Here is a 122,899-nt window from a genome sequence, read left to right on the forward strand (position 1 = left end):
TATAAATCAGTAATGAATTATATACCTCTTTGTTCGATTAAAATATGAAGGACGAAGGTAATCACTAATTATAATATACATTTTTATTTTAGTAATTTTCAAACCAAAAGATCAAACATAAAAAAAAAGATAAATTTTTATGAGTTTCAAAATACAAAGACAATCATATCTATATATGTGAAAAATAATAATAAAAAAATTAGATCCCATAAAAGAGATTGGAGTAATACTGAAATAAAAAATACAGTAAAGCATTGTTTTTAAGGCTTCTTAATATTTAGTTTTGACTTTTTAATAATTTTTGAAAACCATAATCCCAATTATTATCAAGAGAAAGGAAGCTAAAAAAGGCACCACGGATTGCTCATTTTGAGCTTCTTCTTCTATTGTGTAGCTGTGGTCTTCCATTTATTTCAAACCTTCAATTTTCGGCCGCCATCCGAACTCATATAAATCCAAATCCATAGCAGTGTGCACAGACAAAAACATGAATCGTTGAATGTAATTCAATACTTTACATTGAAACAACATAAATTCTTCCCTACTTTCGTGTCAGTGAAGCCGCCGACTTCGCAGCAAACCCGAACAAAGTTGGGACAAAAAGCATAAGGGGAAAGAAAAATCACACCACTGTTTAAAACATGTCTTGCCATCTTGTTTTATTTTTACACTTTGTCCCTAAATAAAGCAATAGGAGTTCAAGCATTCTTTAATTCTTTAATTGTTAGACTAGTTTTGCAATCAGATCCAGGAAGGGCTGGCGATGGTCGTCTTCGACACACCATGTCATCAAACGGATACCTTTCTTGGGCAATGGCAGCGACCCCATTATTCCAACAGGGATGATGCCCGAGCCAGGAATTGGAACCATGTGGACCGGAGGGCCCCATCCAAAGTCAACCTGGTTAAATCCCAGTCTACCCCATTCTGATATAAACAAAGTGGTGTACCCTAGAGGTGGTGCAAATGGGTCTTTTCCGTTTCTTAAGTACTCACCATCCTTGAATTTGGCAAAATGAACAGGTAGCTTAGTCTTTGCTTCTTGTATCAGTTTAATCACCTCAATGATTGATGTTTGTTTAAGCAACTCACATGGAGCTGCAATTGTTATTGGAAAGAAACAGTTGCCATAGAAGCCTTTAGGCAAAGGAGGGTTCAAAAGCTGACGGCAATTTGCAAAGAAAAGAAGACGTACTTCAGTATTTGGCTTGAAGTTTATTGCTCTTGATCGAAGGCTCCAAAAATTGGCAGCAACTATTTCGAAGGCAGAGCAACCTTGCCCCGTCGATTCATGGAATTCTTGCTTTAGCTGACTGATTTCATCCATGGAAATGTCTATATTCACATGCTCTAGTCGGTAGCCAGGCATTAGGGGTGGCAAGTTTGGCAATACGTTGGTATTTGCCTGTTGCGGCGAGGTTGGGAAAAAGTCCCTATGCCACACTGGCGCAGTGCTTAGATGTTCCAGACCTCTAGCCAACTCTCCTACAGCGTTCAGGAATTGTGCAGATCCTAGGCCATCACATACGGTATGACAAAATATGAGGCCTAAGACAAAACCACCACATGCAAATTGTGTCACCTGAAATAAAAATCATGCATATCCCAACAAAAACATTTCTTAGGCTTCGTCATATTATTAGTATTGTTGCGTTGAAATCAATTTTTTGATATATACAACTAGTAAGTAATACCTGCATTTGTCCAAGAGGTTCCACGCCTTTACGTTTTGGTACTTGATCAGGGAGAAGTTCATCACAAGGAATGGACAAAGCATTATCAAAGTAATTAACGGAATCGAGGGTACAATCAGTTGATGCCTCAACAAACCACACGCCTTCTCCTGAACATTCAACCTGAACCTGATTTTCACCGGACTCTTTCAGCCGCCCTGCAAGGGGGTAGTAGGGTACCAAGGCCTTTGACAAAGCTTCTCTAATGACTTTCGGTGCTTCAGGGCCATGTCTATACACGTGCAATGTGCGAGTATAGCATCTGAGAGCCGGTACTTTATCAATGAATGATAACTCAAGAACGTCAGAAGGTGTTTGCTGAGATGGAGTTACTAGGCTTCGACTTGATCTGATAACAGAGAGAGCCATTGGGAAGAATATGGCTAGGAACTGAAAAGCCTAATGATGATTGTCCTGCTACAACCTTTGTAACAGAACATCTTTTTATACACACAAAGGAAATATTGAATGTCTGTATTTTAAATACTAGACAAACTTCTTGGCTTTGAAGTTCAATTTGGCAAAGAAAGAAGATAAGTTTGCCCAATATATGTTGCGTGTATAATATGTCATACTATACTATACTATATGTTAGGTATTTATAAATTTATAAAAGTATGATGTACATTACTAAAGTTTGTTATAATAGGACAAATTAAACATTTGAACCTCGCTGTCAATACTGTCCATTTGATAAAGTTATTAGCACCACAATTAGTATTAACTTATAATAATCCTTTTTACATTTTACTGCATTAAGGACACATACTTTGTAATTAAGCCTAGAGATAAAAATACTCTAGTTTGTATAATCTTTCTAAACTGAAGTAGGATATTAAAATTTGGGGAACACATCAGTTGCGTCGTGAAGCGTAGAGGTAGAAAGAGTTGTAGATTTTGTAGCAGTAATTTTTTATTTTTCTAAACCAAGTTGCGGCCAATAATGATTAGTCGCAATGAGGCAGCAGACCAGGTGCCTAGTTTCTTCAAGCAAGCTGTCCCTATTGGCAAACTTGGGCCCCAATAACCAAGGTTGGACGGACCTTTAGCGTCTGAGAAGACACAAAACAAACCCCACAGTGGAAGCCGAAACCAACTACCCCTCAACGACCACCACAAACTCAAAGCTCTGTCTCCCTGGCAAAGTAAAAGGCTTTTCTTTTTCTCCGATGGAAGATGAGCCTTTTCTCTCCCCCAAAACAAAATCCCAACTTCTACCCATCCTTGAAGATGACCGTCATGACTACTCTTTCACAGTCCCACAATCAATCTCCACAGCAGCCATCTTCCCATCGGAAATTCAAGACCACCCACAGATTCAACCCCCTTCCCATCTTGAATATGCCAGTACCGGGTCAAAGAAATTCGGTTCTCTCCACCGTTGTAAAACGGCTCCTGCCATGGCTGTGATGCGTGACCTGAAGCCTAAAACACCCCAAGTGCCTAAACCTCAATCTGAGTCCAGCACCATTATCAGGCAAGCTGTGTTCTTGCTATCCATTTATTTATTACTTGGTGTTGCTATTTATTCTTTTAACAGAGATGAATTCTCGGGTATTGAGACTCACCCAGTTGTTGATGCTCTTTACTTCTGTATAGTCACCATGTGTACTATTGGTTATGGTGATATAGCTCCTTTAACCCCAGCTACAAAGATTTTTGCTTGTGTTTTTGTATTGGTAGGTTTTGGTTTTATAGATATATTGTTAAGTGGGGTTGTCAATTATGTTCTTGACTTGCAAGAGAACATGATTTTAACTGGGATTCATATGGAGAAAACACAAGAAGGGTTTTCAGCTAAGAATTACATTGTTGATGTGGAGAAGGGAAGGATGAGGATAAGACTTAAAGTTGGCTTGGCACTTGGGGTTGTGGTGTTGTGTATTGGAATTGGAACTTTGATGTTGTACTTTGTCGAGAATTTGGACTGGATTGATTCTGTTTACTTGTCTGTTATGTCAGTTACTACAGTTGGGTATGGGGATAGGGCGTTTAAGACTCTGCCTGGAAGGTTGTTTGCTGGTATTTGGCTTCTGATTTCGACGCTAGCTGTGGCTAGGGCGTTTTTATATTTGGCAGAAGCAAGGGTTGACAAGAGGCACAGGAGGATTGCCAAGTGGGTGTTGCATAGAGATATCACTATTGAGGATTTGCTAGCTGCTGACATCAATAACAATGGTTTTATCAGGTTGAATTTCAATCTTTCTAGCTTATTTTTGGCAAAACCTTCAAGTGTTGCTTGTTTTGGAGTTCTCGCAGTCTATGAATTTATGATGAGGTCAATTACTCTCTCTATTGCAATCACACAAGCACTTAGGTTTATATTTAATATAGGTGTTAATTGTTGGGTTGGTTGAGTAGGGAATCTAGGCCATTATTGGAGCTAGGAGATACTTCATAATGCATGTGGAGGTTTAACTTTGATTTGGACTTGTTTATATTTTTTAGATTAATATGATCCGAGACTAATGAATTGACTCACGGTTGTACTACTCTTGAGAGGTCATTCATCTTGCAGAATCAAGAAGACAAATATATTATAGAGGCTGTATTGTTGTTTCTATTGCGTGTGAATTCAGGCAACTTTTCTTAATGAAAATTCAATAAGGATTGTTATAGTATAAATTTAGAGAAAGAAAAGGGAAAGTTAAGGGAAAACATAACACAAGTGATAATTTGCCTATTTTATTTTACTTAGAAAACAAAGAACAAGAATAGGCACTTGATACTGTTGCTGCCAAAGGACAGAGATCTAAAGGGTAATATCCAGGGAGGGTGACAAATTCATAATATTCATTTTGGTTACTGTCTAACTTTGTGAAACACACAGATGTTATGAATACGTTTTTCTGCTGAACAATGGTTTTAGAACTTTAGATCATGTATTATATCAGTGAAATTCAATTACAGATTCATGCCCTCAATCTGCAACGTTGTAGTTTATCTTTAAAATTTGATAGTTAAACCCCAATATCTTTCCATCTTTGCTGCATATGAGTGTACCCATTTTTTCTTTAAATTTATGATTTAAGTGTTCTCTGAAGGAGACATATGGGCTTGTTTGTGGTTCATTTCCTGGTAATGATAGCTATTTTTTTCATTGTCCCCGTTGAAAATTCTTGTTGCAGTAAATCAGAGTATGTCATCTACAAGCTCAAAGAGATGGGAAAGATTGGGGAGAAAGATATATTGCAGATCTGCAATCAGTTCAGCAAGCTTGACCCAAATAACTCGGGGAAAATAACCCTACCTGATCTCTTAGAAAATCACTTGTGACATTTTGCAGACAAGGTTACTTATATTCTTTTGAGTAGAGATGCAAGATTTATCTGTCCTTTCTTGGAAATGGGCATTGCATGGGAAATTGTATATTCATTCAGGTTAGGAAATCTCTACTCTATCCATTTACAAGCTGTGGTGAAGTCAGAAGAAAAAGGAATTAGCAAAGATAGAAAGGGCAACAAGATGCTTTTAATCTTATTAAAATTTTTAATTGTAAATTCTTTGTTGCCAATATATTCATCCAGAAATACAATGAAAACTGAAAAGTAAATATATCATGTTATTGGCTCTCTACTTTCTGTCATACCTCTAAATGATGTTTTCCGTTTTCCGCTTCTTCATTTGGCTGCAGCTAAATTATCAATTTTTGTATACGAGATGAAAAGAAATTATGCATTAAGGAATTAATGGTGGCGGAGTTTAAGTTTGGTGTTAGTTGTTTGGCTTAGTTGAGTATGGAATGCAGCACAATGTCAGAACTAGGCTATACTGAAGTACTGGTATAGACTATGGAGGACTAACTTTGACTTAGGTTTGTTTATGTTTTTCAGCTTAAAACAAATCTGTGAATGAACTTACAGTTGTTCTACTCTTCAGATGTCATTCATCTCATAGTGAACATCTAAAGGTCAAGAATATTGACGGCGCTGGAGGGCCCTATTTGTTATTGTTGCTTTTATAGTGTGAGTTCATAAGACTTTTCTGATGGAAAATTCAATAAATATCTTGATAATTCCAAATCTAGAGAATAAATAAAGAGTGAGAAAGAAAAGAAGTTAATTAGGTTTATGTTATTGTAACCACAACATAAAGAACGCGCAGAGGCTCTTGCTTGTATTGCTGCTGAGGGCCAGAGATCTTGCAGGTAATATCTGGGAGAAATTGAGGGATCCATAATATGCATTTTCTTTATTGTCTAGCTTTGTTAAAAATATAAATTAAATGATTGGTTTAGCTCGGATATGATGGACCTATTCAATTATGGATTTATATCCACAGTACTTAGTAGTTACCTTTGTGGCATATCTTTAGGATAAAGCTTGTAGTCCCTCAATACCTTTCTTGCTTCGTATGAAACCTATTGTTGAAGTTGTTAGTTTACTTCAGGGGGCACAAAAACTGATCAGGTATTTTGGCACTGGCATGCAATGCAGGTTGCAGCTCATTTCCAAGTAATAAATCTCAGTGTCCTTTTCCCCCTCCACTTAAACCTATTGTTTCAGTAAAATGAGAACAGTTGTTTACAAGCTTAAAGAGATGGAAGAGACTGGAGGGAAAGATATGCGGCATATTGGCATTAGGTTCAGCAAGCATGACCTGAACAGCTATGCCTTATCTCTTAGAAAGCCTTTTTATGGTAATGACTAGGACAAGGTTGTTCACGTTCTTTCAACTAGAGATGAGATGTTCATCTTTTCGTTCTCGGAGAGGGGCATACATCACAGAGATTAAAATTAAAAACGTCGGTATCTTCCTGCATTAACTTTGCAGGAGCACTTGCCTGTCATATTATTGCAGCAAGCTTTCGCAAGAGGAAAGCCATATTCATTTAGTTTAGAAAAGTTATTGGCAGTAATATTCGATCTTACACACTGCAAGGACTAGCACGAAACATCCTGTTTTGAGAATTGACATACCTCAAAAGTCAAAACCATAAGCACAAATAAATAAGCCATCAAACAGAGAAAACAGCCAAAAGTAATCCAGTTTCAGATGTCTCACTTCCTGCAATGCCGCTAAATATTTTTGATCAATTTCCAGAAACCGCAAACTCACAGCAATATTGACCAGAAAAACCCATTGGAAGAAAACCACAACAGAGCTCGTTGCCAAGTCTACCGTGCAGTTGTTTAGTAAAAGTAATTAATTTTGTAATCTTACTCCCTACTTCCTATTTTCGCCTTCCTCCACCAAAGGGGAAAGCCCATCCTCGTTTATTTTTGACGTCTCCTAGCATATTCTTGTAAATGGCCATAGCCTGAGCCACCATGTTGGCAGGATCAGCTGCATTGCTAGGAAGCAACACTGTCGTGCCCTCCTTGGAAAGTTTGCTGAAAGCATCAATGTACTAATCAGCAACCCTCAAACTCACTATCTCGATGCCCCCACTTTCTTGAATAGCTTGTGACGCTATCTGGAATCCATTCGTCGTTGCATTAGCCTTGCCAAGGATGGCCTCTGCTTCTCCGTGTGCCCTGTTAACCTGGTCCATCCGTGCGGCCTCAAAAGCCAAAATCACCGAGCTTTTCGTCCCATCCGCCATGTTGATATTTGCTTGCCTCTCTCCTTCTAATTCAAGAATTTGAGCACTCTGCTTGCGCTCGGCTTCTGCTTGCATCTCCATAGCTCTCTCCACTCCACTAGGTGGCGATATGTCCCTAATCTCGTATTTAAGACACTTACGCCCCCACTTTTCAGCCGCTTGATCAATAGCCCTCACAATTTTCTCATTCATTTCATCTCTTATCAGCAAAAGTATAAAGCTAACCATGTGAGTTTTTAAAAGAAAAGACACAACCTAACCAATAGCTAAGCTAAACTATAGAAATAGAGTAATTGAATAATATTTTGATCAAGTGATGGCAATCTATTATTTCCTAATATTTCTTTACAATTAATGGGGAATTGAGGCTCATTCATTTCAAAATCAGATTACAATATATATACAAATAGCCATTATCATTATGTGGAGGGATTTTTTAATACAACTTAGTTTACCTAGAATTGTCCGAAGATATGAGAGCCTCGTGGCTCTTGCACAAAAAGAAAAGCTATATCTTTTCATTAAGTCTGCTATAGCCATATATAATTGTATTTTTATCTTTTGTTATGCATATCACTTTTAAGTATATATTTTACCTGAAAAATACCTTCAATATAATCTCAAAGTTTTGACAAAAGTTCACTTGAAGATATTTCTCATCATCTTGCTTCATTTTGCTTTTTCTTTGTTGGAAAAAACAATAGCATTTTAAGATAGACAAGAAGAGGTACAAAAGGGGTTTTATATCATAGTTAAACCTCTCTGTGAGAAACTTGATTGCGAAGTTTTCTTTAAGATATCGAGACTCCTACTGCAGACAGGTTAAGTAAGATTTCAAAAGTCTATACATATGATCGAATAGGTTTATCTCAAAGCTGATATATTTTGTAAGAAATTAGGCTGTTAACAGTGACCCAGTCAATTAATGGGTTGGGTTTTGAATTGATTAGCATCCCTATACCAAGCCCTCATGGTAAATAGAATACTATTTATTATGAACAAATTTGCTACATAATAATATTCTTGAGTCTGAATGTCAAGTAAAACAGATGAGATTTGTTCTTCTTATATAAAGGAAGAATAGAATTACAGAACAATTATATGTCCTTGTAATTGTAACTTATTAGAAAAATAATACCTCTAGTTATGATTTGCTAACAAAGAAATTCCTTTTAACTAGAATATCTGTATCCTCCATCAAGCTAAAGATAAAAGAGTTTGCCGATAATTTTTTCCTCCAACCAACAACAAATTTCATTTCAGAACCATGTGAACACATTCGAACTGTTTCTGTACAGGTAAGTTTGAAAGCCGTGTTCATGACCACCATCACAACGATATCAATCATTTGGAAGGAACTCAGAAAAGAATGAAGCAGTTTGTGAGTCATTGCAAGCTTATATTTTTGCTAGGGTACAAAAGCAACAACTCCCCCAACCGACAGCTTTCACTTCAACTTTACTGCCTCAAAAACTAAATAGATATATAGTTATTAGATAAAATAAATATTTATTAATAATGTTATAATGGTTATACCAATTATTTAATTAGAATTGCAATACAATATTGTTATCTAGCTAGATCACAAAATGAGTTAACTATGAATAAGATTAGGAGAGATATATATATATATATATATATATATAAAAGTTATATTTCTCAATACATATGTTAAAAAAAATTCTTACATTATATAAGTTACATAAAAATCTAAATTGTCCTAATTTCCGTATGCAATATAAAGTTAATCTTAATTTTATTCATAGTCTAATTTTAATTAAAATATCCATGATTTAACTCTAATTAAGATATTATAATCTAACTTTAATTAAATAATTTATATAATTATCTTAACTCATAGATTTCATACAAAAAAGTTTCCTTTCCTGGCTAGTTCCTATCCTCGGCATCAGTAAGGAACTTGCTCAATTTATCAAATGGTTCAAAGTTGAGGGACAAATAAAGGAAAAGGAGACCATTAACAATTTAAAACAAGAAAGCTGCATGTGGAGGAATGGTCATTCATTTCTGGTGTCACGACCATAATTTTCTTGTATGTCCAGACAGGGACAGTCCTGCAGAAAGAAAAAAGATGACAGTGGTCACACTATATGACTATAATAATAATAATTCATTATCTTAGAATTAATTTTCTCGCCAGATGTAGTGATGCCTTATTTATGTTGCTTGCCTCTGTATCGTCGGACTTAGCTATGTCAGTCGTGGGGAACATATAGCTAGCCAAATGTCCATCAACTCTGCATTAGCTGTTTGCACTTTGTATTCATTATTTCTTTTACTTAATAATAATAAAAAATGTTACCTGATCCTTTTATGGAAAGGATAATTGGGTTTGGTACCGAACACCTATCATTTAATGGAAAGGGTAAAATGATAAGATGTGTGTGCAATTTTAAGACTAGGATAAGACAATCTTTTTACTCTTATCATGTTTAGTCTGTACAAGATTACGAGTAAGATGGGATTACTCTTCATCACTAGTCAAACCTACATTACGATAACTCTCACCATTAACCTAAGTGATTAATATTGGCAAGAGGGTTGAGCAGACTGCCTATTTAAGATAGTATTCAAGATATTTATAGAAAGTTTAATTGGGTAAAAATCTTCAAATTCATCGATATAAAAAAAAAAGGCATTTTCTTTTGCTTTCTTGTTCTTCATTTGGCTGTTGGGCTTTTTGACTGAGCCCCACTTGTAACTAATTGTGCTGCGACCAGATGACCTAGAGTTTACTTGAAAGGGAACTGCTTTTGAAAGTTAATATCAGAAGGGTAACTGTGATCTATCTGCTTCGGCTTTAGAGCAACAGGAAGTCATGGTAGCAAGGAACCGAAGATATTAGGCCGTTAAAGACGTGGCTAAGGATAACATCAAAGTTATAACTAATGTATAAGTATACTAGTGATATAAATCTTCAAAAATATAAAATAAAATAAAATCTAGTGATCCTTTAATTTGTTACGTGGCAAAAGCTCGACATTACCTGATAAATGATGCAACCTCAGACCCCACCCTCTTCAAATCTCTATATATACCTGTTCTCATACGGGAGAATAACGAACCATAAAAGATCGCAACTACTCAGCTGGGAGCGATTTTTTTTTTTTTCCCTTTGATTTCTTTTTGAAAAGGCAGAGTACCATGGGAAAGGCTATGGAGAAGTCGTTGCTATTGCATGTGATGTTTCTGTGGGTAAATTTGCTCTTGTGGACAGTTAGTGGCAGACTTGGAAAGTCGGTAGAAAATGCCGAAGCAGAAATCTCAGCAGTCGGTGATCCAGGAATGAAAAGAGATGGGTTGAGAGTGGCCTTTGAAGCTTGGAACTTCTGCAATGAAGTCGGCTATGAAGCTCCTGGCATGGGGAGTCCCAGAGCTGCGGATTGTTTTGATGTTGTTAGTAAGTGCCGGCATAACTTAAAAACATACAGTAAAGCGAACTGCGATTTTCTTCTAAGTTTCTCATGTTTATTAAATCTTTTACGATACCTCAAGTCTGTAATGAAATAGAACTATCTTTTTTGGAGTTTTAGTATGATTTTATCAAAATGGGTGTAGTAAAACACAAACTACAATTCTGATTAGTACGAACTAACTAACAAAAGAATATGATTTCTATTGCATGTGACAATTGTTTAGTATTTGATCTAATAATTATTCTTGTAAATGGGGCAGATTCAACTCTGATACACAAGGTGTCAGAGGCTGATAACAGACTTTCGGTAGGCCAACCATTCAAAGGATTGAGTCCTGAAGCACTGAACAGCCCAGATCTTTATGCAGTTGAGAAGGAGCTGTATTTGGGTTCTTTATGTGAAGTTTCAGAAAACGGTTCAGAGCCATGGCAATATTGGATGGTTATGCTAAAAAATGGCAACATGGACACAAGGACCGGTTTGTGTCCTGAAGATGGGAAAGTGGTACCTCCTTTTACTACAGATAGGTTTCCTTGCTTTGGAGAAGGGTGCATGAATCAGCCCACTTTTAATCATCAACCGACAGAACTCTTAGCTGATGGTACAATGAGAGGATGGTTCAATGGAACTTATGATTTGGATGCTAATACTGTGAGCGGACTTGGTGAAAATATCTCCTATTATGAGGTGATTTGGGAGAAGAAACTTGGTTCTGGAAGTTGGGTCTTTAAGCATAAGGTCAGGACTACAAAGAAGTATCCATGGTTGATGCTCTACCTCAGAGCTGATGCAACTAAAGGATACTCTGGAGGGTACCATTATGAGACAAGAGGAATGCTCAAAACTGTAAGTTGAAACTCTTTGGAACAAGTATTGCTTTGCTTGGTTAATTAGTTTATGATCCCATTCACAAATTTTTTTTATCTTGATTTTGTTTGCCTAACAAAAATGAAGATTATTCTAGTCTCCCATCTTTTTCTGACACTAAATTTTGCCCAATTAACCCCTTCCCTTCTTTGGAGGAAGAAAAGAAAACGAAAAGGTCTAACCATAGTGCTCTAAAATTTTCGAGGACAAAAGTGTAGTTGATTGCTGATAATGTTATTCTCTGGCTTCTTGAAAGAACCAGTCATGGGGTAGGTGATTGAAAGATATCATTATTTGGGAGGCAAATTTTGTTACTGCAATATTAATCACGGATGATTTAATTTCTGGCCTAACTATGTTGTTGGTCAAGACATGAATAATTAGTTTTTACCGACTTTATTAGAAATTAAAATCAGACATCTTAATTACTTTTACAACTAATTCATACCAAATCATTGTCCTTACTTTGTGCGTTAACTGGACATTGGTTGAACTGGGACTGAGTTGACAGGCCTTGAAACAGATTCAATGAAGATCAACAAGGTCATACGATTAGTTTTCTTAATAAGACGACGGTGGGGGCTATAACTATGATTTGGACTGCGCTTATTTGAATATCTTTTGATACCTCTGCATATTCTCACTTTGAAAGAGTAAACAAATTTGATTTGCTTTCAGCTCCCACAATCCGCTGATTTTAAAGTCAGAATAACTTTGGATGTGAAACAAGGAGGAGGAAGCAAGAGTCAGTTCTACCTCATAGATATTGGCAGCTGCTGGAAGAACAATGGTAAGCCTTGTGATGGAGATGTGACCACAGACGTTACAAGATACAGTGAGATGATCATCAACCCTGATACTGCAGCTTGGTGCAGCGCGGATCATTTGATTAACTGTCCACCATGGCATATTACTCCAGACAACAAAAAGATTTACAGGAATGACACTAAGAATTTCCCATATGGGGCTTATCACTATTACTGTGGTCCTGGCAATGGTAAATACTTGGAGAAACCTGTTAGCATATGTGATCCTTATAGCAATCCGCAGGCACAAGAACTAGTTCAGTTGCTGCCTCACCCCATATGGGGTGAATATGGCTACCCAACCAAACCGGGTGATGGATGGATTGGGGATCCAAGAACTTGGACGCTTGACACCGGCGGTCTAGCCAGTAGACTCTACTTCTATCAGGTGATTGTTTGATTAATCTGTGTAACTCTTGTTAGAATGTGTTACTACTAAATAATCTTATTCCTTTTAATGGTTTATGGCTCTTGTTCAATTTCAGGATCCAGATACCCCTCCTGCTAAAAGAATATGGACGTCTATCGACATGGGTACAGAAATTTTTGTCAGTGACAACGACGAAGTGGCAGAATGGGACATCAGTGACTTCGACGTTCTTCTCACATGATTCTTGATTCAAGTCTTTCACCTTTCGGTTCCATTTATTTTCATTATTTTTAGCTGATTAGAAATAGCACAAGAAAGAAACAGGGTAAAGTAGGAGCATTTCTGATACCGATTCTTTTAAGAGTGCAAGGATATAGGACGCAACCAAGTTCCAAGGGCATGCTTTCCTAATCCTTGAAATATAGTCATTTCGTTACCTTGTCGAATCACCATGTCATCAGATTCCAGGTTTCATAGTCAATAATTTATTAACTGCATATTTTTTGACTGATTTGAAATGATTTTGAGGTTGAGTTTTGCTTAAGAAATGGCCTGTTTGCAGCAATCTTGGATGCCTTTTGTTTAGATATTGACTTACCAGCCTGAACTGTTTCCAGACATAAAAACAAAGGTTCCCCCCAACCCCCACTAATACTACATGACAATCTGATAGAAGCTTGATGGTTTCCAAATTCCAATAATGGGCACTTTTTTGACAAAAGTTCACATAAAGCTATGGGACCATAACAAAGGTTTGGACATAATCATGCTAGTGGTCCTACCATGTGGATTTGGTTGAAACGTCAAAATTGTACCATTTTATTCCCCTCAAAACACACACATAACAGTTGTACAAGCTATCACGGGATATAGCCAAAATTGATGCTGAGATGATGCATTACAGCTAGAACAAGTGCAAGCCCTCACGCTTTAAAGTAATTCCTTTGCACCTTTCCGTCTAAATGTGAAATACTACAAATTAAATTATACCAAAAACTTTTATTTAATAAAAGAGAAAAACAAAAAAAAAGGTTGTGCCAAGGACTACAAATGCCCAATCCAGGCTTGAGTCGAGGTCCAGCTTGGTTAACTTTTTACAACAGACTCAAAGCCCAGACCCACTCCTCTTTATTCTTCAAAGCAGGTCTGGAAAAGGCCCATGATGAGCCCCGCACACTTCCTACCGACGATGTCGCATTGTACGAACAACCTAATCGCGCATGCTACTGCTGCTCGGCGATCATATTCCCTCCGAAATTGCCCTCCAAAAGAAACAATAAGAAAAATCAAACCAAAATTTGGCCCAAAACTTTTTCGAAGGTCCCCATTGCAAATGCGCTTCTAAGCCGATCTTGGAATTAGGGTTTTCAATCTCTAAGAAGGTAACGGCGTTCTCGTAACTCTGAAAATAGGTTTTTTTTTTTTTTGTAATCTATTATATTTAGTTTACAAGCTGAGACTAATATTTGTGCTTATTGTTTCGATTTCAATTAAAAACTCTTCTTTTCTTTTCTTTCTTTTTGTTTTTTATTTTTGGCGAAGGAAGGTTTTTGTTTTCCTTTTTTTTTTTTTGACAGTGAAAACTCTTACTATGTTTGCAAGTTGGCATTTTACAGTAGATTTTAGTGGGTTGTACATGAAAATCGAAAAAGGTTTTTTTTTTAACTTAATTCTACATGATTTGAGCTTGTTTTAAGCTGAATATGTGCAATTTTATTTTTGTTTTGGATTTATTTACATTTTCTAATCTACCATCTTCTTCTTCTTCTTCATTTTTGCGCTGGCGGAGGGGTTCCTTTAGGTTCTGTTTTTCTTATATTGCTGGCAAAAGCATGGCTAAGGGAAAGCTTATTGCTGTCTGCCGGTCGGGAGGAAAGTTTACACCAAGTAGTGATGGCTCGTTGTCATATACTGGCGGAGATGCTCACGCTATCAGTATAAACACTGAAAGCAAATTCGATGAGCTGAAAGCAGAAGTGGCAGAGATGTGGAAGTATGATCCTGATTCCTTCACCATTAAATATTTCCTTCCACACAACAATAAGACGCTCATCACAATTTCCAACGACCAAGACCTGCAACACTTGCTGGATTTTCATGGAAACTCTGCCACCGTGGATGTATATGTCTTAACAAATGAGAATCAAATGAGTGACCAGTTGACAATGTCCCACAGTAGGGAGTATGCACTTCGCAATTTTTGGATGATGAAGAATTATGTTGTTTCCTATGTGGAATAAATAATATGTTTTGTGGTTATAGCTAACTTCGTCATCATGCTAATATCATTGAGGCAACTAGGTCTAATACTAGGGTTCATCCTTGTTGTTATTTTGCATTACCCTTGTAAACTATATGGTTTAAATGGATTCATATCATTGCAGGTCCAGAATGGGGGATGAGCCTGTGACTTCTCCTGATAGTTTTACTCATGCTGCTTCTGTTTCTGGAGACACTGAGCAACTTGATTGGTTGGCTTCTATTGCTTCAGTTTCCAGAGATATGAACCATCCCAATAACTTGACCGCTGAAGCTCCTAACAATAAGGATAATGGGCTGCAGAAACTTGTTAAATCTTGGGAAAATTGCTTAACCGGTCTGGATCAGCAGTTCAATAATGTTCATGATTTCCGTGTTGCTCTGAATAGATTCTCCATTGCTCATGGCTTTAAGTACACCTTTAAGACCAATAATGCTAGGTATGTGATTGCAACTTGCAAAGCTGATGGCTGTCCTTGGAGCATTCAAGCTGCGAGGTTGTCCACCACGAAGTTGTTTCTAATTAAAAAGATGAGTGAAACTCATAGCTGCGGAGCAGGAAAAAGTTCTGCTAGATGTCCCCAGGTCTCTAGTAAATTGGTCAAAATTCTTGTAAAGGAAAAGTTGCGAGATGCCCCACATGCTAAACCGAGAGAAATTGCCGATGAAATTCTTCAGGATTATGGATTTAAAGCAAGATATTCACAGGTATGGCGTGGAGTAGAGACTGTCAAGGAGAAGCATCAAGTTCCATATGAAGAGGGTTACAATCAATTACCTAGTCTAGTTAAGCAGATGGTAGAGAACAATCCAGGCAGCATAGCAACTCTATTCACCAGGGAGGACCTAAGCTTCCATCGTCTATTTATTTCCTTTCAAGCTTTATTACATGGTTTCAAGAATGGTTGCCGCCCCCTTCTTTTTCTTGACACTATGACCATAAAATCAAACTATCAGTCTGAGTTGCTGACTGCTACAGCTTTGGATGGAAATGACGGCATGTTCCCTGTTGCATTTGCTGTAGTTGATGTTGTGAATGATGATAATTGGCATTGGTTTTTGGTGCAACTAAAATCTGCAATTTCAACATTCCAACCACTAACATTTGTGGCAGATAGACAGATTGGGTTTAAAAAGCCTATTTCCATGATATTTAAGAATTCGCACCATGGTTATTGTCTCCGTCGTCTGACTGATAAATTAAAAAAGGATCTTGCTGGCGTACATACTGAAGAAGTACTTCAAGTAATTGTCGCACATTTCTATGATGCTGCCTGTGCAACCACACTTGATGGATTCAGGAAATGTATTGACAGCATCAGAAATATTTCACCTGAGGCTTGTGAATGGATCTTGCAAAGTGAACCTGAGCACTGGACAAATGCTCTTTTTCACGGTTCACGATATGGACACTTTTCAGCAGATGTTGCTGAGACATTTTATACTTGGGTAACTGACCTTCCTGTCTTACCAATTGTTAAATTGATTGAGACTATCTGCCATAAGATGATGGAGTTGATGAAAACTCAGCTTTCAGATTCAGGGCAGTGGTTGACAAAATTAACTCCCCTCGTGGAGTATATATTACAGCAAGATATTCTGAAAGCTAACATGCTTCAAGTGTCAGTATCACACGCAAGCACTTTTGAGGTCTGTGACAGTTTGGGTGCAATGAATGTAGTGAACACTGATCTCTGGGACTGTAGCTGCAGGGAATGGCAATTGAAAGGTTTTCCGTGTTGCCATGCTGTTGCTGTCCTTCAGTGGTCAGAAAGGAGTTTATATGATTATTGCTCCGAGTACTATACAGTTGATGCTTTCCGGTTGACATATTCAAACTCCATAAATCCAGTTGCAACAGCAGGTAGGCCAGTGCAAAAGAAATCCTCAAAAATCGAAGTACGCCCTCCTCCTCTCTATCCTGCCTCTGGCCCTCCCAAGAAGAGAAGGATACGAAATAGACATAAAGGACCCTTGAAACGGCCCCTGCATTGCAGCAAGTGCCAAGGAGCTGGACATAATAGAGCAACATGCCGTATATTTTCATAGTCGCACTAGTGTTACTGAAGGGATGTAATATAACTGTAGATACTCTCTTGGGAGTAGGGATGGAATAAGTTAGAAAATCCTAACTCCATTGAAATGTAATACAAGTATTGGCGGGTCTCACAATTTTGGGTGGGACACCCATGTTCATCTAACTTTAGCATTGCCAATAGTTATCAATCAGAAGTATGTTTTTTGGTGATGAAGCCATTTTCTTCTTTATAATTTTCAAGAATGGTGTACTCTTTTTACTGGTCTCAATATGTTGATATAGATTGCTGAGTTGGATTCTTTGAAGGTTTTCCATGCAGCCTCTTGTTTTTTTTTTTTTTTTTTTGGGTCCCTTAATTGGTAAGTTCTTCGACCATCCAACATTTAATAAGCTCGAAAGGCTCATATCTGTAGGCTTCGACTATACCCTCCCCCCAGATTGCCTCCCCATGAGGCTTTCAGCGGGGAAAAGAGGGAGGGAAAAATTACAATAAACTTGTACGAGTTCCCAATTTCCTTTTATTTAACCCAATCACGGAATGTACATCTGATTTTCATAGAAGGATTGCTGACTTTTCTTATTGGGGTTGGTTTGGTGGTTTAAGGTTGCTCAACCTCACTCTAGTTGTCGATTTCCTAGATCGAGAGGAGACATTTCATCTGATTTCCACCACCACCTACCCCTTTCCAAGTTAAACCAAGACCTCAATCTCTTTTGCTGAGATAATCCAATTTCTCCTCCTTTCAATCGATTTTCTGTTGCTTTGCTGCATCTGCCTGAAAAAGGATGGTACTGGAAACACAATTTCTCCTACCAGATCCACCCATACTTACTCGGCTTTCAGGATTAAATGGAACATACGATTTGAAATCCACAACATGATAACCTGAATCTATTTATTCAAAGATTCCGTGGACGTGCTCATTCAATTCTTTAAATACTGGCATATTTTATTCATTTTTCTGGTAAGGGTAAAGCATCAGTATCATTGGAGAATATGAGAGTAGTACCAGCAGAAGGGTAGTACACATTCGTCCTATAGGAAATACTCAAGAACTTGTATTTTCAGTTAGCACTCAAAGTTGTTAGTACAGAGTCAATTTGTCCAGCGAGAATTTTATAGTACATTTTGTACTATAATCCTTTTGGGTTTGTAGCATAAATAGCTCATATGACAGCATAGACTCAAAACCAAGTTTCTTGGTGGCTGAAAAGTGTATCATGACTTGATGAGTTTGTCATAAAAGAAGGATGGGGACCTAAGCCCTGAGGTCATTGTGCAATTGCCAGGTTTTTAAGGCTTTGACAGATACACTGAAACAAGGTGATTGCAAGAAAGTGAGGTAAAAGTCAATAGGGAGAGAGCGAGAAAGATGTGAGAGACCGACCAAGACAGGGAACAGGCTGAGCATGGATGAATCTACCAACAGGCTTCTGTTGTCGATCCGCCCATGCACTGCCTCTTCCCTGGCTCTGCCTCTTCCGTTTTCTCCTCCCTCTTTTTTCATCTTCATTATTTTTGGGATTATTCTTTCTCTGTTTTGTTATAATAAGCAATAACCAAGTGATTGAATTCAGATCCAGGTTCATGATAGCTACGTTTAACAAGAAGCCAAGATAAGCGTGGTTAGCTATACCTCCACCACCCCCGACCCCAGCTCTTTTTTGCCCTTTTTGTTCATTTTCTTTTGTTTTGTTGAAGATAAAACTATTCTCTGAATCCAAGTGGAGCTACCTTCTAAATCTGTTGACCTGGCATTAGTGCAATCAGATGTGAACATGATCGCCTTGTCCAGCGGCAGCGGATTGTTTTTTCTTTTATTTATTTATTTTATTTTTTGCATGACTGTGGAGTATATTCATTTCATTATACTTTGAATGAAGTTTCTCTCGATATTTAGAATTTCAAGATAATTAATAAGTAGCGATTCTTAAGTCCATTTATACAACATCTGTACCATAAATGGGAATGTAATAAAAACAAGCATTAGCAACCTGTAGCCATAGTTGTCATTAACGGAATCAGGCGAGCGGAATTGGTTGGAAACGTTTCATAGCTTGGAGATTAATTGTTTCACTAATTACGGAAAATGCATTGCGATTTTGCAATCATTTCTGAGAACTTGGTTGCCTTTGTTCTTATTCTTCCACTATCACCATTGGTACGGGGAAAACGACGCAATTAACACTTACATGCCGCATTGCTTTAAGAGACTGAAGACCGAGGGCACAGAGGATTTCCGGTTTTGCCAAAGCTGCCATTCCTGTTTCGAATTGGTCCCATAACTCCATAAGCATTTTGTGCTACACGGAAAACGAAGAGACGAATTCTTCATTGAGATTGGTATTCCCTTTACAGGGGTGTAGTAGCAGGGCTCTTTTTTTTTTTTTTTTAAACAAAATAATTTTCCTTTCCCAATTAGGTAATTGTAAAATACAATCTCATGTGCTAGGAAGGGAAGATTTCTGTAGTTTGATCATTCTATACAGAAAAACAAAGATAAATTGGGATCTCGGATTGATCTTGCTTGTCATTGCTTCTTTCCAGGCAGTAATGCCCGAATCTTTGCAAGCAGAAACCGCACAGAGCTTAAAATTCACTGGATAAGGCTGCAATAATGATATTAGTTTCTCAAATGTTATGCTACGCTTGTGGTCAGAATCATTTATATTGATAAAACACATTAATACGAAACTAATCTCTCAAGCTCCTCTTCTATCTCATGATATAGAGAACAAACCCCCGGAAAAAAGTATCATCCTTGTGGATACCGAAATTTCTCTGACTAATGAAATCAAGTTCATTTACAGCTAGAGTGGCATAATTATGCCCGTAAAAGTGACCAACTTTAATGGATTTTGAAAAAGCAGAGAATCATGTTCATATTAAGCAATGTAAATGAGTGGTAGCTAAGAGTTCTCCTAGCAAGTCAGATCTTGGACGTTGCCGGCATTGTGCCCCGATAGAGACTTCAGATCATCGGGGAGATGGTTCTAAGTTTCTGAGTGTGATTAAGATTAGTACTCATAATCATTAAAAGGCAAGTAAAAATAAGCCTAACACATCATGCTACTCAACTTCCAATTAAACAAGGCTCCAGACCCATTTTCTACTATCAACAAATTGAAATGTTAAAAATCCTTCCAACAGTTTCTGTTTCATAATGAAGAGATTGATTACATCTAGGAACAGCGGATATAGCAGTAGGATTGATACATTAATAATAACAACCAACCTTGTTAAATATGCCCTGCATTCTTACCGGGACATGGGTTTTGGCAGCCACCAGTAACCAATCTGCTTTCATAAACCAGAACTAGCTCAGAAGATCAATTTATGTCCAATCGAACCAGCAAGCTGTGTTAGCAAAAAGACTATAAAAATCAGAAAAGATTACACTATTTCAACCTAATAAGTTTCAGAACAATGTTTACTAGGCAGACATATACAGAATCTGACGCCTAGGGTAATGGCTTGCTAGAAATGAAGATATTAATAACCTTCATTTTAGATGTAGAATCGCATAAATAGCAGAATCATTCATCCAATTATAGAACCTGATCTAAAGCTTACTCGAATACAGTGCAAAAGAAAATGAAAGCAAAAAAACAAAGTGGAAAAGGGAAAGCACCCTTTGGAAGTTGACTTTGTTTCAGGCTTTCAGCTAAGGAATAGATTGGTGCCGAGGGTTACTCGAGCTGAAATTGCTTACTCTACATCTATTAGCAGAATAAAACCAGAAACAAACTTCGAAAAAGAATTTGTCGATATTTCTTTGGATATCTTTCTTAGCACCACAGATGATGCTCAATTCAAAGTCAATGTCTTGGTGGCCTGCACTGCTAGCTAAAGAGAAATATATCCTGAATTAGAATAGAGAAATAATTTGCTATGAAATTGGCTATTATGATGAAGGAAAGGCCAAAAAGGAAAAAAAAAAAACCAGAACATAAAAGGCAAGTATAAACAATGAAAAGTCCTAGATTGGGAGGCATAGCAAAATAGGATTCTTCTACTTGTTCCTAATGAATGGCCAAGTCAAAGTTGAGCTGGGAATTAGCCCAGATGTCTATGCATGCGTGAATCAAGTTCCTTGATCAGTTGAATCCCAAAAACACTCAGAGCAAACTGTACAGTTTCCAGAGTCAACAAATTCAGATGAACTAGAATCCTAATTTACTTCCAATCTAGCTGTAAATTCCAATGATCCTAATCAATTACGACTTATGACTCATTAATCATCAATATAGACCAGAAAGGTTTCATGAAACATGATGGGCTAGAGGGGGAAAGGATATAAAGAATTGGTAGAAGAGAGGCAAAAAAGAAAAGTTACGTACCTGTTATCTTCATCAGTCCAGCAGACAGATTGATTGCAGTCGACTTGAATACAAGACTGAGCTTCGACAAGTTTATGGTCCAGTTTACCAGACTCTATAAACTGCAAATCTTCCAAAAGTATCACATAATGTTTCTGAACTTCTTCGGCACTTTTTTTCCCTCCAACCATGGCTGCAACAACTTCCCAGCGATCTGGGTGTTGCTCATCAACCAATGCTAGAGCCAGCTCAAACAACTTGTTCTCCTCCCAGCTCCACCCACACAAAACTTTTGGAAAGTTATCCATATGTCACCTCTGAAAAAACCTTTTCCTTTGATTGATTGATGTGGCTCTTTTGAGGGAAATAAGGAAGACTTAATAATTGCTTCCCATTCTAGGATTCATCGAAGTAGAAGAAGAAGAAGAAGAAGAGCTGAAGAGGAATCTTTTTAGGCGACTTGTTTGATTCTCTAGACCAGATTCTAACACCCCTGTCTTTAGGGGGGTGTCAGATATCTGTTGTGAGTAGCAAATCTATCCTTTTTGTTTGTTTTTTCCAGGTCTTTTTGTCAGAGACAACAGGGCTTTCCCTAGATGTAGATCTAACCATGGGCAATCAAATGGTAAAAAATGTAATTATAAACCCAACATAAAAGAATATACAAATTTAATCCGTCTGGCCTAAAACAGGAAAACGGCAGGTCAAAAACAGACAAAACTTACAGACTTTACTAACCATTTCTTGCAATACCTAGAATACCACTTTCCTCCAAGTCTAGCATCGGATCCTTAATGTTGTTAAATCCGGAAAGGCAGCATTACATGCAATTTTAAAGTAATTTAAACCAACAGTTGGAAAAGAATCAAACATGATTTTATCCTAACCCAATCAACCTTTTTCACATTTTTCCAAACTTCTACCCTGAAACGAAAGAAAGAGACTTTTGTGGGTAGGATCACACCTTGCCTGATTTTTCCAGGTTTCCAAGCAATTTACAGTTCAGACCTGGGTCATTTTGAAGGACTTTTTAATGGGTGGAAAAGACTTGGTTGTGGGAGGAAAACATTTCTTTATCTTACTAGTTTTTGCCTGATTGGACACCGTCCTGGGCAGTGAAAACTGATCCAAACCAACTTTTCCTTTTTTTTTCTCATTTCGCATTTATGCAGTTTCCTAGGGTCAGGTTGCTTTTTAATAGATGTGTTAACCTGTCTCCTTCAGTCCGGACAATTTTGGACCCCGAAGGGATTTGAACCATGTCTCTGGGCTTCCCCTATAGCCCTAAATTAGATCGTCATATATTCAATTGTGAGTGGTTACGTAAAGGCATTTTCAACAACTATTATGAGAATATCACCACTACCTATTTTCTAGGTCAGAAAATAGTGAACAATGCAAGAAAAAAGTGGCAACATTTTCCACGCCAGCTTGATCTCAGCCAAAAGAGCGGAAAGGTTACACCCGCCGGCCGTACCCCACGGTCCACGCATCGGCCAATCTCATCCAGTCACATTCGTCTTAGGCTTTAATTTGTCTTTGAAGGTAAACTATAGACTTATTCTAGGCAATTGATCAAATGATTTTATCCTTTGTTTTTTCTTAAAGGAGCTGGAGGATCGCAATCGTAGCTTTATGTCTGTTCAGAAGCATGAGCCATCAATTTTCTTCGGCGGAAGCAACACGATTAGGGTTCTCTCACCAGCACAGAAAGGGTCGGTGTCTAGGTGGGGTCACGCTGCTCGAAAGGCTAAGATGGCAACAAAGGCCACTAATTGACAGATATTCCCAGAACTCTCTTTCCCCTGTAATAAGCTTAGAGATATTTGGGACACGTCAAAACAGTAAGATCCATATATGCATTTTTTATTCGAACAAAAATCATCTTCTGGGACTCCCAACACCCTTTGAGTTGAAACACAACCATTGGGCCACGGATCAAAAATAGGGGAAAAATACAGACTATTGACCCAAAACTTACAAGTCAATTTCATAACCTGGATTTTACCAGATAAATTTCACATTAATACTGTTGGCATTAGTAGTTGTAGCTCCTATGAGTCCAGGGCCCGAGGGCTGCAAAGCTAACTCTGAAAGTAATCTCACAGCTTATGTATGAAAAATGATATTAGAAGCAATATCAGGTCGTGGGACATTGTGACAGAGTTATCAGCTACAAAACAAATCTAAACTCTAACTAAGTGCATAAAAAATTGTGTATGCAACATCATAAATTAGTAGTCGCTTCCAGGATACCGAGTAAGAGACACAACAGGCGATGACACATGTCATGGAAGTATAACGGCCTCTCTGTGTTAACACATGCATTCCCAATAAGGAGTAGAATATTCTACAGGTCCAAATTGCAAGAGAAGAAAAAATAATAAGCCAAGAAGTATAACGTGAAATCCAACCACTTTCATGCCAGAAAATGATGTTTAATGGAAAAAAAAAATCTGCAACTTGCCATACACCACGACCACCAAAACAAGGTCATTGAGCAGACCTGAACGATGCAATTGCATCCATTTCCTGTTGCAAAAGAAGAGCATCAACAAAGATATCCAGATTCTCTCCCTGCATCACATCATCTATCTCATGATACGTGATGCCAACACGATGATCAGTGACACGCCCTTGAGGAAAGTTATAGGTTCGAATGCGCTCAGATCTGTCCCCACTACCAATCTGTTCATACTTCAAAGTGATCAGTATCCAATCATCTGGAACAGAGTAGATAAACAGTAACAAAATAACTAAATCTTCATCTCATAGTAAGCCCATACCTGTTCAGATCTAAGTTTTGATCGACTCATCTGAATCCTAGACCTCTCCATTTCATACAGCTTTGCACAAAGCACCTTAAGTGCTTTGGCTTTGTTCTATTATCAAGCAAAAGGGGAGAACAAGGGAAAGTTAAGGGAAGCACCAGGAGAGTATAAGCATGGATGATAAGGGGCATAATACTGCTAGAAAACCATCCAAATTCATATTTCAACGCTTTCAGGTTAAAAACCCATAGCTCACATACTTTACTTAAGCGACTGAAAATATGGCGTATATATCAGAGTATTCAGCTAGTTACAAAGACTAGACATGGATGCAATCATGTCCGCAGAGAAGATACCTAGCCATTCACACAAAGCTTATTTTCTATGTTGATACATACAGACGCCTATTGAGCTTTGAAGTACACAAATGGATATAATTATCTTGCATCCCAAGATTCAAACCTAAGACCTCCAGGTGCAGGTTCTAACTGTTAAAAGTGTTATGCTAAGGACTAATAAGCATGTTAGTTTCTAAAGATAGTGGAGCAGTAAAATTGACAAAAAGCTGATACTAGCATGTAGGGCTTAGCAATATAAATTTAAAAGCAAGCATGCATCATTAACTTTTCAAATGAAAAACTTCTTGTCCATGATTGGATCGTTTTGAAACATATAGGATCACTCCAAGGTAAAAAAAAAAGGAAAGGCTGCAAAATTAACAAGTCAGCCTTGGCAATAACTATCAGAAAATATGGGTTAAAATATGAAGTTTTGTTCAAAAGATCTTAGGACAAAAGAATGCAAAACCACAACATTCGAGTGCTCTTTACCATATGCTGCGTTCGTTCATCCTGTATAGATACTGTTATACCAGTGAGCAAATGAGTGACTCTAACAGCACTGTTGGTGGTGTTTGCATGTTGTCCACCAGAACCACCAGACCTGTAGGTATCAATTCTCAAATCTTCATTCCTTAACTGGACATCTACCTGCAGATACCCAACATGAACATCAATCAAAGCAGGCAAAAAGGATATAGTAAATTAAAACTTGTATCCGAGAAAATAACTGTAAGAGTGTCAAACATTAAGGAGAAAGGAAACTACTATAAGCAGTCTGAGCACTCGACAAAACTCTCAACTAAATAAATCTCAAAATCTTTCAAACAGAAAAAAGAACCACAGATGAAACACAAATTTGTATCCTTAAGCACCTCATCAGCCTGAGGGAGAATAGCAACTGATACAGCACTAGTGTGGATACGTCCAGACTTCTCTGTCACAGGAACACGCTGCCAAAAGAAAACTCCATGTAACTTATGCTTTAAGCAATATATTACATGTTAAAAAGTCAGAAATGAAACCTGAACTCTGTGAATTCCACTCTCAAATTTAAGTTTCCCATAAACACCAGCTCCTGAGATTGCTGCACTAGCTTCCTGGTTAGGAGAAGAAGAAGTCAAAGTTCTGTGATGCAGACACAAGATAAACTCCACATGTTAATCCCAAAAACTTTAAAAATGACCAAGACACTATCTATAGACTGCAAATGTACAAGTTGAACAAGCAACCAGAAACCATCTAAAATCAGATATAAGATACATAAAACACTCAATAAAAGATGGAAGACATACCTTATATCCTTTCAGATCAGACTCTGTTATATCTACCACTTCAAACTTCCAACCCTTCTTATGTGAGTACCTCTCATACCTGTTGTACCCCAAGCGAAAAAACAATTCTCAGATAATCAGCTTCTAAACGAAATTTGCGATTCACAGACAGACCTTGCTGTACTGACTTACATTTTAAGCACATCCATTGCAAACAAGGAAGCCTCCTCCCCACCAGTTCCTGATCAAACGTTTTTGTCAAATACAATACTAAAAAGTGGGAGAAAGGGAGAGGGGAGGGGTGGGGGAGGAAGTAATCAACAAAAACAATGACAACAAGCCACATTCAAGTGCCAATCACATACAGTATGTTACCTGCTCTCACCTCCAAAATGCAGTCCCTCTCATCAGCATCATCCCTAGGAAGTAACAACCTGAGCAGCAAGTTTGCAGCCTTTTCTCTTCTTCCAAAGCCTGACCCAAATCCTCAGTTGCCATATCAAGCATGTCTTTATCATCGGGCATTCAGTCATCAATGACCTCAAACCATCTATCTCCTATGTAAAAGCAAAAAAGAAGGGCATTCAGCCATCACTGGCCACGAACTTCAATCTCCTAGTAAAAAGAAAAAGGAAAGCCTAAAACAGCGTCTTCATTGGACAAAATAGCATAATAACAGCAACTAGAGAAAGCATTAGGATAACGCACAAAGAACCCCCGAGTATATAATTATATTATCAACACACCAACTTAACTGAAAGGCTTAGATTAGCAAAGCTACAGAAGTAAACAAGATAAATGATACCATCACAAGGTAGACAAAAAGTTCATTCATCGATTTAGACAAATTGGAAGACATAACAATAGTCAAAGACAGAAAATGAAGACAAAAGCATACCTTCTGTTTGGTTCTCAGCTCATTGATAAGTTCCATTGAGTCCTTAAGTTTTCGAAGCTCTTTGTTAGCCTTCGAATATTCTACCGGTGAGGCTTCTGGCTGTCTTCAATCAACACCAACAAGCTTAATTATGAAAACAAATTCAAAATAGAAGTAATTAAAAACCATTAAAAAAAGAATAAAAAAATATACTACCTGGGTCATGAGATTCTCGAGATAAGCACTCCTATGCTCAATAGCAGATAATCTTTGCTCCATGATTTTAAGAAGGTCAGTTGAAAGCTGAGGTTGCACCTCTGCCCAAACCCAAAATATTGTTTCAATCACTCGAAAACAACTCTTTTTTTATTTTCTGAAACAGAAACTAAGAAATAAAAAGGCTTACCGGTGGAATAATAGCGAGAAAAAGAGAGAGAACTGTTGACAATTTCGGGTAGAAGAAACGATCTTTGATTATAAGGATTGGCATTTGATTTTGCTACTTGAAGTTGTCTTGACGAATTGATCCACCAAATAAGCGTTCGATTCAGTCTTCTCATTTTTTTTCTTCTTTATCAATTGCTGAGCTCTTTCTTTCTCCACTTCTCGGTGGAAGAACTGCTACGGCTCATTCGACCTCGTTTCCGGAGCTGCAACTTGGAATTGCTACGCACGGAGCAAAGAGGCGCGTTTAGGAAACCCCCAAAATATAAAGGCCCATTTGAGTTTTGGAAAAATGAAGGCGAGGAGGAGGCGGCCCAGTCCTGCTATAGTACTGGGTAAGAGTTAGAGACCCAAGCTAACGAAAGCTAAAGCCATGTCGGAATCAGAAATTCAGAGCCCAATGACACTGTAATTATTTACACAAGCCTACCTAATTTTTTTATAAAAAAAAATTGAATAATAGCATAAAGTATTTTCCTTCAATTGGAAGTAATTAGACTATCATGAAGAAAATTTCCTAGCTATGTTTTCAAAACTTGGAATAACAAGCAAAGATACAACTTGACCATCAATGGTGGAAGTAAAACGACAGCAAAAACCCTTTTTTTTCAGACTTTTCACTTGCCAATTTTGGACGTTAAAATTTCAGCTAAAACCTTGAAGGGAAGCTTGTGGTTCGGAGATTACCGATAGCACTGCATATATAGTAATTCTTATTGTCCATATCTAGGATGTAGATAATATGATTAGAAGAAAAGATAGAGAGTATTAATTTACATGTTTATAACATGGAAATATATTATTTGAATTATGAGCTTCTTGTGTGTTTTATTTATTTTTTTTATTTTTGGATCAATAAAAGAATTACAATACCACAACAAAGACAAAGACGGACGTAAGAGCCCTGAAAGAGATCCCTAAACATAAACTTACAAAAGGAAAATCAAAACAAGATGAGATGCGCCCTCATTTGCTAGCGACCAGTATAAAGTTCTCTATGTAGGTTTTGGTGCAGTTGATCTCTTTTCTTTTATTTTCTCTTCTTTTTTTTATGTTTTTTGGACTCTCATTCCACATTTTCTTCATTAACATGTGTTCAATATCTCAAGCCAGCTGTGAAAGGAATGCCAGTGGCGGGCAACCAATTCTCACGGCCCAAAAGGAAGGATTGAACAGTGAATCTCATGGCGGTCCTCCTGTCAATCCTGTGGTAACCCTTCCAGTTAACCCTCTTAGCGGTGTTAGCACCAGGGCCACGGTTGTTGTACTCAGCATAGTAGAGAGTGTTGAGAAAATTGCTTCCAGCCCAGGGCAACCATCCAGCAGGCTGAATGAAGTCTCCCAAGGTGGACTCCATGATAACAGTTGTAGAGTATTGCTTCCATGGCCTGCCCAAGTATGTTGGGATCTTGAACCTGTCAGCGAAGAGCTTCTGCTCGGGGACAATCCTGCAGTTCTGGATCACGGTACCAGTGTTCTCATTCGCATTGGTCTTGCCCTGTGCAGTCACTGTGGTCTGTTGATTATCCATTGGCCTCCTGACGATGATCAGTGAGTTCTGGATAATGGTAGGGGAGTCACCGAAGATGAAGTCAATGGTGCCAGAGATGACACAGTTGCGGAAGAACTGACGGTTGGCTTGATTGTACAAGGTGTCTTGGTAGCCATCCATTCTGCAGTTGAAGAAGGCTGACTTATCGGATTGGATGCGAAGAGCCACGGCCTGGTGCTTTTGAGGACCAGCAGTGTTTTGGAATCCCATGGATTTGGCAATGAAACCATCTCCGATAGCGGCTGTACCATTACAAATATGGAATTATATAAATAAGAAAATTAATTGGGAAGAATTATGAGGAATTAATGGTCCTAAGTCTTAGAAACTTACAGAAAGTGGCAGTCTGCCAGGTGGATGTGCCATCAACGAAGTTCTTGTGGCCAGTGACAATGGTCCTTCTTGGGCCGTCACCGTACATGAGGATGTTGGTGGTTTTTTTGTCCACGGTGATGTACTCGTCGTAGATTCCAGCCTTGACATAAATCACATGTCGGACCTTGGAATTCTTAGGAGCAGCAGCAAGGGCAGCAGCAATGGTCCTGAACTGGCCACTGCCATCCTTAGCCACAACAGCATTTGGTCTCAAGTTGCGGTTATCAATCCTAGCCAAAAGCTTGCGGTCTGCAGCCGAGAACCATGAGGGATAGCCATCCTTCTCAACAGAAAGAAGCCTACGTGCGGTAGGAATGGCCAACTGGAGACCGAATTTGGAAAGAATGTCGGACAACTTTGTCACAATTGCCAAGGCATTGGCTGTGAGTTCACTAGCATCAGCAATACCGGTTGTCATGGTTTGATGCATGGTGGTCTCCGGTTCGAAACCATCCAAGCATGACTGCTGGTATGAGATAACAGCGCTCAACCAGGTCCTGAGATCGGCTATGCGGTCATTGATGCTGCGCAATTCACCATCACCCACCTCGGAGAACGATGCCTGAAGGGACTGAATGGCGTAGTCCATCATCTCCTTACAATCATCCAAGGCCATCTTTGTTCGGCTATCGTTCTTGGCCTGAACGATCAGGGAGTCAGAATAGTTGAGGAATTTCTTCACTGCTTCCTGAGAGGCTAAGATAGCCTGGGCAACGTACTCTTTGGGATCAGTGCTGTTCACAGAGCTGAGGGTCTTCTTGCAAGCTTCTTGATAATCAGTAGATGAACAGAAGTTAGACACGGCCTTCATCTGAGGAGACAAGTCGGCCTTATCGTCGCTATTGCGATGGACCACAGCAACAACGCCAATGACGACTCCCACCACAAGAATGATAGAAATCCCCGAAACAACTACTTTACCCACCATCTTTGCTAATTTTTTCCTTTTTCAGTCACTATTTTTAGATTTTTTTTTTTTGAAGGATCTCCCTCCGACTGGCTTTGGCCAATATAGTACACGATCCGATTCCCAGCCAACTTGAGGGACTCGGACGGGAGAAAGACTTTATTGGAAAGCGCACTTCCCTTCGGCCTTTGCCTTGTTGCTTGATGGCAATGATTATGCATGGCGGGTTTTATAGCAAAATGGAACGTCTAAAATTAGGGTTCTTGCATGGTAATGGACGTTAAAATTGAATGGCTTGTCGGATTTTGCAGTGGATATAAGGTAGAATTCGTGGTTTGAGACAAGCGTTTGACGAGGGTGCTCTGTTAAATTTAGACAAAACATATATATATAGTCTCTGTTTTTTCAAATATTTTGTCTTTACTAGATCTCCACGTCAGCACTATCGCCGCCTCATGTACAAACGTTGTTAAACAAGTACCTTATCCAATATATTGCATATTGAATCAGTTAATTTAGAAACACACTTGATAACCTATTTTGCTTTATATAAATATATATATATAACTAACATTTAAATTTTTTATGAATTATTTAAGAAAATTCAAATAAATCTTTATTACTCTATTACATTCAATTAAGCTCCAAACCCTTATAATTAATTATTATTAATCAAATTAGCACTTGTCATTTTGTATTACGAGATGTTAACGTGGCATATTAATATGTCATAATAGATGATAATGCGGTATGATGACATAATTATGTAATATTTTCATCATTCATATTAGTGTCACATTAGCGCTATATGACATAAAAATGATAGGTGAAATTTTAATTAATAACATTTTTTTTATTTGGAGAAGGTGGTTTCAAACCCTACTTTTTTAAGTAGAGGACCATGCGCTAACCAATTAGTCAAATGTTCGAGTGTGATATTTTAATTAATGACAGTTAATTAACAATTAGTCATAAAATCTTATTTGATTAAAAAAAATAAAATAACTTAATTGAACATAATAGAAGAATAAGAACTTATTTAAATTTTTTTAAATAGTTGAAGAGTTTTTAAAGATTTATATATACATATACCTTAATTCTAAAATTGTTTTTTTTTTGTTTTTGTTAATTATTCGAAATGAGTAAGTTTTGCTCCCATGCATATGTACTTTTCAAAATAATAAAAGTTTAAAATGATTCTAGTGTTTTATTTATTTTTTAAATTAAAATTAATCAAAAAATAATTATCTTTATTATTATATGTATCGAACATAACATTAATATTCATATTAATAACATAAAATTCCATATATATATATATATTTATGAGCATATATGCCAGATAATTATTAGAACCATATTTCCGTATAGATGTTCAACCTTTTCAATCGAACTTTTAATATGAATATTTTTATTCAAATAATCTTAGATTGAGAAAGTGAAATTCACAATATATAAGATGGAATATAACTACTTCCTTATTGAGTAATCTAATTGAGTCTTAAAAAGTAATACTTTTCTGTATATTGAATTTTTGTGGAGAGAATTACGGAGCAAAGATAAAAACGGGTAGCAAGTGCCTTCAATTGCTTTATAGTTTGATTACATGACCTCACGTCAGGACCGTAGCTAGTGGCACACATGCACCTTATGTATTTGTCGAGTGATGATTTGGCTGATCAGTGTCTTCTGTATTCGTATCAATTGCTGTCCCGACTTTCCATTTCCCAATAGCTCTTACTACTTCAATGCCTTTGTCCACTAGTCTCTGTCTGTTAATAAGGTAACATTTTTCTTGTCAAGAGAATAATTTATTGATGATCGATCTTTGACTAAAAAAACTACAGTGAAAATTTATGTACACGCCAATTGCAGTTGGAAATTTTAATCTATTGTAAATTTTAGGATTTATGGTCAATTTGCCGTTATGCTATATATAGATTTAATATTGAAATTTATCATTATTTTTCAATTTCTTTAAATTTTATAAAAATAAAAACGTCTGAATTTTCAGTTTTGCAACTTTTTTTTTAAAAAAAGGCAACAAAATTAAATTTATAACAGAAAATATTTAATAAAATTAAATTTTAATAATAAATTTTAGTACTGCAACAAATGTTTGTGATTTGATCTAATCGTTGCGCGTATACTTTAGTTATATGTCGCTTCTAAATCACTTATTTCACTTTAATAATTAAATACCATGTTCATGCATATTTCCATATTATTTAATTTAGTCAACTTAAGTAATATATATGATCACAAGCATGTATTGTTATCCATGAATAGAGCATATAAATATTGAAGAAGAGAATAAAATATATTTTTTTATGAGAAAAAAATACTAACAATTCGTGAAATCAGTCAAAAGGCTTTATAAAATAGGGAAAAAGATTGTAGCTGTTCAGAAAAGGTAAAACGAAAACCTTTCAGGAAATAGGGTACAAGTGGAGCATATCACATGCCAATTTCTCCATCTCTTTCATCAATCAATAGTAAAAAGTAGATTCCAATGTTCTGCTGCATACTATACAATCAGTGTGGATTGGAATTTTGATCTCATCAATGATCAGGATGTTGATGATAGTCCATTAGGCATTCAACACCTGTAAATTACCCGGGGGTGCCACACCCAAAAACTTTCCTAATCTTACCAGAAAATTTAAAAAAAAAATAAAAAATACTTAAAAACCACCGGAAGCTAAAAACATGAGGCGACTCAACCCCACCAATTTACAGAAATGCAGGGCGATGAAGCCAGACTCTTGCTAGGCTTCCCCCCTAATTCTCGCCCTACTCCTTCTCAGGTCATTTGCTGTTAATTTTTTTATTTTTTATTGTAATTCCTTGTTTACCTTTTTATTTCGCTCTTAAATCTTGATCTTTTAGGGTTTTTTTTTAACCTCTTTTTTATTGACTGGGAATTGAAATTTATAAATTCGGTTTGTTTCGCTTTTAGAGACTGTAGAGCTTTGATTGCTTGCTTCTGATCGACTAACAAGCTTCCTCGATTTTTCTTTTTCTTTTTTAATTATGACTTTTTTTTTATGAATTTTGATTCGTTAGGTAAAAGCAGCTTATAGAAAGAAAGTATGGGAGTCGCATCCTGACTTGTTTCCTGTTCACGAAAAAACTAAGGCGGAGTCTAAATTCAAGTTGGTAAGTGCTGATATGCCTTTAAACATTTCGTCAGTCTTTCATTTGCTTTGATTGGAATGCGCAAATTCGTTGATACTGGCTTTGAACATCGAATTAGGTTTGTAAAATCTGCTTGTTGTTATATTGTTTTTACCTCATTAGCCCCACGCTTTGTTGGGAAATTAAAAAGGAACAATTGGAGCATGTTGAGATGAGTTTTAAGCCTTTTAGAGATTTTTGAACAAATAAAGCATATTTTCATCTAAGGTTGGAGTGATTTGAGGGCTTAGAGTAGTTTAGTAATGTTAGTAATTCTACTCTATCTAGAATCTACCAACTGGGGAGTCTTTCTGGGTACTTTTTGCCATGAAAAATTCATGGAGGGAGCTTGGCTACTTAGAGACTTGTATATTATTTTGGTTAAATATATGGTGCAAGGGATAATTTGTAATAGTATGTTCTGGTGAGTTATTAAATCTGTAGCGTGTTGTATTCTTTTAGAAGTTCTTTGGATTTATAGTGATTTAACCTATCAAATTCTGACCATGGATTTGGGAGATAAACTAAAATTTACCTGATAGAGGCTAGGATTAGTCTTCTCAAATAGGAATTTTTATAATTGGAATTAGTTTTCTCGCTGCCAAAGAAACTTATCACTTTAGACTGGCATCAGTACTTCAATGCCTTTTCATATAAAAGCTAAGTGGGAAACTTTGTTCCTTGAATGGACTATTTTCAGCCATTTTCTGTCTAAACTGTGATATGTCATATGGAGGTTGCCATTTTCAATAAGAGCCAACTTACCTGGGAACAAAACTAACCAATGCAGTATGAAGATCCCGTGTTTTCCACTTAATTTAGTTCGCATATTGTACATGAACATAAGATTTTTCCTTTTTTCAGGAACATTCAATTGAGATAATAGTCATGTATTCTGCAATTCAAAAATAATTTAGTTGGATTAATGGTTGCGAGATAATCTAACCTGTAGGTATGCATTTTCTGCAGATTTTTGAAGCTTATACTTGCCTACAGTCTGGTAATTCTCCTATCTTCATATACTTTTGAGAAATTATAACAGTATTCCAAGAAATCATGGTTTGCAAACTCTCGAATAGGCTATACAGTCTCACATGGAAAAATTCTCTCGTTTAACATTCTCCAAAGGCAGCATATTTGGTGAAGACATAATAACTTGTTGTCTAAACTTAGGAAGCAGTAGATTATGCCTTCTTCCCACTTTATGGTGTCTCCTCTGGCTGTCAAAATGACTTTGATTGGTGTATTTATCACTTTGGGTGTTTCTCAATGAATTTTTTTTTTCTTTTTTTCTTATTGCATTGCCTTCCTTAAGGGTTCCCAACTCACCTGTTACTTAAGTTTTGATCATTAGCTCAGGCTTGCTTTTAGGGACTCGTGCAATGGTTTTGAGGAATAAACGTAAGCAAGCTCAATCTTTGAGGGATATGTAACAGGAGATTTGCAGTTGGAAAGGGATTTCCAGCGTGTCAAACTGGAAAATTCACTGTATGGCTTAAATTTATGTCTAGTGTACTGATTCTAAAAATTTCCATTCACTTTTATTTATTTTCACTTTTAATTCAATCATAAACAGCTTCGTGAAATAAAGTTTCTGCTCTTGTGCTACTTATCAAATGGTTGAAGAGATGGCCCCACTTCGGTCCACAGGATATGTTGACCCTGGATGGGAGCATGGGATTGCTCAAGATGAAAGGAAAAAGAAGGTTAAATGCAACTACTGTGGGAAAATAGTCAGTGGTGGAATATTCAGATTGAAGCAACATTTAGCCAGATTGTCTGGAGAAGTTACTCACTGTGAAAAGGTTCCTGAAGAAGTATGCTTGAGTATGAGAAAAAACCTGGAAGGATGCCGTTCTGGTCGAAAACGAAGGCAATCAGAATATGAACAGGCTGCTCTAAATTTCCAATCTAATGAATACAATGATGCAGAAGAAGCATCGGCAGGTTATAAACACAAAGGCAAGAAAGTGATGGGTGACAAGAACTTGCTTATCAAGTTTACCCCTCTTCGATCATTAGGATATGTGGACCCGGGATGGGAACATTGTGTTGCTCAAGATGAGAAGAAGAAAAGAGTAAAATGCAACTATTGCGAAAAAATAATAAGTGGGGGCATAAATCGGTTTAAGCAACATCTTGCTAGGATCCCTGGAGAAGTTGCATATTGTGAAAAGGCGCCTGAGGAGGTATATCTCAAAATCAAAGAAAATATGAAATGGCACCGTACTGGCAGAAGGCATCGAAAACCTGATACCAAGGAGATATCTTCTTTCTACTTGCACTCGGATAATGAGGATGAAGGTGGAGAGGAGGATGGGTATTTGCAATGTATAAGTAAGGACATACTGGCTATTGACGATAAAGTTTCCGATAGTGACATTAGAAATAATAATGTCAGAGGTAGATCTCCAGGTAGTAGTGGTAATGGTGCTGAACCGCTACTTAAAAGATCAAGACTGGATTCGGTATTTTTAAAGTCGCTGAAAAGCCAGACATCAGCACACTACAAACAAACAAGAGCAAAAATAGGTTTTGAGAAGAAAACTCGCAGGGAAGTAATATCTGCTATATGCAAATTCTTTTATCATGCTGGAATCCCTTCTAATGCAGCAAACTCTCCATACTTCCATAAAATGCTGGAAGTGGTTGGTCAGTATGGGCAGGGTTTGCAAGGTCCTTCAGGCCGAATCATATCTGGTCGTCTCCTACAGGAAGAGATTGCTAATATTAAAGAGTATCTGGCGGAGTTTAAGGCATCATGGGCTATTACTGGTTGTTCTGTCATGGCTGACAGTTGGAATGATGCACAGGGAAGGACCCTGATTAACTTTTTGGTCTCTTGTCCTCGCGGTGTTTGTTTTCTCTCTTCTGTTGATGCAACTGATGTGATAGAAGATGCAGCTAATCTCTTCAAGTTGTTAGACAAAGCAGTGGATGAGGTTGGCGAGGAATATGTAGTCCAGGTTAATTTATCTTTACATTTGTTTCTCTGTGAGTTCTACTTTGATATCTGCGTGAGTGTGCATCCTGCTGAGCTGTTTTCCTTATAATTTCCATTCCAGGTAATCACTAGGAACACTTTGAGTTTCAGGAATGCTGGAAAGATGCTTGAAGAGAAAAGGAGAAATTTATTTTGGGCACCATGTGCTGTCTATTGCATTGATAGAATGCTTGAGGATTTTTTGAATATAAAATGGGTGGGAGAATGCATAGATAAAGCAAAAAAGGTGACAAGGTTTGTTTATAACAATACCTGGTTGTTGAATTTTATGAAGAAAGAATTTACAAAGGGACAGGAACTTCTTAAGCCAGCTATCACCAAGTTTGGCACTAATTTTTTCACTTTACAGAGTATGTTGGACCAGAGGGTTGGTCTTAAGAAAATGTTCCAATCAAATCGATGGCTTTCCTCCCGCTTTTCCAAATTAGATGAAGGTAGAGAGGTTGAAAAAATTGTCTTAAATGTCACCTTTTGGAAGAAGATGCAGTATGTGAAGAAATCCTTAGAGCCAGTTGCTGAAGTTCTTCAAAAGATAGGTAGTGATGAAATCCGTTCAATGCCATCTATCTATAATGACATATGTAGAACAAAGTTTGCGATTAAAGCCATTCATGGTGACGATGTGCGTAAATTTGGACCTTTCTGGAGTGTGATTGAAAACAATTGGAGTTCATTGTTCCATCATCCTCTTTATGTTGCTGCATACTTTCTCAATCCATCCTTCCGTTACTGCCCAGATTTTCTGATGGTACAAAACTATGAATACAGTGACTTCACCCTTATCTTTTCGTGGTTGTCTGTTTTTTCCATGCTTAATTTCTACTCTTTTTCTGTTTTTGTTACTGAAGAATCCTGAAGTAATTCGTGGTCTAAATGAGTGTATTGTTCGATTGGAGTCAGACAATGGGAAAAGGATTTCTGCATCCATGCAGGTATCAGTTTCTTATCTCTGCTAGACTGCTAGATTTAATTTATGCTATGTTGTTATTATTTCTTTTTCAGCTGATGCTCTGATGTGATTTTATCAGATACCTGATTTTGTGTCGGCAAAAGCTGATTTTGGAACTGATTTGGCCATAAGTACTAGAAGTGAGCTTGATCCAGGTGATTCAACTAAGATTTTATGCAGCCTGTTTGCTCAAGAACTTGTGTTTGATAAATTCAATTTTGTTGCCATGCAAAATTCATGTTAAGTGAAATTTTGTTAATCATTGTTTCATCATTAGCTTCATGGTGGCAACAACATGGGATAAGTTGCTTAGAGCTGCAACGAATTGCCATACGCATACTAAGCCAGAGATGTTCATCGATTGGATGTGAGCATACCTGGAGCGTGTTTGATCAAGTTCACAGCAAAAGACGCAACTGTTTGTCTCGGAAGAGATTGAATGACCATGCCTATGTTCATTACAACTTGCGACTGAGAGAACGGCAACTAGGAAGGGAGCCTGATGATTTGGTTTCCTTTGACAGTGCCATGTTAGAAAGTGTATTAGATGACTGGCTTGTGGAGTCAGAGAAGCAAGCCATGCAAGAAGATGAGGTAAGTTTCATTCCTATTTAAGCTGTTCTCATTAACTAAAGTATTGAGAAATAACTATATTTTTATTTTAATTCCTGATTTAGGAGATCATTTATAATGAGGTGGAACAATTTTATGGAGATGATATGGATGAACGTGAGAGTGAAGAAAAGAGACCTACAGAAATGGTCACGTTGGCTGGTTTGGTTGAACCATTGGATGTTAATCCTGCTGCTGGAGGTGTTACCACTGATGATGATGGTCTCGATTTTCTTGATGATGATTTGACGGATTAGTTTAGCTTCAATGTCGCTCATCAAACATGGAGTAAGCCATGAGATACCTATTTCCACTAACTGGGTATTGATTAAAAAAAAAGTAATTGATGTTGTCAAAGACCAATTCTTATATTGTAATTTGTTGTGCCATATCACATTATAAGGTATAAGGTATAAATATGTCATCGATATTGTTTCAGTTTTACTTCTTTTTTTATGCTAATTCTTTAGTAGGGAGTACATCTGTCTGCATCAATCACCACAATTGGTACTATCTAGCTTATACCCTCTTCTTTTCTTTTTTTTAATCTTTTAGAATTTGACTGGTCAGTATTTTTGGATTTACTTCATTAAAATTTGTGTTATTTTGATGGTGGTAATTGCTCTGCTTGATATATTGCAGCATTCTCTTTAAGCAGCCCTTTTTTTTTTCCATTTACTTTTTATAGATTAGTTATCTGTTATCCTAAATCCTAAATCCTAAATTCTCACTAGTTGGGATTGAATCTAGTAGGTGAGCTCATCTGTGTCTGCATCAATCACCATAATTGGTACTATCTTAGCCTATACCCTCTTCTTTGCATCCTCATGACACCTATTTTTTCTTCTCGTAGTACTTGGTGAGTTGTTATTTTTTTGGATTTAATTTATTAAAATTGGTGTTACTTAACAAAGCTCTACTTGATTAATTGCAGCATTCCCTTTCATGTTTACAGCCTTCTTTTTTTCATTTACTTTTATAGGATCTTCATCTTTGATCTTAAATTCTAAATTCCCACTAGATGGGATTGGATCTCATGCGTGTAGAACTACTGGCCAGAAACTGGTTAAAAGTTAATCTAGCAGATGTGAATGTCATTATTCTGGAACATAACCTGTAGAATTGAGTTTGCAAACCATGATTGTAATCCTACTATCATCTTTCAATAATTACATTAGATGAGTGAAAACATAGCAATAGCAATTATTTTTACATGCTATTGAAATTCGACATAATATGATTATCACAGGTGCAGAAGGAGAAGGTTCAGTTTCAGGTAATTTCTTGTTTGAAAGTATTAAGTGACTATATTCTTTCTTTATGTTGCTATTAAGACATTGTCTTTCTTCTTTAGCTACATATTCACACGTTGTCAGAACGGGAGTACCAAAGGCTCATGGGGGAAGAAGAAATCGTGCATTTATTCAGCTACCTTTCCTCATTATTGTTCTGGGAACGATTGGACTTGGGGGATTGAATGCTAAAAGGTAGACAGCAGCATGATGAAGATCCTCACTTTTGGCTTTTGGCATGAATATTACATTTTAGGGTCTAAATAGTCTGTGTCTTCATCTTCTCAGGGCTTATAGAAAGCAAAAAGAGGAATGTCCTTCCCACAATCCATTCCTTCCTTGACCAAGATTCCAAGCTGGAATTATGCTGCTTTTGATGTGGAAGCTTCAGTTTCTTTGAGCCTTAAAAGTCTTGTGTATTGGATGTGATATAAGCATGACAGATATAAACCATACTCTTGACCTTAAGCTGTTTATATATGTTGAAATGCAAATAATTTTTCAGGCGAGCGGGATCTCAATGTACATGCATCCAAGCACTTGATGCTGAACCTTGCAACGTGTAATTGTAGGTTATGTCTTGTTAAAAGCAAGTATTACTAGTATTGAAGTTGGGATGTAGCATCAACAGACAATGGCATCCTTCGCTCCATTGCAAATGGCTTGAGACTTTGACTGAAACGGCAACGATGTATTGTAATAGATCCCAATACCAAGGGAAACGCTGACGGTTGTATTATACGATACCAAATCGCCGATTTTTCACTCCACCACAAAGAGAAGTGATTGAGATAATATCGCCAACTTGTCATTCTATTCTATGGACAGAGAAGTTGTTTATTCGACAACGAAAAGTCCCCTCGAATCAGCTGGGCTGTAGCATTTTAATGGAGAAATTTTTAATTATTATTACTTAATTCTCGAGGTCATTTAGTATTCAACGACGCCAGCACGTGCATGGCGCAATGGATGGGGACGGGCAACAGCGTAACAATAAAAGGTGACGGACGAGTTCAAAGGATCCGACCTTATTAACGGTGAAGAAAAATTAGTATCTAATATGAAGAATTAAAATAAAGATTTTAATATGCAAAATGAAAAAAAAAGAAGTAAATTAATTTGAAAAGAAATGAAATAGTTTTTTTTTCTCAAATTAGAAAAAAAAAAAAAGAAAAAAGATATTCAAATCAATGTATTTCTTTTCCTTAAATCAAACGGAAAAAAGAAAACATTTTTCTTCAAACCCTATTCCTTCTTTTCTCTTGTCGTGCTATCAAACATATTTGATGAGTATAAATCCGATTAAATAACAAGAGTTAACCTAACGCAGAAATTACATGATTAACTAAAGCGAATGGCTACAAGACAAGCAAAGTGTTGACTTCAACACAAAACATTTACAAGTGTGTTCAAGATAAAAATCAAGGATACAACCATCAGCCACGGTAACAACACAAGGTTCAAGCTAAAACATTCACTTTAGTTGATAAGTATGGCCATCTATTCCATGGCCCATAAATGCATAGTGTACTTAAACTGTAATACTAGGAATAAAGCTCCCTAATCATACTTCCATGCGATGCGTACCGATTGCCAAGAGCTTAGCAACCTCCAAATAAAATCCAACATCAAAATACTTTGGAAGCTTCTATAATGTCAATAATTGTGTCAATCTTGACCACGTCTGTGACATCCATCACTACTAAGCCCCATTATGCAGCAGTTGAACAAGAACCTGTCCAACAGGTTCTGGAAGCCTCAGTACATCTTCGAAAAGATTCCATAAGAGTCTGATGATATGGGTGGAGATACTGCATATGGTATATACATGTTGAAACTAGTCCAAGCTCATACAGCAACATGGAATTATCTGCTGAAACAAAAAGATTACCACTATCCTGAGCAGTTAAATTCCGAACGTATTGTGCTGGAGTGAAGAAAGCCTTTTGCATGTAACTAATTAAGCAATACCAGCGACAACCAAACATATTAGGGATAGCTTGTAATATACCAAATCCACATAGCACAGGCTCAAAAACTCTTTGCAAAGCAGCCTTATGACGCAGAGAATGAACTTATTACTTAACTCTGCTCCTGATCCTGAAAATTTCCAATCTAACTCCATCATCTTAAGATTTTCTATCCCCTCCTGCAGATCCCCATTATAGTCTTGCAGCAAACAATAATAGAAAAAAGAAAAGAAAAAAACATAAAAGAGAAACACCTATCCTACTTACTTGACTAATGATCCAAAAATCAGAGTCTGCCACTAACTTTCTTGATAATTGATGATTGTATTTTCTTTCTAAGTGACCCTTTTTTCTTACCCCCCAATACACTTCTTACCATCTTTCATCACCCTAGGGCCACTTTGACTACCAGAACCACTCTTGATCAGGTCAAGCAGCAGTACCAGTACCCATTTCCATCTTAGTCTCTGGAAGGGTAACGGTAATCGGTTGCCATCCTGACTGATGATGTATAATCCATTTCTTCATGGCAATTACCATATTCAAGATCTGAAGAACATCACCTAGAGCAAACTCCTCCAAGCATGCATCTTTTAAAGCCAAAGCTGCTTCATATCTGCAGAGTTGATAACAAACTTAAGCTAAGGGAACCGCCCAGTAAAAGTTAGCACCACTAAAAAAGGAAAAATAAGAGAGAGGCAGAGAGAGAGAAGATGATCAAGCACCATTACCTGCATTGAGAAGCCATCATTGCTAATCGTCCAGCAGGGGTTGATAAAAACTTTTGTATTCCATCCCACGTTGTCTTCGAGTACTGATTAGGATTCCCACCAATAGGATTCACACACTTCCATAGTTTCTCATTTCTACCAACATACAACTGCAATGCACCTAAACTTTGCTTCAATACCATATGTTGCTCAATTGCACTATCCAAAGCCTTCCTTACATCAGTATTGCGGTGTTTTGGATCTCCATATCGAATGCAATCAGTAATATTTGCTTCAGTAGGCATAATTTTTTCAATTTTGAGTGTGTTTAATGCAAGTAAGATAACACCAATGAGACCTTGCACATATTCAGAAGGTGGTGAGCGTCCTTGAGTTCCCCAAGTACCATTGCTTGGAGAATTAGAAATTGCTGAGGACGATGGAGGTGGAAATTCAGGACTCCGTTGATACCTATTATTAAAAGTATCATGCTGACTCGCTTGACCACTGTGCAACACAAGACTCTTTTGTGGCGCATTTAGGCTAGCTTGATTAGGCAATGACTCGATAGAGCTTGTTTTAAACTCTTCTCCAATTCGATGATGAAAATTAGAAGGATTTTGAGCATAGGTGGAGTGTTCAGAGATATTTAACTTACCAATATCAGGCATATTTGAGAGTGGAGCCGAAAATCTAGGCCCCTCCACTCTAGGAGGCATTGGGCGGAAACCATGATTTTGTGAATTAGGAGGTAGCAAATTTTCCTGTGCAAAAGCAGGTTGCACAGGAAGGTTATTCGGCCTCAAGGAATGAGGATAATTCTGATGAATGCCCATGAAATTACCATTGTTACTCCCCGGAGGGTTAGGATTACTAGGAAAGAAGTTTGGAGTAGATTTGCTTGCAGAGACAGCTGCTTCACTGCCACCAAAAAACTCATGTGGTGCTTTCTTAAAGGACTTTGCCTGTGCATACTCTGGCTGGTAAGAGTAACCATTGTTCATAGTTTCTTGAATGCTAGTTGTTGGCACACTAGAGGCTCTTGATATGCTTGGCTGATTCGGGGTTTTCCTGATATATTTCCCTTTATATTTGCTATCACCATTCCTTCCAGCATTAGAAACATTTTGATTCCCCAATGCAACATTTTCAGAACTAAAAACCATTGGTTGACTATACTGAACCATTTCGGGCAGCGGGTTGTACAACATTTCGGAGTTAAAACTAATGTGACCATTAGCAAGTTTAGACGATTCACCACTCGAAAGAGGAGGACCACCAGCCGAGAGACTTGTCCAAAGCCATACACTCTTGGCTGCAGCAACAAGGGGTGCAGATGCCTTCTGGGGCTGTGCCAAAAGAATATTATATCTCCTCATACGTAACTGATGTAGCGCATTAGAAAAATCCCTATCGCCAGAAATCAACAGATAATTCGCAGGAGCAGGATTGTCCACTGCCCAAAACAGCATATCTACAAGAATCTTTTTATCACTTGCATCTTTCACACCTGCTCGTACATAAACATCAACTAATCAACATCCTTTTTCTATAACATCTTAATTTTAATTTCCAAATAGAAAGCTAAAACCCTAGATCACAGCACAGTAAGTCAGTTTTTAAGATCAGTAAAGAATAACAATGATAAATTTCTTACAAATTCCGTAACACCTCGTAATCATTGCACAATTAACAAAATTAAAAAAAAATAATTCAAGATTAATTTACAGTTATTCAAGAAATAAAGGAAGTTAGGGATTTAGATTAAGTTACCGGCGGGGACATGATTGAGTGCGATGCCGGTGCTTGAAAGCGCCTGCTGTACAGAAGAAGGAATCCGATTGGTATCGCCGTAGGCGGAGATGGAAACGGGCCCACAGTAGTTCATCTTAACCAACGCCGAACTAATGTTCTGCGCGATCGCGTGCGGGTCGCAGCTTTTGGGGACCTGGCAGTTTTCAATGTCCCACCAAACCGACGTCTTCGCCGCAACGTACTGAGCTTCAGCCGTGCCTCCACCGTAAGGTGGGCCCGCCGTGGTGGCGACGGCGGCTGCGGCTGTGGTGGTGGTGGTGATCGCTCCGGTTACATCTCCTCCCATGTGTGGCGCACGATAGAATGATAAAAGTGGTTAGGCGCAGGATAGCATCTAGCAAAATTTTGCTTTGATTCTTTGCTTGGCTCTGCAATTTTTCTTCTTTCGTTCTCCTTTGGAGTGAGTTAGACGAGTTAGAAGAGAAAAAATAAAAATTAGAATTAGTACACTGCCAGTCGAAATGGCTCCGGAGGATCTAATATCGAAGGGGTATTCTTGCATTTACTTTTCTAACCCTTCGTTTACGACATGGTGACTTGGTGAGGTAGAAATTAGGGGTATGTACAGTCAACGCTGCATTAAGTTAACTTCACGATTCAATTGAAGGTGAAACGTGGGGCTAGGGATATCCTCGTCGCTTGTCTTTTTTTTTTATTATTATTATTATTATTTTTACTTATAACGTTTTTTTATTACAGAACTAATATTTTATTTTCTTTATTCACTGTTTGGGTCTTGCGAGGACTGCATATGCGCAAGTCAAGCAAAAAGAGAAAATTAATGACTATACATGTGTGTTTTCATCACTGTACGCGTCAATTGCTACCAACCTCTCAAAAGTCCAAATTGGCGTGTTACTGTTTTAGCATCTTAATTGTGGGATGTTAATCAGTGCCCAATATCTCCCAACTCCGAATAATTTGCCTATACTTTCATGATTTATAGTATTAATATCAAAAAGGCTCAATTGGTTCACCTGCTCAGTTATCAGCTAGTGGTTTTACGTTTAAATTATAGCAGGCCCAATGAAAGTTAATTACGTCATTAGTGATTAACAAGCCAGGGCCGGTCAGGGGATTTCCATTAACTTCACTTTAATAATTGACTGTTCTTTAAAGTTGTGTTGCCCATGAGATATAAAGATGGGACAAGTAGACCTAAAGCCAACAAATGCCATTATTCTTTTCTCAAGTGTTCAACGCATTTGGATCTGTCCATATCTAGCCTTTCCATCTGTAAAGTGATCTTTGCAAATCATTACTCGCTAAACAACGGTTTTTTTTTTTTAACTATTTTTCATTCTTTTCTTCAGATACAGACCAATGCATAAGATGTTCAACGTGAAGGACAAAGATGATTCTATATACCATATGGCATTTCAGGAAAACCATGAAGCCGCCATTTCCTGTCTTTCTTGGTGATTTCTTGTTATCCAGGCAATCAAAGGTGCATAACCATTTGTTCACAAAAGGAATGATATCCATTCCATCAAAGGTAAGAAACTTCAAGATGAACAGGAAGGCGACCATCAACATATATGCAAGAAAGAAACAACCTCACACAATATGAACAAATCGAATACAAAGTGTATAATGGATGCATATGGAACTTTGAATAAACAAATTTATCATCACCTTCTAAAATTGTCCCCTCATTATATATATTTGGACACTTGAATGTGTGAACACTTCCCGCACACACAGGCACAGAGAGATAGAAAGAGGGACGAGTGAAAGAGAAATAGATATCATTATGTGCTTGGTGTTTCACCAGCAGGTCCAGGTCGTGCATTTAACAGGGGTTGAAGAGCTTTGACAACGATGCTCATATTTGGCCGAAAATCAGCTTCATATTGCACACACAACGCAGCAACAGCAGCCATCTGTAATCAAAACAACAAAATACTTTAGGCACGGCTGACATTGTCATTCAGTGAGGACACCAGTCTGGGAGAGTCAGGCCAAGATAAGTTTAAGCTTTAAAACAAAGTTGTATTTCAGACGAGCTAGAGAGGCCATCCAGAAGATTTTATTTTATTTTTTCCAACTCTCTATTATTCTGATTCACCTTACTGGCAAAGCAGTCATTACTACTCTATACCACTCCTATCCTACTGGGAGATGTTAATTTTCAAAATGGAAAACTGTATCTTTCTATGCTCAAACAACTCTCTGGAGCTGTCAAATAACATCTTTTTTTCCATCTAGACTTGCACCGTATCACTTACGTGGTATACTTTCACTTAAAGCTTAAAAATTATCTTAAAAAAAGAAAAGGGGGCATCTAGAATCTAATTACCAATGTACACAATGTGTGCCACCTCTTTTTTCTTTTCTAGCAAATAAGAATACAATTAAAAATAAATTTGGATCATTGCAGCCTCTTATAATTAGCATTACTTGAAAACTTGAGGGAAGGAGAAACGTTAACAAAAAAATGTGCTAACAAAAACAGACATCACCATGTGCAACCAAGCATATTAATACCTTTGCGACAGCCTTGGGAGGATACTCTCCTCCTAGTCTTTGATCAACACACTGCCTAACCTTGTCTTCACTAAGTTTTGGTGTAGCCTAAAACAATTCAATACTCTCATTAATCAGCCAGGTCTGAAAATTTTAATAGTGAAACACAGGCTGTATAAAAAAAAACTATGGTAGCAGAAAAGTACCCATGTCACAAGACTTTGCTGTCCACGGGGTAAAGTATGATCAACAGGTTTCCTCCCAGTTAGAAGCTCAAGCAGCACAACACCAAAGCTGTAAACATCACTCTTGGCATTTAATTGCCCAGTCATTGCATATCTGCCAACAACAAGAACAGACAGCCAATGTTCAAGGCATGCATTCTGAAATCAAGCTTTGTAGAAGAAGAAATATAATATATTAAACTTATGCTCAAAATTTCCAACTGTTCCCTGAAACGTCTCAATAATCAAAAGAAAATCTACTCTATTTTAGGTTCCATAGTGCAATCCATGATTGCTTCATAAAATATTACGTCATTAGTTGTTCAGCAACTAAGTGTGTCCAAAGCCACATGTTATCAACAAAAAAAGGATCTTTGTCAAAATAAATGTAAAAGATGGTAGTATGAAGTGAATGCACTAATGACTTACTCAGGAGCATGATAACCAAAGGTTCCAAGCACACGAGTGGAATGAAGACGGGCTGCCATATCAGGAGCCTGATTAGATAAATCAAAGTCTGCGATCTTGGCCACATCATCATCAAATATTAGCACATTGCTGGACTTAATGTCACGATGAATGATGTGAGGATCAGCCTTCTCATGCAAATACTCAAGCCCTTTTGCGGCTCCTACAGCAATTTTTACTCTTTGTGCCCATGTCAGAACAGGGCCTGGCTGAGCTCCCTTAACACCTTTTCTCCCTGCATTAAAGGAATAATAATTTTGCAATATTAACAGCACAACCTGTAAATATTACAAGCCACAGCTCGTTTTTCTTTTTTTTTTGGTCAATGGAGGAAGAAACTTTATCATTAACTTTTATAATAGGATAAGAAGAGATCCTTGCTTCAAGCATGACTATGCTCCTCAATGGTAACAGCTTTGTATAACTGGAGCAATACGTGAAGCATAATCAAACATACCATGTAGAATATCATGCAGCGATCCATTAGACGCAAACTCATAGGCAAGTATACGGGAGCTCCCATCAACACAGTAACCAAGCAATTGAACAAAGTTTTCATGCTTCAACCTTGATACCATGGAAACCTGAATATCAATGCATCAGTAGATAAAAATCTGAATAAATATCACAGATCCAGTAAATGAGGTTATTATAGCTGTCAACCAAACCTGGGCTAAAAACTCATCATCAGGTTGCTTGCTGGCATCTAACTTTTTGATTGCTGCAGCCTGCCCACTTTTAAGAACTCCATAATAAACTCTACCATATGAACCTTCACCAATCAGAGAATTTGTCCCAAAGTTATCTGTGATTTCCTTTAATTCATCTGCTGGAATAGCAGGGACTTCAATAGGCTGAACCTTCACAGTTTGACCAACCTTTGATGCAGTTTCAGATGCATGGTAACCTCCATCATTTCCTGAGTGGGCAAATTCAACCCAGATTACTCCAATAGATAAACAAACTATAAGTAAAGTCCATTTGAATATGGTCTATGGACACAAAGATCAAAGGAGTTTATGCCATCCTACTAATCATGATTCATTCAACTAGTTCACTATATAGATGATGCAGAACTATTTAAGCAAGATTCACAAAGATTGTATATGCAAATTTATCAGCCTCGATGTGAATATCAACCACAGGATTACCTGCTGAATTTTTAACCATGTATTGGCCTCCATTATCAGCGGCTTTGTGGAAATCATCCTCTTCGCAACAGCCAAAGCAACTCATGGTTCAATCCTTTGAGAATTGTCTCTAATTTGTAAACTCCAAATCTAGAAATTCAAGGAAGCATAATAAATACAATTGTCTAAAGACAATTCGATCAAAAAACAGCTTAACAAAAGCTTTACAAGCATTGTAGGTATTGAGGCTGCAAATTAATACAACAAAAATGCAAACAGGCAGAGCACAATTATTTGGTTAGATAGATGAAAGTAATTGCCAGAACAAAAAACAGAAGCAAAATGCATTTCACTTTTCCACTATAAGTTGGTTTGAGGTCCAAATATTATGAACCACAAATCTTTTGATTGTGTCTTACCAGGCATTTGTCAAGTCTTCTAAACCAGTAACATATATTGTCATCTAATTTTTTTGTCTTTAAATCTAAAATGCTGGCTCCAAAGCAGACTCTCATTTCTATTGCATATGAGTATTTCCCTTCAAGATTGAATATGGCATGTGAAGGAAGAAAAAAAAGCTCTAGGAATGCACTGATGACCATCATCATCATCATCATCATTGCCATGATATCAATTTCTTAAATTCATGAAATTGCAGCATTTAAGTAAGAGGTAAGTTAATTTAAAATTTTCATTGGATCATCCAAATGCAGCCTGGAATGCACAAAAACCTTGCAAAGAAATCAGAGGGAATTCATGCTCATAACCAACTTGAAATGGCACATGCATCAAAACACATTGGAAATAAGGTTTGGTAAGGTTTTTTAACCACAGCAACTATTAGTAAAACAAAACGGCATAAATCTACAATTTCACCAACTTTACACACCAAAAAATTTCCCAGCAGACAAATTCAGTTCCAAGTAGCTTACAATCCTGATATGATCACAAATTCTGTCAATAAACATTTTCAAGTACACCGATGCACAGTTCTCCAAGTTAAATCTTGTTAGATGTAAAAGTTCAACCACTCCATCGAGCAGATCAACCACTCACCAAAGGGATAAAACTTATAAGGTCAAATTTTGAGGAGGAACAATTTCACGCATAAAAGCACAGTCAAACTCAACAACCATTTTCTTGATCAGAATTTTCCAAAATCCAACTGATTCACGAATCCCTAAAATTAAACAGGTTACATCCGCATGCATATTAATCAAAAGCTACTATTAGAATCAAAGGAGAAGAGAAACGAAAAATAATATATATATATATATATATATATATATACATAAGTACAAAATATCACCAGAAATTTAGCGCCGATGATGTGGAGCAAGCACTTACACTTGGATCAGTCCAACAAGAGACTGTGCGTATTAGTTGAGCTGGAGATCTAAAACGGTGAAGCCGGCCAAATGTGCGCAGGTTAAGAGAACCGAGAGGTGCGTAGGATAAAAGGGAAAATCGGAGACTTGACTTTCTTGGCACTTGGCAGTTCCCTTAGATTGCATTATTACAGGATTTTTTCCAATTTTACGTTATTTATATTAATTGTGTTTTGCTGTTTTGCTCCTTTTTTCTTTTCAAGTTTTTTTGATGTTCCAGACTGAGCTAGCTAGCCAGACTTGACTCCACCACCGTCAGGTTGAATTTTGAACCGAGTTGTGATTGGAGGGATTCAAGCCCACCGAGTTTGGTTACGTGGCTGGTCTTAATTGGACTGAATTATAAAAAAAGAAAAAGGCCAAACGAGTTGTTTTTTTTTTTATTTAGAAAAGAAAAAGTTGTTAGAAAAAGAAGAAAAAACAAAGAAAATTCTTGCTTTTGAAGCGATCTTTCAATGCCATGCCAGGTCAGCTTACGTGAGATTGAATATGTCTCCTTATTACTCTACTATTCTCTTACAGTTTTTTTTTTCTTTAACGCCGTGAAAGATCTTTCAAATACCAGAATTAAAAAAGAAAAAGAAAAAATAGTTTATTTGTGCGCAGGTTAAGATCATATTTCATACCTTATTGTAAAATTCACCGATAGCACTCTTTTTTTACTTTAATCTTATTAAGTGATTTCTTTCTTGATTTATTTGTAAACGTATCTATATCTGTTTACAAGTTTTGTCTTTACTAGGTTTTGTATTTCATCCCAATATTCTCATGTGAATTTTGTTAGCATCTTGACCTTTTTCTCAATTATTTGTCCACACCGATTATCCCTTTAGCTTTACTTTCACGTGAATCAACCCATCCACCAAAGTTATACTCCATATTCAATGCCAAATTCAATGTTGTGATACCCACCTTTTTCTTTACCCAAAAAAGGCACTTCAAATTCTATTCTACCTTTTTCTTCTATTAGTTATATATATATATATGTATATATATTCATTTCATTCCATTTAGTATAGTTAATTTGACACGATGAACATGCATATATGGTAACGGACTTGCCCCTGCTTAAAAGCATTGATGTATATAAAGCGTTACGATTAGCTATCCTTGGAGCTGAACAACTCAAAGCTGCTGTAAAGTAATTATATTACTGAAATTCGAATGAGCAAATCATTGTTTGCTAGCGACAATATTCAGAATAATTAACTCGTAACAAAATGATTGCAGTTATACATGATCTAAAGACAACATGTTCACATGAATAATGTTGTCTTAGCTAGAAAAAAAAAATTCTAATTTCTGTGTCTCGTCATACGATTGTCCTGATTGGTTTTCGGAAGCAGTTTGTCAAGTTGTAGGGGATCACTAGACGAATCATGACACTTTCCTGTTTCTTGTAAAGACTTAAAGCGGTGCTGACGGAACAAAAAGATGTGTGTTGATTATTTCTTGGTTAAGATACAAAACAAAAGACTAAATTGTTTCTTAGTTTGTTATTCAGTATTAATAATATTCCTCTGGTCTGTAGATTTCTCCAGAGAGGCACAAGAGTGTTAAGCCGAGAATATATGCAGGGCTATGGTTAGATTTGGGGGCGCTGCCGATCCATGCGGGGGGTTATGGACATAACAACGTGGACAGGTTGGAGAGGAATTGGCCGAAGACTTGCACCTTTTGGTTGATTTGTGGGCTCATGTGCCCGCCAACAACCCATAACCCAACCATATTTAGACCCAAACTTTATATCTATCTCCCCTCTCCTTAGGACTGAACAAATGTAAATAGAATTCAATTGAATTGAGTTTGATTTTTTATTAGTTTGATTCTTTAGATAGTTTAATTAGGATAATTCAGTTATTAAAATTAATTTAGTTTGATTTCGATTAGAAAAATTTATAATCAAACTGATCGAACTGACTGAACTTAAGTAAAAATATTATGGAGATTTTGCATGAAAAATGAATCATAAATCTAATATCTTCTCCTCTTAGTTTTTCTTTAATTATATGAGTATTTATCTTATTTATTATAATTTTGTAATATTAATTTATTAAAAAAATATAAAATAAATATATATATAAAAAATAAAAATGTTGTCAAGTTCAGTTTTTTGAAACTGAATCAAACTTACTGAATTAGTTCTATTTTGGTTAGTTTGGTTATTTGTATAATTCGATTTAGTTTCGGTTATTTTTAAATATGAGTTCGGTTATTATATATCCAAAATCAAATTAACTGAAATAACCGTTTACACATCCTTATCTCTCCTTTCTTTATTTTTTATATTGTCATAAAATAATTGTGTTTAATTAAATTTCATAGTAGAAATTAAACTATCAAATTTTGCATATGAAGGTAATTTTAATATAATTAATTTCATATTTTTGTTAATACAATTAGGATATTCTTAATTTTTTTTTGGATTTAGTGTTTTTTAAAAATATATTTTAAAAACACACTTTTTCACGTCAATCAAATTCATTCAAAATTTTATGTTCGAAATGCTAGCCACATGAAAATTAATTCTATATATAATATAATTGTTTTATTTAATTAATATCAATTAATTAAATTAATTTTATTTTAAATTTTTATTAAAAAGTTCCATGAATTTCATTTAAAAACTCTACTTAATATTTGTCATATATTCTGTAAAGATTGTAAGACTTGCATATTATTGTTTAAATTCCTCAACAAAATTTATAGTAAATGTTAAAACCATTAGTTCAATAAACAGAATTAAGGTTGACGAAGATGGTAACGTTTAAAAAATTACAAAAAAGATATTTAATTAAAAAATAAAATTTTAAAAAAATTGTTTGAAATTAATTTAAATACTATTTATAGTAATATTTTAATATTAAATAGAGTAATTAACAATTAATATGATGAGTCTAATGCATTAAAAGAAAAATAATATATTTAAGAAGTATACTAGAAACATTCATTAAACGAATCTTTACTAAAAACTAGTGCTGAAAAAAAAATTCAAGAGCCCCAAACTTTACCAATACCAACAAAAATATATGCTGGTTGTAGTCAACATGCTCATGTCACAGTTTTTTGTCTGCTTCTCTCTTTTTTGCCAGCCGATATCCAAGTTGCTGATCTATAGGCCCACTTGCGTGGCAGATGGCGGATCCGGACAAGACTTCGCCTTCAGGCCCGAAGACTCACCCGCGCTTTTTATTGCGTGACCACCTGAGTTTGACCTTGTGGCTATTAAGCAAATCTCTTTCTCGATTTCGGTGAAGGTCAAAGTCAATGAAACTTGGCTTCTTGATTGGTCCGACAGTGTTTTATCCTTAACTAAAATTTTGTTCGCTCCCGGAGATTGTTGAATCCAGATGCACTGAATCACCCCCTCTTTATATAACCGACTTCTTTCTTTGTGGGGCGAAGGTGCCAAACTGCCAATTCAATAAATAATGTCTTTTCCAAGGACAAAATAGTACTTTCCCCTATATAATAGTATTAAATAAGTCATGCGTTATTTAAATAATGGGAATGTCTATTCCTCTAATCGTCTTAACATCTTTAAACACTTACATAGAGTAATACAATGAATAAGTCACAACGTATTCTATAAATTAATAATGAAAAACACATCCTATATATTATAAAAAAATACCTTACATCTTTAATTAGCATAATAGAAGCTGAAGAGCAAATTTAGAGTATTTATTTATAAAATGAAAGAGTTAATAAGAGTAAAAACGACATTACATTCTGCATTATATTTTGGTATCAAGGTTTAGGTTGTTTTCGTCCATTTATGACACACGATTTGTATTTATGATTCAAGTGACATTGTCTTGTTTTTTCACATCAATGTTTCCAAAAAAAAAAATGCTTGTTATGTAACTTTGTATATTAATGAATTCAATAATGCGAATGAATATAATATTAATATATATATATAATTATCTTATTTAATTAATTATTGTTTGGTAAATGTACGCTTGATTTCACATTTTAATAGATTTAATAACTAAGTTTAATTTCTTGTCAAGTTTTATATTTGGGTATGTCAATCTAGATAAAAATCGACTAAGTTAGCTTAATGGGTTTTGCCTTTGTTAACAATGCAACAACTTGGTTCATTGACTATTACGAACAATGAAAAAATACTAAAATTGTCAATGTGATTGGGCCCGATGGCCAATTGAGGCAATGTAGCGATGATTATAAATGCAGCACGATGATCATTGCGGGTCAAACTTTCATAACCACCAAATGGCAACATCCTTACACACAATTACACATCTCTTGTTTCTTTTTACTCAAATCTGAAAGACTAGATTACTCGAGAGAATCTAGTGATCTTACGTCGTAGTTAACCGTTAGAAACGGAGGGAGTCGGATGTTACAATGTGAGGAAGGAAAGGTTGGAAATTACAGACAAGTCAACAGAACGACGGGTTGTGATTCAGTGCTTTTCCCATCAGGTGATCTCAAATCAAAATTCTATTCTAGACTCACTGGCAGTGGAACGAGACTCTACTTTTTCGTACAGGGCCACCGCATCGATTGCCAAATTGCGCCAAGCACCAGAAAGAAGCTTGACTGAGATGGGGGACTAGGGAGAAGTTAGAAAAGAAAAGGCAAGGGTGGTGGTGGGGGTTGGGGGCATCTTTTTAATATGATTATCGGGAGCCTATGGAGCGAGACACGCGGTGTGCACATGGGCCCGCCATTTTAGTTTAATGGGTCTACTGTGTCCTTTCCTTCCTCTCTTTCTTTTTCCTTTCCTTGCCCTTTCTCCCTCACGCAGTTCATCAAACAAGTAGAAATTACAAGGGAATTTTTCCATCAATAATTTTTCATTTTTTGTGTGCCATACCACACCAAACCACTACCCAAACAACTTTCCCATAAAAACCAACAAAAAATTAAACAAACACGTTCCCATCTTCATCACCATCATCATCCATCATTCAGCATCCATCATCATCCACCATCCATCATCAGGGAAACCTTTCGCAACCCGTCTCAACTGCCGTTCACTTTCCGGCAAACACTTTCCCTACTCTTCTCGCTGCCTTTTATCTGAGCTAGTAACCGTTAAGTCTGTTAATCTTTAACTTTGACTCTTTCAGCTTGTTTAAGTTTTAATTAATTTTTAGCTTTTATGTGGATTTGTTGTTTTAAGATGTGAAAAAAAAGCTCAGTGCTTTGAATTTGAAACTCACGGAAAAATAGGCGCTTATTTTTTTGTTAAGTTGATTTGGTTTAAGGGCTATTGGGTATGTGGGTTGCTGTTAATTGGAATTATGGATGTGTTGGTGTACTGTTTTTGGACTTTTGGGGAAGAACTGAAGCTGATTAGTTGTAATAATTAGGATAGTTTTTCTTTTGGGGGTTTTGGAGCTCTGATCTGTAGCTGGGATAGGGTTAAAGTTCTAGTTTGTTGTTGTTAAATTGTCTTTTTTGAGGTTAAATTACTGGGTTTGGATCTCTTGGTTAACTATGGAGGCTAGATTTGGAAGTGAAGCTCATCATTTTTACGGTATGAATCCGGCCAATTTGCGGGCAGTAGGGAAGAGGACATTGGAGTGGGATTTGAATGACTGGAAATGGGATGGTGACCTTTTCATTGCTAGCTCGATAAATCCAGTGTCGGCTGATAGCACGGGAAGACAGTTTTTCCCACTGGGGTCTGGGAATCCTGGGAATTCGTCCAATAGTTCATCATCATGCTCTGATGAAGTGAATCTGGAAACTGAGAAAGGGAAAAGGGAATTGGAGAAGAAAAGGAGGGTTATTGTGGTTGAAGATGACAGTCCGAATGAAGAAGCAGGTAGCCTTACTTTGAAGCTTGGGGGCCAGGGTGGTCATGGTTATCCAATTAGCCAAAGGGAGGGAACTAGTGGGAAGAAGACTAAGTTGAGTGGAGGTTCTGGAAATCGTGCAGTTTGTCAGGTTGAGGACTGTGGGGCTGATCTGAGCAGTTCCAAGGATTATCATAGACGACATAAGGTTTGTGAGATGCATTCCAAGGCTAGTAAGGCACTGGTCGGAAATGTCATGCAGCGATTTTGTCAGCAGTGTAGTAGGTAAGCGTTTCAGATTTGCAGTGCTTTGCCAAATTCTGGCTTTTTAGAATTTTTCCTCATTCCTGTGTTGCTTTAATCCTTCTGTCTTGCTGACTTTTTAATGCGATGAAAGAGAGGCTAATAAAACTTTTAGAAACTTTGATAGAAGGAAATTCTTGGTAATTTTGTGTAGTTCAAGCTGAAAATTATATTGTTGGATGATATGTTGTTTGGTTTTTGTTAGGTTTCATGTCCTTCAAGAGTTTGATGAAGGTAAGAGAAGCTGTCGCAGACGGTTAGCTGGCCACAATAAAAGGAGGAGGAAAACAAATCCTGACACTGTTGTCAATGGCAATTCACTGAATGATGAGCAGACGAGTGGTTATCTTCTGTTAAGTCTTTTGAAGATACTTTCTAACATGCATTGTAAGTAACTTGATGGCTTTCATAGTACAACCAATTCTAGTGGGTATATATATGTTGGTTATAACCTTTCCTTTTTTCTCTGAACAATGGGGCTCGTTTTGCTGTTGATATTTCATATTACGCAATTATTTTCCCTAATGTTTTGGGGACATAAGGCGATATGATGGCTATGTTTATCATGTACCTTCTCTGAAATCTATATTTTAGGTGAACTTAGAAGTTAGATATATAATAGCTGGCATGATTTAGGTATAATATTTTTGCCTGGAATATTTTGTTTTTCTTTATGCATTACACAGGGTGAATGATTCTACTTTTCTTAAATTACAGCTAACAGATCTGACCAGACTAAAGATCAAGATGTGCTATCTCATCTTCTAAGGAGCCTTGCAAACCATACTGGTGAACAAGGGGGAAGAAACATGTCTGGGCTGTTGCCACAACCTCAAGATTCAGAAGCTGTTTCGGCTTTGTTTTCGAATGGCCAAGGCCCTCCTCGGCCTTTCAAGCAACACCTCACTGGAGCTGCATCAGAGATGGCAGAGAAAGGAGTAAGTTCTCGCGGTACTAGGGGCGTCGAAGTCCAAGGCAGTACAGCTGTAGCTGTCAAGATGAATAATTTTGATTTGAATGACGTATACATTGACTCAGATGATGGCACAGATGACATAGAGAGGTCACCTGTAGCTGTGAATACAGGGACTAGCTCTCTTGATTGTCCTTCGTGGATCCAACAGGACTCTCATCAGTCAAGTCCACCTCAGACCAGTGGGAATTCAGATTCAGCCTCTGCACAATCACCTTCTAGTTCCAGCGGTGATGCTCAGGTATCTCAATGTTGCATAATATGCATGATTGTATGGCATTTATCAATTAAAACTCCATGAATTACTCTTTATAGGACATTTGCTAGATTGCTTGATTTGTGGAGGAGGTTCAAATTACGCCTCAAGTTTATGCTCTAGGAGTGCTAATAGTTAGCTAGTCAAGCCTCAATCACTGAACAACTCCTCAAAGTGGTCAGAATGGACCAGGTTATGGCCTCATTGAGAATCATGTGTGGCAAAGTTTAGCATGATTATGCTATCCTCAGCTAGTGACTTCAAAGATTTCCTGACGGTGTCTAAAAAATATAACATAGGCAGAGAGTTTATCTCTTGTGTCATGACAAGCGATTACAACTGAATATTTTGATGATCCATCTTCTCTGTTGAATAATATATCTAGTGTCATAAAATTATATGTTATTCAATTTTTAACCACTGATGATGTGTTTTTGACTTTGATCGTTGCAGAGCCGTACAGATAGGATTGTGTTTAAATTATTTGGGAAAGAACCAAATGATTTTCCTAAGGTCTTGCGAGCACAGGTACTCAAAAGTTTTTGAATATGAGTATTTTGTGTTTGCTTCCTCAGAAAGTATGCTTATGTAAATGTTTGAACTTTCAGATTCTTGACTGGCTATCTCATAGTCCCACTGACATTGAGAGCTATATTAGGCCTGGTTGCATTGTTCTGACAATTTACCTTCATCAAGAAGAGGCTGCTTGGGATGAAGTAAGCTTGGTTTGCGTGAAACTATGGATTTTTATCTTCTTTGCTTTTAAATTCTATTTTCATAATTTTAATCCCCTGTCATCTTTTTTGTCAGCTTCGCTGTGATCTGAGTTTCACTTTGAGTCGGCTTCTGGATTGTTCAGATGACACTTTCTGGAGGAGTGGATGGATTTATATAAGAGTGCAAGATCAGATAGCATTCATTTATAATGGTCTGTTTGGTCTTTTATCTTTATCTTTAATGGTACTTATTTAATTGCTATGACCAAATAATTGGCAAGCAAGAGCACTTTTATACGCAGGATTGAATATTCTGACCAGTTTATTTTTATGCTGCAGGTCAGGTTGTTGTGGATACATCTTTACCTCTCAGAAGCAACCATTATAGCCAAATTACAAGTGTCAAACCAATTGCAATATCTGCAACTGAGAGAGTTCAATTTTCAGTTAAAGGTATCAATCTGTCTCGGCCAGCCACAAGGTATTTTTCACTCTTTTCTTGCAGTCAATCTTTCTTGTGTCATTTTAACCCTCAAGGGCTTGAATTGGTCCTTAAGAGTGCATATGAAATTAGATTTAATTTAGTGTATTTTATGTTTTGAATTGGATTTCTATGGTTACTCTAGAGCCTTTTTATATTCTTGGATTTCCTATCCCAGGTTGCTTTGTGCTGTAGAAGGGAAGTATCTGTTACAGGAAACTACTAATGAGTTGATGGATGGAAATGACGATTACAAGGAGCAAGATGAGCTTCAGTGTGTTAACTTTTCTTGCTCTATCCCTACTGTGACTGGAAGAGGATTCATTGAGGTGGTCATTTCTTCTACTACTTATTACAGAGCTCCTCCTCCTCCCTTGCTGTTATGTTTGACACAGATTATATGTGAATAGTAAAGTTCCTTTGACGTATTGTAGTGAGAGGTTACAATGTAGATTGTTGCTAATTGGTGTAGTGTAAATACATCCCGGTTGGTATCAACTTTATCACTTCATTGAGGTTATCTGTTGTAATTTTCCCTCACATGAAATTCCATCTTACTTTGGGGGACTGCCATGGGTGGGGGTGGGGGGAGGAGCGACCTAGGATAATGAGTGTGAGACAAATGGCGTGAATTTTGATGCTTAGCTGCTTCCACAACTTTTATAAATTTATGGCTGCTCTAGTATAATTGTATTTATGGTGAAACTGTAGAGAAAGATGTAGAAGCTTGACTCTTTCTGGTTTTCCTCTTGCACTGTAATCTCCAGTCACCATACTCTTTTCATGGAGTGGGAAAAAATATAGAATCTACTGTAATTTCTGTCTTTGCTTCCGTTTCTTTTTCTAAATGCATGTGATAAAAGATGCATATTATATAATTTATTCTGAGTATGCCTTTCATTTCGCTGAAGTTAGCATTTCCTTGATATTCTCCAGATTGAAGATCATGGTTTCAGTAGCAGTTTCTTCCCTTTCATAGTGGCTGAGGAAGATGTTTGTTCAGAGATCCGTATGCTTGAGAGTGTGCTGGAGATTTCTGACACTGATGCAGATGTTGGCGAAACTGGAAAATTGGAAGCCAAACATCAAGCCATGGACTTCATTCATGAAGTTGGTTGGCTTCTTCATAGATGCCAATCGAAGTCTAGATTGGGGCACGTGGATCCCAACCCAGAACCCTTTCCTTTAAGGCGGTTCAAGTGGCTGATGGAATTCTCAATGGACCGTGAATGGTGTGCTGTAGTGAAGAAACTCTTAAATATTCTTCTTAATGGAGTAGTGGGTTCAGGGGAGCACCCTTCCCTTAACCTTGCATTAACAGAGATGGGTCTTCTTCACAGAGCTGTTCGGAAAAATTGTAGACCTCTAGTGGAGCTCCTTTTAAGATTTGTCCCTGAGAAAGCTTCAGATAAATTAGGATTTGAAAACGAGACATTAACTGGTGTCGTTCATAAAAGCTTCATGTTTAGACCTGATGTTCTAGGCCCTGCAGGTTTGACTCCTCTTCACATTGCGGCTGGTAAAGATGGTTCTGAGGACGTGCTGGATGCATTGACTGATGATCCTGGAAAGGTAATCCCTTGTCTTAATAATTTATTTCTGAGCATGACAGGAAGGGATCTATAGGAATTTTATTCCCATTATCTAGCATGAATTTTGATGATCTTCCCTGTATCTCATTCAATCTGGAATCTGTCTGCCATGGTCTATTCTAAGGTTGGATTGTAAAGTGCAAAATGCCCACCATGAAAACAATTGCTTGATTCAAAATTGCTAGGGGTACAATTTTGTGATAAACCAAACACACTTCCACAAGAATTTGAACATGGGCTCTTTGCTCTGAAATGTCCTCTGAAGCTAAGACTGAAAGTGGTTAACCGATAAGTCTGAGCACAGTTCTATTTTTTTCTTTTTTGGGTTAAATTTCTTTTGAAAAACAATCGTGTATTCTCAATTCAGGTTGGCATTGATGCTTGGAAGAGTGCTCGAGACAGCACTGGCTCTACACCAGAAGATTATGCTCGCTTACGTGGCCACTACTCATACATCCACCTGGTACAGAAGAAAATTAATAAGAGAACAGCTTCTGGGCATGTGGTGGTTGACATTCCTCGTGCCCTCTCAGAGTGCAGCATGAACCAGAAGCAGAATAATGAGTCAACCTCCAGCTTTGAGATTGGCCAGCTTGAATTGAGATCCATGCAACGGCATTGCAAGCTTTGTGATCAGAAGCTGGCTTATGGCTGTGGAACAACCAGCAGGTCATTGGTTTACAGGCCTGCAATGCTCTCCATGGTAGCCATTGCTGCAGTCTGCGTCTGTGTTGCTCTACTATTTAAGAGCTGCCCTGAAGTTCTTTACGTATTCCGACCCTTCAGGTGGGAATTGTTGGACTACGGAACAAGCTGAAGTCCAGTAACTCCCAAAATCCGTCACATATAATAGGTGGTTTGTATTTGTATCCGTTTATAATAGACTGTAAAGTTGGGATCGGTGTACAACACCAGAGTTTGGACTCAGTTTTCTTATGCAGTAATATTATTGACATATATATATATATATATTTATTTGTTGTTCAGTTATAGATGTAATGTTATCTGGGTATTAACATAATAAGATATGCATAGGTCTCTCTCTGGGGTCTGAGGTTCCTGACTTTGACATTTGACAGCGGGAGAGTTAGCATTGTAACCATTATTTTATGTCGTTACAATAATGAAAGTCTGTGTTGCTGCAGCACAAGGAACTCCTGCTGGAGGATGATTAATATACCCCCACCCCAACGCCGGCGGCCCCCCTCTTTTTCTTATTATTTCTCCTTATTATGACTGATTTTTTGATCTTTTCAAGGATATCAAGTTCCCATGATAATTGTTTGTCCTAAAGTGTTCCTTAACCAACCAACAATGTCGTTTTATTGTGTTTTCCTCAGGTAAAAACCAAGAAGGATTTCAACACTTACTGGTTACTTACAGTAAATGCAATGGATCCTTTTTCGTTTTTAGACAGGTTGGGGTGCTTAGTTTTACCAACGGTCGGCATTTTTCTCTTGTGAGTGGCTTGGTAATTGTGTACAAAATAACCAAAGTACATTAAGAAGAAACCGACGGCTAGAGTCCCCCCGAATGTCCGCTCGAAGTTCTAACATGTCTGGAGAAAACTCTCATCTTCCTCGACAAATGCAGCAGAGCTACTTTGTGAAGTATGACCCACTGATTGCCCAAGCAATAATTCACGTGAAGACAAAGGCTCTTCTCCTGTGAGCACTTTTCCACTCCTTTTCTTTATACTTTTTCCCTTACATTACAAAAAAATAATTCGGGCCTTTTAACAGTTCGCTTGATGCCAAATTGGCAATGCCCCGACGATTGATTAAACATGTTTCAGTGGCATAATGTTCGGTTTTCTAGGTGGCTTTCTGGTTCTTAGGACAAATTTTAAGTGAAAACCAGTGGATAAACTCTACCTAAAGCAGAATAGGATGACTCTGACACTGACTGACAAGTGCTCAATGGCAGAAACTGTCTTTGTTAGACTAACAGTTGGTATCTATATATAGACGATAGAATTGTTTGATATGGTTACAGGACCTGATTGTAGGGATATATACACAATCAATTGGCAAAATAAATTTACATTTTACAGAAACTTGCCTGAGAGGTTAGAAATTCAAACAGAAGCAGGTTTTTATCTGCTTTGAAAGTTTAGTTTCGCTATACCATATGTAAAAACAGATGCAAATACAAGTGGAAAAGCAAGTAATGCTATTGCTATGATGGGTAAATCTTGGTGTTTATACCCATACTTTTTTTTTTTTGAAAGTTAAATATAGATTGACTTCATATCAAAAGGATTGATCCCAATTACACAAAAAGAGAAGGAACCTGACCAAGAATCTGCCTAGGATCCAACTCGATGGCTGGCTTACAAAAATTGGCCAGCAGTGACTTAATCTGTACAAAGTTATTGACAAGCAGCTGTACATAAAACACAGCAAGAGGCCGCAATCAGCTCTGAACAAAAGAAACATGGGAAAAGAAGAAGAGGAAACATAACCGTTGAAAATGTTTCTTCCTCTTGCAAATCAGTCAAAGTCATTCCCTTTGACTGATACTGGCTGTCCAAGAAGGCGTTGAGTGCTTTTTCCTCTCCGAATGCTATGATTTCATCCTTTATATCTCCATATTGTGAAGTCAGGAGACCTTTCAGGGACCACGAAGTTGGGCAAATCCAGTAGCCCCAAACCCACCATTTAGGAAATTTCTGCAAGTTAAAAGGTAGCATATATGAGTTTCTTTAGATATATCTGTAAAAACGAATGAACTATTGATGGTTTCTGAAATGCAAATGAAGCACCAATTTAGTTTATGAAGTGTTTAAGCTGAATCATGTGCTCCTTATCATTATTCTAATCATCCTGCAATTTATAGGTCTCTAGTTGATGAATTTTATTGGAAATTGTAATTGAGTTTGGCTCAGCAAGTCATGAGAGCATTGGCTTACCGGTCCTGGTATGAGGTACCCTGAGAACAAGCTCAGCAACGTGTAACAGAGGCTTGCAAATATTGTAGCCCCTTGATACGTTGGCGTCAATGAAACTAGCATCATGCCTAAATATTTGTAGTAAAGCAGTGTACAAAACATGGTGTTGAAGTACCAAAATACTTTGTAAGCTGATCCATAGAAGTTTACAGCTGGATAGGTGATTGTCAGGAATAATACTGCTTCAAGAAAGATATATGGAATCTCGATAATCACCTGCAAATATGAAGGAGCAAATTTTTACTAAGATATATGACCTTCAAGATCTCATATTAACCCTTGTAAATGCTTCAAAGGCTTTATAAATTGTTGGACCTGTGCCAATGAATATGCCCATGAGGAGTACATCCTGGCGAATCTTTCACGGTAGAAGATTGTCCGTTGAGTAGCTATGAATGGAAGAACAGATGAACAATTGCTTATTCCAGTGAATATCATGAAAACGTACATTGATCCCATTATGTTGAAAAAATCCTGTTCATCTTGTCTATAGAAAGGGGAATAGAATGTCAGCACGTCATTTGGTAAGTTTATAATCTAATATACTTCAAGCAATTTAGTTTTGTAGTTTTAAATGTAGTTTCTCAATACATGTGATTTTAGTTTGGAGTAAAATTCATATAAAATCAGATTCTTTCTCTTTCCACCAAGCAGCTTTCTTTTAATCGAGTTAGGAGATTTAACTATGTGATATGGTATTCAATGCATTCTTTTGGGACATGAGTTGTTAGGGTATGCTAAATGACACTTACTAATTATCTTGATATGATGAGTCATGACTTAATCCCATTGCTTAATTTTATTGCTAATCTGTTATATTCTAGTTTGTACGTCCTTACTGCCTTCTCTTACTCTTGCCTCCTCAATCTTCTTTAAATTGAAGCATGAGGAGACATTAGCACTACTTTTTCCTTTCCTCTTTCAGCATTGTATTCTATCCTTGTAAAATAAAGCCACCGATTTTAATAGGAAAGTTGATGTCCACTGCAAAATGGTTCAAGAAGAAGATATGTTCTAGTGAATGTTTTTGAAATAATAAGTATAATGCTTTCCTTATCAAAGGAGAATACATTCTTGGGCATGTATATATAGATGTAGTTAGATTGGTAGAATGCTTGGGAGTAGTTAGACTGACAAAATGATACAATAAAATTTCTTTTTGGGTTCAAAAATTTTATTTAGTTAGACAAGGCAAAGATGTGCAAATTTATGTAGTCCTATGAGAATATCCTACAACCATATTTCTTAGGAGCTTCTCAATGATCAACTTATTTTGTAAAGATACATTTTATGTTAATTCTATAACATAACTCTTGGTGAAGATTCATAAATGAGTGTTTCCTAGCTTAGCTATGTGATCATGGTGTTTATATGATTGGCAATAATAGTAAACAGAAAAAAAAGAGGGGTCGAAAGCAGCTTACCAGTTCTGTCGCAGCTTACCAGTTGTCCTTTCTGCCAAAGTAATGCTCCATATAACCAAGAAGATAAAATAGTAAATGCCAAGCGTACTAAATTGTATTTGGGACTTCTCCAATAGGACAAGTGTTCTTTCCAAAGATATGCTTTGACTTGCTCCCATCCATTTTGTGGAAAGGGTGTAGAAAAATGTAGTTGCTCTGAACCCTGTGCTGGAAGGCTTAGGCCTTTGACTATTTCTTTGTTTCTCCTACAGATAAAGGAACGTGTATCATTTGTAATGATAAACAAAAGTTAGGCACCAGAAACCTTATTTGATAAGGCTTTGTTATCTAAAAATAACCCTGGTTAGTGGTGAAACCTAGACATCTAAATAGTTTTTTGAACTCATTTGGAATAATGAACTTCCTGGTAGAGATGAGATTCTTTGTAGAAATGGGCAAAGTCTATTCCAAGTTGCGCCTCTACAGGAGTAGTGGCTTCTAACATCCACGTTGCTGGGTTATGGTTTTCTTTAATTTTTGGTACTCTAGGTATACCCTGCCAGAAGGGTGTCAAATGTTGTCATGAGCAATGGATGAGTTAAAGAAAGTTGCTACAGAAAGGCCATTATATTTACTCAGGTGCTATTCCTTCATTGTAATATCATTTTCATGACTAGCATGGCAACAATCGTATAGCAAGAAAGCATGTAGACATGTAATGCAAAATAAACTTTACATAGTGATATTCTTTGTCAGGATTACCTCAAAGTATTGAATAAGCCTACTCGAATGCTGACCCAGTTCCCCAGAATATATCATTTGTCCTCCTCTTTTCATTAAAATGAGCTGTAAGGATATACACATGTTATGTAAAGTTAAATATAGCACCCAATAACATTTGCTTAGGTCTGAATGCTTCCATCCTAATAAGTTAGCATATTTTCTCCACTTCTAGTAATTTCATAAAGTAGAAGCAAGATGAAAATTAACTTGCATCTAATTAACAAACTTTTGGTGAGAGTTTTTCTAGTAATGTAATAATTGGCCCAACCGTTGGATTTTTCATGTTCTTTAGCTTATGAGGATCCAAACGTAATAGGAGTAAGCTTTGACAGCCTTTCTTTTGTGTTTATGGTCTTTCTGCCTGATTAAATCATGTCCAATAACATATAATAGTACATATAAAATATTTAAAATGTGGAAAAAATCAGAATAATTCTTTTGAAAGACTAAGTTTTAATTTTTATTAGAAGAAATAGTTATTATGTATGTGAATCTGCCGGTTAATTACCTTGTCAAATGCTTCAAATATGTCAATACTTGGCTGATGAATGGTGCATACAATTGTCCTGTTTGTGTTAACAATATTCTTCATAACCCGCATGACAATTGCAGCTGCTCTGGCATCTAAACCAGAGGTGGGCTCATCCATAAATATTATGGATGGATTAGAAACAAGTTCTACTGCTATAGTTAGCCGTTTACGCTGCTGTGGTGATATTCCACTTACAAGAGGGATGCCAACTAAAGCATCCTTGATATCATCCAGTTCAATCATTTGAAGAACCTCTGCTACAAATTCCTGTTAGATAGGTAAGTTGAGTTAAACATTTTGAAGCAGTTTATTTTCATAATCATGACATAATTCTAGCATGTATGCAAGTCCTAGGGACATTTTAAGCCAGTATGACACCTTTCTGGGTGATGACTCGCTATTATGGATTAATTTTTTACACATTCTTTTTGCTTCATCAAATGAGAATACTGTCTTATCAGTCAAAAAAGTCACGTGTATGACTATATCTCAGTTTATATATACATTTTCCAGTTCAATGCTATAGTCTAAGAGCACTGCTTCAATGGTCAACAGATCCTTTCTATATATAAAGGTGATGCAGTGGGTAGGGACAGGTCTTGAGTTTTGGATCTTTGCTTAGCAATTGTATGCTATTTAATGATTAACCTATGCAAAACTGAATAAAGTTTGAACATGTCTTACCGATCTTTTATGCTCATCAATCTCAGCTGGTAGACGTAACCAAGCTGAGTACCTCACTGATTCCTCTACTGTAATCAGTGGAGAATGGATGTCAGTTTGCTCACAATAAGCTTATATTATAGCATATGTCTCCTGGGCTTTGGGGTACCCTCCAATTCTCATCTCCCCTTCAATATGACCTCCAGTTTTTCTCCCTGAAAGTACATCCATTAGTGTTGTTTTCCCAGCTCCACTAACACCCATCAAAGCTGTAAGAATTCCAGACCTAAATGCACCATTTATATCTTGAAGAAGCTGCAGTCTTTTTTGTGGAAACCCTTTTTCTCTCAGTTTCTGGAAATGCATAGAAGATGTTTGAAAATATTGTAGTTATATTTAGAAATTGTGGGAAATGTCTTGAGGAATAACATAGTTACCTTAGGAGTATCAACAAAGTATTGCACGTTCTCAAATGATATCGTTATGGGCTCAAAAGGTAAAACCATCCCTGTAATAAAGGAATGTGATTGTTGTATTACAGTACAGAAAAATTACATACTAACCTATATTGTTTGTTTATAGTATATGACATCTGGCAAATGCTCTGATGATATTATGTGCTACACAGAAGAGCTTCTCACCCATAGTTTTTGTTTCTGGCACAGCTTTTAGAGAGTCAACACTAGGCAATTCTTTTTCCTGAACTCTGTCAGTCAAATCCTCTTTTCCCTTTAGATAGGAAAATCTTTCATGAGAAATAATAGCCCGAGAACTCCCTGGAGCTGCATCAGCATAGACAGGTTAGTACTTATAAATTTGATTTCCTTTATGCCTGTTTTTGTATCATTCTTTTCTTGTATGTGCATGTTAGTGTAAAGCTTACACTTTAAAAGGCTCAATGCGAAGGTGAATCCAATGTTAAAAATCATCCAGAATCCCATTAATGCTCCTATTGATATCCAATAATAGTAGTCTCTGAAGTTTAATCCGCGTTTACTTAGAACTTGCTGTCCTAAGGTGGCATTTGAAGTTGAAACCTGTGGTGAACAATGACCAGAAAACATGGAGTGTAAGTAGAGATATGCTGATCTGCATTTGACCAACAGATATAAGTAGTTTTTCTTTCACCTTTTGCCACCTTGGAGCCAGAAATTCATTTACTGCAATACCTATTTCAGAATATGCAAGTGGTGAAAGCCAAAATCCCCATTCTACCCAAGCTGGTAGTAAAGCTGCAGTGAGGAAAGGTTTGAAATATTAATACGAGTACTTTTGTATCTTTAGAATTTCTTCATATAAGTAATGAATGGCCTTATGTCTTGGAATTATGAAGCCACCGAATAAAAATGTCACCAATAATGTAAAAAGACCAAAATTTGCTGCAAAAGATGGATCCCTAACAACTGAAGCAATTAAATGGAATAGTGATACTGCCACTTGATGCACAAGGAAAAGGAGGAGGAGTTGACGGAAGAACCTGATAATAGTACTTGGCTTAGAAGATGACATTCATTACATATTTATCTACTTTAACATATTTTTCAAAGAAAATTCTGTTTAACAGAACAAACCTTTCTGGTTCAGGACTGTAACCAATCACATTGTACATAACAGCTGTCCACAGAAAAGCATCTAGCAATGAAAATGGAATCTTTAGAATAGCAGCTGGAATGGAATAAGCCCATGCTGGGTAGAAGTAGAAATCTCTTTGCTTATAGAAAACGGAAAGTCTGGAAACAGTTATTGCCAACTCTGCAATTTCATTGCACATAAGTCTTATGACAGCATAAAACAGGGAACCCAGGTAATAGCTTGCATGGACTATGTCAAGTTTCATTCGAGTGCAAATAAAAATTGTCATGATAGCTATTATGACTATAATCCTTCAATAGAAATTGCCTGTTAAAGCAGATTATAGTCAGAAATGGCTCCAAAGGAACAGTATCAGGCCCTGCAAAGTGGTAACCGGATAACTATTTCTTGTGAATTGATTACCTTCATGTATGTGTCTATATCTGGTTCTGGGACAATGCCAGATTGCTTTCTCCCTTCGACTGACTTCTTTTAACATATCTTCGTTGGTAGAAAACTTTGAAGATCAGTTTATTATTGCAAAGGTATGATTGTTGGTACAAGATGCAAAGTGATATCTACCTGCTCTGCTTCCAATGCCCTGGCAACGAGCTGTGAAGTCAAGTATTTCTCTTACAGTCATTTCAGCAATGTGTAGGTCATATTGACTTATGTAAGCAGATGTTTTCTGAGGGACAAACTCTGTGAACTTGTAACCATTGTAAGATATTTCTCCTGTGACCTGAAATAAAAATTATTCTCCAAGATTGATTGTTGTTCAATCCACAAATTTATGTTATTATTTTAAAACTTATGAGATATCATTTGGTTGTAGTTTTCTAATCTATCATTAAAATTTTTCCTTTTATTGCTGATGTTAACTGATGCTGATTATTCACATTGCTACTCCCATGAGGGTTTTGATGGACAGGTACAAAACCTTGAGAGATGGGTTAAGCTTCCCTGCAAGTGCCTGCAACAAAGTGGTCTTTCCACAGCCTGGAGGGCCAAACAATAGAGTCATCCTGCATAAAAGTGAGTTTATGACAGCATATCGATTACTGTGTTGGTACTATTGTTCTCCAAAAAAGGTGCCGTAAACTCATTGGCCTAATCATGCACAGATGACATGAATGTGTATAAGTCAATATCCCGGGTGAAACCTAGAGGGCTTGATGATGCCGCTGACATCTTTGAGAATTTTTATCTTGTATGATTGGGACTTGCATCTGCTAACATTTGTCAAAGCCTGTTCATCATAAATCTCCTTCGTTACTGGATGACATTAAGCTGTCATGTGTTTGAAACATATTTACGGCCAGCTTGTTGTGAACAAGTAAGAGGCCATTCATGAAGGTCAAACCAATATATTGCTATTTTCAATGTAATGAAAGTGAAGTGCTTTTAGTCAAAAAGAAAAGATTATTCCAGTTGTTAACTTTCTAAGGCAAAGACTTTCCCTGTGTTTTAGCATAGGTAAACAATCCCATCATGATTTGGGTAAGGAAGCAATATTTTCTTTTAGTAGGTAAGCGATTAAGATATAGAAAATTCAGTGTTTTGGAAACATAATCTATCAATTTGGATTAATGAAAATTACTTCTTCTTCAAAATTATTTTCAGTGCCAAACACAGAAGTTGTGGGACAAGTTGCAAAGAAGTGATTAAAACTTATAGAGAGTGCACTGCAGATGGTGTTCCAAAGAGTAGGGAGGGGGCCTTCCATGAACGACTTCACATTCTGCTTCCACTGACGAATTCTGGAATCTCACTTCCATAGTTGGCAATTCCAACCCCACTCTAATCACAAAATGTCACTTTCAGTTGGTAGTCATGTTTCCCATAGAATAATTTCTTTGGATGATTTGTGCATAAATCAATTGCGCATTGATATATAGATAGTTAGAGACATCATGCATGCATGAGCATCGATCATGCTTATATAGTTTTGCTTCAGTCAGCATTAATTAAATACGAGTCCGACGTTTTAACTTTTATCACTTGTTGAACGAAGGATCAAAGCTTAAAAGATCTCCTTTTTTGTTTGAATGCAAGTCTTATTGCAAACGTTGGTAAAATTTTGTTAACTATTGAACTTTACTACTTTGTGTAGCTATTTCGGGTTTAAATACATATTTTCAAAAGTAAAATATATTGATGTTTAATTTTTGATCATAATATTTAAATATAAAATATCTAATATACTTTTACACCAATCGATCATCCACGATTGTATTTGGCCTCTCTCCAAGAGATGCGAGATCTAAGAGAGATGCATATAGTAGAGCATCCTAGATCTTGCGCTTCGTCAAATTCGATCATTGTGGCTGGCCAAAAAATGATTTTTTTAATAAAAGATAAAAAATTCTAAAAATAAAAAATTATAATTTATATAATAGTAATTTATATGTTTAAGAAAAATATTTTTAGAAATGAATTGTTTATTTTAAATAGTAATAAATTAATTATAACCAAAAGTTAAAGGGTGAGTGTTATTTACTTAATTTTCAATGCTTATGCATGCGTGAGTAATGAAGACATACAAGATGCGTCAAGGTTCTTGCTTGTCTATTCTTTCTTTCAGTTTCTTCAAAAGGCGGAGGTTATCGTCCTCGATTTTGGTAATCAGTTTCTCGACGAAAACGTGGTGTTCTAAAGCTCCAAGCTCCATAACATTGATCACCTTCCTGCCATCCTTATCTTCTTTGCCGTTATTTAAAAGCTTGTGATCGAACAGTTTACAGATGTCTGTGGTCACCTTGTTGGCTGTCATTGACGCGATCACCCTTAAAGCAGCAAATTCAACCTTACTACTTAGGGCATCTACTGCACGATTCGATTTCCCAACTTTATGCTCGAGGGAAAAATCAAACTCGACTAGAAATTCTTGCCATTTTGCTTGCTTAGCGGTAAGTTTTGGTTGTGTGAATAAGTGACTCACAACTGTATTGTCAGTCTTAACCACAAATTGTGATCCTAGCAAATAATGTGGCCAACCCCCGTGGACAATGGATCACTGCAAGTAACTCTTTCTCTTGTGCCGTGTATCTCCTTTCAACTAAGGAGTGGAAGAAAAACATTGAGATTGCTAGAACTTATTTAGGGAAAGCCTCCAGCTGGATGAAGGAGAGGGCATATAAAGGTCAAAGGGAGCAACATTTCAAGATGGGAGACCTAGTGTTGGTGAAGGTGGTACTTGAACAACTTCGATTCCTAAGGAAGAGAGATCGAAGATTAGTGAGGAAGTATGAAGGTCCAATCCCGGTGATAGCCAAGGTAAGAGGACTTTCTATAGGATTGATCCATCCAAGTGGATGAAGGAACACCCCGTGTTTCATGTTAGCAATCTAAAGCCATTCTATGCAGATCCAATAGATACAAGTAGACGTCAAGCTACTAGAGCCACCATCAGCACCAAGCCACCATCACAGCGCCAAGTGGAGGAGATTTTGGCAAAAAGGACGACTACCATCAACCGACGACCGACACAGGAGTATCTGGTGAAATGGGCAGATCTGGGGCTAGATGAGATCACTTGGGAGAAAGAAACCAACCTCTACGCCTTCCAACAAAAGATTGAAGAGTTTCAAGCTAACCAATCAACAAAGATATTGACAGATTGAGTGGGGGAAGATGTCATGAGCCAACCTTGTATGAGATGATGATAGCTTAGGATTGTTTAGGAGATTAAGTCTTTTTATACCTGTAAGGGAAGTGTCTCACTTTCGAACAATGTAATGTCTCGTGGTGATACCTCCACAAAAACTTATTTTAAGGATTGTAATGTATATTGTTAGGATTCTTGTAAAATTTTGTAAACTCTTTATAGGGGGTGAGCAGTTAGCGGATTGTTGGATTGTCTCACTAGTAAAAGTATGTTTGTAGCGATTCATCTAGAGCTGACTCTATGGCATGACGATGACATATCTTGGACTTTTTGTAATCAATTTCATATTAATAAAATATTTTTCCTTTTGATGACTAAGTGGTTGCATATATGACATTCGATATGCCTTTTTATTCTGATACGGGTTCTTTTAGTCTAATTTGTTGTTATTATTAATGTTGAAACAGATACAATTGAGTATTGACTGACTTGTGTGGAAGCGTCCACTCAAATGCTACACGGACTATCGCATACTTAGACGAAGGAGCATAGTTTGTGCCAGTTTTATTTTTTTATAGATATCTTTAATTTTAATATTTGAAATCATATATAAACTCGAAACAGATTTGTTGTGCTTTGGTTTATTAAATGATTAAAGATGACATGAATATCTTTTATCTTAATTTTAATCAAAATTAAAATTTATATAATACTAAACAACTTATCAATCAATTTTAATATAATTTTAAAAATTATTATTTTTCATAATAGCTTCATATTAGCTTTTAAATTAAAAAAAAGTTAGGCAAAAACAGGTTCAAAGTAATAATATAAAATTTATTGGCAAATTAAAAGAAAGTAGGTGCTCAACCTAACTAGCTATTTCATTAACTAATTAACCAATACTTAATTAGGGGCGTGATAGCATTAGCATCTCATTAGTTGTTACATCAGCAGCACCCATTAAACAGAGATTAAAAATGGGGTTTATCATCTAGGTAAGCCCCTATCCCTTGCATGGAAAAAAAAATAACATTGGCAGTTGGGTTTGGTTGAGTTTTTCTTGGAGTACATAGAAACAACACGCCGGCAAAATATGGATGCATGAGGAAGGAGAATGGAATTCATTTTTTGTTATAGAAATAGCCGGCTGGTGATAATCCATTGAACATCCATAGAATTGATCAGCAGGTTCTTGCTGTCACCAAAATTAAAGAATACCCCAAGAATTAATAATTAAGTTCATGACTTATGTTTTTCGTGGGAGATATGACTTCTTCCAGTTCATGTGACCAGAGTTGTTATAAAACTAAGTAATTAAGGCAGAAAATCTTTTCCATATCTTGTCATTTTGTCGATACCAAGAACACTTCTAGACTGCAACTTTTTCTTTTTTCTTGTTAAATAACCAGTACTTTGTTCAACTTTTTATATTAATTAATGAATGAAATTCATGCATGCCCTGCCTGCAATACAAATCTTCTCTGATTCGCATGCACATATTTCATTTTTCCAGGGCTGACGATTTTTTCTCCTGAGGAAGCCGTCTCGAAGTCAAAAAAAATTGAACCTTCATTGAACTTTCAGTTCAGTTTGGCCTCAGTAAAGTACAAAATAAGCACAACAAAATTTAAGCATATCAGAATTAATTTGCTTTCAGTGACAAGGTTCTGGGTCCTGAACGAGCAAGCCAACTCGACTTTGTTCGGTTTGCAAAGATAATAATAGTAATAATTAAATCTCAAGAGATGCGCAGCATCAATTGCTTTTATTGCTATATCGTGAATTCATGCTTTTGACTTCTTTTGCTTGAGCAGAGGGGTTTGGCTTTTGATAGTACAAAACCCAAAGTTTCTGCGATTCGTGCGTTGATTTCAAGCAAACCCTTTGGTTGATTCCGTCTGCAATAATAAGGAAGCCGACCATATATTTCCTATGTTAATGCGGGAATCGATCGTTATATTTGTTTTGAACCTTTACTCTAAATTGCCCCCTTTAGTCATTTCGAAGAAAGTTCCCCCATTGAAAGTTGAGATATCAGCACTTGAGATATAGAGATAAATTAAATTATTGTAAAGAGATGCTTTTATTATTTCAATACAGGATCTGATCTTACCGGACGAGTTGAGCTGATCACAAAAAAATTTAAAAGGAGAAATGAAAAAAAAAATCGAAACATTGGACCTAGTAAAACTAAAAACCAACAATATAATATAATTTACATTGATTACAGCAATTACAACCACTGAACCACGCCGGCCAAACTCTCTCGTCATCAGCATTTCGACACAACTCGAAATGTCAGTCACTCAACGACGGGCTTTAGTTAATTTGCCAGTACATTGTAATGGTACCTAGACAAAAAAAATTATTAAAAAAAATTAAGCAGGTAGAGTTAATTGCACATAGTTGCTGGACTCCAATTTTCAAGTTAAAAGATGATAAATTTGTTGGTGTCAAGAGATTTTTTTTCTTAAATTATTTTTAAAAAATTTATTTATTTTATTATATTTAATCATAATTTTATATTTTTATTTTAAATCAAATAAACTCTTATAATTAATGATGAATTAATTGTTGTTAGTTAAAATGTTATATATTATTTTTATATCATATGATGTTAACATGACATATCATAATATAACATGATGACATTATCACTTGTTATTTTCATCCTTTACACTAATATTAAGTGCACATAAAAAGAGAAAACAATATTTTGACTAAATTATAAAAATATAAGAATTTAATTAACTCAATTAAAAAAGGAATATTTATTATCCTAAAGTCATAATAGAAAGTATATTCCACAATTTAGGGTTTCAGGACACATTCAAATTAGAGCAGGAAGATCAGCTATGGTAAGTATACTTCAAGTCAAATTACACATTGAGAAAAAGAAAACATTGAAAGGCAGATGCCAGGTTGATAGGCCATTATTCTACATCAAGAATTTAAGATGTTCAGTTGGGGGCTTTGACAAGTAAACAATGTTTTATTGGTAAGAAACATTGATATAAATATAAATATATATATATGATGAATTTTCTTTCAGGGTAATATATATAATACAGGATAGTAGAATCAGTCTGGAAATGGTGAATCAAAATTTAGAAACTGAAACAGAAGCGCATGCATTTACCTCCTTTGAAAATTTAGCTTGGCTATACAATAAGCAAAAATAGATGCAAAGAAAATTGGATAAGCAATAAGTACAATGGCTATGATGGGTAAATCTTGATGTTTGTATCCATAGTGACTCTCTAAGAAGGCGCTCACTGATTTGCGCTCTCCAAATGCAATCATTTCCTGCTTTATATCTCCATATTGTGAAGTAAGGAAACCTTTCAGGGACCATGACATTGGAGAAATCCAGTAACACCATCCCCACCATTTGGGCAATTTCTGCAAGGGTGAAAACCAATGTGTAAATTACTATGCTGAATCAACTTTATTTCACTGTGACAAAAGAAAAAATGGGAATCTACTTTGGGCTTTGCAGCAAAAAGCAAATTGTTCTATATCATAATTCCAGGTTTGCTACTTTAGGCATCAATGATAACAAGTTATTCAAATCTAGGGCTTTCTTCTCTTTTTAAAGATTAAAGTCATTTAAATGCTTACAAATATATATTCAGATAAAAAGTGGAAAAGTTTTCATGAGTTGCATGCCAATCAATTTAAGATATAGGGAGCTTGATATAATTGTCCAAAAGCAAATGAAAAGACTGAGGAATTATATACCAAATGCAATTTGATCATTATTCTGCTTCACAGACCTAGGTGATGAACTTAGTGGCAAATATACAGTAATTAACTGGAATTTTTTGTTCTGGTAAGAAAGAAAAGAGAGAGTTGGCTTACGGGCCCTGGAATGAGGAATCCACAGAACAAACCCATCAACGGGTGAGAGAAACTGGCGCATATCGCGGCCATTTGATGAGTTGGAGTCAAAGAGACAAGCATCATGCCGAAATATTTGTAGAAGAGCAGCGTACAAAACATGACGTAGAAGTACCAAAACACTTTGTAAACTGATCCATAGAAGTTGACAAGCGGATACGTAATAGTCCAGAACAAAGCTGCTTCAAGGAAGACATAGGGAAGTTCGACAATCACCTGTGTTAAAAATAAAAGTGCTAGTTTATATATTTGTAATGTGAGTTTCAGGATCTCTTACAGAGTATAGACTTCTTGGAAACGCTAAAAAATGCTATAGAAAATGTTTTTAGACCTGTGCTATTGAATTTGCCCAGGAGGAGTACATTCCGGCGAACCTCTCTCGGTACACAATAGTACGCTGAGTAGTTATGATGGGAAGAACAGATGCACAGTTGCTTATTCCAATGATTACCACGATACCAAACAGCGATCCTATTATGCTGAAAAAGTCCTGTTCATTATCCCTAGAAACAGGATCAAAGTTTCAGTATATTATTTTTTTTTTCATATATATATATATTATAATTCCAAAACAATCTAAAGAAAAACAAAGTTTCAGTATATTAGATGGTAAATCTTTCTAAAGCTTGAGGTACAGTTTTCTGCTGGAACTGAACTTTAGTGAGGTAAATTCTTTAATAAATGTACTCCACACAGTTTGCTCCTCACTCCAAACGTTTAGAGTACTGATCCACGGACACAATTCATGATGGAATATGTGCCGCAATCGTTTGTAAGGAATACCTGTGACCTTCATTCATGAGTTTGAGTACTTAAGTACGTGAACTCTGTCAACTCTGTTACATGAATTTTGCTGATGCTTAATGAAGCAAGTCTTATCTGATATAGTGAAGTAAGCAGCTTACATTTTCTGCCCTTTCCGCCGAAGAAGCACTCCATATAACAAAGAAGATGATGTAAGCAATATCAACCGTGATAAGTTATATCCAGGACTTCTCCAGTAGGACAAATGTTGCTTCCATAGGCATGCTTTGAATTGCTGCCATCCATTTTGTGGAAAGCGCGTAGCAAAATGTAGTTCCTCTGAGCCCTCTACAGGAAGACTCAGCTCTTTGACTAGTTCCTCGTTTCTCCTACACAAAAAGGAACATATATATTACTTGGTATGACAGACAACTATGCAGCAGAAACGTTTTCTGCTAGGCCTTATTTTGTGGTGTGCTCACAGGTCTCCAGTATATCAATTAAAACGTGCTTTGGAGTCATTTATCATGGCAAACATACCGGTATAGATGAGATTCTTTGTAGAGATGGGCAAAATCCACCCCGAGTTGAGCTTCAGCAGAGGGACTAGTGACGTCTAACATCCATGTTGCTGGATTGTGGTTTTCTTTTATTCTTGGTACCCCTGGTATACCCTGACAAAAGGATGTCAAATTTATTATAGTTTCTTATGAGTTGAAAGCATGTAGGATGTATTAAGTGAGCCTTTGCTTCTAAAATTTGTCTAACTACGTAGGGAAAAAAAATACTAATAACATGTAAAATAATGTCATAAAACAGAACTTGTGTATTGATGTTTTCACCTCAAAATATTCTATAAGCCTACTTGAATGCTGACCCAGCTCTCCAGAATATATCATCTGTCCTCCTCTTTTCATCAAAATGAGCTGTAGGATGCATTGGTATTATGTAAAACAGAATAAACAGGATTATCACTTTGTTGGTTAGCTTTGGTGCATTTGTTACTGCAGGAAATGACTATCATGCATCATAAGTATGTGTCATATTAATTACCTCATCAAATGACTCGAATATGTCAATACTTGGTTGATGAATGGTGCATACAATTGTCCTATTTGTATTAACAATATTCTTCACAACCCGCATGACAATTGCAGCTGCTCTGGCATCTAATCCAGAGGTGGGTTCATCCATAAATATTATGGATGGATTAGAAACGAGCTCTACTGCTATAGTTAGCCGTTTACGCTGTTCAGGTGATATTCCACTAACACCAGGGATGCCAACTAAAGCATCTTTGATTTCATCTAGCTCAATCGTTTGAAGAACCTCTGCCACAAATTCCTGTTAGAAAAGTAAGGCAAGTGAAATATTCTGATAAAGCAGTTCCCTTTCCAATATTACAGGCACTGATACAAGCATGTCTTCAAGTCATAGAGGTACTTTAGGCTAAGTGTACAAAAGTATACCTTCCTCTATGCTTCTTTAGTTTTTATGTTTTTCTGTTTAAAGATATAAATTAGATCCTCTTATCAGTAAATAAAGAAACATTTGTAACTAAATGTTTGATGCACTTAATAAGGAGAAATCATTTTGTTCTAATCATCTTAGAGTTACCATATTGTTATCCAGTTTGATCTTAAAAGTCTAATACTCGTCCTCAAGTTCTTCATTGATATAAAGTTGGAGAACTTCTTACCAATCTTTTATGCTTATCAACCTGTTCTGGCAAGCGTAACCAAGCTGAGTACTTTACAGATTCCTCAATTGTAATTTGGGGAGAATGTATATCAGTTTGCTCACAATAAGCAGATATTCTGGCATATGTCTCTTGAATCTTTGGATATCCTCCAATTTTTATCTCGCCCTCTATATGACCACCAGTTTTTCTTCCAGAAAGAACATCCATCAAGGTTGTTTTCCCAGCTCCACTGGCACCCATCAAAGCTGTAAGAATTCCAGGCCTAAATGCTCCTGTAATATCTTGAAGGAGCTGTAATTTTTTGTGTGGGAACCCTTGCTTCCTTACTTTCTGCAAACACAGGGCAAGACATTGGAAAAAGAATTTGACATTCAAAATTATGAGGAGTGCATCGATGATTAATGAATAACATGGCTACCTTTGGAATATCAACAAAGTATTGCACATTCTCAAATGATATAGTTATGGGCTCAAAAGGTAAAACCATCCCTATAGTTTTTGTATCTGTAACAGCTTTTAGAGCGTCAACAGGGAACAATTCTTTTTCCTGATGAACTACATTGCTTGAATCTTCTTTCTCCTTCAAATGATGAAACCTTTCATGAGAAATAATAGCCCGAGATCTTCCTGGAGCTGCACAGATTTCATTTTTTGAAATATTCAGTTTAGAATGATTGATTCATAACTTCAAATATGTTTTCCTATGTTTCTTTCTTGTGTCTGCATGCATGCTACAACTTACGCTTGAAGTAACTGAGTGCAAAGGTGAATCCGACGTTAAAAATCATCCAAAATCCTATTAGAGCTCCCACTGATAGCCAATAAAAGTCGTCACTGTAGTCTAAGCCACGTTTCCTTAGGATTTGATGCCCTAAAGTAACATTTGAACGTGAAACCTGCACTTTTCAATTTCCAGCACCAGCAAGCATGAGCTTTCGGAAACTACAGATACATTGATCATCATTCATTTGAAGGATAGAGATTAATGGTTTGTTTTCACCTGTTGCCACCTTGGGGCCAGAAATTCATTTACTGAGACTCCTATTTCTGCATACGTGATAGGGGAAATCCAAAAACCCCATTTTATCCAATCAGGTAAAGATGCTGCAGTGAGCAAAGCTTTATTACTATTGTGGCATGAATACTCGGCATTTTCAGAATTTCTTAACATAAGTGAAGGATTGCCTTACGTCCTGGAATTAAAAAGCCACCAAAAAAAAATAGCGCCAATATAGTAAATTGACCACAGTCAGCTGCAACGGATTGGTTTCGAATTACTGAAGCAATGAAGCGGAATAGTGATGTTGACACTTGATGAAGAAGGAAAAGGAGTAGGAGTTGACGGAAAAACCTGACAGCAAAACTAGGACTTAGAAAGGATTGAATTTAGTATTTGCATTTAACATATCTTTGGAAAACAAACCTTCCTGGTTCAGGACTGTAACCAATCACGTAATATGTGAGACATGTCCAAAGAACAGCATCCAGCAATGAAAGAGGAATCTTTAGAATTGTTGAAGGAATTGAATAAGCCCATGCTGGATAGAAGTAGAAATCTCTTTGCTTGTAGAATATGGGAAGTCTAGAACCAGATAATGGCAACTCTGCAATTCCATTGCACATCAGTCTTATAAGAGCATAAAACAAAGACCCCATGAAGTAGCTTGCGTGGACCTCATCAATTTTCATTCTACTACGTATAAATACTGTCATTGTTATCAGTGCAATAAGAACAAGCTGCATCCAGAAAATATTCAAGGTTGTGTAAGTCTATGTTGATTTAAGTTCTGTGTGCTAACTAATAAATTGCAGATAGTGATTATTTGTCACCTGTGTTGATTTAAAGACATAAACAAATGAGTTCCGCTTCATGAGAAGCCATTCTCTAGCTGTGCATGCCTTGAGTAATTCCAATTTTTCTAATGAATAAATACTAAGTGACAGAGCATTTTTGTGGCTCTCAGATTTGTTGAAAGCTGTGCATAGTTCTTCGTTTAGCTTCTGTCCTGCATGAAACTCCTTGAATGCGGCGTTGAACATGTCAATAGAAACATAACTATGAGGTCTGTCTTTATGATACCAGTACTGTGCTTGATCCTTTTCAGAGAGCACCTGTTGAAGAAATCGACATTAAAACCTGAATTCAAAGGCAAATTTCACTTACGTGCTAGATAGATTAAACATGGACACATACTTCTTGGAGGAAGTCAGCAACTCCTTTTCGTGGTGGACACCTAAAACCACAATGTTCAAAGAAATCTTGAACATGAATGCGTGGTCCATGGTATACAGTCTTTCCTTCTGCCATTAAAATTATGTCATCGAAGAGATCAAAGGTCTCAGGAGCTGGTTGAAGAAGTGATATCATAATTGTAGCGCCTGTTATGTGTGTCAATTGCTGTAGACAGGTAACAATTTGAAAGGTAGTGGAGCTGTCTAAGCCAGTGGATATTTCATCCATAAACAGAACTTTGGTGGGACCAATTATCATTTCCCCTGCGAGAGGTGAACATCAAGCATTTTATAACAACTACATTTTGCTGCAAATGTGTTATCTGTAAATGATTTAGTTTTTCAATGTTATAATTATCATATAAATTTGTAAATTGTTATTTGAGGAATTCTCAATTAGTTAACATTTAAAATATAAGAATATAAATGTATGTAAACAAAAAAAAATGATTTTTCAAGAAAAATACTAAAAGTAAATAAATTTTACATCTAAAATAAAATTTTTTAATAAAAAACAATATACTTTAATCAATTAGAATTTAATAAATAAAATTTTCTAATCCATGGAAAATTTTCCTAATCATGTTAGTCAAATTGTTTTCACTAGTTACATGTTTCTCATCATCTGCTGAGATTCTTATACGTATTTAACTCATTATGTTACTAGAAAGGTAGCAGAGTGCGAGTACAAAACCTGTTGTCAGCCTTTTCTTTTCTCCGCCTGAGATTCCTCTGTTCATTGCATCTCCCACAACTGTATCAGCACAAATGTCCAGTCCAAGGATCTGAAAACAGCCATAAATTGTACCAGAATTATTAGAAAAGAATATGTGCTACAAGATTTGAATCCTCTGATGGAAGTCCGAATGGTAAAGGACCCAAATCGGTAAAGTGCTTATTATACATTTGTTTTCCTTTCAAGAGAATCACCTTCAATATATAATCTGTCTGGAGAGTTCTTTTCAATCCTTCAACTGAAATTGCCTGTTAACACAGATTATTGTCAGGGATGTCAGTCATTGGCCCTCTTTCAACATGATTGACATAAAAGTGAACTATTTCTTGCAAATTGATTACCTTCATGTAAGTGTCTATATCTGGTTCAGGGATGATGCCATATAGTTTCTCCCTTTTGCTAACTTCTTTCAAGATATCTTCATTAGAAGACAAGTTTTAAGATCAAACGGGTGTTGTGAATTGTACACTTATCAGTATAAATGCAGTAAGAAAATCTACCTGCTCTGCTTCCAATGCCCTGACAGCGTGCTGAGAAGTCAAGTGTCTCTCTTACAGTCATTTCAGAAATATGCAGGTCATATTGACTTATGTAAGCTGATGTCTTCTGAGGAACAAACTCTGTGAACTTGTAACCATTATAATATGTTTCTCCTGTGACCTGAATATCGTTGAAATTTTCCAATTGTTTAATTTAGATCATATTTAAGGGTAAAATATCTTCAAACTCTTAACTTTTAATTATAATTACATACAAATTTATTAGTTTTCAAAATAAATAATTCGCTTCAAAAATTTATTTTTATTAGACACATAAGTCCGGTTGTTAATTAATCGTTAATATTTCTATTAATTTGATGATATAATAATATTTTTAAAATAATTTTACTCTCTATTAATTTTAAAAATTATGACATATAAATTATATTTTTCGTTTTAAAATTTATTTTTTCTTTTTTTCAAAAAAAAAAAACCTCTCAATTTGGCCACCCAATAGTTGGTGGCATTTCCCTAAGGAACGCACCAAGGGAGCACCAGATCTGATGCTACTAGAGGAGCTTGAGATTTGGAGTGGGTGATTAGATCTCGCACTCTCATAAGGAGATCTGGTCGAATTTAGCATTTCACAATCAGATCAAGTCATAAGGTGATCGTTTGATATAAGAAAATGTAATAGACTGACTTGAGAGAAAAGAAAAGAATGAAAAAAAAAAATATTTTAAGCATTTCATGTTTAAGAATTAACACTGTCTGTTAATTTTAAAAATTAATAAACCCACATACAATTATGATAAAAAAATTAAAAGTGTGAGGATATGTTACCTGCATTTAAACTCCTAATAAATATAATCTATTTGTTGTTCTTAAAACTATTAATATTAAAATTGTAACTTCAATTGTCGATGACAGGTTATATACCTTGAGAGATGGGCTAAGCTTCCCTGCAAGTGCCTGTAACAAAGTGGTTTTCCCACAGCCTGGAGGACCAAGCAACAGAGTCATCCTGCATGAAAAGGGAGTTCATGAAAGATTATCAATTAATTGATTTGGTCATTAGTATAAGCAGCTATCCCTTTTTTCAATGGAAAGTTAAATAAACTCAGATTTCACAATAAACTGATGACAAGCTTGTGTGGTGGACCTTGAAGGCTTGATGATGCCACTGACATCTTTGAGAATTTTTATCTTGGTTGCTTGAGACTTGCATTTGCTAACTTTTGCCACAGCCTGTTCAACATCAAATATTTTTTCAGTTTCTGAGCTTTGCATAAACATTTTAATATTTAGGAAATAAACATATTAATCTGGGTTTTTTTTTTAAAAAAAAAAATTCTAAATAGGAAATTGCAACTCCTAGGAATTATTAGAAAAGGAAAAACAATGTCATATAATTGCTGAACTGACAATTGCAGTGTTACTTCTAAATAATTACTGCTATGGATAGAAGATTTCTCATTCGCCTAAAGGAAAATTTTCTCATCATTGATTTAGAGAATTATCCCTTATCTCAAAGTTTCATTCTGGGCCACATAGAAATATCTGCATTCAGAATCATGTTACAAACTTACAGAAAATATGCTTTTAATGGTGTTCCAAAGTGTAGGGAGGGGCTTTCCCTGAACCACTTCGCATTCTGCTTCCACACACAGATTCTCGTATCTCACTTCAATGGTTGGCAATTTCAACCCCACTCTGATAGCAAGCATAACGTTCCATCAGTTACAGTTACCAAATCTTCCTCAATACATTTTTACGTGCACTCTTGAAAATGTGCTTTAGAGTAAAAACAAAAAAAAAAAGAAGGGAAAAAACGAGATTAAGTTTCTTGCCTGTCTATTCTTTCTTTTAGTTTCTTCAGAAGCTGGAGATTATCCTCCTCGATCTTTGTTATCAGTTTCTCAATAAAAACGCGGCGTTCCAGTGCTCCAAGCTCCGTAACGTCTATCATCTCCATCTTCCTTCTGCCCTGATCTTCTTTCCCATCATTTAACAACTTGTGATCAAACAATGACGTTCTTAGCCGCTCGAAAGTTGGCAGTCTCTCAATCGCAGCCCACTGCAACTCCACTTCATCGTCGTCTTTCTCTTTAAACGACACCGCATCTGAAGTAGTACTCCTGAAGCTTGAAGCAAGGTGACGGAAAGAGTATCTTAAGCTTCTGCCTGTCTCATCAGCTTCATCTTCCCCTACCGCACGAGCCATCTGTATACTTTGGCCGTCAAGATGGCTCCAAATTAAATTTGTGGTGCGTGTATTCTTTTAAATGCTTAAAGGGAAACTTATAGATCTTGACTCGATTCACTCCGTTGCGTTGAGTCTTTTCTAATGCCCTTGTTCTGGGTCAACGAATGCAAAACTAATGTCTTTAGGTGAATATGAAAAGCAATATTATTGATTATTACTCGATTTAGTTTACAAGAGTCAAATAAATGATCTGCTTTGATTTCTACTAGATGAACCGCAGACATATGCATGTTCACAGATTTCATGCCAGGCTTGGAGTAATCTGTTTATGATCACACCCTTTGATTGGAGAAAACTGTCCACTTATTTATTTGTTTATTGATTTTGTTAAACATGTGACTGAATCACGAATAATAAAATGCAAACTTAAGAAAAGAAACCATTGCAGAATCTGCAGGCGGTCCATTGACGAAGCAAAAGTTTAATTTTTAGACTACTACCGAACCCTGAAAAGATGGGGAAAAGCAATGGAGATCTCAATAATTAGTAATTTTTCTATGTATCTTGTTGTATTTATAATGGAGGTGCCAGCCTATCCATGGATGTTTTCTGGTCTTTCTTTATTAGAGGCCACCAAATTAATTTTCTTGAAGAATGGTAATACTAAAACCCAAGAATATAGAGTATTTCTCTGAACAGAACGAACACAGAGTTTTCTATCTTCCAGGGCATAACCATATCTCGCCAGGAATCGGTCTAGAATTGATAAACAAACAGGATGGGCTACGCAATCAGATTTCAGTTTGACATCAGTAAATTATAAAGGGTGAAGTTCATCTATATTTCCTGCAGCATTGACACTTGATAGATTAATGACTTGCTAATGCAGCGTGATTAACTTGTTTAGGGTTGGGGATTGAAGCTGTGAGACAACCCAGGTACACTTTTTTTAGAGATGCGAAAATCAAGTGCATACATTATTGTTAAAATTTCTATTGTTATTAATGCTTCGACTTCTTAAGCAAGTCTTTTGGCCTTCAATAATTTAAATCAATAGTATCTTCATTGTCCACAAGATTGGGATTCGTATGTTGATTCCGAGCAAGGCATTGGAATTTGGATGATTTTATCTGCTAACGTGGTGCCGATTACCATGTGTATGCATCATAAAATTCGTTTATTGGGAAGTTCTACGATGGAGAAACTTTAAATATAAATAAGAAAGATCTCTTCCTAGTCAGACAAGATCGGATTGTCGGAAAAAAACATCTCTTGAGGTCTGTCTATTTCTCTAAGCCAGATCTCCTTTCTGTATCTACAGGATTTTCCTGCTTGAATGAATACAGATAACTTTAAAAAAAAAAAAAACCTAACAGATTCTCAAAGACTTATAAAAGGTAATGTAAACTGTATTAATGGCACAATTGGTTCATAGAATGGAATAAAACGAAATAAGATAATTATTTCGTGAGAATAAAATAAAATAATTATTAAGTGATTTAGTTGATGAAATGGAATAATGTAAGAATTATTATTATGATTTATTTTAATGTTTGGTTGATAAGAATAGTTTTAAAATAATGAAGGATTAAATGATAAAATTACAAAATTATCTTTTATTATAATATTTAATTTATTTTTGTCAAAATACAAAAATATAATAAAATATTTATACCAAAAAGTTAAATTATCCTTCACTATAATTTAATCACATATTTATACTTAAAAAAATTATTCTTGATTATATTTTAATAATATTTTGATAAGAATACAAAACCATAAAAAATTGTTGCTAAAAGACTCAAAACGACATGCTTTAAATATATTTCCTTCAAAAAATAAAAATCGCAAAACAATATCTTATTAGTTCCTTCAAAATATTAAGGTACTGTGAGTAAAAGCTTCAAGTACCTACCTGAACCAAGAAACTCAGTTACAAAAACATAAAATTTTGCTACCAAAACCCTAAAAAAACAAAGCACGAAAATAATTTATAAAATACCAACAAATAATCTCAGTAAAAAGAAATCAAAGTGACGATTAAAAATGTATTTCACACTAAGGGTAGTGAAGAACGAAGCAAGAAAGGTGGTGGCAACAGCAAAAAAGTGGGGGAGAGAGATAGATGAGGAAGAGAGGGGAGAAAAAGGGAAAAAAATAATATAAGGGTAGGGTTGTAATTATATATATTAAATAAAGACATTTTTGTCCAATGATATTTTTACTCTATTCCATCAATCATGAAATAACTAATAAAAGAGTAAAAAAGAATAAAAAGAAAATGACTTAACTATTCCCCTTACCAAATGTATCATATATAATAAAGTAATTCCCCTGTTTTCTCGTTGGGCATGGTTGTGCCTGCATGATAAGAATGAGAAAAGAAATTAAGGGGTTTCTTTTTTTTTTCTTTTTTATTAAAAGGCGAGTAGCAATTAATTTTGGAAAATGTTAAAAAATGTTCAGAGAGATAGCTTAAAATACTATTTTAAAATCTACTTTGTATTTCCTTGTTGAAAACTTTCAATTTTGTTTAATAGTAGTTGAAATATGTGTATTATATATATATATATATATATATATCAAGATTTAGCTTAGCTTAATTTTGTGTGACTTTTAATTTTAAAATAGGCCTTTCATTGAGCTCAAATCAACCTCAAAACTAATAAAATCAATTAAAAAAGTAAAAATTCTTGAAGCAACACAAAAGCAACGAAAATAAGAGAGACAAAAAATATTTTCTAATACCTCCCTTTTTTGAGTTATCTTATTATAATTGTGATTGTAATTACACCTCAAAAGGACTTTTATTCAAATATGATTGTTATATGTTTTTTTAGGTCTGGTTTTATATCAATAGACATAAAAATAAAACAATTAGAAAAAATTAACCCTAAAGAAGAAAAAAAAAGGTAAACAAGGAGTAAATTTGTTTAAGAAAGTATTGATTAAGGTAAGATTAACTTTCAACTCATAAAAATTTTGTATTTGGTATAGTTTGGCACAAAAATTCTAGTTTTATTTTATGTTTCTTTAATTTCTGTCAAAATCGATATCCTTTCAACAAAAATCCATTTTTAACAATTTAAAACTCTAAATTTAAAGAACTTCACATTCTAGTAATAACGTTTTAAGTTGATCGTTGGAGGGTTTTTGTGGTATGAACTGTGTTCTTCATTTTTATTTTAATGGTTCACGGCTTTTTGTATTAAGACAATTAAAGGTTCAAAATAATTTAGTTGAAACCGAAATCTAAACATTTTGAATATTTCAATGATGATATTGAAAATTTTAACCTTTTGAAAGTTGTGTTTCCAACTTTCTTTGTTAGTGACATGAATTTGGTTATTAAAGTAGGCTAAGTAAGGTTGAATTTGGTACTGATTACACCTCCAATTTCAACTTAAATGTCAAATGGCCATAAAAATTTGAAATTTTGTAAAATTTTTAAAAATTATTTTTGACAGGTTGGGCCTCCAATCTTCTGGGCCAATTGGCTAGCCTGTTGGGCCGTTGGTTTGCTGACATGCCTGGGCTACTAACGTGCTTAGGTTGCTGGTATGTTTGATCCGTACACTCAGATCATGACGTATGTATTTATCACTAATGCAGAAATGCCACATGAGAGTCTTCATTAATGCTTTAATCATTTATTGGATTAACAGAAATTAATTAGTCTCATCGATGCCAAGGTATTCTCTTTAGCAAGTTTAGCAAAATTTAGTAATTACTATGTAATTTTTGTAACCTCTTCTTAAAATTTTGGGTATGATTTAAATTAAATTAAATTAAACCCAAAACAAACCACTATAAGTATACTCCAACAACAATTAGTCACTCATTAACAGCAAACTGACTTAGGGAAGAAGAAGCCTAGTTCAGCAGAGTGTCACTAGCTTTAAAAGGGTAAAAGAAAGTAGAAAAGACTAATAATATAGAACAGGGATTGCTACGGAAATCTCGATGAGACAACTTTTAGGGACATAGAGTAGATAATAAATTTCAAGGTAAGTTTACAGAAGATGCATGAGAATTCAGAGGCTAGCATGTGTTTACCTCTTCTGAAAGTTTAGCTTAGCCATAAAATATGTAAAAACAAAGGCAAAGAAAAGTGGGTAAGCAATTAGTAAAAAAGCTGTGATGGATAAATCGTGATGTTTGAAGCCATAGCGGCCCTCTAAGAAGGCCCTGATAGTTTTGCGCTCCCCAAATGCTATGATTTCCTGCTTTATATCTCCGTATTGTGAAGTGAGGAGACCTCTCAATGTCCAAGAACTTGGGTCAATCCAATAGCTCCACACCCACCATTTAGGCAATTGCTGCAAGAGTCAAATGTAGCATATTTGAGTAATGCTGAATTGTGGTTCATTTGGTATGAAAAGAGAGAAAATCTAATATAAACTTCTAGATTAATTTAGATGTCAAAGAGAATGAATGAAATGAAAACTTGCTTTATTTTAATTGGAATGTTCTGTTTTTATGTTTCGAGCATTTCAAGACCATTCTAGTGTTAAAAATTGAAACCCAGTAAACAAAAATTCCAAAGTTTCAGTAGAAAAGGAAAAGAATGGAAGATTTCTACTAAATTGCATATCACAATGCAGCACTAAAAAGATTGGTTTAGTAAATTCAAGATGAACCACTTGTATTTTCCTTTATTATGCAGGCCTAGCCAACTGATGAGCTTTTATCAGAAATAAATGATTAGACTTGTAGTTTAATTTTGGTTAACAAGAAATGATATAGAGTAGGCTTACAGGTCCCGGTATGAGAAAACCGGAGAACAAATTCAGCAGCGTGACAGAGTAACTTGCACAGATTGAGGCCGCCTCGTAAGTTGGAGTCAAAGAAACAATCACCATGCCTAAATATTTGTAGTTGAGCATTGTACAAAAATTGGCATAGAAGTACCAAAATACTTTGTAAGCTGATCCGTAGAAGTTGACTGCCGGATATGTAATTATCAAGAACAATGCTGCTTCAAGGAAGATATACGGAATTTCAATTATCACCTGAAATTATACAAGTGCAAGTTTATCTTAAGATCTCCTGTTGGCCTCTGCAAATGTTTAGAAATATGCTGTGGGAATTTTTTTGGACCTGTGCTAATGAATATGCCTTGGACGAGTACATTCCAGCAAACCTTTCTCGGTACACAATAATCCGCTCAGAAGTTATGATTGGAAGAATCGATACACAGTTGCTTACTCCCGTGCTTATCATGAAGACATACATTGATCCCATTATGTTGAACAAATCCTGTTCATTATCTCTTCAGAAAAAGGATCATGATTTCAGGAAGTTAGATGATAAATTTATGTTTAAAGTTATAACTGCAGCTTTTTTGGGTGGACTAAACTTTGTGTCTGCTTATTTTGAATGAGTTCAAAGGCTAAAAGATTTGAAAAGAAATTCAGCCAGGGTAACAGTGCCTTTGGCTGTTGGGAAATTTTACTAAAGGGAAAAAAAATTCGAAAAAGCAGCTTACATTTTCTGCCCTTTCTGCCAAAGAACCGATCCATATAAGAAGGAAGATACGGTGGTGAACATCAAGCGCCCCAAGATATATGCGGGGTTTCTCCAATAGGACAGATGTTGCTTCCAGAGGCATGCCTTGAGTTGCTCCCATCCATTTTGCGGGAAGCGCGTAGAAAAACGTAGTTCCTTTGAGCCCTCCGCTGGAACACTCAGCTCTTTGACTAGTTCCTTGTTTCTCCTACACAGAAAACATCATAATTATGTAGCAGAAGTATGTTAAATCTATTCTTCCTAAACCTTTATTTTTCTTCATTTTATCTTGAGGTGTGACTGTATGAGCAAAGGTCCTCAATGCGTCAATTGAAAGTCAAACTTCAGGATCTTAACAGTGATTTCTGACTTATCATGATGAACGTACTGGTACAGATGAGATTCTTTGTAGAGATAGGCAAAATCCACTCCAAGTTGAGCTTCAGCAGAAGGATTTGTGACCGCCAACATCCACGTTGCTGGATTGTAATTTTCTTTTATTTTCGGCACCCCTGGTATTCCCTGCTTGAAGTGTTTTAAATTATTATACTTTCTAATTCACTAGGCTGGTGGCTGAGTCCATATCATGTTACTTTGCCTCACCTCAAAGTATTCAATTAGCTTACTAGAGTGCACACCAAGCTCTCCAGAATATATTATATGCCCTCCCCTTTTCATCAAAATAACCTGCAGGTTGCATTTATGATATGTGAGACAGAATAAACATGGCAGGATCAATAATATTTAATGAATCAGCCGGTGCTATGAAAGATGGCACCTAATAATAAGTACATTGTTGAATAGCAAGCATGGTGAGTGCACTTTTTTACAAGAAATTAACAAATTTTTAACGTTTATGAATGCGTCACTGAGTTACCTCATCGAATGCCTCAAATATGTCGATGCTTGGCTGATGAATGGTGCAGACGATTGTCCTCCTAGTACTAACTATATTCTTCACCACTCGCATGACAATAGCAGCTGCTCTGGCATCTAAACCAGAGGTGGGTTCGTCCATAAATATTATTGATGGATTAGAAACAAGCTCTACTGCTATAGTCAGCCGTTTGCGCTGCTCTGACGATATACCACTGACACCAGGGACACCAACTAAAGCATCTTTGATTTCATCAAGCTCAATCATTTGAAGAACCTCTGCCACAAATTCCTGTTAAATATGTGAACCAAGTAAGACTTTCCATACTTAAACTTCCATGCTAACAAGACAATTTTATCATGTAATATGGCCAAATGTTTGATGTCAAAAAGCAGATTGGTATATGGGCGTTGCATAAGGTTTGAACACATGTTACCAATCTTTTATGCTTATCAACCTCTGCTGGTAAGCGTAACCAAGCCGAGTACATCACTGATTCCCCTACTGTAATCTGCGGAGAGTGTATATCAGTTTGTTCGCAGTACCCAGAAATTCTGGCATATGCCTCTTGGACTTTGGGGTATCCTCCAATTCTTATATCCCCTTCAGTATGGCCTCCAGTTTTTCTTCCAGATAGAACATCCATCAGTGTTGTCTTGCCAGCTCCACTGGCACCCATCAAAGCTGTTAGAACTCCTGGCCTAAATGCGCCAGTAATATCTTGAAGAAGATGTAGTTTCTTCTGTGGGAACCCTTGCTCTCTCAGTTTCTGGGAAAACAGAGAGAAGATACTAGAAAAATTATCTAATCATCTTTAAAATACTATGGGGTTTGTTGATAAATATAGTATGGTTACCTTGGGGGTATCAACAATGTATTGCACGTTTTCAAATGATAGTGTTACGGGCTCAAAAGGTAGAACCGTCCTTGTAACTCGTGTTATTGCAGTACCTTTCAAAGAAGCAGCACCAGGCAGTTGTGTTTCCTGTATGGAATTGCTCAAATCTTCTTTTCCCTTTAGATAAGAGAACCTTTGATGTGAAACAATAGCCCGAGATCTCCCTGGAGCTGTACAAAATTTCATCTTGTCAACAAACACAGCTTAGTACCAAAATGATTAATTTTTAAATTAAGTTTTCGATTCTTTTATCATATTCTTCTTCTATCTGCGTAGAGTAAAACTTACGCTTTAAATAACTAAGGGCTAAGGTGAATCCAATGTTAATAAGAATCCACATTCCTATTAAAGCTCCAACTGATATCCAGTAGAAGTATTCACCGAAGTTCAGTCCACGACTTCTTAGAAACTGATGCCCTAAAGTCTCATTTGAAGGTGAATCCTGAAAGCGGCAATGACCGGCAAACATGGACTGTAATAAGTACGGATATCTTGATCGTCAGTTCATTTTATCAACAACCGTTGGTCATTTTCCCTTTTACCTTTTGCCACCTTGGAGCCAGAAATTCATTGATGGAGATTCCTATTTCTGTATATGTGAGTGGGGAAATCCAAAAGCCCCATTTTATCCAAGCCGGCATTGATGCTGCATTAATTGAGGAAAGGTCCGTTATATTGACATGAATACTTTGCATTCTCTGAATTTTAAAATTTCTTCTTATTACTAAGATTGACCTTACGTTCGGGTATTATGAAGCCACTGAACAATGCTACCACCAATATGGTAAATTGACCAAAAATAGCCGCAACAGGTGGGTTTTTAGCTACCGCAGCAATCAAACGGAAAAGTGAGATCGCCGCTTGATGAAGAAGGAAAAAGAGGAAAAGTTGACGGAAAAACCTGACAGAAACATTGGGACTTAGGTAAGATGAAATTTGTTTTTAACATAATAAAAAATGTCTTTACAAAACTAACCTTTCTGGTTCCGGACTGTAGCCAATGATGAAATATACAAGAGATGTCCAGAGAAAAGCATCCACGAATGAAAATGGAATCTTTAGAACAGCTGAAGGAATTGAATAAGCCCATGCAGGATAGAAATACAAATCTCTTTGTTTGTAGAATATGACAAGTCTTGAACCAGTAAATGCCAACTCTGCAATTCCATTGCTCATAAGTCTCAAAAGACCATAAAATAAAGAACCCATGTATTCGCTTGCATGGAGCTCATCAATTTTCATCCGAGTGCGTATAAACGCTGTCGTGGTTACCAGTGCCAAAAAAACAAGCTACAAGAAGGAAACACCCAAGGTATGTAAGAGTATATATGTTGATTAGCCTTCTCGATATTGATTCATAATATTCCTAGCCTTGATTCAATTTTTTTTTTTGAGAGTTAACCTTGATTAATTAATTGTTACCTGTGCTGATTTAAACGCATAAAAAAATGAGTTTCGCTTCATGAGAAGCCATTCTCTAGCCAAGCATGCTTTGAATAATTCCCATTTTCCCAGTGAATAGATACTAAATGACAAAGCATTTTTGTGATTCTCAACTTTGTTGAAAGGTGTGCAAAGTTCTTCGTTTAGCTTCTGTCCTGCATGAAACTCCTTGAATGCAGCTATGAATTGATCAGTAGAAACATAACTTTGAGGTCGGTCCATATGATACCAGTACTGTGCTTGATCCTTTTCGGAGAGCACCTATTTAGACAAATCAACTTCAATGCAATGTTTCAAGAATTCAAGGCAAGTACTACAAGCAAGCTCAACAGATTGAGTGCGGATACATACTTCTTGGAGGAAGTCAGCGAGGCCTTTCCGCTGTGGGCACCTAAAGCCGCAATGTTCAAAAAACTCTTGAACATTACTCCTAAGTCCATGGTATACAATCTTTCCTTCCGCCATTAAGATGATGTCATCAAAGAGATCAAAGGTCTCCGGGGCTGGTTGAAGAAGTGAAATTAAAATTGTGGCCCCTGTTATGTGGGTCAATTGCTGTAGACAGGTAACAGTTTGAAAGGTGGTGGAGCTGTCCAAGCCTGTTGATATTTCATCCATAAAAAGAGCTTTGGTTGGACCAATCATCATTTCCCCTGTTAGCGGTTAGCATTAAGAACTTAGTGCAATGAATTAATTCTCTAACTCACAGGAAATTGGGCTGATCACATTTTATTCCATTGGTTTTCATCACTAGCAATCTAGCAAGATGGTAAAATTACAAAACCTGTTGTCAGCCTTCTCTTTTCACCGCCAGAGATTCCTCTTTTCATTGCATCTCCCACAATTGTATCAGCACAATTGTCCAGTCCTAGGATCTGAATAATCACAAACGGTAACAAAAACCTTAGATAAGGCTATGAGCTACAGGATTTGGATCCTCAGATGGAAGTCAAAATGAAGTGGATCCAAATATATGAGTACACCTTTTTCTTTTTCTTTAATCGAGCGAATCACCTTTAATATATAGTCTGTTTGGAGCGTTCTCTTTAACCCTTCTACTGAAATTGCCTGCACCAAAGATTATTCTCAAAGAAATGCTGCAGGAAAATGAATTGATGGAAGCTACTAGTCCTCTTTTAACATGATAGATAACCAACATTTCTGGCAAAACTGATTACCTTCATGTAAGTGTCTATATCCGGTTCAGGGATGATGCCACGTAGTTTTTCCCGTCTACTGACTTCTTTCAAAATATCTTCATTGACAGACAACTTCAATGATCAATATAATGCTAGGAAGGTATGATTTTTAGCATAAGATGGAGAACAATATCTACCCGCTCTGCCTCCAATGCCCTGACAACGTGCTGAGAAGTCTAGTGTCTCTCTTACAGTCATTTCAGAAATATGCAAGTCATATTGACTTATATAAGCTGACGTTTTCTGAGGAACAAACTCTGTGAGCTTGAAACCGTTATAAGAGATTTCCCCTGTGACCTGAAGTTAAAATTTTACAAATAGATAGATCAGCGGTGTATTGTTTGATTAATTAACATATAGTATTTTTTTTAGGATAAATATTTTTACTTTTTTAAGTTTTGATTGAAATTATATAAAAATTCATTAGTTTTCTATATGAACACTCCATCTCATAAAAATATTTTTAATTGAATATGTAAGTATAATTATTAGTCAACCGTTAACATTTCCGTCAACTTACTGATAATTTTACTTTTAATTAATTTTTATAATTACTATTATATAATTTTATTATTAATTAAAAAAAAAACTCCAATATGGGAAGCAACGGTGCTCCCCTTCCTTGGGAGCACCGGCCAATGCTCCTTGTTTAAGGAGCTAGGGAGCATTGATCTTTTATGTATTATGTGTTTATGTAGAATGAAGTGTCCTTGTTTTGCGTCTTCACTCTAGTACTGTCTTTGCTTCATTCTATCTTCTCTTCTGTTGCCTCACAAAAAACTCCAACAAACTCTATGGTATGAACTCATATGTTTCTTCTATTCAAATCTATAGTTTAAAATTAAGAGTAGGGCTGAATATTTAATGCAGATCATACACAGTTTAAAAGTGTTAATAGTATGAAGATAACCTCGAGAGATGGGTCAAGCTTCGCTGCAAGCGCCTTTAACAAAGTAGTTTTTCCACAGCCTGGAGGGCCAAGCAACAGGGTCATCCTGCATTTTAATTGAGCGAATGAATTATGTTCAGCAAATTGATTTGGTATAAGCTATTGCTATTTAATTCAAAAGAAAAAATAGCTTAAACTTGATAGGTTCTATTAGATGATGTTAAGCTGCAGCTTGTACCTGGAAGGCTTGATGATTCCACTGACATCTTTGAGAATTTTTATTTTGTTTGGTTGGGACATGCATCTACTAACGTTTGTCATAGCCTGCTCAACATGAGACATCTCCTTCACTTATTATCGACTTTAAGACGTTCATGGCATTGATTGATTAGCTTAGTTTTCTTTTTACCTTTTTTGAAACTCAATTATCCAAAAAAAAGGAGTGGAATGTAGTATCAGGAGAAGGCTTTGCAGTGTAGTAAGTTACTTATTGATATTCGAAAGCAGTATTTATACGTTAAAATTTATATAAAATTTATATATATATGTATATATATATATTCTTACAATGAACTGTTGTCAACCTTGATTCGTATAATTATTGATTCATGCAAATTTTCCCGTGTGCCAAACTGAAATACTTGCATGAGGACATGAAAATTGATTGAATGTTACACTTACAGAGAATGTGCTTTTAATGGTGTTCCAAAGACTAGGGAGGGACTCTCCGTGAACTACTTCACATTCTGCTTCAACAGACAAATTCTTGAATCTCACTTCGACAGTTGGCCATTCCAACCCCACCCTGATTCCAAATAACAATTTCAGTCAGACCTCAAATGCCAAATGTAAATGTTTGCCATAGGCCCATGTTACTACGCAAGTTCATAATGAAAGAAAAGACAAGGTTGTTGCTTTTGCCTGGCTATTCTTTCTTTTTGTTTCTTTAACAGCCTGAGATTGTCCTCTTCGATTATGGTTATCAGTTTGTCGATAAAGACACGGCGTTCCGATGATCCAAGCTTAGTAACGTCTGTTACCCTGTTGCCCTCCTCTTCTTTGCCATCATTTATCAACTTGTTATCGAACAACGATGTTCTAATCCGCTTGAAAGTGGGTAATCTTTCAATTGCAGCCCACTGCAGCTCCACTTCATCATCGTTCTCTGCATGTGAAGCAGTGCTGAAGCTTGAAGAAAGGTGATCCTGCAAAGACGACGTCGCGCTTCTTCCCAGCTCTGCTAGTTCCACGCTGTCTTTCCGAATGGCATTCGCCATGTTTTGTCTGACCCTGTTAAGAAGGCTGCCAAGTTAGTGAAGAATCGTTAAAGAAATATATAGCAACAACTAAATTTGATTCTGTCAGTTTGAGGGATTTGGCGTCTGGTTTTGGTCAAACGAAGATCATGCTTTGTTATGTTTTCCGTTGAAAGGGAATCTAACCATTAAGCTTCTTGCACGTAATTTAATTTTGTAGGAAGCAAGAGCACGTTTGCCTTTTAAACTCTATTTTTGTAGGTTTTTTTGAGTGTTTCAACTTTTATAAATGCAATTAATGGCCAAAATTAAGTTTAGAAATGCACTTATTAATATACAATAACAATTAATTATGTACCAAACAAAAAGTAACGTACTAGCTAATTTTGGAGAAAACACAAAAATATATTTGAAACACTTTAAAAGGACACTTTGATCATCTTATTTCAAAATATATTTTTGTTCTCTTGATTGTTAATACCATTACTCAATAGTTCCAAAAATTAGACTTAATACTACGTAAATATTTTACGATATAAATATCTTTTATATTAAGTTTTAATTTAAACAAATTCTCTTCTTGAAAAATTCTATTCATTATTTCCTCCAAAACTTTAATTAGAAAAAAAAACCCTAAAAATTTTTATTTGAAGGTTTGAAAATTTGAAGTTGTATCTACTTTGAAAACCATAAACTTCTTTTTTAAGGTAAAGCTTATTTTCATCAAACTCTTTATTTCTCCAATAGTTTGAGAATTTTTTTTATTGAAAAGAATGTATTATAAAAGTAAATCTTTTGTTCAATAATAGATATTTCAAATTTGATGGTATTGGGTCAAGAGATTAATTTCTTGCTTGTGATTACTAATTTTGTTGAAAAATTTCACCCAAAATTTGTTCTTTGAGACTAAGGTTTAGGGTTATGTACAAAGATTTTAGCTTCATCACTATATATATTAAAAGTTTTAAGTTTTTTTCTTTTATGTCAAATATTGAATTTTATTAAGTATCAAAACGAAACAAACTACCACATTCACAAATCCCGTTCTAAAATTTTATTAAGTTTTAAGTTTTTTTTTCTCAATCAAATATTGAGTTTTATTAAATATCAAAGTGAATTTATTAAAATTTGGAGGGGAACATGAGTAGATTTTTTTAAAAAGGGCATTTGTATCCTAAAATATTTATGTAGTATTAAATATAATTTTTGTAACTGTTGACTAATGGTGTTAATAGTCAAAGGACCAAAAACATCATTTCGAAATAAAAAGGACTAAAATGTTTGAAGGATTTTTTTTATTTTACCCAATTAATTTTAGTATTTACAAAAGTAGTATTATAAAAAAAATTAAGCTTAATGAGTTTTTAATGACATTACTCCCAAATTACAATCTTGACATAATATTCAAAAAAATCTCCAATTTATTCATAAAAATTCAAATAAATTCTTATATTTTATTGCATTAATTAAGTTTTTGTACTTTTATTTTGAGCCAAATAAATTATTATTTTTTTATTTTGAACCAAATAAACTTTTATAACTAATTATTAACTTAATTAAAATGTCATTTATCATTTGACGTCACGTAACGCTGACGTAATATATTAATATATTATAATTGATGATGTGTAGTATAATGACATATTACAATTGATGATGACGTGATATGTTAATGCGACATAATAATTTGACTATATGGTATTTTTTATCTTTCACATCAATGCCATGTTAATATTATTTAAATATAAAATGACAAATGATATTTTAACAAATAACAATGAATCAATAATTAGTTATAAGAGTTTATTTGAGTTAAAATAAAAATATAAAATTTTGATTAAACATAATAAAAAAACAACAACATATTTAAGCATGATGCTTACAATCTTTTGCTTTACCTAAAGTCTGCACTTTTGCAAAGCATGTTTAATTTTAGAATAAATTTTTTATAAGTTTATATTTGATGTATTATTAGTTTATAAATTTTTATGCTATCAATGAATCAAATGTTACATCTAGTTAATAAATAAATTTAAAAGTTAAAAATTCTCAAAAATAAATATTCATAATTTTAAAAATACTTATTTTGAATGATTTTTAAATTTTTACTTTTACAAATTTATATGATAATACTCTACCATTAAGTAATAATATATAAATACTATACATAACACTACATGAAATATAAACTCATTTATTATATCAAAGATTTACTAAGCTTAATGAGTTTTTTTAACAATGTTAAGTTTGGATAAGAGGTGATACTAATGTACTAAATATTTATTATTTATTAACTTCTCCTTAGTCTGAATTTAGAGTTAGGGTTTTATCTAATTAAGTCATTGAAAAATTATTGAGATAAAAAATCTATTATCTCCTTCAAGTAAAACAAAAAAAGGATTATTTGTAAGTAAATGGGGGTATGAGTGGCTTAAATATATACACCAAACGGTATTAATCCTTGCCCCGTGCGCTCCACTCAACTTTGCTCTTGGGTCCATTAATGGCGGATGGTAGCCTAGGAGATCTTAGTACGCTTGCTTTTGCAATTTGCACGACACTAAATGACAACTTAAAACCTAGAAGCCAAGGGAGTAGACACTAGACAGTTTGGTTTGCAAGCAGTAGGATTCCCTACCCGTCTTATAAGCCACCCAACCTATTTATGCAGGCGTCCCATCCACCAAAGTCCAAGTACCAACCCTACTCAGTGCCATCCTCTCCGCATTGCTATTTCACTATATTTATTCAATCGGTTTACGAAATAGAAAAAAATAGGATAAAATAAGTATTTTATAAGCATACAATAAGATAATAATGATATAAAAATATTATTATTTAATTTTATTGATAAAATGAAATAAAATAAATAAAAATAATTTTAGAATAATAAAAGAATAAGTAATAAAAAACAATAATACCCTTTATTAGAATATATGATCATTTATTTTTAAATATTAATAATCTCTTTTATTTAAAATATTAATAATTTAAATTTTAATATTTTATATATAATTTAAATATTATTATGATTAAATATTAATAATTTTAATTAATTTTTAAATTTAAACAATTTATAATATATAACTAAAAACTTAAACTCTTTATTATAATAATATTAATTTTCATCAAAAACAAAAATACTCTTTATATAATTTAGTAAAATTTATACCAAAAAGAAAAAATTAAATAAAATTTTCTTTTTTAATCATTTAATTTTTATTTGTATTAAAACTTTAAAATTTTAATAATTTAATAATTTTTATTATTTAAGTATTAGTATAATTTTTTGTTTTGTATTTTTTCTCTATTTGCATTTTTCATTTTTTTAATTTATATTTTCATTTAATAATTTAAACATTAATATTTTAAATATTGGTATTCCTTTTATAATTTAAACATTATTATGATTAAAATATTTATAATTTTATTTTTCAATTTAAAATATTAATTTTGTAGCTCTAGATTTGTAAGTTTTGGAAGTAAGTAATGACATTTTAATCCAAAATATTTTAAATTTTATTCCCATGGGTGTAAAATAACTAATATCATTATAGCATGTTTAGTTGGGGAATGGCTTTATTCTCAAGAATTTTGGTTCCTTTATTTGGTTGAGAAATAGTCCAAGGAATCTCTGAAATTTTTCAAAACTAAGGAGTGGTTAATACCACCGTCCTCTATGGTATTAGCTATTCCATAGTTGAGGAATAAATTTCAAAAATAATAAAAACCAAAATACCCCTTACAAACTTGAAAAATTACAACTCTATTTGTATAAAATATTGTTTTTCTCTCTCTCCTCTTTCTCTCCCTTGATTCCAACTTTAAATAAAATGTTAATATTTTTAAAATATTAATATTAAGTTATAAATAAAATATTAATAGTTTAAAATATTAAAAATTAAATTATAAATAAAATATTAATATTCAAATTATCAATTACTAATAAAATAAATTATAAATTATTACTATTTAAGAATAAAATAAATTAAAAATAATTAAGCATAATATCATTTAAATTATATATATAATATTAACAATTAAATCATCAATTATTAATATTTTAAATAAATTATCAATTATTAATATTTAAAAAATAAAATAATAAAAAATTAATCATAATAATATTTAAATTAAATAAAATATTAATATTTAGATTATCTATTATTAATATTTTAAATAAATAATCAATTACTTTTTAAGGAAATCTTTTTAAGTTTAAAACCTTTTTGAAGAAATAAGATGGAAGGTTTGAAAATTTGTTAGGGTTAGTGATCACCAAGTAAAAAAAGGTTAAGAAAAGTGGATGAAACTAATATTTATAGTGATTCGGTCCATTTGACCTACATCCACTATCTTAATCTTCACAATTAAAGATTTTTAATTTAACTTCATTAAAACTAGTAGAATTAACAGCTTACATCAAATTTTTATAAGATAAGCTTCTAGCCCAAACTCTAAATCCTTACAACAATTCCTTTAGAGCATCTCGCATACTCTAATCAAACAAGAACAAGAAGAAGATGAAGTACAATGATCACTTAGCTTATCTAATGCATACAAGCTCAAGCTCAAGCAAGTTTACAAAGAATAAGAGTGAAATACACTTGCAAAGCGAAGCTTTTTGGAAATTCTAAGCTCCAAATCACTTTGGATGGCTTTTCTTTATTTATGATCATTGGAGAGGTTTTAAATATTTGAAAGATCACTTCTTAAATTAAGTGTCTAACAAATAGCATTTTCTCTCACTTCCTATATCTCTATTAATTCTCAACTATTTATCTCATTTTTCATTAAAAATAAGTAAAAGTCAAGGTAATTAATAAAATGACATATTCTCTCACTTCTTTAATTATGTGCCTAATAAATTTTAAGTTTTTATCACTTCTCAATTCTCACAATACTATTAATTCTTAACTATTTCTCTTATTCCAATTAACTAACGATAATATATATTTAATAATCTCCAATAACTATTTTTTTCTTATATATAAAATTAATTATCTTTTTTTTCAATTTGTAATATATATTTTTAAATTCTTCTTTTTTTGTTTGCTCTTTCTTCTTTTAACTTTAATAAAAAAAATTTTTAACTTAAATAAAAAAGACATCATTTGAATATTTAACTTTAAGTCGATTATTGAATCGTCCTTGACAAACAGCCTTCTGGATTACCATTGGTTCATCGTTTATTATTTTGTCTTATCAGATATTGTAAGGCTTAGCCTGTAATTGTGGATTTGTTTTGCATCACCGAGTTGTTCTGTTTATATGTTAAATCGTGCTTCAAATCTGATTGTAACTGTTGGAACAGCAATTGGTTGATTCGTCACTGCTTATGCAGATTATTAATGAAATCAAAATTATTGGCTGAGAAAAAAAAAAGCAATTTACAGAAGGCATAAAACAGAATAAGCTAGCATGTCTTACCTCTTTTAGAAAGTTAAGCTTAGCTAAAGCAATGGCAAAGAAAAGTAGGTAATTAAGGAAGCTGTACAATTGCTGTATTGGGTAAATTGTCCTGTTTAAACCCAAAATGGACCACTTTGAGCTCTCCAAATGCTAGCTTTGCTGCTTTATAACTCCATGTTGTAAAGTCAGGAGAGCTTTCAATGTCCACGAGGTTGGGGTAATCGAATAGAAGAAAACCAACCCTTTAGGTAATTGCTGCAAAAGTAAAAGGTAGCAAATTTGAGTCTGCTGAATTGAGACTTGTTCTGCTTCCGCTTTACGAGGTGGGCACTTGAAAACGCAATCTTCCCTTCAGCCATTGAAACAATGTCATCAAATTCGAATCGATACAAAAATTGTGGCTCCTACTATGTGTGTGGACTGCTGAAGACAGGTGGCAATTTGACAGGTAGTGGAGCTGTCTAGGCCTGTTGATATTTCCATCAATAAGGAGAGCTTTTACTGGACCCATCACCGTTTCACCTGTTAGACATGAAGATCAAAACATTTTGCACAACAAATTAATTTATAAATTCACTGGGAATTGTCCTGATATCAAATAAAGGTTTCTAAGTATTTGTATTGAGATTCTGATTGTTAACTTTTCTTTTCTCTTTTGAAAGTTCCCAACATGGAAATGGTTACTAATCTGGCCCAGAAGTTGATGCTCCAGCGAAGAGCATTGGTCTGGCTTCTTGGGTTTTAATGCTGAAATACCAAACTCGCTTGAATAAGCAGGTAACTTTGACTTCTTTTCTCGGTGGTTTTGTAGACCTTTGAATAAGTGGCAAGAGTTCAAGTCCTCATCAAATAATTTGAGTCGGCTTCTTAACAGGGTTGGTCGGCAGTCCATGCTCGTGGTCGTGACTGGTGCGTTTTAGAAGCTGCGGACTGCGGTCTAACGTGAAGGCTAACCGGGTCATACGCTTGGGTCAAAAGCCCATGGTCTAATAATTAATAACTGTCTTTTTCCTTCATCAAAAAGAAAATATGTGTCTTTTTCCATTGCTAAAATCCAATCATCTATGTTGTACGCAACACCTTTGTTATGAATGAAACAACTGGCATACGATATGATTATTTCATCCAATAATCAACATACAATCTGGTAAAGAACATTGTCTATCCTATCAATGTTGACTAAAAATCTTCTTGCTTTTTTCATCACATTAGTTGATGATTAGCACATTTTTTAATCACATGGTGATTAGCACTTAAAAACTATTCAAAAAGCCAGCTACTGTGCTATGATTTTCTACCACATTTGTACCAAGCCTCCATTGCATTTTTATTTCTCACATTAGAGGTGTGACCGGATTTTCATGCCAGTTGAGCAAAGAATTAGTAGGTAAAAAGGATGGACCCAACAGAATTCACATGAATAATCCGTTGGTTAGAGTACAGGTATGACATGTAGAAGATGATGCCATAGCCCATAGCTCAAAAAAAAAAAAAGGAAAAAAAGGGTTCAAAGCTGGCTTAGGTTAATCTGAGACTAGGAATAAGAGATCAGTTAATTCATTTACAAAAAGGCAAAAACACAAATCAGTGACCAAACCATAGGAGAAGTTACAAATAAATTACGGTTAGAATTCTAATGTAAATTTGGAACTCGAATTTCGATCATCTCATGATACAACTTACTTTGCATTGTTTTTTTCTTCATTTTAATTTTAAAGAAGGAAAAATTTCATCGGAAACCTGAGATGCAGAACTCATGATCTGCATGAATGACAATTGTAGCAAAAGCAGACCAGTCCCTGTCTTAATTTTCCAAACAGCCCATTAATTTTAAGCCATTGGTTCTGCATGCGAATCATCAACAGACAAATTCCATGTTTGATTCTGCATTTTTCATTTTCCAATGAGCTAGTAAGCGGTAGTAAAATTCATCAACAGACAAACAGTGCATGTTACTATTACAACTCTGCCTTTGATTCTCCTGAAATCCTAACATATGAATGTAAATACCGCCCTAAGTTAGGGAGCATTTTGACAATTTACACATTTTACCTATCTGTAATCCATTCTCATTTCACTCTATATATAGAAAAATCTTCATTCATTAACTGTCCAAGTCTAAGCTCTTTCAATAACACAACAGTCAAGGCTTTACACTTTCACTGACCAAAAACGAAAAATGAAGAGTGCAAAAGACCCTTTGCCATTGGCATTTCTTCCTCTAGCCTTCGCTTTGCTTCTTTGTTTTGCTGCTTGTGTAGGTGCGTTTGTTTCCATTATCACTTGTATCACTTACTGTTAAGCATTTTATTCGTCCTTAATGTTTTGATGTATGATAAAGATTGTATCACTTGGAGTCTAAATCTGCCGGTATTCTAGGTGCATTTTAGTAGTTTCTTCTCCATTAATCTCTTTTTGCTGTTTTAAACTCTCTTTTTTTTTTTGGTTTAATTTGATTTTCAAGTATTTTGTACCCCTAAATTGGGTTGTGCCCCGCATGCAGATTCAAGAAAACATGGTAATGGGAGAAACCGGGACGAGAAGGTATGTCCCAAGGAGCAAACAAAGCAGTTCTGATAAAGTTTGACTGGTAGTAGATTTTTAATGGGTTGGGAACCAAGTGGGTGTTAGCAAGAGATACGGATTTCTAAGAATTAAAACCGAAATTTAACAGTATTATAATTGCTCTTATTTATGCCACCCTGATTTCTTTGTTAACATACTGAAAGTAACAAGGGTCAAGTGTTTAGGCAATTGATGGTGGAAATACATGGTGCATTGCCAAGCCATCCACGGAAAATTTTAGGCTGAGCAGCAATATTGATTACAGCTGCGCACAAAATGGAGTGAATTGCAAGCCAATCCAACCTGGTGGTACCTGCTTCCGCCCAGATACTATCATCTCGCATGCTTCTTACGCCATGAATCTCTTCTACAGAGCTGCAGGGAAGAATACTTGGAACTGTCATTTCAATGGCACTGGCATCATCGTTTCAGAAAACCCATGTAAGTTCTTTTTCCAGATCCTCTATGTTTCAGTTCTACTTGGACTTGTGTTTTGCTAGAAATTGTTGATGTTTGGCAGCCATTGGTAGCTGTAACTATCCGCTCTGATAAAAAGACGCCCGGGACTACCGAGAAGGACATGCTCTAAAAGTTCGTTTTGTTATGAGATTCTAGCTGCGGTTCATTGTGTTGTCTGTTTTAATTGATTTGGGAGAAAAGTTAAATTTCAAATTGTTGAAAACATTTTATCTAGCGGCTTTCATTTCGATACAAAATGCATACTCCTACGAGAACTGGTTTCTACAAATAATACTTAATTAATTAGAATAACGTGAAGATGCAAAGTGGGCCAGGGGCTGGCTGAAACAGATGTGATCACTTGACCTAAATGGAGCCTGGAGTATGACAACAATGTGAAAAGAATGGGACCTCTAGCAAGACAACGTGAAACTTAAAAAAGAGAGAGGGCGAAAGAAATAGAGCAATAATTTGATTATCCCAACGTGCCACGTTACTACATTTGATTATCCCACAAGCAATCATAAGAGGGGGCAGCTTGTTACTTCCAGTGCCATCAATATTAAGCAAAATTCTCATACATTTTTGCGACACCGACGCTGATAAAGGACACAAAATCAAAACAACCCAGACAAAAGAGCAAATAAAAAAGGGAAAAGAAAAAGAAAATGAATAAGGCCATCATATGTATGAGATTAGAACATTAGGGGGATTGAGTAGAGTTATAGGACGGCAGCACGGAAAAATCCTGATTATTCAGCACTGTGAATAAGCAAGCACTGAGCAGCAGGGACAGGCAAAGCTCCATTTTAAGATTGAGGCTTCTCCCACTTGAGGGGCTTTACAACTTCCCAGGTGAAATCTGGGTCGTCCCTTCCAAAGTGTCCATAGGCAGCTGTCTTCAAGAACCGGCCATTGCCACCCCTCTTGAGGTCCAGGTTGATGGTGATCATACCAGGCCTGAAGTCGAAGTTCTCCTTCACAATTTGGAGGATTTCCTTGTCGGGAATCTTTCCAGTTCCATAGCTATCCACAAAGACGGACAAGGGCTCAGGCACACCAATGGCGTAGGAGACCTGCACGAGGCACCTGCGGGCAAGCCCATTTGCTACAATGCTCTTGGCAGCCTGCCTAACAATGTAAGCACCACTCCTGTCCACCTTGGTTGGGTCCTTTCCAGAGAAAGCACCACCACCGTGGGCTCCCCAGCCACCATAAGTGTCAATAATGATCTTACGTCCAGTAAGACCTGCATCACCGTGAGGACCACCAATGACAAAGCGGCCAGATGGGTTGAGGTGGAAGATGGTCTTCTCATCAAGGTACTTCTCAGGGATGACAGCCTTGATAACATGCTCTTTGAGGTCAGCGGCAATTTCATCATTTGTGACAGTCTCGTCATGCTGGGTGGAGATGAGGACAGTGTGAACACGAACTGGAACCATGGCACCATTATCGTTGTAGTACTCAACAGTAACCTGGGTTTTACCATCTGGCCTTAGCCAGGGGCAGGTGCCATTCTTCCTAACCTCAGTAAGACGTGCCCCAAGCTTAGTTGCAAGGACATGGCTAAGAGGCATGAATTCAGGGGTTTCGTCAGTGGCATAACCAAACATATGGCCTTGGTCACCAGCTCCAATCTCTTCTGGGCGCTTGGTAAAGTGGCCATGGACACCCTGGGCAATATCAGGGCTCTGCTGCTCAATATTGACCAGGACCTTGCAGTTGTCAGCATCAAGACCCACATCATCAGAAACAAATCCAATGGTGCGGCAAGTGTCACGGACAATCTTCTCATAGTCTATATTGGCTTTGGTAGTAATCTCTCCAAAGACCATGACCATGTTAGTCTTGGTGCATGTTTCACAGGCAACCTTGCTGTCAGGGTCCTGGGCAAGGCAGGCATCGAGCACAGCATCAGAGATCTGGTCACAGAGCTTGTCGGGGTGTCCCTCGTTTACGGATTCAGATGTGAATAGAAAGGTCTCCATTCTAACAAGCTGCACATTGCAAGAACACCAAAGCAATCTTAGTACAATTAGTGAACGGCGACTTCATAAAAGGAATCTTAATTAGAAAGTTATGCCAATAGAATATGCTGATGAGAAAAGACTGTAGAATAAAAGAACAAAATAAAAAAGAACTTCAAAAACGATTGAAAATTTTCACGCTTGGAGAATCAGCATAAACCATAACAGTTTCATTCTTTCTAGGAAGATCATATTCTAAGGAGAGTGAGAACAATAAGTAAAGAAAGAAATAGATTCCTTTAGCATCACAACAACATAAGATCAGAATCTAAATTTTAAAAATCGAACAATTTCCAAATCATGGAGCCTGTTGCAATTCTACATTTATATTTATCACAGTAATTTCTCATTATTTGAAAGCTCAACTGTTAAGTTAACTTCTAATTCTCTGAAACAAGCCACCAGGTTTTCCTTTCTTCAAGATCCAAAAGGGGACCTTATAGACTCAGCCTTCACAATTATTCACTAGCAGAAGGGCGTGTTTGTGGGATTGTTGGACCAGTTATCAGATTTGACATAAGAAAAAGACACCTACTTTAAAATACCACGAGCAGATACAAAGTTGCAGGAGTTTAAGCCTTCACAAAAATGACTGACACACACATCAACATCAAAGTGGCTGAAAATCACACCAAAATCCATAAGTTTTATACTCAATTGATAGATCAATAAGAACCATTACAGATCCCGTAGATCCTACTCAAAACTGAACTACTTTTTAAGTAAAATAAAAATTCAATCAAAGCGTAAGACACCATCAATTACCGCCAACCGACAATATTTATTTCATGTCAACTCCAAACAAAATGAACCTTTTGTGCATCGATAATTCAGAGTCAAACCTCAGAATCTCAGATCTTTAAATATTTTCCAAACCACTATACTAAAAGCTCCAAAACAAACCGATAACGCACAGATCTGCAAGCATTTCAGTCAAACTTCATTCAAAAACGAGAGACAAGCAGATAATGCAAAGACAGAACACTCATTTTCCGCTGCTACAGCAAACAACAAAGCAAATCTCCGCATAGAAACGACAGAGCAAAGCAATAAACATAACAAAAAATATATAGAGAGAGAAGGAAAAAGCAACCTGGGACAAAGATTAACGTGCGGATCTGAGTCCTTGGTTTTGAGAGAGAGGGAGAAGAGTGTTGAGCAGACCAGACCTCAGAAGAAGCGGAACTCAACGGCACAATGAATCCAGTCCCAAACGTGGATATTTATAGAGGAAATGGATGTGTTACGGGTTACTGGTTTAGTCGGTCTGGATTCTTTTATTTTTCTTGAGTCTCGTGGGAATCTGGTAAAATCAGCATCTAACGGCTGATATACAAGTTTCGGAACACACAAATTTAGCCGTTGGATGTCAGGAGATTGTCGGGTTGTCAGTGATTGGTTGGGGTTGGTGGCGGAGAAAGACATTTGCTTGTTTTTTGGATATAAAGAAAAATAGTTATTAGGATTTATTATTATTATTCCTTTTTTTAATGCTACTATTGGATTTTACCGGGAAACTTCGGTCACTCACCAACCTACGCCGGTGATTTGGCTTGATGGCTTTGCTTGAGCCGTTTGCCTCATTGGCTTGTATCCCCACATTTTCTTATTTTAATTTTACATTTATTAATCCATCTTTGATTATTACTTTAAAAAAAAAATCCTTCAATCTGCCAATATTAAATTGGTTAAACCCAAGATATATTAAAGCAACAGACAAACAATTTGGCAGGGAGAAATAGACGTAGCTTTGGCATTGGTATGTCACGTGTTTTAGCGTGTTAGTCAATTTATATTTCTGATATTTTGTTCTTGTATTAAATGAGATGTTTTCCTTTTTCAATATCATACTTTATGAGGTCAAATACTTGTTCGAGCATGCATATAATATGAAATTGTATGCATATATGTTAAAGAAATTAATCAATCCATCAGGCCTCCTCCAAGTTAAAGTATTATTCTTCCAACGCTTTTTCCCATGCCTTTTTACTCATCATGAGTCAAAAAGAATATAGCGGCACAACATGATTGAAGGAAGAAGTGCCAAACTACCCTTGTGGAATGAGTCCATCAAGTAATGTTTCCATGGGCGTTTGGGTCAAAAAAATAGGCCATAAGCCGCCGACATTATAGTAGCGTATCAAGCGGGACACCTTAAAGAAGAAATGTTGGAAGAATAACTTCATGCTCATATCATTGTCCTTAGAAGCAAAATTATGAAGGGAATGGTCTTTTCTACAAGTTGTCCGCTTCCACACACAAGTTTTTTCACCCTTTGATATCCTTTTAGTAAAGCAAAAAGGAAAAATCCCTCTTTCACAAGGTTGTATAATGAATGCCATGACAAATTGTAATCCATCTTCCTCAAGATGCCAAATTGCCACTCCTTTTTTTTTTTTTATAATATACGAATTTGTTGTCTTGCTTGAAAAGGCCAAACAAGCATTAATTGATTTGTATTGTTATGTATATAGTTGGATAGGAGAAAGTAATAATTTCTTGCACCCTTAAGATTAATACTGTTTTTTGTTATTCTGAAATTAAGGTACAAACTTTTACCACTTCCATGTTTTTGGGTTCTGAATCAAAGCAAATTGAAGCCAATTTGTTGTCTAAGATGTCAAGGAATTCAGGTTGCTTGGTACTTATTCAACATACGTAGAACTCACTGTTTGTAATGAGTTTCAACTAACACTCAAAAGAGCTATCATCATAGATCAAAAGCTTAAAGCTCAATTTTTTTTTTTATTTGGGTGATAGCGAAAGTTTCCAACCACCTTACCTTATTCTTCCATTCATTGATCCAATTCATTTCAAGATAAAACCAAACAAAACAAAGAAAGCAAGCAAGAAAGAAATAAGGTTTCAATCTTTTACAATCTTATAAGAAAGTAAACTAAAATATTTCTCAGCTTTTATAAAGATTTAAGTGAAGTATTTTATGAATTAAGGAATGTTTTCAAGCAGTATAGATAGTGACACGTTTTTTCAATATATATATATATACACATATATAGTGATATGAATTCGAGGTTAAATGGGAAAAGACGACAAGATGAAAGTCAAATTTAAGTCATTATTGTAAATTAGAACTCATAACACATTGTTTGTTTTATAGCAACATTATCACATTCAAAACATGATCTCTTTCCATGTCTAATGTCAAAGAAAACTCGTATCCGGAGTGGGGTTGGTCAGTTTTCAACAACTTGAGTATCTCAAGGTCGTAAATTCAAGTCAAAACTAGGATTTTTTTTAGCATTAAATACTAATTAGCTTCTTCAACGAGGTTAGGGAAATTGGTTCAACTTTCACCAACCATGCTGAGCGAAGAAAGGTGTGAAATTGAGAAAGCGGAGCGAGAAGCCGGGAAGCCGTGTGAGCCGAGGAGGGTCGACGCGAATGGAGCCCTGTAGCCCGCAAAATGGTGTGGCAATAACTGGACAAACTAGTGGGTGCAGTTGAGACTGGTTAGGGGCCAAGCTAGGTGCGATTCCTATCAAGAAAGGCAACCGGTGGTCGTACGGGTTATACCAGGCCTATACGGGATTTTCCCAAAAGCTTGGGGAGAAAACTGCCACGTGACGGTTGTTGATGCTTGGTGAGATGACTTGTCAGTAAAATTGACCTTCGAATCCTCTTTTCTGTTCCTTTCCTTTTTCTGGAAGAGAATAATAACTCTGGCGGGGTGGGGGTGGGTACAAGATTTTTGAAAAGTAGATACTAACTGTTTAATCTATGTTCTAGTATTTGATGTAATAATGAAACGTAAAATTACTTCATGACACTGTTAAAACTTGGTTTGGATTTGATGGATCCAATTATTTTAAATTTATACTGGAAACCAAAAAGAAAAGAATGCATGACGTGAGAATAATGACGAAGTATGCAAAGGCATGGGTTTTGCCTCATAGCTTGCTTTAATTAAATTAATTAAATAAAATTGGTTATTTGGCTCTCTTTGCCGTATGGATTTTTGGCCTCCACTAGTATAGTTATGTTTAATATAAGTGAGTTATGTGTGGGTATAAGAATTTTTCTATCACATAAAATCTGACTGCTACCAGCGAGTATTTAATTAGTAAGACTTAAGGCCTTAGGAGCTATTTGATCCCAGCCCTACGAGTTGCCTTATCCCTGAAATCCGACGGTTGGGAATCATTGCAATTCTCGGTTCTTTTTTGTGGACTTTCCCAAGTAAAATTTAGGGGAAACCTTTGGGTAACCGGCAGTCACCCCAAACAGGAGTCACGGACCAACCGGTGGTACCTTTTATTTTTCTTTGGACAGTAACGGTGCGTTAAAATTTTAGATGTACGACATATATATTATATTTATAAAGGAAATTTTTTAAATTCTACAAAGGCATTAATTTTTTGCAACACATCTTTTTCGGTTTATCTTTTTGTTCTTTATTGCTCCGCTCAATTAATTATTATATTTTATTAATTCTTTTTTATTCATTTATAAATCACACGAAAATTCATTTGTTTTTATTATTGTTATGTTATTAGAATTTTCAATTGTAATATTTGAGTATTTAGCTTATTAGTTGTTCCTTAATCTTTTTACTTAAAAAACTAAATTCGAATTCTCTATCTCTAAGTTTAAAAAGAATTTTCTATTATAATTTCTAAACTAAATGGATTCAAATTTCTCTTTCCCTAAATCTAAAAAAAATTATTATAATTTCTAAATTAATAATTCATAAATTAAGTGAAATTCATCTTCACTGTTGCTTGCTTCATTGATATGTCATGTAGATAGTTTTATGAGCATTAATTAATCAGTCTTTTCCTTTTTCTAGGAAATTAGTAGGTGAGAGTATTGATATTATTGGGCTAATTAAGAAATTAGCTCAACCAAATTATTAGATTAGACCTTATGAGAAAGTATAAAAAGTAAAAAAGCTTTTCCGTCACAATATACCCAGTTGAGCCCTCTCTGGGTCCAAGTCCCCCGTTCCCAGTCCCACCAACCGACAAGATCACTAGCCCTCCCACTCGCTAATCTATAAATGTTTATGTATCCAAACCTCAGTCTGTCACCATTATTATCAAGGTAAAATGTTTCGTCTCTATCACAATTCGACAGTACTGGAATGGGAAATGCCGAACCTTATGCAGCGGCAGTGACATGGCATGCATGTGAGGACTGAGAAGTCCCATAACGGAAAAGGGCACATGATTTTCATGGGTGGCCAGTATTTAATTTGCACTGAATTTGACTATTTAAAAAGGAGGCACGGAAACTAATGGAAATTGAACCATGTCTTTCACCAGGACATGGGTGCCACTTACAGAATTGCAAACTATGACATTAACAGTAGTACGTCTTTATGTTTTTTCGGTTATTATGTCGCAATTAATAATTAAGCTGAATTATTGATGAACCAAACCCTTCAAATATCTTCAGTCTTATCCAAAGAGAACAAGGAAATAGATTATTGATGATTGAAAGACAGCCAGCTGTTTCCAAGTTAGCCTTACTGATTCTAATTTTATGCCAGGAAAATGTTTTAACTCTGACTTTTTAGAGTAAAGAGTTATTAAAACTGTGTTTAACCACAATCTGACTATTATATTTAACCAGACTATTATTTCAATTTAAGAAAGTTGGTCTAAATAGGATAGAAATGCTCTATGTTATTAATGATAAATCAGTAACGCACAACGTGAAAGAGCGAGAAATGTGTAATACGCGGAATACTCTTCATGGGCAAGATTCAATGTATTTATCCAACTACAATGAGGGGGCAGGCAACCCCTGGCATGGCCAGTCAACCCAGCCAACTACACAACTAAATAATATCCGTCACGCAATCCCATGACAGTGTGCCAGACTTGGACTTTGAATCTTCTTGATCTTTTATCATTTTACTAGTATTAATTTTTTGTTTCGGTGGCTTGGTTTGCCGTCGGTCAGATAATTGACCGATGACCGCTACGACGTAGGCTGTACAGAAAGGCTGACGTTGCATTAACTGGCTAGGCTTCAGGCTGACGAACCCCAATTAATAGCCCAATATGCATAATTCCTCGGTTACTCAGACTGCTGGAAAGTGCGGACCATGTGAAGAAACTGAGAAGGTAAATCAGATTTTTGAATGCATGCTTCTACCTAGTAAGCCAATCAGATCAGAGAGAGGATGCAGATTCACAGGGAGAGGATTGTGGACCTCACCAGACCCTACATAAGAGAAACCGTCGTATCGCTCCATTTCATCAAGTCACACAATCAGGAATTGCTATACCTACTCGCTCTCACCCCCAAGGCATTTTACATGGCAATGATGGCTCTCTCATCACCATTCACTGGACAAAGGCGTGTCTCTCAACGCACAGACACAGCTTTTCAACCAGTGTTCGCAGCGGCAATGGTAGTCTCAATGAGGAAAACGGCAGGTAAGCTAGGTGCTCCCCCTGGGAGCCGCTGGTACGGTCCTGGTTGTGGGGAATTTCCTGGGGACTACGGATGGGAGACTGCAGGGCTCTCAGACCGAGTCATTCTAGGTGGGCAATGCTTGGACTTTGGGTTGTCTTCCCATAACTACTCTTTAAGAAATGGTGTCAAGTTCGTAGAGAGTGTGCTTCAAGGCTGGTGATGAAATCTTCAGCGAGGGTGGTCTAGACTATCTAGGGAATCCAGCCTAATTCATGCTCAGAGCATTTCTGCCATACGGGGTTGCCAGGTTATCCTCATGGGTGAAGTTGAAGGTTACCTCACTGCCGCGGGACCTCTTGGTGAGGTCGCAGATCCTCTTTACCCAGGTGGGGGGTTTGACCACTTGGAACTTGCTGTGCTTATGGTGAAGGAGATTAAGGACGGGTGGCTTACCAAGTTCTCAATGTTCAGGTTCTTTGTACAGGCTATTGTAACAAGACAGGGACCACTGGAGAACCTTGGTGATCGCCTCGCTGACCCTGTTCACAACAATGCTTGACATATGCTACCAACTTTGTACCTTGAAAGCGAATTTTAAACTGTTGTGTATCATGTAAACTATGATCGTGTTGGAACTTTATCATCAAAGTAGTAACAACGTTCTGTTGTTTTGCCATGGGGCTTTGCCCGTTAATGGAAACAAAAACAAGTGGTCGGTCAGACCACACTGCTCAGATTCGCAAGTCAACCAGCACTTAAAAAAATGGTTGACCAATTTGTGATTATCTCTCTGCATCTTGTTGTGACAGCTAAATCAGCTGTCGAGTGTGGAAATGATACAAAAATAGTTGCACAACAAGGTGGTACCAATATGGTGCTGCCGTAAAGTCATTTACTGTAAAGCAGCGAAGAACTCAACCATTTGCATCCCTCTTCCAGCCACAGCAATCTGATAGTGGTTCCTGACAAACACCCATTACAAGAATCTCGATAAAATTTCCATAACCGTAATAAAGGATTGCCAGCTATGTAAAGTTGCACATAAATGCTCCACTGACCTGCCGCATGCTCTTGCATCCAACGCTTCTGGTTCTGGCACGCTAATGATTAGATGAGCACCCTCAGTTAGTTTACCATGCTCTCCAACAAGCCAACACCTGACGCGCTGATCAAGACCGGTAGAAAACACCCAGGTCCCATCTGTCCAAATGCCTTCATTAAAAAAAACCTTCTTTTAGTACAAGTAACAACAATGGCTAGGATAAACCAGAGGCCTCTGGGACTCAGAGGTCTTTACATTTGTTGGGTAAAATATATTCTTTGTGATGGTAAATTGAGATAAAAGCAAATAGGAACTTCTCATTTCTGCAGAAGACTGCTGGCCAACTGAAAGTGTTCAAGTTAAGACCTAGTTGGCCTCTTAAGAACAGCACTTGCTAAAGATGGAAGTCAACCAGTACCAAATATTTGTCAGCAACAGAGAAGTAAGAGATTGCAAGTTCAAACACGACAAGTGAATTAATGCACATTTTAGATTCCTTTCAAATAAGGACTACAAACCAACATTTAAGAGTTTGAAAGAATTTAATCAGAGTTATCACGATCTGACCTTTTATAGCAGAACTATGAGCTGAGGTGATTCTATGATGATCAAAGAATCTGATGTGATAATTCTTGGTCTGGTTCTGGCTGTTATAATATACTGTCTTCTCAATACTTTCAGATTGAAGGGTTGATTTTATTGTTTCTGGGGCCAAAATTTCAGTATCTAGGTCCATTGATGACTGTGTCAGCTTAAATCGAAGATAATGCAGTGCTTGATCATCACCCCCACTGACAATGTTGAACAGAAAACAATTCTCAGAACCTTGGTAGTCCATGCTTGAAAGATGGAGACAATTCACACCGGATTGGTGTACATTATTCATAACATGTATAGGCTGTATTTCACATATCTCAAGCAAGGAATCAATTCTGCTTGTTTCCAACTGAAGAACTTTATGCATAGCTTGAGAACAATTCTTTGAGCTGCCTTCAAGGTCATTTAATTTTGAGGATGTGCCACATGTTGCATACAGCAAATCACTATTAGCTGCATCTCCAGCTGTCCTAGTTACTGAGTTACCACCAAATCTTTTCTTAGACATGCTACTGTTCAATGATCTCCACTGCCGTCCACCTTGGCTTCCCCTTCCTGTGCGTGGCCGTTTCTGACAATCAATGAACTGGTCTATATTAAGACTTGATACTCGCTGCACAAATGTTTCAACACTCTCAGTTATATCCCAAAAGCCAATACTGCCATTAGTAGCTCCACTTATCACAATGTACAGGTTGCCAATCTGGATGTTTCCTGTTAATGAAGATTGTCAAGAAGAGTTAACAAGTAGTTGATGCCATTAAGATTAAGTAAAATGTTTCATTTATCCAAAATGTTGAGTAAGATCGATGTTCCTAATTGCAGTAAATAAATTTATGTTGTAATTATATTCAACGCAAATGACGTATCTTTTGTTTATTAATTCTTTTTTGCTGTAATATACCCAAACCTCTTAACTGAAATGCAACATTACAGCTTCTTTCCCCCCCTTTTTCCCGGCTAGGAAATACTCATTACAACTAATCCAAACTTCAGAAAAAGGATTCCTCCCACCCCTATTCTGTCACAATACAAAAAGGAAAAAATAAATCCAAAAAAGAGAACAGCTAGACCTCTTTAACTGATAAACAATTTAAATATGAAGCGAGAAATGGCATCCATATACCTTGTGACTTGTGAGGAATAGATTTCATAAGCCTTAGATACCTATTCCAAGGCAACAATTACAGAATCCCGATTCAACAATTATGCAAATTCCAAAAACAAAAAGGAAAGAAGAGAACTGGCAAGCAAGCTGAAAATAAAGCAGATGGTATAACATACAGAAATAAATCTAAAATTTAGCCCTAATAATACGTAGTCAGGGTTGGATACAATAATTCAAGAAAAAGAAGGGATTCTTTAATTCCAGAGAAAATATGCTGTATTCTTAATCTGACTCATGAATTCAAGGAAATGAGTACCTTTAGAAGGCGTATGCACAGGAACAACTACATGCTGCAATGCTAAAACTGGCAATGGCACGGAAGCCAATAAAGCAACATCGAACCTGAATTTATTAGGGGCAAAATAAATGTCATGATGGATGCAGAAGTGTTAAAAATGGAATTAATAATGACCATTAACTGAAACAGAAATGAGCCTGTGACTACCATAATCTATGTGGTAAGACCAGAGCCCGTAATGCAAGTGTGGCGTCCGAACAAGCAACAACAACAAAAGAAACAGTTAACCTGCAATAGAGACAACATGAAATAGTTTATTTTCTTTAAAAAAAAAAACGAAACAAAAGGAAGATACCAGCAGAGCTTACCTGGAACCAGCACATTTAACAAGAAAGGCAGTTACAGCTAGGTATCTCCAATCATCTTCATATTTATTCCCCAGGAAAGTTTTTGACTTTGTTTCCTGCTTTTCTGGAAAAATTGAGCTTGTCTTTGCTTCATTATTGAGGCTAGGAACATTTTTGGCAGTACTCACTATGTTATTTCTTCCTCCAGTGGGACTTTTATTTGGCATATCAGTGGAGAGCCACCGGAATGACAGTGATGACCACTGTTTGACTGTTGATTCATAACCAGTTACACATCCATTATGGTTTTCACTGGCATATATTCCTTCCTTCTCATCCAGTCTCCCATTTCTTAGTAACCAAGAAGTCAGGACACGCTTTGCACCAACAGAGACCAGTAAACATGGATTTTGTTTGCTGTCTGAAGTGGCATTTTGCCCCTTTTCCAAGCCAGGCAGGCTGGACACATCTGAAGCAATTATATGTGTCTTTGACACAAAGCATATTGATCTAACAGCAGATCCACCAACATGCTCCCCAAGCAATTTTGATGCGGACCAATTCTCCATTTCAGGAGTAAACCTAAATCAACCATAATGCAATCAGATACTCTATTTGAGCGTTAAGCTTTTCAAGAATCAATGAGATACAAAACAAGGGAAGAACATATAGGAGACACATCACAGGTATGTGTCTCATAGAATACGTGACATAGCATATGCAGAGCACATGCAAATGCCGTAGCTCAGGTCAATCATCCCAGGTTTCTTCAAGGAAAATAAGATCAATCATGTGTCCAAAATGATGAGCATTCTATCACATTCTAAAGGGAAGACGACTATCAGCATACCTAGTTAACCTCACAGTTCCATCTTCACATCCAGTTGCAATCCAACTAGATTTGTCAGCTAAAGTTTCCGCTTCAGTTGCTTGAACTTGCAAATTTTCATAGACAAAGCATAAGGAATGCATCTCTCTTCCATGAAACTGTAAGTGTAAATTCTGGGGGAATATCTTTTTCCCACTTCCTGGTAACCAATGCCTATGGATATAGATGATTTCATCCTGCAGAAGATATTGAAAATGAATGACGTTCAGAGAAACTAAACAAATTGAGGAAACAGAAGACATGACAGAAAATATGATTATTGATCCATGAAATTCCAAGGATGTGGCTTAATGGTGAGTGCTTGTCAACAGTGCCTTAACTTGGTAGTAGTCAATAGTCATAGACGGGTGCAATATCACATAAATTGGAGAATAATTATTATGCAGATTTCTGAAGTTTCTCAAGGGAGGAAGGTTGAACCATTAGAACTAAACACACCTTGACATACGCAAAACAGTTCCTCATCTCTGGCACATCACCAAGGTAATAAGAATGAGGACGTCGCCATCCCCCGCATGGAATTTGCACAACCTGTGCCAACAAACAACTTAGCAATCAAAACATAAAACCTAAACATCTGCACCCCATTTGTCAAAGGAGGAAAGAAGGGGAGGAGGAAGAATACCTTCGCCTCAGTTATCAAATTCCATATTAAGAAATCTGTTGATGCAAAACCAGCTGCATAGTTGCAGTTTGCCAGATCATCAGCAGGCGTGAAATCAGCAGAGACAGATTCAATCAAACTCAATTCTTTCACTTGTTTCATTCCTACAAATTCAAAACTTTCTTGGTCCTTGTCATAGTCTAAATAGCATATGCACCCATCCGCTCCAGTCTGAACAAGAAAGGAAAACAGAAAAAGAACTAACACACTAAAACATGCTTGCATATGAAGAAATACAAAAGCACACAGGCAGACATGCATCAAACCATTTCCAAAAGGTTTTAGTGCATCACGGCATTAAACATCATTTATGCTACCCTATGATTGTCCCTGTCTTAAGGAAAGTTTGATGTTCATATTAATTCCTTAACAGATAAGGTTCCCTTTTCCTTGAGTGAGCACAAATGATACACGTTGCATCTTAACTTTACTAGAAATTTGTCTGTTTAATAAATTTTAAATCGTGAAAACTTCCAAGGAAATTCCATTGTGGGAGAAAAAAAGTAAGACAGTTATAATTCCAACAATTGCCTTTTACTAGGAATTGAGATCATACCGAGCGAATTTCAATTTGATTGCAGCTCAATCTGACAACTGAAATATTGGACACACTTGAAATCCCATGAGCTCCTTTGAAATAACTTCGTGGAGATATCTTCACACCTGATATGCTTGACATGCACAGCAACAGGTCCTTTGATAAAGGGAATAGAACCAGATTACCACGCAGATCTCCACAGACCAGTAACTGCAAAAGTTTTAAGTACAAGAAACATCAGGTAAATAAATAATATGTAACACCAACGTCAATATATCCCTTTTTGTGCAAACAAAGTATACTGAACGAAGTCTGTCTTCACATTGACAATACTTTCTTCAATGTTGAAACTAAAAAGGCTTTTCTAGTTTTGAATCCAAAACTCCACCTTAAAAGCATAGGAGAGAGAGCCCATTCAGATTAACCGCAAGGAAGGTTAACATACCTCTTCCTCAAATGACAAATCCAAGCACTTTATTCGTATTCCAAAACACGAAGGGAATTCTGCTATAATGGATATTCTTCCAGAATCATGACAAACAGATAGTGAAGGGTCATACAACCTCCACAGCTTTAAAACTCCCCTGGGATCAGTGGTGAAGACATACCTAGACAACAGAAATGATGATAATTCAAAATCCTCTACATCTTCAAAGTAAAGCATAAGACTAAGATGTCTCTCAACTGAAAATGCCAGATAATCAGCAGGAAATTACAGAATCTCCTACTGAAGAGCATTGGGCATGTAGTATAAAAGTTGGTCACTTCTTTACCAATCAAATAATCATATTAGCAAACCAGTAATTCTCAATTGCCTTAAACAGCAAATGGGGTCTATAAATGATCCAAACAATAAAGAAATTGGTTTAAAATTCACAAACTAGTATGTAGGTTTTTACAGAACCTGACAGAGAACAAAATTCAAGATATCATCAGATTAATAAAGAAAAGTCATTACCTACATCCAAGTGACTTACACCAGTAAGTTCCTAAGAGTTGCCTCTCTGCTCCAGCTGACCAAGTAAAGGTGAAGCCCACTTCAGGTGAGGAGGGACCACCAGTGACTCCAACAACCGTCATATTTCCTTTACCATCTCCAAGAGCAATCCAATCATCTATACTGCAATCATGTTCAGAAAGGTTTTTGGATAACAGATCCATACAAACAATTGGAACCTCTCCGGTGACACGGACTAGTTCAGTCCATTTGACATCCCCAGTCTCAGATAACAGAGCATGGTACAGATAACCATGATTTGTGGCAACATAAAGGATATTTTCACATTTAAAAAACAAGGAGCGCACGTATTCACTTTTGCTGCAACAACAGGAACCAACAATGCCAATCGACCATAAGTACATGATACAAAATAACCAAATAATACAAAAATGACAGAAGTTGAGCAAAGAATGCTAAGGCATAGGGGGAGAACAAAAGTTTGTGACCCACAAGGCACCAGTTTTGGGCCCTTCAACAGAGATATTTAGCAACCACTAGAATTTTCAGCATCACAATATGTTAGATACCAGCATCATAATAGAAGATCCAATATTTTTGTAACTTCTTAAAGAGGCATTGATATGACATGCCGAGCAGAGCAGAAACTCAAGAGCACAGTGATAGAAACTTCGGGCAAAGCCAATGTTTAGAGGCAAAAAGATGAAAATTTTATATTGTCCATTGATCTTTTTACCTGTCCATGAGTCCAGCATGGTCCATTGAATTTGGGATGCGAATAGTGCTTATCTGTGCTCCCTCAATTATATGTTTGGATTCAGCATCTTTCTCCAAGTTCAATGTCTTATAAACAGAGGTGTGCAACTGATGAACTTTAATTGCGGAGTCAAACCCAGCAGTAATGAGAAGTGAAGAGTCTGGATCATATAAACATCGCCATATGCCTCTTCCTCTGCAATTAAAAATATTTTAATACTGTGTATTATACAAAAATATTAGATTGATCAGATTTGGGCTAATTCAACAGCAACTTCCTCCTAAAATTACGACAGTTTCAATGTAAAAGGCCACATAAAATATCAAAAAGAAGAAAAAAACTTAAGTACAAAAATCTGGAATTACAACTTACATATGCTCCTTAATCATCCTATGCTGCTTTCCATCCGGACCCCAGACACGACATGTACAGTCCTCGCCAGCAGTAATAATTAACTAACAGAAACTATGGGAAATCAGTTTCTGATAGAGAAGTTCATAATTTAAAAACTAAGCTAGGAAACAGACTACTTCTAGATGCAGCTAAGATGCCACATTTTGGAATATGTAAAGGACACCAAAAGCATACTAGAAATTACATAGAACAAGTTAAAAGTTTAACTCTATCACGGATTTTTTTGTCTTCGTTCTCTGTTCTTGTTAAATTTCACATATGCCAGAAAGAATAGTACAAGTAATAGTGCACCAGGATTACATGAATCTTACAGAATCAGAAACACAGCAGTCCCAAACCCGAGCACTATGGCCAAAGAGCACAGGACCAACGACCTCCCTTTTGTCATCACAATTATTCTGTCCAACATGAATTGTCCAGATACGAGCACTGTATGGATAAAGATATCATATTAATGCATAACATAACTCCAAGAATAAAGTGAAACAATAAGAAGAAAGGAGTTTTTAAAAACTTATTGACCTACGATCATCAGAAACAGAAACAAGTTTGGCTCCACCGCAAGACCACACAATGCGAAATATCGAACCTTCATGTCCAACAAGTCTACACATGTTAACAGCTTTATGCTGCTGATCATGACACTTGATAAAGTTTGGGTTTGAACTGCTTAAATTCATGCAATCTTCCACTGGACTTGTTAAACTTGGAGAATTACGTTGATAAACGACTTTCCAAACTATGATCTGCTCAAAGTCAATAAGTTAATAAGAAATCACTTAATGTCAATGGTGCAAAGGACTGAAGTTAACCACTACAGAGTATAAACCTATAAGGACGATGATAATGATGGCATAATGCCAACAACCAGGGTTCACACTCAATTTCAATCTGTTATTGGCAAAGGACAAAACTAGGGTGACATGTTTAAGGGATGAGTATTGTAAAACTTTAAACAAGAACCAAAAAAAACTTAAAATTGGCAAAGTAATGGATTTTTCATTAACTAAATCAATTAAAATTACTTCAAAGACAGTGAAAGCATTAAAAGGAAACAGGAGAAGAATTGATTGCAAGGAAAGACAAGCCACCTCATTATAAATTGTACCAGAAGCAATTCGAAGAGCTTCAAGATTGTCACCCCATAATCTCATGGAATACAAAAGACACCTATCTACATGTGAATTAAAAAAAAATGTTCAACACAATAATAAACATTACAAAAGGAAAATAAAGCTCACTAAAACAAAATCAATAAAAAGTCAAAAACTTAATGTAACATCACGAAATGGTGAATTGGGTACATAAACATTCCAGAATTTGGATGCGACTAACCTGGAGACTGAACTTGAAGAATCAAGCTCGAGTTTAAAATATCCCAAAGATGGACAGAGTTGTCACTGCATCCAATGGCAAGACAATGGTCCTAGCACCCAATACAAGAACAAACATTAACAAAAAATGAATGGAAATTTGCAGTCAAATGAAAATAGGCAAAAAGTATTTTACCTTTAAGAGCAAAACATCTAAAACCCAATGACTAAACCTCGGCAAAGAATGAACTAAACTCAAATCCACGCAGAACTTCGGTTGACTCTGGGGGTTTGACTTGGACACCAGTTCAAAACTTAAGTTAAATAACTTTACTCTCTTTTCACCGCAAACAACAAGTTTATAAGTTAACGCATTACGAGTTAAGCTACAAATGATTCCATGTACGCGAATGCCCTGGAAGACTTGAAAAGATTGTATCATTGTTGCTGATTCCAGATCATAAAGGAGAACTTGAGAACCGGAACCTGATTTAAACAGAGGAAACATTAGGTATTTAGATTTAAAAAAAGTTTTTTTTTTGGGGGGGGGGGGGGAATTTGAGGGAAGAAGTTTTACCGGCAAGGAGATAAGGGACGGAAGAGAGGTGAGAGGGAAGGTGGGAGAAACAAAGGGCTGAGATTTCTCCGAGGTATTGGTTGCTACGTAGATGACACTGGCTATGGTTCAGCTGCGACTCCGCCATAGTTGAGCTTTTTCTGCTTTGCCTCAAACTATGAAAGTGGAACTCGAAACTGTTTTGAAGTTGCAGGGGTTTTGTACTTGACTTACTAATGAATGGATTAGTGGGCTTTAAGGGAAAAAAAAGCTAAACAAGGCCATTTATAAGGGTTTCGGGCTTAGAAAAGGCCAAGTTAGCCCAATACAAAAGGTTAAAAAAATAAAGCAAGGGTTTTATATGGGCTGAATGAGAAGTTCAGTTAACCCAATCTGAAAGTTAAAATAAAAACCAAAATTGCGGTGAGCGTGGATCGAACACGCGACCTTCAGATCTTCAGTCTGACGCTCTCCCAACTGAGCTATCCCCGCTTGTTCGGAATTACTCGGACTAGATATCTTATTTATAACTGAGACTAATTAAATTCCATAAATAGATTGCCACGGTGAGGGTCTGTCTGAAATCATTGTTCATCGTCTCCTTCCATTTTTATCTATTGCGTATTACTAATTCCTTTCTTCTCTTTCCATTCTTAACACGACTCAACGACTGCCATGGGGAAGATCCCTCTTTTCAAGGACGAGTACACATTCGGTTTAATTCCCAAAACTCTTCTCTTATCTTCGTCTTCCAAAAAAAGAAAAACCCTCCTTTCTAATCCCGTTTATTTTTTAATTTAATTTGTTCTTTCTTCTAAATTGAATTGCAGAGCAAAGGCTTGACGAATCCCGCGATATCATTGCCAAATATCCCAATCGGGTCCCCGTAAGTTTTCCGATTCCGTCTCATATGACTTTATACTTGGTCAAACCTTTTCCTCTCTTTCTTTTTTTTCTTTTTTTTTTTCGTATAAATATCAGTCATTATTTGTGTTTCCAATATTCTGCCTTTGGGGTATTGCCAGGAAGTTAATGTTCTTAAAAATATGTTCATTTTTCAATTTTTTATCTGCTGGGTTTATTTTGTTGTCTTGATTAATGTTCTACAATTGTAATCAAGCTTACTACTTTAGATTAGATGAACTTAATCCCTTCTGCCCTTCCATGGATATGGCTTATATTAAAAAGAATAAGCTTTTAATTGCTAAAATGAGTGATCTGATCTTTTTGTTCTCATTTCGCAGGTGGTTGTTGAAAGATACTCACAAGCCGATCTTCCCGAGATGGATAAGAAAAAGTAAGTTTCAGCCTACCCCAAAAGCAATTTGTTCTTATCAACTGCATGCCTTACTGTCTTATAGCTTATAATTCTTTGTTGGGGAACTCTGCCTAAGGCAAGAAAGACTACTGATGATGGATACTCTTTTTATAAACTTTGCATGATTATTATTAAGATTTTGCTTGTTGAATTGTGTAGATGAAAAGATCCAAAGTTGAAAGCACAGTTTTATTATTGCTAAATATATGGATATCAAAAGTTGGAATTACTAGTTAGAAAAGGATAAAAGGGAAGAATAAATTCATGCCACTCTGTTTCAATTGTAGGTATCTGGTACCTCGAGACATGTCTGTTGGACAATTCATTCACATCTTAAGCTTAAGACTTCGTCTGACCCCTGGAAAAGCGCTCTTTGTGTTTGTGGAGAATACTTTACCTCAAACAGGTAAGCCATGATAAGATTATGCACTGTGTTCTTTCACTTGGTTCTGTTG

The 122,899-nt window shown here is 36.1% G+C and overlaps 19 protein-coding genes, 1 long non-coding RNA gene, 1 other non-coding gene and 1 pseudogene across 36 annotated transcripts in view; 9 read left to right on the plus strand and 13 right to left on the minus strand.

The window, feature by feature from the left end:
• Positions 1–386: 386 nt before the first annotated feature.
• Positions 387–2,285, minus strand: LOC110413200 (HXXXD-type acyl-transferase family protein). The gene is made up of 2 exons (XM_021423958.1): positions 1,695–2,285; positions 387–1,582 (listed from the first exon to the last, which is right to left on the minus strand). The coding sequence occupies exons 1-2, from the start codon at positions 2,100–2,102 to the stop codon at positions 725–727; spliced, it is 1,266 nt and encodes a 421-aa protein (XP_021279633.1). The 5' UTR covers positions 2,103–2,285; the 3' UTR covers positions 387–724.
• A 446-nt stretch (positions 2,286–2,731) lies between these two features.
• On the plus strand, positions 2,732–5,329 carry KCO5 (Ca2+ activated outward rectifying K+ channel 5). Its single transcript, XM_021423959.2, has 2 exons — positions 2,732–3,921; positions 4,862–5,329. The coding sequence occupies exons 1-2, from the start codon at positions 2,903–2,905 to the stop codon at positions 5,007–5,009; spliced, it is 1,167 nt and encodes a 388-aa protein (XP_021279634.1). The 5' UTR covers positions 2,732–2,902; the 3' UTR covers positions 5,010–5,329.
• A 1,754-nt stretch (positions 5,330–7,083) lies between these two features.
• LOC110413205 (uncharacterized protein C16G5.07c pseudogene) lies at positions 7,084–7,470 on the minus strand (annotated as a pseudogene).
• A 2,903-nt stretch (positions 7,471–10,373) lies between these two features.
• LOC110413198 (calcium/calcium/calmodulin-dependent Serine/Threonine-kinase) lies at positions 10,374–13,306 on the plus strand. Its single transcript, XM_021423956.2, has 4 exons — positions 10,374–10,699; positions 10,975–11,561; positions 12,261–12,776; positions 12,874–13,306. Exons 1-4 carry the CDS (start codon positions 10,444–10,446, stop codon positions 12,997–12,999), a joined length of 1,485 nt encoding a protein of 494 aa, XP_021279631.1. The 5' UTR covers positions 10,374–10,443; the 3' UTR covers positions 13,000–13,306.
• Positions 13,307–13,737: 431 nt separating this feature from the next.
• On the plus strand, positions 13,738–17,218 carry LOC110413195 (uncharacterized). Of its 5 annotated transcripts, XM_021423951.2 has the most exons (4): positions 13,738–14,140; positions 14,305–14,410; positions 14,560–14,940; positions 15,143–17,218. In XM_021423951.2, the coding sequence occupies exons 3-4, from the start codon at positions 14,591–14,593 to the stop codon at positions 17,064–17,066; spliced, it is 2,274 nt and encodes a 757-aa protein (XP_021279626.1). In that variant the 5' UTR covers positions 13,738–14,140; positions 14,305–14,410; positions 14,560–14,590; the 3' UTR covers positions 17,067–17,218. The 5 variants fall into 5 exon arrangements, with proteins under 5 accessions (XP_021279626.1, XP_089639273.1, XP_021279625.1 ...); XM_089783147.1 differs by lacking the exon at positions 14,305–14,410 and having other exon boundaries at positions 14,548–14,940; XM_021423950.2 differs by lacking the exon at positions 14,305–14,410 and having other exon boundaries at positions 13,779–14,140.
• Positions 17,219–18,258: 1,040 nt separating this feature from the next.
• On the plus strand, positions 18,259–18,958 carry LOC110413206 (uncharacterized). Its single transcript, XR_002444930.1, has 2 exons — positions 18,259–18,398; positions 18,634–18,958. It is a non-coding gene; the product is annotated as an uncharacterized LOC110413206 (long non-coding RNA).
• A 140-nt stretch (positions 18,959–19,098) lies between these two features.
• On the minus strand, positions 19,099–22,271 carry LOC110413204 (protein RADIALIS-like 3). Its single transcript, XM_021423961.2, has 2 exons — positions 21,397–22,271; positions 19,099–20,413 (listed from the first exon to the last, which is right to left on the minus strand). The coding sequence occupies exons 1-2, from the start codon at positions 21,681–21,683 to the stop codon at positions 20,386–20,388; spliced, it is 315 nt and encodes a 104-aa protein (XP_021279636.1). The 5' UTR covers positions 21,684–22,271; the 3' UTR covers positions 19,099–20,385.
• A 1,395-nt stretch (positions 22,272–23,666) lies between these two features.
• LOC110413199 (Peptide chain release factor 1) lies at positions 23,667–27,299 on the minus strand. The gene is given in 13 exon segments (XM_021423957.2): positions 23,667–24,063; positions 24,162–24,257; positions 24,977–25,135; positions 25,360–25,437; positions 25,510–25,584; positions 25,780–25,858; positions 25,951–25,999; positions 26,134–26,208; positions 26,211–26,282; positions 26,285–26,315; positions 26,657–26,755; positions 26,852–26,952; positions 27,042–27,299. Coding segments are annotated over 13 exon segments (1,263 nt in total). The 5' UTR covers positions 27,196–27,299; the 3' UTR covers positions 23,667–23,868.
• A 577-nt stretch (positions 27,300–27,876) lies between these two features.
• Positions 27,877–30,102, minus strand: VGDH1 (Plant invertase/pectin methylesterase inhibitor superfamily). Its single transcript, XM_021423955.2, has 2 exons — positions 28,965–30,102; positions 27,877–28,873 (listed from the first exon to the last, which is right to left on the minus strand). The coding sequence occupies exons 1-2, from the start codon at positions 29,932–29,934 to the stop codon at positions 28,176–28,178; spliced, it is 1,668 nt and encodes a 555-aa protein (XP_021279630.1). The 5' UTR covers positions 29,935–30,102; the 3' UTR covers positions 27,877–28,175.
• A 2,220-nt stretch (positions 30,103–32,322) lies between these two features.
• Positions 32,323–39,456, plus strand: LOC110413194 (Chaperone DnaJ-domain superfamily protein). Of its 6 annotated transcripts, none has more exons than XR_002444927.2 (11): positions 32,328–32,720; positions 32,980–33,072; positions 34,060–34,090; positions 34,717–36,056; positions 36,156–36,842; positions 36,943–37,026; positions 37,123–37,198; positions 37,321–37,637; positions 37,721–37,943; positions 38,905–38,931; positions 39,010–39,122. XR_002444927.2 is itself a non-coding variant. In XM_021423948.2 (10 exons), the coding sequence occupies exons 1-9, from the start codon at positions 32,655–32,657 to the stop codon at positions 37,910–37,912; spliced, it is 2,886 nt and encodes a 961-aa protein (XP_021279623.1). In that variant the 5' UTR covers positions 32,328–32,654; the 3' UTR covers positions 37,913–37,943; positions 38,905–38,950. The 6 variants fall into 6 exon arrangements, 3 of the variants coding, with proteins under 3 accessions (XP_089639265.1, XP_021279623.1, XP_021279622.1); XR_002444928.2 differs by having other exon boundaries at positions 34,741–36,056; XM_021423948.2 differs by lacking the exon at positions 39,010–39,122 and having other exon boundaries at positions 38,905–38,950.
• Positions 39,457–40,213: 757 nt separating this feature from the next.
• Positions 40,214–43,987, minus strand: LOC110413196 (uncharacterized). The gene is made up of 3 exons (XM_021423954.2): positions 43,401–43,987; positions 41,649–43,137; positions 40,214–41,533 (listed from the first exon to the last, which is right to left on the minus strand). The coding sequence occupies exons 1-3, from the start codon at positions 43,726–43,728 to the stop codon at positions 41,347–41,349; spliced, it is 2,004 nt and encodes a 667-aa protein (XP_021279629.1). The 5' UTR covers positions 43,729–43,987; the 3' UTR covers positions 40,214–41,346.
• A 990-nt stretch (positions 43,988–44,977) lies between these two features.
• On the minus strand, positions 44,978–49,347 carry LOC110413203 (pto-interacting protein 1-like). The gene is made up of 8 exons (XM_021423960.2): positions 49,078–49,347; positions 47,752–47,880; positions 47,269–47,519; positions 47,058–47,184; positions 46,562–46,835; positions 46,115–46,247; positions 45,930–46,016; positions 44,978–45,325 (listed from the first exon to the last, which is right to left on the minus strand). Exons 2-8 carry the CDS (start codon positions 47,834–47,836, stop codon positions 45,194–45,196), a joined length of 1,089 nt encoding a protein of 362 aa, XP_021279635.1. The 5' UTR covers positions 47,837–47,880; positions 49,078–49,347; the 3' UTR covers positions 44,978–45,193.
• A 4,431-nt stretch (positions 49,348–53,778) lies between these two features.
• Positions 53,779–60,199, plus strand: SPL1 (squamosa promoter binding protein-like 1). Its single transcript, XM_021423946.2, has 10 exons — positions 53,779–55,177; positions 55,401–55,582; positions 55,913–56,409; positions 56,878–56,952; positions 57,033–57,140; positions 57,235–57,352; positions 57,480–57,621; positions 57,800–57,950; positions 58,558–59,193; positions 59,581–60,199. Exons 1-10 carry the CDS (start codon positions 54,591–54,593, stop codon positions 60,028–60,030), a joined length of 2,946 nt encoding a protein of 981 aa, XP_021279621.1. The 5' UTR covers positions 53,779–54,590; the 3' UTR covers positions 60,031–60,199.
• Positions 60,200–60,325: 126 nt separating this feature from the next.
• Positions 60,326–69,889, minus strand: LOC110413312 (pleiotropic drug resistance protein 3-like). Its single transcript, XM_021424074.2, is given in 23 exon segments — positions 60,326–61,427; positions 61,737–61,884; positions 62,125–62,379; positions 62,479–62,645; positions 63,588–63,835; positions 63,995–64,122; positions 64,329–64,412; positions 64,858–65,148; positions 65,566–65,898; positions 65,982–66,052; positions 66,186–66,326; positions 66,428–66,581; positions 66,673–66,776; positions 66,861–67,021; positions 67,116–67,427; positions 67,511–67,587; positions 67,589–67,617; positions 67,699–67,858; positions 68,057–68,141; positions 68,280–68,380; positions 68,801–68,833; positions 68,835–68,916; positions 69,681–69,889. Coding segments are annotated over 23 exon segments (3,492 nt in total). The 3' UTR covers positions 60,326–61,308.
• Positions 69,890–73,861: 3,972 nt separating this feature from the next.
• LOC110413582 (pleiotropic drug resistance protein 3-like) lies at positions 73,862–82,509 on the minus strand. 3 transcript variants are annotated; one of them, XM_089783041.1, is made up of 21 exons: positions 82,370–82,509; positions 82,101–82,232; positions 81,682–81,750; positions 81,459–81,543; positions 80,541–80,700; positions 80,382–80,458; positions 79,999–80,089; positions 79,267–79,568; positions 78,903–79,184; positions 78,496–78,809; positions 78,263–78,423; positions 78,073–78,176; positions 77,815–77,968; positions 77,070–77,344; positions 76,424–76,714; positions 76,213–76,296; positions 75,911–76,044; positions 75,532–75,759; positions 74,958–75,129; positions 74,588–74,842; positions 73,862–74,128 (listed from the first exon to the last, which is right to left on the minus strand). In XM_089783041.1, the coding sequence occupies exons 1-21, from the start codon at positions 82,492–82,494 to the stop codon at positions 73,862–73,864; spliced, it is 3,762 nt and encodes a 1,253-aa protein (XP_089639167.1). In that variant the 5' UTR covers positions 82,495–82,509. The 3 variants fall into 3 exon arrangements, with proteins under 3 accessions (XP_089639167.1, XP_089639166.1, XP_021280118.2); XM_089783040.1 differs by lacking the exons at positions 81,682–81,750; positions 82,101–82,232; positions 82,370–82,509 and adding exons at positions 77,491–77,705; positions 80,235–80,288 and having other exon boundaries at positions 77,070–77,390; XM_021424443.2 differs by lacking the exons at positions 81,682–81,750; positions 82,101–82,232; positions 82,370–82,509 and adding exons at positions 77,491–77,705; positions 80,235–80,288 and having other exon boundaries at positions 77,070–77,402.
• A 4,207-nt stretch (positions 82,510–86,716) lies between these two features.
• On the minus strand, positions 86,717–97,693 carry LOC110413829 (pleiotropic drug resistance protein 3-like). Its single transcript, XM_021424811.2, has 24 exons — positions 97,434–97,693; positions 94,461–94,829; positions 94,221–94,344; positions 93,778–93,863; positions 93,561–93,645; positions 92,788–92,947; positions 92,630–92,706; positions 92,466–92,519; positions 92,236–92,326; positions 91,803–92,104; positions 91,431–91,712; positions 90,985–91,298; positions 90,749–90,909; positions 90,551–90,654; positions 90,297–90,450; positions 89,967–90,178; positions 89,547–89,879; positions 89,111–89,401; positions 88,837–88,920; positions 88,622–88,755; positions 88,214–88,441; positions 87,826–87,997; positions 87,483–87,737; positions 86,717–87,044 (listed from the first exon to the last, which is right to left on the minus strand). Exons 2-24 carry the CDS (start codon positions 94,814–94,816, stop codon positions 86,778–86,780), a joined length of 4,326 nt encoding a protein of 1,441 aa, XP_021280486.1. The 5' UTR covers positions 94,817–94,829; positions 97,434–97,693; the 3' UTR covers positions 86,717–86,777.
• A 4,693-nt stretch (positions 97,694–102,386) lies between these two features.
• LOC149527371 (major pollen allergen Ole e 10-like) lies at positions 102,387–103,321 on the plus strand. The gene is made up of 4 exons (XM_089783233.1): positions 102,387–102,468; positions 102,711–102,751; positions 102,958–103,213; positions 103,293–103,321. The coding sequence occupies exons 1-4, from the start codon at positions 102,387–102,389 to the stop codon at positions 103,319–103,321; spliced, it is 408 nt and encodes a 135-aa protein (XP_089639359.1).
• Positions 103,322–103,682: 361 nt separating this feature from the next.
• On the minus strand, positions 103,683–106,514 carry SAM-2 (S-adenosylmethionine synthetase 2). Its single transcript, XM_021424725.2, has 2 exons — positions 106,355–106,514; positions 103,683–105,231 (listed from the first exon to the last, which is right to left on the minus strand). Exon 2 carries the CDS (start codon positions 105,220–105,222, stop codon positions 104,041–104,043), a length of 1,182 nt encoding a protein of 393 aa, XP_021280400.1. The 5' UTR covers positions 105,223–105,231; positions 106,355–106,514; the 3' UTR covers positions 103,683–104,040.
• A 4,888-nt stretch (positions 106,515–111,402) lies between these two features.
• LOC110413462 (Transducin family protein / WD-40 repeat family protein) lies at positions 111,403–121,324 on the minus strand. 5 transcript variants are annotated; one of them, XM_021424280.2, is made up of 20 exons: positions 121,148–121,324; positions 120,767–121,056; positions 120,593–120,683; positions 120,349–120,431; positions 119,780–120,003; positions 119,569–119,686; positions 119,216–119,298; positions 118,823–119,038; positions 118,087–118,248; positions 117,574–117,736; positions 117,147–117,338; positions 116,552–116,761; positions 116,365–116,457; positions 115,888–116,102; positions 115,059–115,619; positions 114,898–114,978; positions 114,709–114,794; positions 113,255–113,998; positions 112,704–112,857; positions 111,403–112,607 (listed from the first exon to the last, which is right to left on the minus strand). In XM_021424280.2, exons 1-20 carry the CDS (start codon positions 121,272–121,274, stop codon positions 112,538–112,540), a joined length of 3,963 nt encoding a protein of 1,320 aa, XP_021279955.1. In that variant the 5' UTR covers positions 121,275–121,324; the 3' UTR covers positions 111,403–112,537. The 5 variants fall into 5 exon arrangements, with proteins under 5 accessions (XP_021279955.1, XP_021279953.1, XP_021279952.1 ...); XM_021424278.2 differs by having other exon boundaries at positions 112,704–112,845; positions 118,087–118,446; XM_021424277.2 differs by having other exon boundaries at positions 118,087–118,446.
• On the plus strand, positions 111,410–112,230 carry LOC110413463 (chlorophyll a-b binding protein, chloroplastic-like). The gene is given in 6 exon segments (XM_089783022.1): positions 111,410–111,755; positions 111,758–111,816; positions 111,818–111,849; positions 111,851–111,906; positions 111,909–112,199; positions 112,202–112,230. Coding segments are annotated over 6 exon segments (813 nt in total).
• A 221-nt stretch (positions 121,325–121,545) lies between the features above and the next one.
• Positions 121,546–121,618, minus strand: TRNAF-GAA (transfer RNA phenylalanine (anticodon GAA)). Its single transcript has one exon. It is a non-coding gene; the product is annotated as a tRNA-Phe (tRNA).
• Positions 121,619–121,682: 64 nt separating this feature from the next.
• APG8H (Ubiquitin-like superfamily protein) overlaps positions 121,683–122,899 on the plus strand; it is a 1,557-nt gene continuing 340 nt past the window's right edge. Inside the window, exons 1-4 of the mRNA XM_021424930.2 lie at positions 121,683–121,841; positions 121,957–122,012; positions 122,371–122,423; positions 122,732–122,850. Of these exons, the coding sequence (XP_021280605.1) occupies positions 121,802–121,841; positions 121,957–122,012; positions 122,371–122,423; positions 122,732–122,850 (268 nt within the window). The 5' untranslated portion in view covers positions 121,683–121,801. The remainder of the gene's footprint in view (positions 121,842–121,956; positions 122,013–122,370; positions 122,424–122,731; positions 122,851–122,899) is intronic.

The sequence above is a fragment of the Theobroma umbraticum genome, unplaced genomic scaffold, assembly GCF_002168275.2.
Source record: "Theobroma umbraticum cultivar Fairchild unplaced genomic scaffold, ASM216827v3 scaffold_4.1, whole genome shotgun sequence".
Classification (NCBI taxonomy): domain Eukaryota; kingdom Viridiplantae; phylum Streptophyta; class Magnoliopsida; order Malvales; family Malvaceae; genus Theobroma; species Theobroma umbraticum.

What these genes read in the sequence shown, in the direction of transcription:
- LOC149527371 (XM_089783233.1), top strand. Translation starts at nt 102,387, where the DNA reads ATGAAGAGTGCAAAAGACCCTTTGCCATTGGCATTTCTTCCTCTAGCC. An exon ending in TTGTTTTGCTGCTTGTGTAG is followed by an intron (nt 102,469 to 102,710) that starts GTGCGTTTGTTT and finishes CCCCGCATGCAG; the next exon opens with ATTCAAGAAAACATGGTAAT. An exon ending in GGAGAAACCGGGACGAGAAG is followed by an intron (nt 102,752 to 102,957) that starts GTATGTCCCAAG and finishes TCAAGTGTTTAG; the next exon opens with GCAATTGATGGTGGAAATAC.
- SAM-2 (XM_021424725.2), bottom strand. Translation starts at nt 105,222, where the DNA reads ATGGAGACCTTTCTATTCACATCTGAATCCGTAAACGAGGGACACCCC.
- LOC110413194 (XM_021423948.2), top strand. Translation starts at nt 32,655, where the DNA reads ATGCAGGGCGATGAAGCCAGACTCTTGCTAGGCTTCCCCCCTAATTCT. An exon ending in CGGAGTCTAAATTCAAGTTG is followed by an intron (nt 33,073 to 34,059) that starts GTAAGTGCTGAT and finishes CATTTTCTGCAG; the next exon opens with ATTTTTGAAGCTTATACTTG. An exon ending in TAGAAGTGAGCTTGATCCAG is followed by an intron (nt 37,199 to 37,320) that starts GTGATTCAACTA and finishes TTTCATCATTAG; the next exon opens with CTTCATGGTGGCAACAACAT.
- LOC110413200 (XM_021423958.1), bottom strand. Translation starts at nt 2,102, where the DNA reads ATGGCTCTCTCTGTTATCAGATCAAGTCGAAGCCTAGTAACTCCATCT. An exon ending in AACCTCTTGGACAAATGCAG is followed by an intron (nt 1,583 to 1,694) that starts GTATTACTTACT and finishes TTTTTATTTCAG; the next exon opens with GTGACACAATTTGCATGTGG.
- LOC110413582 (XM_089783041.1), bottom strand. Translation starts at nt 82,494, where the DNA reads ATGGAGATGATAGACGTTACGGAGCTTGGAGCACTGGAACGCCGCGTT. An exon ending in CTAAAAGAAAGAATAGACAG is followed by an intron (nt 82,233 to 82,369) that starts GCAAGAAACTTA and finishes GCTTGCTATCAG; the next exon opens with AGTGGGGTTGAAATTGCCAA. An exon ending in GGGCAAATTCAATAGCACAG is followed by an intron (nt 74,843 to 74,957) that starts GTCTAAAAACAT and finishes TTTTTAACACAG; the next exon opens with GTGATTGTCGAACTTCCCTA.
- SPL1 (XM_021423946.2), top strand. Translation starts at nt 54,591, where the DNA reads ATGGAGGCTAGATTTGGAAGTGAAGCTCATCATTTTTACGGTATGAAT. An exon ending in GATAGCATTCATTTATAATG is followed by an intron (nt 57,353 to 57,479) that starts GTCTGTTTGGTC and finishes TTTATGCTGCAG; the next exon opens with GTCAGGTTGTTGTGGATACA. An exon ending in CTGGAAGAGGATTCATTGAG is followed by an intron (nt 57,951 to 58,557) that starts GTGGTCATTTCT and finishes GATATTCTCCAG; the next exon opens with ATTGAAGATCATGGTTTCAG.
- LOC110413198 (XM_021423956.2), top strand. Translation starts at nt 10,444, where the DNA reads ATGGGAAAGGCTATGGAGAAGTCGTTGCTATTGCATGTGATGTTTCTG. An exon ending in CAAGAGGAATGCTCAAAACT is followed by an intron (nt 11,562 to 12,260) that starts GTAAGTTGAAAC and finishes ATTTGCTTTCAG; the next exon opens with CTCCCACAATCCGCTGATTT. An exon ending in GTAGACTCTACTTCTATCAG is followed by an intron (nt 12,777 to 12,873) that starts GTGATTGTTTGA and finishes GTTCAATTTCAG; the next exon opens with GATCCAGATACCCCTCCTGC.
- VGDH1 (XM_021423955.2), bottom strand. Translation starts at nt 29,934, where the DNA reads ATGGTGGGTAAAGTAGTTGTTTCGGGGATTTCTATCATTCTTGTGGTG. An exon ending in CTGGCAGACTGCCACTTTCT is followed by an intron (nt 28,874 to 28,964) that starts GTAAGTTTCTAA and finishes GTAATGGTACAG; the next exon opens with CCGCTATCGGAGATGGTTTC.
- LOC110413204 (XM_021423961.2), bottom strand. Translation starts at nt 21,683, where the DNA reads ATGGATAACTTTCCAAAAGTTTTGTGTGGGTGGAGCTGGGAGGAGAAC. An exon ending in TGGACTGATGAAGATAACAG is followed by an intron (nt 20,414 to 21,396) that starts GTACGTAACTTT and finishes TTGCTAACACAG; the next exon opens with CTTGCTGGTTCGATTGGACA.
- LOC110413203 (XM_021423960.2), bottom strand. Translation starts at nt 47,836, where the DNA reads ATGAGTTGCTTTGGCTGTTGCGAAGAGGATGATTTCCACAAAGCCGCT. An exon ending in ATGATGAGTTTTTAGCCCAG is followed by an intron (nt 47,185 to 47,268) that starts GTTTGGTTGACA and finishes ATTGATATTCAG; the next exon opens with GTTTCCATGGTATCAAGGTT. An exon ending in CTCCCAAGGCTGTCGCAAAG is followed by an intron (nt 45,326 to 45,929) that starts GTATTAATATGC and finishes TTTTGATTACAG; the next exon opens with ATGGCTGCTGTTGCTGCGTT.
- LOC110413829 (XM_021424811.2), bottom strand. Translation starts at nt 94,816, where the DNA reads ATGGCGAATGCCATTCGGAAAGACAGCGTGGAACTAGCAGAGCTGGGA. An exon ending in AAAGAGAAGGCTGACAACAG is followed by an intron (nt 92,105 to 92,235) that starts GTTTTGTAATTT and finishes AACCGCTAACAG; the next exon opens with GGGAAATGATGATTGGTCCA. An exon ending in TATTTGAGGCATTCGATGAG is followed by an intron (nt 88,921 to 89,110) that starts GTAACTCAGTGA and finishes TGCAACCTGCAG; the next exon opens with GTTATTTTGATGAAAAGGGG.
- LOC110413195 (XM_021423949.2), top strand. Translation starts at nt 14,462, where the DNA reads ATGTGCAATTTTATTTTTGTTTTGGATTTATTTACATTTTCTAATCTA. An exon ending in ACAATGTCCCACAGTAGGGA is followed by an intron (nt 14,941 to 15,142) that starts GTATGCACTTCG and finishes ATATCATTGCAG; the next exon opens with GTCCAGAATGGGGGATGAGC.
- LOC110413462 (XM_021424277.2), bottom strand. Translation starts at nt 121,274, where the DNA reads ATGGCGGAGTCGCAGCTGAACCATAGCCAGTGTCATCTACGTAGCAAC. An exon ending in TCTGTTTCTGATGATCGTAG is followed by an intron (nt 119,687 to 119,779) that starts GTCAATAAGTTT and finishes TTATCCATACAG; the next exon opens with TGCTCGTATCTGGACAATTC. An exon ending in CATGCTGGACTCATGGACAG is followed by an intron (nt 118,447 to 118,822) that starts GTAAAAAGATCA and finishes CTGTTGTTGCAG; the next exon opens with CAAAAGTGAATACGTGCGCT.
- LOC110413196 (XM_021423954.2), bottom strand. Translation starts at nt 43,728, where the DNA reads ATGGGAGGAGATGTAACCGGAGCGATCACCACCACCACCACAGCCGCA. An exon ending in ACTCAATCATGTCCCCGCCG is followed by an intron (nt 43,138 to 43,400) that starts GTAACTTAATCT and finishes ATGTACGAGCAG; the next exon opens with GTGTGAAAGATGCAAGTGAT. An exon ending in ATGATGGCTTCTCAATGCAG is followed by an intron (nt 41,534 to 41,648) that starts GTAATGGTGCTT and finishes TCAACTCTGCAG; the next exon opens with ATATGAAGCAGCTTTGGCTT.
- KCO5 (XM_021423959.2), top strand. Translation starts at nt 2,903, where the DNA reads ATGGAAGATGAGCCTTTTCTCTCCCCCAAAACAAAATCCCAACTTCTA. An exon ending in AATAACAATGGTTTTATCAG is followed by an intron (nt 3,922 to 4,861) that starts GTTGAATTTCAA and finishes TTCTTGTTGCAG; the next exon opens with TAAATCAGAGTATGTCATCT.